We start from the raw sequence: 136,404 nt of genomic DNA, 5'->3' as shown, positions 1-136,404 counted from the left end.
CGTGCTACACGGGGAGGGGGACGGGAGGGGGAGGGGGAGGGGGACGGGGAGGGGGGGTGCCGGTCTGGAGACGAAGTTCTTCGGGAATTTCCGTCACGGTCTCCGAGCGTTAATCTGGAAAGTGGTCGCTCACGCGTTTTTGTCAAGCGGTGCTGTTTTGGCGGGAAAACACACACGCGTGTAATCACTTGGCCAGGATGTTTGGCTCATCCCAGCACCGACGGTGCATACTTTTGTTGCCTGCTTCCTTTTGTTGTTTCATTGTTTTTGCAGAAACATATAATTCCTTACAACCCTCCAGGAGATAAATACGTTTTTGAAACCCTGTATGTTGCCATGAGCGAGGAGTAAGCCAGCTATGATTACGAATGGAGTAAGCCAGCTATGATGACTCCTTGCCATTAGCGAGGAGTAAGCCAGTTATGATTGCAGCTTAAATTACGAACTATGTGCGTAAATTGCATTATAACCAGAGAGGCAGATACACATACATTACATATAATTATACTGATTCACAGACTTAAACACAATGAAAAATGTATAACTCACATTCAGTCATGCATGCTTCCGTGCTGTAGATTTGGAAATTTCCATCATCAACCAACATTTTACTGGATAAAAAAAAAAAAGTTTGAAACAAAGTGTGCAAGGGAGCTTCAGCAAATCCCACCTGACAGATAACTGCTCCATTAGAATGCATCTGCTTTCAAGGCCTGGGCTGCCAATTTTGGATTGGGAAATTCCTGGAGATTTAGGGGTGGATGACGGGGAGAATAAAGTTTGCAGAAAAGGAAGACTATAGTGGAGAAGCCATTCCATTCAGTCCATCTTCCAAAGCAGCCATTTTCTCCAGAGGAACTGATTTAGGGCCTGCAAAGGACCTCCTCACAGATCAGGGAGCGGGGCTCAGGGATGGGGGCTCTGTCTTGCCTGCCTGAGGCGCTGCCCTCCGCCTCAACCCTGCATGGAGGTTAGGGGTGTGGCTCCTTCTCCTTTGCCTCTGTGCTTTCAAAAGCTCTGGCTGGAGGGGGTGGGGCTTGGTGGCTGCGGTGATCCCATGTCCCTAGGCAGATAGGCTACTGCCTTAATTTTGTACTCCTAAAAACCACAATTCACCAGTTCATTTTTTTTGTTTTACGCAAAAAAGTCCATCAAGGGTTTCCAATTGTCAATAAAGTTACACAGATTCTTTTTTGGAATCAAAGAAGGAAGTTTTGCAACCTCTGCCAATTTTAACAGCTTCGCTAACCCATCTTCTGCTGTAGGGTCGATTCCCCACTCATGATTAAATGCATGCTTGTCACTCCAAATATCCAGGTTTCCAGCAGAAATCCCCACTGCATCAGCGCCGAATGCGCATTCATTCCGTTTCTGGCGCTCCCCCCGCCCAGCACATGTTATTTCAGAACCTGGAAGAAAGTAGACCTTTTCAAAAAACGTGCATGCAATCTGGAGCAGTGGGAAGTTGTGTGTGGGGGGGGGATGAATCCAGATTCGAACTACCTGCCCTTGCGAGTGACGTGGAGCCTCCCATCCAATCAGGACGCAGTGGGCTGTGTGCGAAGCGTGCACAGTCCTTTTAAAAAAATTTCGCTGAGCTAAGATCCACGTCTATATGAAACAATGTGGGGCCAGTTTGAATTCACTGAGTAAAAGGCAATACAAAGTAGTGCTAAAAGTTGTATCCACATGTATATGAGGGGACAAAACAGCATGGAAACGGGACTTGCCCTTAATCACCCGTTTTCCCGTAGAGTTGCTCTGTGCATGCTCATGTGTCCCTTTTTCATTTCCCGTGCCCAAGATCGACGTGTGTATGAGGCAGTGCGGGGCCGGTTTTGAATGTTTCACTGAGTAAAAGGCAATACAATGAAAAGCTAAACGTTGTATCCACATGGATATGAGGGGACAAAGCAGCACGGAAACGGGGCTTTGTTCCCGCATAGGGTTGTTCTGCGCATGCTCGCACAGATGTGGATCCATCAGTTTGAAAATAAAAAAATTTCCCGCCCCAGTACAATGCAGCAGCCAATCAGGATAGCCCCTGAGTGGAACGCACGTTTGATCCATCAACAGTGGGGACTCCTGCGTGGCTGCTGCATTTCTGGGAACAAGGGGGCAGAAGCTGCAGTGGGGACCATGAAACTGTGCTCAGAAGGTCCCAAATCTTACCAAACCGGTTTGTATCTACTTTCAGTTTTGAAGTGGGGAATCAACCTAGATCTAGATGAGTTTTTCCATGTTTGCGCCTATAGTATTCTTGCTGTTGATATATATAAAAACTGTTCCATTTTTTTTCAAACTGCCTGACTGCCTGCCCATGAGTCCCAAAAGATGTGCCTCTTGTTCTGCAGTGTTAAATTAACTTAGACTTCAGTTTTATGTTCATTTCATTCGGTCTGTAGCAAGTAGGTATTGATTGCTATTTTTCTCCCTGTGCTCTAATTTAATCTGTAGCAATATGTTAAACACACATGAACGGGGGAAGGGCTGGAATAGCTGAGAAACTGTCTTTCATAACTGCTCAGAGGCAGTCTATAACAGTTCTCCCCAACTCACTGGTAATGTGGTGGGTGGATCTTAACTTGGGGTGGTGACAAAATAAAGAAAAATACACTTTATGTGCATGTAAGCAATACACATGTAAGAATATATAGACCCAGAGCAGGTTTATAACACACGTTATGGGATTTTCTAAGCCCACTGGGGTTCAGGTGGTTACAGGGGGAAAAGGTAGAGGTATTTAACTGTGCTTGTGCTGTTAGTTACTGCTCAAATTAAAGTTGTTATTAGATGTTACTCCTTCACTTAGTGTTTATCTGTGGAACCAGAAATAACGCTCTTGCTATTCCCTTATCTACTGATTGTAAGGCATCGAAATGTTCAAAAATAGTGCATAATAACTCAGCAGTTGGTGACCCAGTTGCTGGGTGTTCATTTAAATCCACTGAAGCTATAACTCATCGCAGCTAATATTTACAGAGAAGACTACAGCCTGCACTTTACATTTCTCCCCTTCTGCTGAAAATAATATGTAATTTAGGGTCAGGGACACAAATTGTCCACAATGCTGTTTCCCTGCAGTTCAGTTTTGTCTGTAATTTTATAACTTTCTACAACCTAGTAAATTTCCTAAAAGATTGTCTGAAAAGCACAGAACACCAAAAAAATCACAGATTTTTAAAAAAATGACTGCTGTAACAAGGTCCTCTTTCCCCAAAGCAGAGAGAGGTTCCAGAGTCCCAGCTGCTTTATTCTGTTAATGATGAATGGTCTTGCTCCACACTGAACCTTTGGCTGGAATGTCAGACAGCTGAAGCCAGCAACTCTCTGTTGCAATTCCCATCTGCCATGCCTTCTTATAGTGCTGGTCATATGAAATGTCCGGCCAACGTATGACTGACAGGCACACACAGAGGTAAGAATCTGGCTCCTTCTGATCACCTCCTTCACCTATAAAAAGCTAAATAAAAGGTTGAGGAATGTGTGGAAAGCAAAAAGCTGGGGGAGGGGAAAGGAAGCAGTCAAACTTTTGACAGTGAAAATGGCATTGAAAAGTGGTATTTCTCATTACAAAGAAGAGTTTCCTGACATGGGTGGAAATATTTTTTAAAATCCCTTGTTAATCTTGTCTAGTTGAAATGCGGTGTGGACAGGTTAAAGTGTGTAATTGCAAAACAACCCTCAAGCTGCATTTGATCAAAATAATTGTTGAATTTTAGCATTTCTTTTTCATACATGAATTGCCATGTATGGACTTTTCATTTTTTAATATGAAACTACCAGAAGCAAAGGATGACTTTTGTACATTTCAAAATTAAATAGTCTACAAACGGCTGAAACATATAGCGTGTGTATAAAAAGCATCCCTGATTAATCAGAGACAGAACAATTATTTTAATGTAGTTCATTACTTTTAAGACAAATACTTACAAAAAAGGAAAAGTATGTTGAAACTGCCATCTATGAAGAGCCTTTCTCCTTTCTCACATAACGGGAGAAAATTCCTCTTTTCTCAGATGGTACAATACAGGTAGGTAAGTTTGAATTTTCTGTAGAAATACGGAACTAAATATATGGACATTGAATAGGTTAATTAGACCCTGTTTGATTAATTGAGGGTTTTTTAAAACAAGCAACAGCCTTATGAATGTGTCTGTGCAAACAAATTAAGTAGGGAGAATCCTATTGACATTGCATCCGTACAGAGGTTTTGCTCCATTACTATACTAGAGTTTGGTTTTTGTTTTGTTTTGGAGCACTCACACAATGTTGTCCTGTAAGTCGTCACTCTTTAAGAACTTCCCTGTTCCATTATGAATCATAACGTGTGAATTACAACATATCTCCATAATACTTACATCAGTTTTGCCAGAAAAAAACGGCTGCTTTGGAGGGTGAACTCTACAAAATTATACCCTGCTGAGACCCCTCCACCCTCCCCAGACTTCACTCTGCCACTACATTTCCAGGAATTTCCCAACCCACTACTGGAAAGACGAGTTGTTATATTTCCCAAACTACACCAGCAATTGACATAACCCTATAACAATACAATGTCATAACAGCCTTTTGCCACAGTCTGCTGGTTCCTCTGGATTCCCAACTTTCATTTTTTAAAGTATGTCTGTAGTACTTTATGTTGCGAAGATTCCTACAGACATACCATACTTTTAAATATAATTTAATATAATTAATATGATTTCAATATAATTTAATATAATTTTAATAAAATTATATAATACTATACGGCTGCCAAATGTTAGTTACTACCGTGTTTCCCCGAAAATAAGACAGTGTCTTATATTAATTTTTACTCCCAAAGATTTGCTATGTCTTATTTTCAGGGGATGTCTTATTTTTCTGTGTTCTGTTCGTCGGGCATGCTTTCAAACAAAAACTTTGCTACATCTTACTTGCAGGGGATGTCTTATATTTTGCACTTCAGCAAAACCTCTACTACGTCTTATTTTCAGGGGATGTCTTATATTCAGGGAAACAGGGTAGTTTAAAAGATAGAAAATTGGGAGGCGGGGGGTGGATGGTGACCACACCAGAGGCATATCTAGGAAAAATGGAGCCTGGTGCAAAATCTAGGAAAAATGGAGCCAGGGTGTGTGTCAGATTTTGCCACAGGCTCCATTTTTCCTAGATACGCCTCTGTTTCTGACTGTCCATTCTTTAACAGGCATGACCAATTATGGTAGTAATTGAATATTTTAAGGGTCCGCACAACAACATTTAGAACTTTGTTTAAATCCTTGAGACCTGATATGACTGTTTCTTCAAAGATTTATACCACTTGGAGTTCAGGACACACATTCCCACATTCCAATTTTGATGCGACTCCAGGGAGTAAATCTTTGGGAGTTTTGCCTATTTTAACATTAACTCTCACAAGATAAAATATGAATACTAAGCTATTGTGTGGGACAGAAATTTCCAGTTATTCCCAAAGACTTGAATATTTCAAACTTATTTGTGTATTTCAGTCTGTATCGTATTGCAACAGAGTTAGCACAGTAGGCCAGTTTGCAGTACGAACTGGCAAATTCCCTGTTCAAATTTCACTTCAGTCAAAGCTCACTTTTAGCGAGGCATTTCCCCTAAACTCGAGCCTCCTCAGCCCACCCCCTGCAAAATGAATTGAAACGGAGGTAACCCTGTGGGCTGTGACAATTATTGAGATAACGTATGTGAAATATTTGTAGAAGTGTTTTATGTGCTTCGATACCATTTTTAGAAGGCTGAAGTTACTTTCTGTGTCCTAAGGTAGTCATTCTGTTCTCCTGATAATATGCTGGAGACTGGAAGTATATTTTCAGCCCAATCCAGAAGTGGCGTACTGTTACAAAAAGATGGTTGGGACTTGGCCTGGGAGCTGTGCCCAGCCCCTGGCCAAACTCCCCCTGCCTCTGTGCCCACCTGCAAAAAACCCCCAAAATATTTCCTCCATCCAAGCAATACTAAGGCCAGCAACACACTGAAGGTACGGGCAGGACTGGGGAAGGAGTGTCATTTCCCCTGCCCCTAGAGTCTGGCCGGCTTTGGCCGCCTGCCTCCCCTAAGTTAAAGGGAAAAAACTAGATGGAAGATGGACTCTGGTCTGATCCAGCAGGCTGTTTCTTATGTTCTGCTGGGGGCACATGCTGCAATTCAAAGATTTTGGCAAATGATGGAAGATTGGTCTTTTCTGCCCTTCTTTCAGCTTTCGTAGCTTTGCCATTCATTGGTTGGCCCTATATACAGACAAGGAACAATGGGGATGCCTATTTATATCTTGGGTACTCACACAACTCTGATGGCTCGGTGTATCCTCCAAGGAAGAAGAGCTTTGCACAGTGAGTGTTTCCTGAAGAGATCTCTCCTCTCATTTTCTTGCCCCCGCTCCCCTGCTCTCCATCAGCAATGTGGTTAATTTATGCATGCATATCACTTGATCTCTCGCTGCCCAACTTAGTGGTTCTAAGCATGGTAACTGAGGCTGCACTTTCCTGGAAGTAAGTGCCTCTGAATAGTATGAGACTTACTTTTAAGTATGGCAAGCCTGCCCAGGACTGCTCCTTTAACAAATAAGCTGTGATCTGAGAGACTCTAATTAGAATTGCATCTTTGCTGTGAAGCGATTTAGGCGGATTTCACATGGGCCAAAAACAGTGGTGTGAAAATGGTGTGCTATTTCACAGTGCAATCCTAAACAGACTTATATTCTTCTAACTCCATTGACCTTAAGGTATTTTATGCTTCATTCTAGGTGTTGGCGTCAAGGTTCACCCTTTCGTGAAGGAAGCTCTCAACGACAGGCTGCCTGTTGTTGCTTTGGAGAGTACAATTATTACTCACGGCATGCCATATCCACAGAATCTGAGGTTGCAAAATCTTTGCTTTTTCTTGGGCAACAAAAGGCTGAAGTCTGATGCTTACATGCCTTTGCCACACTTGACATTTCATCACTTGAACATTTTTCACTTGGTGGCCTGCAGCTGAATTTATGAACTCTTCTGGCTGAGAAGTGTTGTTTCTGAACTGATGTCTAATAAAACATTCTTGTTCTGGGCCCTGTGTAAACCACCGGTTGCGGCTGCAGACTACCAACTGATCAATACATGTGTGTAAACTGAAAGGGAAAGCCTTCAGTAGGGATTATGCCTCCATAGCAGAGCATCTGCTTTGCGTGCAGAAGGCCCCAGGTTCATTCCCTGGCATCTCAGTTTTTTTTTTTTTTAAAAAAAGGCCAGGTGGTAGGTGATGTGGAAGCTGTTCACCTGAGACCCTAGAGAACTGCTGCCAGTCAGAGCAGACAATCCTGACCATTGTGGAATAATGCATTCCTTCAATGAGCCAGCGTGGTGTAGTGATTAAGAGCAGGTGCACTCTAATCTGGAGAACCAGGTTTGATTCCCCATTCTGTCACTTGTGCTGTGGAGGCTTATCTGGTGAACTATATTAATTTGTGCACTCCAACACATGCCAGCTGGGTGACCTTGGGCTAGTCACAGTTCTTTGGAGCTCTCTCAGTCCCACCTACCTCACAGGGTGTTTGTTGTGAGGGGGGAAGGGAAAGGAGTTTGTAAGTCCCTTTGAGTCTCCTACAGGAGACAAAGGGGGGAATATAAATCCAACTCTTCTTCAATAGAAGGCAACTTCAGGTGTTCAAATAGCAAGCACCTAAAGTACCATTTTGAGTAGTGTTACAGACCACTAAATCTATTGAAATCTGTGCTTTCTTTATTCTGTTTACATATTTCATTAAACCCATTAATTTTATTGGACTTAGAGGATTGTGCTTGTTAAGCTGTATGAAGTCCTTTAGCTATACATTTTGAGATTATGAAGTCTTGGGTGACGCAGGGAGGGGGGTCCTATGGGCAGCTCCTACCCATACTGTGAAGACTAGAAACATTAGATAAAAGGTTCTACAGAGAAACTTCATAAGAGTTGAAGGAAATTAAGCATAAACGCTCAGTTAAGAAGGCTGGTGGAATACAGATCTCAGAATATTGGCAGTTTAATTTCAGAGGGCTACCTACATATATGTTAGAATTTTTTTTAGTCCTAAAGGTATCACGGGATGTATATTTTATTTTGCCAGGCTTAATTGTTTCCCCTTATTTTGTTTTGTATTGCATTTTGCTGAATTACTCCAGCATGGCCAAAGAGGTAGAAGAAATTGTTAGAATGAATGGGGCTGTGCCAGCCACTATCGGCATTTTGAATGGCTGTATCCACGTGGGCCTCCAGAATGATGAACTTGAATGTTTGGCAAAGAGGAAAAACGTAGTGAAGGTGTCCCGCAGAGACTTCCCCTATGTTCTCAGTAAGGTATTTATATCTCTTGCTGTTCTCCTTTGATCCTACCAGATTTGTGGCTGGTGCATCTCATGTCTGCAAATGCTAGCATTGGCTCATCGAATGCCAAAAGATTTTGAGGGCGGTGCCTGGGATGAATTGAGTTTGGAGAGGATGTGATGTCAGTTCCAGGTGACATTCTAGGAATTTCCTTTAATCGCTGTCATAAATATAATAGAGGAAATTCCTAGCCTAGAACATCACTAAGGAGTCTATTTTCTGGTCACCCCCCCCCCCCTCCACAATTTCTCAAGGACAGGAGATTGAGGCTGAGGATGGGGATTACCTTTGCATGCAGGCAAATGGCATGCCTAGCAAAGGGAGGTCTAATGTAGCTCCAAATACCCAATACATCTCAGAAATTTCTGCATATTTAATGTCTTTCAAAGGAAAGTCTGTTTTTTCAGTACAAATCCATTCATTTACACATTTGCAAGCTGACATGGACCAATACTTGTGCAGCAACAAAAATGTAATTTTATTCCCCGTGGTAAAGAATTGCAGGCCACAGCATCCAAGAAACTCAGAGCAATCTAGGCTGCTTGTGCTTCTACCAAAATCTCCAAAATTTGTTCAAAATCTTCAAGGGAAGCTGCACCTTCCAGCTGACTAACTAGTTAAACAGGTTATTGGGGCTTTCTGTGTCAGTGCAATTGCTTTGTTTACAGCACCTAAGTTACAAGTTTTGTGTGGCAGTAAATAGTTGTACCGGTCGGATGCTGTCAAGTGCATTTTCTCTGTTGAATTGTTACTTAATTTTTGTTTGGCCTTTTTTGCAACAATATAATGTCTCCGCTGGATATATTGAAACCATTTAATATCAGTAGTTCTTTCCTTTCCATCAGCCACAGAAACACTGATCCAACCTTACGACATCCAAAAATGTACCAGTGATTGGTTGATTTGTCTACCTGGTCAGCATCAGTAGAAAAATTGCCAGGTTGGGTTAAAATCTCCATTTACTGGGAACCCATTTTACTTAAAGAAGACCCTGTCCAAGCTTGGGGATTTTCAGAATCAGATTACCATCCCCACCCCCATCTTGTTCCGGTCCCCTTTCCCTGTAAAATGCTGTTTATTTACATTCTGCCTGGATTTTGACTGGCTGTTCTGTGACAGGGCTTGTCTGGTGGTACTACAGTGGCAGGAACAATGATTGTGGCACACAAAGCTGGCATCCCCATCTTTGTGACAGGAGGAATCGGAGGGGTCCACCGTGGAGGAGAGAAGAGTAAGACTAACTTTATGCTGTCCATTTTGAGGCATTCATTTCCACTGCTTTTTTTTTTTGGCCTTTTCTGAGTTGTATATTCTGGATGCGCCCACCATTTTGTCTTCACTCTGTTAACTGTTATGACTAAAAACCTCCAAGTGGGACCTGGAGATCCAACAGAATTACAACTGATCTTCAGATGACAGCGATCAGGTCCTCTGGAGAAAATGGCAGCTTTGGAGGGTGGACTCTATGACATCATACCCTGCTGAAGTCCCTTCCTTTCCCAAGCCCCACCCTCCCAAAGCTGCACCCCCAAAATCTCTGGGAATTTTCCAACCTGCAGCTGGCAACCTTAGTTATAGCAGTTTAATCTTTATAGATCAGGGGTCAGCAATCTTTACCACCCAAAGAGCCATTTGGACCTGTTTTCCACAGCCCTGAAGATCTACTGAGCCAGACAGGCAGTTCCACATGGAGCCGCCTCCGGTTCGATCCCTCCACTCACCTTTCCTTCCAGCGCTGCTCTGGAGGGACATGCCTATGCTACCCTCCGACCTCCAGGCCACGCAGAGCCACAGTAAAAGGCTGAAAGAGCCGCATGCAGCTCCGGAGCCACAGGTTGCAGACTCCTGTTATAGATAGTAGAGAATGAATACATGTATGAAAATGTGTAATACAGCTTTTCTTGGTCTGCAGCATGGGTTGTATTAATGTAAGGTTTTGATATACTTATTTGAAATATTTATTAATTTCCTGCCTATCCTTTGAAGGGTTCACAATGGCTCACGGAAGAATGCCCTGTGGTGTCCAGTAACAAAAGTAAAAATACCAACAAAAAATCACATACAACACCCCACTTAATCCCCACATGTATGAAAAGCAAGAGACCCCGCACCACACAACATGCTCTAATTCTCCAACCCCTTTTTCAAAATATTGCTGAAACATCCCATACAGTAACCCAGCCTTATGCCTTTTTCCAGGAAGAACTTTTGAAAGGTTATCAGTGAAGATGACCTTACACCTCCTGCCAAAGACCACTCCATAACAATGGCTCTGCACATGAGGAGGCATGAGCAGAGGAGGACTGTTTCCCCCTTGGTATGTGTCTAGAGGCTATGAAAATTGATAAAGGAACTGCATTTCAGATGTTGTGGTCTATTTTGTCCTTTCCAGCTTTAGATGTGAGTGCTGATCTGACAGAGCTGGGTCGAACTCCTGTTGCTGTCATTTCTGCCGGTATCAAGTCTATTCTGGATATTGGTAGGACGCTAGAATATCTGGTAAGTATGAAATGGAAGAAAGAAACTGGAAATGGGAACAGGTGATGCTGCCTAATGCGCTTCTGTCACACCAGCCTCACTAAACCTTTGTTCCTTCTGTGCTATGAATGCAAAGAGCTGCATTATCATGGCTGACCTGCAAATCTGGAAATCCTTCCTTTGCCCACAGATCTCATCCTTCGATTCTGTGAGTTGCCAGAGGCTCATGCAGGTCAATTTCCCCATCTCCCTGTTATTTTCCTTGGCCAAGTTTCATATTATGTCTTTGTCTTTAAGTTCTATGCTTCCTAGGCCCCTTCCACACATGCAGAATAATGCACATTCAGACCACTTTCACAATTGTTTGAAAGTGGATTTTGCGATTCCGCACAGTAAAATCCAGCTTCAAAGTAGATTGAAAGTGGATTGAAAGTGCATTATTCTGCATGTGTGGAAGGGGCCCTTAGGCGCACATGAGCCCAGATTGGAACTGTGGAATGCAGAAAGAGAGATCGGGTCTTCTCCACACGCCATTTTATTTATTTATTTTATTAAATTTCTATACTGCCCTTCCCGAAGGGCTCAGGGCGGTGTCCATCATTCAAATAACAGTTAAAAACCATTTCACCCCAATCCCAGTTAAAACCATATACAAATTATAAAATTCAAAGTCCCGATGGCGATTAAAATTTTTTCCCCCTCCCCCTTCCTGCCCCCCCCCCCCCAGGAGGCCAGATTTTTCCACAGAAGTGAGATGTTATCCCAGCTGGCCAAATGCCTGGCGGAACAGGTCCGTTTTACAGGCCCTGCAGAAACTCTGTATGTAAACCCAAGCATGAGAGCCCTGCTCTCACTTGGGAGCCTCTTCCACCCGGTCGGGGCCAGGACTGTAAAACCCCTGGCCCTTGCAGAGGCCAGCCGGGGATCTACTCTTGGGGCCAGTGGGATCACCAGGAGGATCCACCTCCGAGGGAAGCTGGGAAGGGGCTCTAACCCAGGGCGATATAGGGAGAGACGGTCCCGTAGGTATGCTGGTCCAAGGCCGTGAATTTTATTCATCTGAAATGGCCTGGATGCTGTTTACCCCACTGCAGGCTGCCTGTGTATTGATGAGCTACACATTACCTTTGTGCGGTGGGCAAACATCATCCTCTCAGGGGCTCTTTCAACTTGGGAAATGGTACAGTGGGAGGGCTTATATGCCTTGCATGTATCCGTTGATTGATTATCATATGCTTATTGTTTTTATCCTTTTATTGTTTAATAAACCCCATTTTAATTATATAACCACCTGCCCATTTGAGATTTTTTTTTACCCAGGGCTATCCTGGTATACATAGCTTATCGATCCCAATTACCCCCTCAAGGTCTCTGTCTCCATCTAATTCCCCCAACTAAAGTGAAGAGTAACATTTGCCTGTTCTTTCCAAGTGCCCCTGTTGCACATCATGTGCTTTCAAGGTAAGGAGTCTCAGAGCATGCCCATGCACGGGAGCATACTTTTTTTTAAAAAAAAATTGAAGGCTGAGAATTCAGAAAACACAATACACATATTGATGTAATGTTATATCAACATAATAATATTCAATGGCTGATTTTTTAAAAATTCCCCTATTGGTGGGGTGAGGAAACAGCAGTGAACCAAAGTTCACTAAACCTAGGTAGTATCATCAGGATAATCTCTTGCTGAAACCAGCCAGGTGTGGTGATTTTTGGTTCAGGGGGTCCAAAGTTATGGATCCCCAAAGTGGGTGCTCCCATCCCCCATTGTTTCCAATGGAAGCTACCGTAGTTTCAAAGGATAACCATGTTTGTCTGCAGTAGAAGAGCTAAACTCAACTCCAGTAGCACCTTACTGATCATCAAGATTCTTTTGAGAGTCAAAGCTCTCTTCGTCAGATACAAGTAGAAAGGGAGATCTCCGATGTCTTATATCCCAGTCAGGATGTGGGAAGAGTGTTGCAAAGAAGGGAGTCAGAATACTAAGGTACAATGCAAAATGTAATCAATTTGATTTGGATAAGGAAGAAATGCGCAAGGGTATGAAATGCAGAAAATTAGAATTTGTAGGGAGATCAGAACCCGTTGTTGCTATTCAGCCCGGGGGCGGGGGGGGGGGGGCCATACTTCTGAACTTGTGAATGAACTCAGCTTCAGCAATATCACATTGTAATCTATCCTTGAAGCTTCTCTATTTGAGGACTGCTGCTCTGCGGTAAGCAGTGGGATGTTCTGGAAGAGTCTAGGGATTCAGTTCTCTTTTGCATTGTGAGAGGGCTTAGATACTGAGCAAGCCCTGACAACTTGGGGGAGTGAGACTGTACTTTGCACAGCTGTATAGCAATATTTTGAGGAAAGGAACAGCAGGACAGCTCGTTGTTAGAACACACATGTGGAAGGTCTCCAGCCAAAATGTTCTCAAGAAGCAGTCTTGCAAAGACCCCTGCTGCCTGATACCCTGGTGAGCTATTGCCGTTCAGAGTATACAACACTGGACTATGTGGACTTGTACTGTGGCAAGTGACAGGTGGATTAAATAGACAGGGAAAGAAGCTGCATTTGATGGCTTTCTCTTTCATTTGTTCATCCCTATTGACATCTGCAGGAAACTCAAGGGGTCTGCGTGGCCACCTTTGGAGAATCCAGAGAGTTCCCAGCCTTCTTCTCCCATCAAAGTGGCTTCCAGGCGCCCTATAAAGTACAAAATGAGGAGGATGCCGCTAAACTGATTGGTGAGCTGTAGGAAGATATTGTGGCTGTTGCATGACTGGAGTCTGAAACTGGAGTTTTGACTTCATAAAGCTTCTCAGTTTCCCTCTCAAAGGCTGAAGCACCTTTAGGCACACCACATGGGTTTGGGTGTAATTCCCACTGAACCTACCTGGTGTTTGCTTCTGAGTCAACACATATGTTACTGGGATGAGACTTTCCTCAATTGTCCTTTCTCTCTCGGCTGCCTTCACCTCTTTTCAGCCAGGTCACTGGCCTTGCAGCTGGGCAGTGGAGTGCTGATCGCAGTGCCCTGCCCAGAGGAAGAAGCTGTTTCAGGTCAGCTTATTGAGGAAGCAATCCAGCAAGCTCTGAGGGAGGCTCGGTAAGGATCGCTCCAGCTTCTCGTTCTCATTTCATTGAACACCCTGACAGAATCCTGTGCTGAAGACTGACAGAGGTCACAATACAACATAGTTGCCAAAGGACTTTGGATCACTCAGAGCAGGGCGAGTTCCAGATTTTGGGAGACCCTGGCAAGGGAGACCCCCAAGTGCCCCCCTTTGCCCACTGCCAAGCTATTCTTGGCCTTCGACCTAAATACCCCCCTTGCTTAAGGTGACCAGATTTTTACCTTTTAAAAGCGGGACGCACACACGTGGCCGCAGGAGCGCACTACCTTTGAAGGCAGTGCGGCAGCCTTCAAAAAATCGGGAGATTTTAAAAACCCTGCGGAACGCGGGACAAATTGCTTAAAAGCGGGACTGTCCCGCCAAAAGCAGGACGTCTGGTCACACTACCCTTGCTTATACTTTATTCTTCTTACGACAGGCAAGATCTCCTACCCCTTTGCTTTCACAACTGTTCTCCAATTATACTGGGTGGTGGGTCTCGCTAGGATTGTCACAGCCACCATGAATGCTAATGCTTTGTGTCCCACCTACATGCTCTTCTCCATGTGCCACTGGAAGTGCTGATGACAAAGCACTCATAAGCAGGCAGTGGAAGCATATGAGTGCAGGCCTCAGAGGAGATGCATGAGTAGAGGGGCAGCAGCAGTGGGCCCCACCAGAAACCATGGAACCTGGCAGCTGCCCCACTTCTGGGTATGCTGATGCTGGCTGGGAATTCTGCACGTCCCAGGTGCACAGGGCCTCCATTTGGGTCAGGACTGTACTACATAAAAAGACAGGGGCTTTGGCTTCATCTCTGCTTTGCCAGTTTCCAAAGCTGAACTGCCCACGGGCGTACTGCCCATGGGGATGGGGTGTGTGTCAAATGACACCGGGCGCAACGGTGGGGGGGTGGGGCGCAAAATTGCCCCCCACCCCCTCCTCCCCTGCGCCGACCCAGCTCAGCACGGGAGAGGCGCCTAAAGACAGAGCTAACCTGCTGTCAGGAGTTGGCCTGCTGCCGCAGCGCCCATCCAAGCTGCCTCCTTCCCTCCCCAGGCCCTCGGGGGCGGGGCTCAGGGGCTCTGCCGGCCTGCTGCTGCAGCAGTGCCTGTCCAAGCTGTTCCCAAGCCCCACCCCCAAGCGCAGGGGGGCGCCCGGAGCAGGTGATATCCCTGGGCGCCATTTCCCCCCAATACACCTCTGGAACTGACCATGAGGATCCACCCTTTTTTTCACTAGGAAATGCGGTCATAGTTATCATTACACAGAAGTTTCCCAACAGATCAAGGAGCGGCTCCCCACCCCCTTGCTTCTGAACCATTTTAGGTCAGTTGAGGGTAGGAGAGACTAAAGCCACAAACTGGGCCTGGATGTTTAGGGAACTCCCTGCACATGTCCCATGTGGAAATGCCTGCTGTCACAAGATGTGAGGACGACTGTGCCCACTGTGGGCAGAAAAGATGGTTGATTAGCAAGTACATATAGTTCAACCAAAGCCACCCTCAAAATTCCTATTATTGCATTGGCAGGGAAAGAGGGATCACAGGAAAGGAGCTCACGCCCTTCTTGCTGCCGCAAGTGAATGAATTGTCCAGTGGAAAGTCCTTGAATTCTAGTATCCTTTTGTGGTAGTTTCCACCCTGGGGATTTTGCTGTACCCCAAAAGCCAACAGCCCAGTCTTCTCCCAAAGTACTCGCAGTCTCTGGAAATCTTAAAGCACTAATTTCCAGAAATTTTTCTCTCTACCTGTCCTTTTCTAATGCAAAGATTTTAAGCACGTGCCTTTGCTTCTTTCTCCAGGGTAAATAATGTGTCATTCCAATGGGGATAAGCCATATTCTTCTGTTGTGGGAATTCTTAAACTAGCATGATGTGGTAGGTAGACAAGATCCAGCTTCAGCTCGCTACTCCGCTATGAATCTGGGGCACTCCAGACATGTTATGCGGCATCAAATGCATGTTGCCAGCATGTGCACTCTCAGTTAGGAACTTCAGATAGTCATGAGTCTTTGGCACGTGTACTGGAATGGCACAGACATTATTGTACAGTTTTGAATGTCACCTGTGGCCCTTAGCAGAGATTTTTGTGTATCATACCTCACAGAGTTATTGTAAGATTTAATCATCATTTTAGGCTCAGAGGAAGAGTGGCCGGACACCGATGAAACAAATTGTTTCTTAACAGTCCCTTATTTCTTCTTGCAGCAGCAGCTTCATATTTGCCTGTCGGCTATGTGTCCTATCTTCCCTCTTGGGATCTCCACAGGCAAGCAGTTTCCTCACCACTGCCTCTTCACAGCAATCATTTGAGGTAGACTAGACTGAAAAGCTCCCTGAATCCACCCAGTGAAGTTCACGGCTGAGTGGGTGAAAATGTGGACAGCCACCATGGTGACGTGGTTAGAGTGCTGGACTAGAATCTGGGAGAACCCAGTTCGAATCCCCACTCGTCCTATGGGACTGTGATCTTGGACTAGTCATACACTCTCAGTCTGACCTACCTCAAAGGGTTGTTTTACAGATGAAATTGAGGAGAGGAGAATGATGTAAGCCACTTGGGTCCCCATTGCAGAGGAAAACAGGGTGTAAATGAAGTAAACAAATGAAATGCTTCTTTACTACAAAGGTGTGGTGGCACACAGGTGGCCAAAGAGTAAAGGATGGCTTTGCACTTGACCTTTCCATTTATTTTTCTGTTGGCCCCTGGGTGTTTTTTAAAAAACTTTCCTTTCATCAGTCCCCAATTGGATATCGCTTTAATCAAGAACAATGCCAGTGTGGGCAGCCGAATAGCTGTGGCCCTGAATAAGATCCAAAGGACCCAAGGGAGGAGAGAGGGCACATCGCTGAGCAAGAAAGCATTTTCTGCTCCAAGACCGGTGAGTGCTTTTCTACTGCGTGCCACCTCTCCAAAAGAGAAAGCTCAAACCTTGTTCATTGATCCGAAGCATGTGGCTTGCCTTCTCTGCTTCTGAGGCACCCACAAGATTTGCTGAGCACCATTCGGGGATGCATCTCTGAATATGATACACTTGGATCACGTGAACCGATTTCCAGGATTTGGTGCATGCTTGAGGGGACTAGATTGGTGGATCATTGGGTTTGTTCCAGCTCCATGATTTTACATTTCTTTGTTTGGATTTGGCCTATTTAAAATCGCTTGCACGTTAAGACTGAACTTAGAGGCCCTGTTTGGGAAACAGAAATATCAGCTGGATCCAAAGCTTTGCCTACTCTGTGTATAGGGGTCATTTCTGATCATGGAAAGTTTTGGAAATGTAAGGAAGTTCTCCATGGTGATTCTGAATATCTCTCCCCCAACCCCATGATTTCAGGTGGTGATTGGTGGTATCAATGTTGATTTCATAGCCAAGGTGAAAGCTTCAGTCATGGTGGTAAGTGAGTTCAGCAGTATTTTGGCTGAATTATCCTCTTCCTATTCCTGTCTATTCCATAAAAATGTGTTGGGTTACCACTGCCTCTCAACAAGTGAGGGGGTGTAAGGGCTCGCAGTATAGAATAGAGGCCTGCGACCTTGTTGAGGTTCTGGGTATTGGAGTATTTGGTTAATATAGCAGAGTTTGCCTAGGAAGTGTAATATTGAGTGCAGTATATTAGTCCTCCTAGTAAGTATATTACAAAAATAAAACTTATATTTATTCAAGTAGATTCTGTTCACATTCAAGTTCCAGTTAATAGAAAGATAGAAACCTAAACTAAGAAGTACATTTTCCTATCAGAAGTGGCCAACTATTCCTGCATCACGTGACTACAAGTAGGGAATATTTGTTTCTACAGGAGAGACCTGCAGAAACATCTGTTTCTATGCAGGAAGAGGAGAGAGAAACAATGGCTACTGAGAGAGAAGGAAGAGGGGTTAGAGGGCAACTCCCAGGTTCAGACAAAGAGAGGTACATCCCATTCATAAGATAACACTTATACACACTTAGAGTGATTTAGGGTCCTCCAATGTCTTGGTATGCTGAGTCTCTCACTCCAACTGTGGGCACTTCGGAATGTTGAGGATGGGAAATGGGCACCACCACAAAATGGCTGCCATGGGAAGTCAGGGTCCATGCACTGTTCTCCTTAGAACTCTGCAACAAAAAAAATTAAAATCTGGCAATAGATAATCAAATATTTTGAATAGAAACTTTTCTGCATGGACAGCACAACTTTTTAATCCATCAAAAGGTCATGTTATGCTTTCTCATTATCACTGTCCTTTACAAATAACATCAACAAATTCCTATAGCAGTGATATGTGTTGGTGAGTAGACAGGTCTTCATTTTGATGTCCTGGGAAACAAAATATGATCATCTTAACTAGTCTTCATCACAATTTGAGCTTTCTTCCCGTCTCTTTATACCTCTCCCTGAAAGGATTTAAATGTTTTTTCTTAGTTCAACTTGAACGCAACAGCTATTTCACCCTTCCATTTCTCTATTCAGCCACCTGCCATCTATCCACAATATGGCCACAGCCATTAGCCGGCAGAACAAAGCCTGCTTTTCCCAAAGCAGTGTTACCTCACCTGGCACCAATATTTTCCACCTAGACGCAAGTTGAGGCAAACAGCATTTTCTGTTTATCAACATTAAGCTCTCTTTTTCTCATTCCGCTCACTTGGGGTTTCATCACTGACTGTGAAACATTTCTATGATTCTTAGCTCATGGGTCCAGATGTCTGTTTGACTTTTGATGGAGTGTCCTAACAACCATAATTTTTATCATAATAACATCTAGGATCTATAACGGCAGGAAGCCAGGTTGTTCTGCATTAATGTTCCTCAAACAATGGTTGCTTCAACAAGGAGCAATTCTCTGTGTAGTTGTTGCTGCAGAGGCGTTTGCAAAGGTAATGGACTATCCACACAAAAGTTTCCCCTGTATTTTCCTCAGCTCTCCAGTCCTCATTCCCTGATACCCACATACCAGAGGACTTTTATAAAACAAATATGGATATTGGTGTGATGTTATAATGTTCAGCAGCTCTTTGCATCAGCTGGTGGGGGGGGGGGTTGTTTTGTTTTGTTGTCATTCCTTGGTACTTCATCCCATTCTCAATTAATTTATTCTTTTCTAGTTCCTACCAACAATTACCCTTTCCCCAACTATTATTCATTGCTTTGTTCTGTTTGGTTTTTTCTGTTCTTAAAAAAATCTTCAAATTTGAGCGTCTCCTCTCAGATTCTCCTTCTAATTCCAACCAGGCCCACAGACAGTCAGGAGAGGTTTCTTTCTAAACTGTGATTCAGTAAGGACACATTCTTTCTACCAGTCTTTTTTAATCAGCTGAAGGACTGTTTTATTACTTCAGGCACTCATGAACCCAGCCTTACTGGAGAAAAGAAGTTGTTACTACTGTTTATAAAGATTATTCTGTTTCATGGTTTAATACATTCTCCAAGAAGACCCGTATGCTTCCTTCTTCCTCCCTTTGCACACAGAAAGAAGCTTGCCTGATTTAGGACCAATCACAGTTTGTTGACACATCCAGAGTGCATAATTTAACAAACCTCAGTTTGTGTTTAACCAATGAACAGGATTCTAAGCTGTAAAGAAATTATAATCAGTACTCTGGTTTATAGGCAAGAAAGAGATCAGAGGTTTGTTCAAGTACCTATTCTAATATCAAAGCAAATTTCAGATCCTTTTAAAACAGGACAGTTTCAGCCTTGGCATATAACATGAGGGGTGGTAAATAGGAAATGTGTGAGCCTCAGGCGTGCTCTCTGCAGTGATAGAATGATGTGTTCACAATATCTGAACGCCCTTCAAGAACTGATTAAATAAGTGATGGGAATTGCTGACTAAATGGCTACTGTGGGACGATCGTAGACAACATCTTCGGAGGGCGTCCTTTGCAACAGGAGTGGACTATTTTTATACAACCTGAGAATAAAAAAGAAAATGAAGCCTGTGCAAATGTAGTCCTATTGATTTCTCTGCACTTGCAGGAGGGAGGACAAACAAACCCATCAACCGTAAGACAAACTTTTGGTGGAGTGGGGAGAAACTTGGCAGGCAAGTCGTTCTAATTATGATCCTGTCTGGGTATGTGCTCTTTCTCGACACAAACTGGGCTCATAAGCAGCATAACTCCAAGCTTGCATGTTTCCATGGTCTGACTGAGGTCTCTGAGCAAAATTGTGAACCCCACGCCCCAAGTTGCACTTTGTATACCGTCATATGCTGAATCCACCGTGGGGGCAGGAAAACATGCCTCTGCTGGCAGCAACAGTGAGTGACATGGGAGTGTGCAGGAACGGCATCTACACTGTCTAGCACATCACTGCATTCTGCTTCCACAGTCCCCCCTCCCCATATTATTTTCTTGCTCAGATGCAACAACAATCACACCACCCTGCTGGCCATCTGGAACCCCCCCCCCCCTTTCCACTTTCCCAGGTGATCAGGCTGTAACTACAACATGCGGGCATGCCTCACGGCATCTGGAAGGGCTGAGATCAAGCAGGACCCCCAACCTCCCACAGCTCAGAGGTGTGGGGTGGGGGAATGGCGTCTGGGGCAAAACAGTTTTCCTGTCCTACCCAAACAGTTGTGTGTGTGTGTGTGTGTGTGTGTGTGTGTGTGTGTGTGTGTGTGTGTGTGTGTGTGTGTGTGTGTTTAAATGAACAGTTCTGTAAGGAGAAAAGAACCAATTAAGTGCTCCCGTACCTCCTGCACCAAACCTTGGGAGTAAGAACTCATACTTGCTCATTGATTCATGAGTGACATGGTCAGCTGTGAGGGAAAGCAAGTCATTAATTAAGGTCCAAATAAAGAAATACCAGGGTGAACTGGCACTTTGACTGACCTTACACTTGAGTAAGTACATAGAAGGATCTTGCCAGCGGGGATGGGCACTTCTGGACTTTGATGGGGGAATATAGCATTATGTTAAATGCTGACTGGAACTTGGTCTCAGGTCCACTCACAGCTGGCTCTGGAAAAGAAATGACCGTGCCTTTCTCTTTCTTGTTTTCAGATTGCTTAAGCCGCCTGGGGAAAGCTCCTGTCTTTATCTCAGCAATGGGGAAGGATGAACATTCTGAGACTGTCTTGCGTCACTGCAGGCATATGGTAGCTCACAGAAAGATTATGAACTAGAACTTAAAAGTAATGATTTCTGACCCTGATAGACTAAATGCCTCTCTTTCTTGCTTTGAGGATATGAGTGGAGTCTCGCAGCTGGATGGACACAACACGGCCACTTATTGCCTTGTAGTTGCCAGCAGCGGAGAGGTCAGACTTGGCTTGGGAGACATGGAGATTCACCAGCAGATAACAGAGCAATACGTAAGCCCGGGCTTTCATTGTTTTCTGTGCAAACCTGTTTTTCTGTTGTTCCCTCCCTTTCTAAGGAAGCGGGTAGCTTCCCAGCAAGATGATACAAAAGGGAAGCAAAGGGAGATGTGGAATTAGGCAGTGATGGAAAGAATTCCCATTGAAGCTACAGAGATATCCATTGGTTAGAGCTAGGACATATATCCTATTGTTAGGCACACCCTGTTTCTCCTGGCAGTGAGAAGTACCAGCGTAAGCCCTTACCCAGGTATGCCCCCTTAGGAGGAAAGAGCACTGGATTCTTATGGTGCTTTTATAGTATTTGCCTTATTTCCAAAATATTCAAGTAGAGCATGGGTTGAAGCAAAGAGGCACTCCTGTGAGGCAAAAGATTGGCTGCCCCACGTGAAAGAGGCCCCAAGGTAATAGTAGAGCCATCTTCTTGGCATGCAGAAGGTCCCAGGTTCAATTTCCAACATTTACAGCTAAAAGGACTTGCAGCTGATGTGAAAGACCCATGCTTTAGACCCCAGAGAGCCTCTACTAGTCTGGGTACGCAATACCCACCACCTTGCCAATGCTGGAATTTGGGGTACAGCCTTGAAATAATTTAATCCTTGCTTCTCCAGGACTTGGGACAGCAGGTGATACACTGTGGGGGGGGGGGATATCCTGGAGGCACCCACTAGTTTGTGGTGTGCAGCAAGGGGCTATCCTCTCCCCAGTGTTGTTTAGCATCTACATGCGACCCATGGCACAGCTTGTTCGGGCTGAGGTCACCAGTACGCTGATGACACTCAGCTTGTTCTGTTGATGGATGGCCAGCCAGCCACCACCCCAGATGTTTTGGCACAGTGTTTGGTGGCCATAGCTGTTTGGTTGGAAAGGAGCAACTAAGGTTGAATCTGTTGAAGATGGAAGTCCTGTGTCTGGGTCGCGGTGGGTTTCCAACTGCCAAGATTTGGTGATATGGCATTGCCTCTAGTCTAGGGGCCTGCAACCTGTGGCTCTCCAGATGTTCATGGATTACAATTCCCATCAGCTCTTCCACTTGGCCATTCTAGTCACATCTGTTGAATCCCACCTCTGGGCAGAACCATAATTCATTACCATACTTTCCTACTGAAGAGTCACCCATTACAGTTTAATGACTTTGTAGCCAGGACCTGACAAAGTGTCATTCTCGGATGCTTTTTTTGAGCCGTAGCTGAGTTCACGGCCACCTACATTGAGCTTGTTTTTGAACTGTGGAGACCAACAAGAGTGCTGAAAGCCATTTCTCCATTTTCCATCGCCTCCTCCCACAGCTCTTGTGTTTCTAGGATGTGCTGCACTTCAGAAACACAGATAAACACTGCCTGGTTCCTGATGGTGGGGAAATATTTTGGGAAACTAATGGAAGAGGTGATTAGGAGCCATTCAGGTGTAACCCCACCCTTTCCCCTATTAAGATGACTGCTGACAAAAAACCAAGAGCCGACACTTAACAGCCGGTGGTGTTTATTTAGGAAGATGCATACAATTCGCCGACTCATTTATCATCAAGACCCTCAGAAAAGCTGAAGATTGATTCCTGGAGGGGAAAGAACTGTAATTTCTAACAAAAGGGAGGAGAGGTAGCGGGAATGAAGAAAGGGAAAAAGAGGGCAAACTATCGAGTGATATATTATTCTCTACGATCCCTACAGAATAGAACTGTCTCAGAATTTCCACCAGCCTATGCCTGTTGATAGATGCTCTGCTATGCTGTTTCCTTCAATGACTTCTTGATGAAATACAGGATACAAAACAAAGAAAACCCTTATATCACAGGACCATAGTCAAGGCATGATGGCTGCAAGACCTTTTTGGCCAAGCCCTTTGAGATTGGCTAGCAGGCAGAGTAATGTTTATTCTCCGTTGTGTGTGACACAAATACAGATGTACTCCTGTTGAAGGCCTTTGGGGGACGGCTGTACTCTCACAAATCAAAAGGAGCCTTTTTCAAGATCTCCTGGGACCTGAATTTGTTACAGAGGTGTATGACGGGTGGGTGGGGGGTGTTCATCCTTTTGGTCATTCAGCTAGATTACCTCAGGGAAGACAGAAATAAACAAGTACACATTACCACCCCACTGAAAGAATCTGACTACAGTAGCATGTCCACCTAAGACCATGCAGAATAGACAACCAGATGTCAGACCAGCAACGGGAAAGCAGGATTTCTGTCCACATAATCTTGTAACATGCTGAGACACAGGAGGAGATTCAAGTCTACGGCCCAACTTGTGCCACACCTGTCATCCCACAGGAAAAGATCCATGAGGAAAGGAAACATATTTTTGCTGGTGACCCTCACGTCATTCAGGCGCAGCAATGAGGGACCTGACTCAATGCCACACGTATTGCTCAAAGGAAGAAAATAAAAGGGAAGGCCAGTGTTTCAACACCCAATGTTCCCGATCAATTCCAAATTGACCAGGGCAGCCAGAACATCAGAGGTATACTGGGGGAAAATGGCGCCTGGGTGCCTCCATGCCTCCTCCCCGTGCCCCACTTACCTTTGCAACCCTGCAGGGAGACCGGGGGGAGGCAGGGCTTGGCTGCGGGCAGCTCAGGCAGGCACCATGGTAGCAGGCCAGTTGCTGCCCTAGAGTCGGCCTCCCTGTCAGCAAGGAGGCTGGGGAGGGCAAGAGCCGGCCTCAGGCTCAAGCAGGAGGCTAGCTCTTGGACAGGAGCCAGCCTGTTGCCGTGGCTCAGCAGTAGGCAGCTCAGGCAGCCGCCACGGCATCAACCAGCCTCTCTGTTAGCAGGGAGGCCGGGAGTGCAGGAGCTGGCCTGCGGTTGCAACACCCGCCTGAACAGCACAGAGGGAATTGCCGGGTGCCCCCCCACCCCATGAGATCAAATGGCGTGCAGCCTGGGACATGGGTTACCCCATGTCCCCATTAGTGGTATGCCACTGCAGAACATTCAGGTTAAATGACACATGTGCACCTTTGGATTTCTCCCCTTTTGCTTTAGGAAGAGAGAGGCTTATAGGCTGATAGTTGACAACTGTCTTCTGCATTCCCTTCAGGTATCTGGATTCAAAGAAAGCCTGTGCCGGGCCCCACTGATATGTATTGATGGAAATGTACCCGTTTCCACTATTCAGTACATCTGCCAGTTTGCTAGAGAGCATCGCTTAGCAGGTAAGAAGGACCTGTGTGGGACAATCACAAATCACAGTTTGATCTCAAGCATTAGGCACTTTTTCCCTTCACCCAGTGAACACTGAAAGTAGCCGGCATCATCTTGTATATAAAGACTGAAATAACTGGTAGACCTAAAATTCAGAGATATCACTCCATCACTATGAAATCCTCCTGTTTGTTGGGAAACAACACAGAGACTTTGAATCACATGTGTGATGGGAGACACACACTTGTCACTATGATATTTTAATAACGATATCGCTGAATTTTAGGTCTACCAATTATTTAAATACTTCTAGCAAATTATCTATTGAATTTTGATGATTAATAACCATTGAATCACATCAATCCCTTCAGGATTGGCAGCCCTCATCATTGTTTTTGATTATCGTTGCCTTTGTTGTTACCTTGACCACCTTTAATAAAAAGGCAAGGGTACACATTAGGTAAACAAGTAAATAAAACATGCATCAAATGGGTTGGAGTGCTTAACCTAACACATTGCTGTTTTGAAGTGTATTATGAGCCGACAGATGTGGACAAGGCTTCCGGGCCATTCTTTTCTGACTGCTGGAGATCCTTGGCATGTATCTCTCCCAATCTACGGGAACTGAGAGCTATCAATCGGACCCTGGGCCATCCTGTGCCAGCAGGTAAAACAGTTTGATACAGGAAGAGCATTTTCCATTATTAACTACTATACTGAGTTACACCTTGGCCCAGGAGCAGCAGTACATTGTGGTTAAGAGCAGGTACACTCTAATCTGGAGAGCCAGGTTTGATTCCCCACTCTGCCCTGCCGACCTGCTGGGAGAGCTTATCCCCTGGTAGAATTAGATTAGTCCTCTGCTGCACTCAACTTTATACCAACTGGGTGACCTTGGGCTAGTCACAGCTCTTTGGAGCTCTCTCACGGGGGTGGGGGTGGAAGGGAAAGGAGATTGTAAGCCCCTTTGAGTCTCCTTACAGGAGAGAAAGGGGGGATATAAATCCAAACTCTTCTTCTTCATCTTGAATGCAGCTCTCTAGTATCTCTCTCTGCTTTGGGGCCCTTTAGCTGGAGAAGCTGGAAATTGAGCCCAGGAATTTGGAACTTGGGCCTTGAATGCAAAGCTTGTCGTCTTCCTAGTTCATAGTGCAGAGGCCAAGAAACCAGCTGCTCCCTAACCCTTTCAGAATTTCACTTTGTCCCATGGAACCTTATGTGGAGATAACTGGTTTGAATCCTGTTCTAGAACCAAAGTCATGTGCAGTCAGTGTGTAGACTCAGCAACGCAACACCCAGCGGGAGATACCAACGTACTGCATTTGTGCAGACTGACAGCTATTCCTGATAGCTGCCTGGTTATCACCCCAGTGTTTATTGAACAATAGAGACTCCAGCTAATTGTTTAAATTCTAGAACCAGAATGGAAGAAAACTTGCACGTAACTGCTAATTTTGCACAATTCCTTCCTTCCTCCCTGTTCCCAATCTTTCTGGTACTGAGACCAAATGGTTCGCTGAGATCTGTGATCTGTGGTTTGCTAGGATCAGGACTGTTGTTTGGTAAGATCTGTGACACGGAGAGAAACACATCTTACAGTGACATGCCTCTCAAAATGCCCATAGATGTAGGCAAACATTAGGAGCTAAAACTACCAGACCACGGCCACACAGCCCAGGAAACCCACAACAGCCAGTCTAGACAAAAGATTTCTTTTATCTCCCTGCCCCTAATACATCCTAGTGATAGGAAGATGATTTTATTATGACTTTCATGCCGTGTGACCAATGTTCATACATTGATATTTAAAGATCTGCCATCCAAGCTGGAAGATGTTGTCGAGACTGCCGTGTTCCTTGTCCTCCCCTTACTGAGAGAGTTGCACTGTGTAGTGGTAACACTGGGCCACCATGGTGTCCTTGTCTGCGGCCGGAGTGTGGGCGGGAGTGTCTCTCTTCATCCTGGACTTTGCAGCAAGGTAAAAGTACAAGGCTGCAGATACAAAAGGGGTTAATGCCTGGGAAATGGGAGGCATGAATCCCCCGTAGGAGCAGGGAGCCTTCAATAGAAAGGAAGATAGTATCCTTGGTCATCTGTCCTGGACATTGGAGTTCCATCAGGTATTGCCCTGGGACTCCTTGGGATTAATTCAGCTTTAGTAGAGACTTACATTGCAATCCAAATGTTGGGCAGAGGGTGCGTGGAGGTGTCCGGGCTTGTGGCACTGTGCTGCCTTTGCAGGGGCATTGGGCGGCACAGAAAGAAGAGAAAGTTTAAATTCCTCTGGCCACCCAAATCACTCCGTTGAACAAGCAGGCTGACTTCACACTTTCATGCGGCGTTTCAGTCTGTAGGACTGAGGGCTGGTGTTCCTGAACTAGAATGCTGGTGGGAGCTGACTTTAGTCAGAGGAAGATCTCATGGGGACATGTGGGGTCACATGTCTCCGGACGCGTGCCAGCTGGTCACATGAGGGGGTGGAGAATTCCCCCCGCACCCCTCCCCTTGGTCCCACCCTGCCAGGCTGCTCCCTTAGCTGATAGAGCCTCCGTCAGCCAAAGGAACAGCCTGGTAGGGTGGGACTGAGGGGTGCCCAGCGGCAGCCCAGCCAGGCTAAGGTAAGTGGGGCGCAGAGAGGCTGGGGGGCTGGAGCAGGTATTGCTCTGGGTGCCATTCCCCACCCCCCATACCTCTGGTCAGCTCCATCCTTAGAAACATCCCAACCTGCCTCCTCCCCCCTCGCAGTGCTGTTGTCCTCTTGGATGCCAGCATAGCTCCATGGTGGCCTGGACTTCTGAATTTGACTGCTGGGGGGTGGCGGGATGCAGGAATTTTTGCTCTCTCCACTGGCCTGGGTGCCTCTTTTGCTGACAGAGTGGGCAAACACATTGGCGCAGCCTTCCGCTGCTCTCACAGCACAATTGGCCCCTAGTCCGTCTGGATCGGGCTGCCCAACTTAGGAAGGAGAGCCAGCTTGGTGTAGTGGGTAAGGTGCTGGGCTGCGACCAGCAGAACCCAGGTTCAAATTCCCACTCGCTCCATGGAAGCTTGCAGTACATTTCTTCTCTGGCTTCAATTGCATACATTGTTTTGTCTCATGCCCTAGACAACGGCAAGTGAGCTGTGTGCCACTCACTACCCAGCTATCCCAGTCCCCGTGGAGGAGTTAGTGAACGTCTCTGGAGCAGGTGACAGGTATATGGCTTAATTGCTCAGGGTAGCCATGGGAATCCCCGCCTTCCTCTCTTTGATCTGTGCCCTCTCCCCCTGTTGCTGTGACAACATAACAGTGCGTGCATGTACGCGACATTGCTAAGGAATAATTGCTCCAAATATTTATCCGGAGGTGGTGAAAGATGGGAAGGTTATTGTGAGCTGTTGTTTTCTGAGCTTTTGTGAAAGGGAAGGAAATGGAGGCAATTAAAACTTGGGATGATATTGGGGGGGGGGGACTTCCCCCATGTCTTTAGATGATGTCAGAATCGTCAGAACCACCTGGGCCCTCTTAGAAGCACAACCCCATCTAATTGAGAGGAATACTGTTCAGGCATTGTTCAAGATAAATGGGAGACTTCAACACCTTTGAATGTGAAGAGAATTTTGATTGATTAGGTGCCTTCTCCTGAAGATTACCTTAAGCTTCCATGATAGAAGCAGGAACTTGGGCACTTCAGCCATTGGGGGGGGGGGGCATGCACTGCTCACATATGTATATATTTCAAACTGATTTTAACTACCATTGCTCATGGCAGAAATTTCTGGAAATTGTGTTCATGGAAGGGACACTTTGCTTCCTTATTGCTCTAACGTTCCTAGGATAGGGAACAATTATGGTAAAATCATTGAGCAGCAGTGACATAGTGGTTAAAAGCAGGTACATTCCAATCTGGAGGAACCAGGTTTGCCGCCTGAGCTGTGGAGGCTTATCTGGGGAATTCAGATTGGCTTGTGCACTCCCACACATGCCAGCTGGGTGACCTTGGGCTAGTCACAACTTTTCGGAGCTCTCTCAGCCCCACCCACCTCACAGGGTGCTTGTTGTGAGGGGGGAAGGGCAAGGAGATTGTAAACCCCTTTGAGTCTCCTACAGGAGAGAAAGGGGGGGATATAAATCCAAACTCTTCTTCTTCTAAAATGATTTTGAAACCAGTTTAAAATTGGTACTGTAGACATGGCTAACAGTGCATCCATTGTCCAAGACAAGAAATGTGGAGTGTGAGGATAAGGATGTGGGACTAGGTCTGCTGTGTATTGCAGGAGATCAGGAGAGTCTTTGACACAGAGATGCCATTTTCAGCAGTAGCTTGGTGTCAGCAGTGGTTAAAAGTGGAAGACTCTAATCTGGAGAACTGGATTTGATTCCTTTCTCCTCCACATGAGCAGCAGACACTAATCTGGTATAACTGGATTTGTTTCCCCACTCCTGCACATGGGTGGCCTTGGACTTATAGTCACAGATCTCTCAGAACTCTCTCAGCCTCACCTTCCTCACAAGGTGTCTGTTACAGGAGGTGTGGGGAAGAGAAGGTGACTGTAAGCCACTTCAAGACTGCTTTTGGTAGAGAAAAGTGGGGTATAAAAACCAATCCTTCTCGAAATAGGTATCTTGACTCCAAGAGGGCTTGAGCCAATTAGCTCCTTCATTCTATGCACATCTTCAGTTTAGTAATTATGCAAACTCTCCGGGTCATTATGCAAACTCTCCGGTAGTTCTATGAGAGGGACTGGCAGTATCTGACGGATAATTTTGTTCTAATAAATACTCTCAGGATTCTTTGGGGACAAACATGACAGTGGCTTTTAGGTTTGTAGAACATAAACACCCTAAATACTTCAGAGTCTGAAATGGCCTCTTCTCTCCTCAGCTTAATGGCTGGAATAATTGCTGGGCTGCTTGCTGGTGAGGACACAAATGACTGTGTCCGAATGGGCCTCTTATCCGCCAGCCTCTCCCTCCGTTCTTATGAACCCATTTCTCCAGCGATTAGTGCCACCAGTGTGAATGTGGAACGGGTCCAGGCTCAGAGGTGGCTGGGAACAAAGACATGGAAGCTGTCTTAGGTCTTCTGCTCAAGGACTCCAAACCACTTCCATATCACCTGGAACAGGCTGATTCTTATTTACAGGACTGCATCTCTTCTTAGGTTCCGCCACAACAACTCCACTCATGTCACTAAGGGTTTCTGCAGATACCAACCTGCAAATGGGCAAAATCAAACATTGCCTGCCCACGTGCCTTCTGAGTTGTGGTTCTCGCCTGGTGGAATGTCTACCTGAGGAGGTCAGGAAAACTTCCGCTGTCCTGGCTTTCTGCACACTATGCAAAACTGAACGATTCAGGAGGGCTTTTCTGTACTTGTAATAAGGCTGCACAGGGCAAAATGGTGTCACAAACTTAAGTGGATAACTATTGGGGCTTATGGTCTTTTCTTTACTTTACTGCTGGACTTATGGTCTTTAGTACATTGTAAATAGGATCCTATTATGTAAGTTCTGTATTGCTTAATGTGTCATGGTAATAATTTTGTTATACAGTTTCTTTCTGGTGATTCCAGACTTCCAACATCCCAATGCATCAGTTGTTGAATTTTGTTGACTGTACTGACTCGTATGTAATGTACCTTGAGTCCATGTGAGAAAGGCAGACTATAAATAACATAACATAATAATAAAAAAACTGGGTCTGTCTTTGAATTTAAATACAATGGGTCCACTATACATGGAATGTTTACCTCGGGGCTGTTCGCTGCGCAGCGGGGCTGTAGTGTGCCGATTTTGCACCAGCCTCTCGTGACCAGATCAGTAGCACCCAGGGACAGAGGGTACCCCCTGTCCCTAGGCAAATACGCCACTGCCCCCCAGGCCCACCACCAAAATCTCTAGGTATTTCCCAACCCTGAGCTGGCTGTTCTAATGTACACACACAGGGGAAAACTCATGAAATTCCAGAAGTACAAGATATAACTTTTGTATAACACTCAAAACTCAACAGTGGCCATTTATAATAGCTGTGATTGATGATTCTACAGCTCTATTTTTTGTTTTTGCCATCAAGTCACATCTGATTTATGGCGACCCCTGGTGGGTTTTCATGGCAAAATCTCATAAGCTTAGCTTGAGCAAAGAGTTCTCCTCACTCACCCCCCCCCCCGCCACATGCCCCAGCTCAAATGATGGAAACTCTGAGAACTACATGCATGTGGAAGCTCCCCACAAAAGCAGAGGCTTTCCATGGGTGGCCACATGGGCCAAAATCCTTGAGTGTGGAAGCAGCCCCACTTGTGGACCCCAAAATGTTACACCCCATAAATCAGTACCAGCAGCAAATCTTTTGCAACCATTAAGGAAAGAACAGCAGTGAATGCGAATGAACAAAATGTGTACATTTATTAAAAATATACTGTTGAACTCAAGCAAGATCTTTATTCATACCACACACACACACACACACACACACACACACACACACACACACACACACAAACACACACACACCCCTCTTCCATCTCAGGCAAGAATTTTAAATGCACCTTCTCAATCAAAAGAAGGAGAGGAAATGTTCCATTATCACAAAGATGGGGAAAGATGGCATTAGACCATCTCACTTGTAAGGAAGCACAAGGCACTTACCTGCACAAAGAAGTTGGGTGTTGCTTGTGGGAGGGCGGCAGGAATTTTCCGAGCAGGAACAGCCAGACTGGAGGTACCACCTAGAATGTCAGTAACACAAAGTGAGTGGGGGGTGGGGAGCTGGGGATTCAGACACATAAAAGGGCTTCAACGCTTCACACAGAGAGAGACAGAGAAGCTGCTCTCACCCCTTCTAGCCTGCTCTCAGGCAACAGCATCCCTGTGCCCAGAGAACCGAGGGAAGAAACGGAGACCAAGAATGAGGCTTTCTGCAGTGGTCACCCTTGCTGCGTTTTCAGTGCAGTTTTGTTTCCTGGATGAAGCCAGTGGGCAGCTGTTGAGGGGAAAGCGGACAGCTGAGGAGCACTCTGCTGCATCTGCTCGGGGCAGGAAGACCCCTGCCTCACCCCATGAAGGAGATGGAGGGAGAGGCATGAGACGGCAGCCCTCGGTTGGGTTGCAGAAGGTGGAAGGAAGTGCTGGATCTCAGGACAGAAGGCAGAGCAAAGGGGTGAGTCAGCCCCAGCGGGGAGTCAGTAAGTTGGCAGCTGAGAGCAAGAAGCCGTCTCCCCAGTTGTCCCCTCCAAAAAGGAAACACCAAGCGCTTCAGAACCACCTGAAAGGGCACGGGAAGTTTAACCCGGACACGGTGAGTAACATCAGCTCCGACCCCTTCACTATGCAGATATCTCTCCAACAATCTCCTTAAAGACTAAGGCAGCATGTTCTGGCATAAGGTTTTGTGAGTCTGAGCTCGCCTCATTTAGATTTATTAGGCCTCACCTTGTCATTCTTTGGCAGAAGCTTTCAAGGCAGTCTAATGAAAGAGCTGCATGGGTCTTATGTGGTCTAGAACCGCAGTACCTTTTCTCATTACATTCCTGCCCACCTACTGAGGTCATCAACAGAAGGCCTGCTTTGTGCCCCCACTTTTACAGGTGAGCATTATAGACTGGGCTTCTTAGGAGGGGTACCTGTCCTTCAGAACTCCCTCCTGCAAAGGCTGATCTGGCACTAACCATACATTATTTTAGGTGCCACACATTTTTATTCTCCCAAACATTGTAGTCCCCCTTCAGTTGGTTTTAAGTTACCATGGTTCTTTGTTATGTATCTTATTTTGCTGACATTTTCAGGCTTTAATACTTTTATGACATTTCTTTCGTATGGGCCTTTGCCACATTCTCATTTTTCTCACTTGTGTGTTCCTATGGCTTCAGGGAGCGGGTTCTGCACATGTTTTGCTCCCTCTGGTGGTTGATTTGAAATTATATAGCTTTATATCCAGCATATATTTCTGCAGATTTAAATTGCAGGATTTTATGCCAGAGGTAAAGTGGTATTGTATCAAATCGACAACTACAGCGAGCAAAATATGTGCAGAGCAGACAAGAACCCCAAAGCAACAGGAACAGAGAAGCAAGGAAAACAAGCATGTAGAAAAACCCTTGGTAGTTTTACTGCTCATGTACAGTGGATTTTTTCTTGGTTTTTAAGAATGAACCAAAATTTTTCTGTTCTCTTGAGTCACTGAACTAACAGATCTAAGGAGATCCACAGCAAAGATCACAAGCAATGTTGCAAAGTTAGAGGCTGCTGGGCTAGGAATGAAGTTAGCAACTAGTTTGGTTAGGCCTGTGACTTGTTGAATTGGAACTTGGAAGATCTGGCTCAGCACTTGTGGCCTCCATTGGACATCTGTGGCCAGTTCATAGTCTTCCAGCCTCTTTTCTGATATGTAAAGTGAGATTGAAAGCAACCTACCTTACAGTGGTGTTCTGAAGTTGAACCAAGGACATATAATGGAATAGAAGAAAAATGCTACTAAATATCCTGAGTAGCTCTTACCAAAAAAAATTTTATTGCACTCAGTGCTGCAGCTTAGGTAGATCTCCACATGGATCCAGAACAAATTACTCTGGCTGTATGATCAAGATTAAGTGGATTTTCTGAGCTCATTGCATTTCCAGACACGCCCCACTTTTGATCTTGAGGATAATGGCTCATTACAGATTCAATCTCAGATACTCAAAAAGAAGGGAAAAACCTGAAACAATTAACCAACTATCCTTGCCTGACTTTTAAAGGAACTGACCTAGAGTTTTTTTTTAAAAATGGGTCAAATTCTGGGGCAAACCAACTTTACTATTTAAAAACTCTTTTGCTGCTTTTGAACTAGACCAAAGAGAACCAGACCAGGAGACTTCATTGGGAGATTTAGGTTCTCCAATCCACAGACTGCCTCAGGCTTCCCCACACTGTTGTACAATGACAGTGGCTTTCCCCCGTCCTCATGCTTGCATTCATTCATGCTGTATTAGCCTGTTCTACTAATTTAAAAGCAAAGAGTCTTCTAGAGCCGTTGCATCCCGACACCCAGGAAAAAATTATTCTGTACTAGGTTACCAGCAGTTCAAAATCAGTCTCACCCCTTCTACACAGAAAACGGCAGGCTATGGCTATTTATATATGCAGTACTAGCAGGCCCGGCCACGCGTTGCTGTGGCAATTGTCCTTCTCATCACAGTCCGCCACCCACACAGTTGTCCATGCAGGTCCAATGATCCCCAGCATAGCCTTTTGGGGTGGTCAAATGGAATCCCTCTTTCCCTTTTCAATGCACATCGTTATATGGTGCTGTCTTGTTTTTTTAGTATAAGGTGACCCTTCCCATTCCACAATGGAACTGTCCAGAGTGCAAATCCCGCTGTCCATGAGGCTGGTTGACACACACAGTCCTGGCTTGGGTAAGGCACAACTGGGGCAAGCAGGCTATCCCAGTCAGGCAGCAGAGGCAGGGCGGTGAGGCATTCAGATCGAGGCCAGCTCCCTGGGTTCTTAAAGGGCCATATGCAAAAGAAGCTGAGTGGTGTTGCTGGCTTCCGCCCCACCCCGCTGGATTTTCTTGAGAAGAAAAAGATAGAACTCTAGCTCGCTTTTGGGTAAAAGAGGAGCCGCAAGGAACATGGGTGAGGAAGTGGGTAAGTGGTGGTTGGATGTGAGGGAGGGCAGAGTGAGGTGTGTGAGGATGAGCTGGATGTGTATGAGAGTATGTGTGTTATGTGGTAGCAGTAGGTGAGGCACAGAGAGTGAAAGTTACCTGCGTAGGGGGGGGCCCTACCTGATGTCTCACACAGCAAAGTGTGTATGTGTTTCACTTCCACTCGTGACACGCAACAGGCCACTCATTTACTGCTTTCACTGCTCATCAGGCCATCTTGCAAATATTCTGGCGGGGCATACCAAGCCCTCAGGCCACAGACAGGCTGCACGAACATTTTAAGGGTGACACAGCATGACATATCCAGCCTCATGGCCTGGTGCGCCAGGAAAAAGACGTTTTACCTGGCTCAGGTATGGACTTTCAGTGATTTGAAGGTCCAATTACCTGCCCAGAACTGGAAGGAACGTCCTGTGAAAATTTGGGGGCGATCCGTCCAGCAGCTTCTGAGGGAGACCATCAGGGACAAACACACGTTTAGATTTTTATATATATAGATTTATCTTGCAGCTGAGAAGCAGTCATTTCTCAAACTTTGCTTTGCAGTGGGGTTTTCCTGTTTACATCTTTCTTTGTTTCCTGTGGTTTTTTTGTTTAGACAAATTACTCTGCTGTGAAGTGTCCCTAGCTGAGCCAATCCACCATTTTGCTTCCTCTCCTGCACCCTTAGTTGTTTCCATGCAACCTCCATTTGGGGAAGTTTCCTGACACACTTTTTGGGGGTGCTGTCTAGTAGCAGTAGACCATCCTTGTCAATTTCACTGGGTCTACCATTCCAGCGATAGACCTTCACAATTAAAATAAATTCAATTAAAATTAAAATAAAAAAGAGAAAGTTTAAAGGTTTCAATAAATAATTTACAACAAACAAAACAAACTGATCAACAACTTCAGCTGAGATGAATTTCACTTTACATCAATCTACTCATCTCTGAGACCACTGTAGGAGTTGACTCCTTTCCTAGTCTCTCAAGGTTTCTACCTATTTGTGGGGTGCTGTGTGGTTTCCGGGCTGTATGGCCATGTTCTAATAGCATTTTCTTCTGATGTTTCACCTGCATCTGTGGCTGGCATCTTCAGAGGATCTGATGGCTGTAAAGCAAGTGGAGTATATATATCTGTGGAATGTCCCGGGTGGGAGACAGAACCAATTGCCTGTTAACAAGTGTAAAGGGTGCAATTAGCAAGCTTGATTTGCATGTGTTGGGTGGGATGGGATCCACCCATTTAGCATGTGAGTAACCATGAAGATAGCATAATCAATTAGTGAGGGCATCCCACCCAACACATGCAAATCAAGCTTGCTAATTGCACCCTTTACACTCCAGAGAGGGAGTCTCTACCAAGATGAAAACACCCACAACAGAAAATTATGTCTTAGAAATTCTGCAAACCATGGACAACTGAAAATTCTAGGACTGGGGAAAAGCACCTCAGTGCCATAATAGAAAATAAGGGCTTGTATTAAGAAGAATTCTTGTTCTTTCTTAGTATTCCTGTTTTGGGATTCAGTCAAAGACCTGCAAAAGACCCTCAGACTGTGATGGCTGCTTGGGCCTCTACACCTGCAAACTGCCAAGGGGCAAGTGCGACTTAAAAGCAGTCTCCCGGGAAACAGGTACACCATAAATTCATCAGGCGATCTTACACAGGTGAATGTGAGATTCTGGCTGTGTCATTACTAAATGTGCCATGTATGTAACTTCCCTGTATAGGCATTCTTCTCACTGGAGTGGTGATTTACGAGTCAAATAGTGGAATCTCCTAATTGAAACTCTCACCATATATATTTTGGACTCTATAGAGAAGAAATAAACAAGGGCAGGCAGAATGCAGGTGCTTGGGTTTCTTATAATTAAGCGCTGTCAGGTTACAACTGACTTCTGGCAACTTTTCACAAGTCAAGTGATGAACAGAGGTGGTATACCATTGCCTTTTTCTGCAAAGCAACCCTGGACTTCCTTGGCTATTGGTCTCCCATCCAAATACTAACCATGGCTGACCCTGCTTAGCTTCCAAACTCAAACAAGCTTGGAGTAGTCTGAGCTATTCAGGTGGCGTTTTTTCATACAAGGGGTTTAAAGCATTTTGGGTTTTTTAGATATTTGAATGGCTGGGCTGGGGAGGGGGTTAACTCTCAACTTAATGCTCTCTCATCCACATATCCCTCAGATTATTTTTTGGGAGCCAATTAATATGCCCTGACTCTGGGCCTCAAAGGCAGGGATTCCTTTTTCCCCTCTGTCTTAAAAAGTCCATGTAGAAACTAGAAGTCAGCGTACCCAAGTCTTCTCCCTGACATTAGTTTTCCACATGCATGGGGTTTTCCTGTATGTTGGACCACAAAGTCATGTGAGTATTCCAACAGAAGACTACCAGGTTCAAGTTTAAACACTTCAGTGGAAAGGAGGCGGCCCACACTAAATATTGTTAAAGCAAACATTACAGTATTTCCACTGTATGAGCAGCAGAGGGTGCTGTAGGCACAAAATAGTTCCACTGGTGCAAGGATACATCACATTTAGGAATCTGCAGTCTTTGCATTCCCCTCTCTGCTGATTATTATTTCCCAAAAATAGGGCAGGGGCCAGCTGGCTTTCACTGAATCTCACCAATTCCTCTTTTCTCTCCAGCCCTGACCTCAGATGATTTTTGTAAATGCAGCATAATTTTTTGGGTTGGTTGAAGGGGACGCCCTGCTTTTTCAGAGCCAACTCGCAGCCTGTTAACTATGAAGTCAAGCAGGGAAACGGGTTCACTTTGATGATGATGATAATAAAATGATTAGCATTACTAAAAACTCCTACTATTACTCCAGTGTCTTAGTGGAAATGAGTTTAGAATCTCTAGTCACAGTCATTTGTGAAGCTCCCCAGGAAGTCTCAGCAATGAGTCTCTTTCCTTCTCAGCCTAACTTACCTCACACAATGTCACAATGATAAAAGAAGAAGAAGAAGAGCTGGATTTATATTCCCCCTTTCTCTCCTGTAAGAAGACTCAAAGGGGCTTACAAACTCCTTTCTCTTCCACCCCTCACAAGTGCTGTGAGGTAAGTGGGGCTGAGAGAGCTCCAAAGAACTGTGACTAGCCGAAGGTCACCCAGCTGGCATGTGTTGGAGCGCACAATCTAATCTAGTTCGCCAGATAAGCCTCCACAGCTCAAGTGGCAGAGCGGGGAATCAAACCCGGTTCTCCAGATTAGAGTGCACCTGCTCTTAACCACTACACCACAAGGAGAACCTGAGATGTTTTTGGGGTAGAACAGGACGCAAATATAGAAAACTAAAAATATTGCAACGTGTATGAATTGCCCATAACATGCTAGGGAATGGGCAAAACCTAGAAGGGATACAGACCTGGGCTAACTAGGTAGGATAGTGTTGCCAGCCTCCAGGTGAGGCCTGGAGATCTTCTGGAATTACAACTGATCTCCAGGCAACAGAAATCAGTTCCACTGGAGAAAATGGCAGCTTTGGCTGGTGGACTGCATGGCCTTATTTCCTGCCAAGGTCCCTCCCTTTTCCAAACTCCACCCTTCCCAAGCTCTAGCCCCCCACCCCCAGATATTTCCCAACCCTAGTCTGGCTGCCCTAGAGCTGTTCTTATAAGGCAGAATGAGACAGAGCTCTTAACGATAGGACGTTTTTGGAAGTCATTAATTCCTAGGGTGGCCATAAGTTGGAAATGACTTGACAGCACTTAACACAGCCAAACAAGGAGTCCTATGGCACTTTAAAGACCAAAATAAATAAATAAATCACAAGGCAGAGCTTACTTCCATCAGATGAATCGTACATCCATTAGGTTGCCGCTTTTATATTCACAACAGGAAAGTGAGGTGGGGAGGAAATATTACAAAGAAAGGCCATTTTAAATCAAGGTCCAACAAAATTGTAATTAACTCACTGGGATGTTGTGTGGTTTCCACAGGGGCGTATATGCAATGGGGACATCTGGGGCAACTTGCCCCGGGTGCTGCCATTGCAATCGCGTGTTGGGCGGGGCCGGGAGGGGGCGCGCGGGCAGTTCATGCCCTGAGCGCAATTTCCCCTCCCTTTGTCACTGGGTATCCGGGCTGTATGGCCGTGTTCTAGTAGCATTTTCTCCTAACGTTTCACCTGCATCTGTGGCTGGCATCTTCAGAGGATCTCACTGGGAGTAGATAACTCACTGGTAGTAGATAAGGGCTGTTATCAACAGTTGTTAGGTACGTAAAGAAGGATTAACATCAAATCTTGTGAAAAATAAGGGAGATACAATAAAAAAATTACATAGCTGGACTCAGTGACTTATGTAAGGGGTAGGCTAGGATATTAGCTTTTATAAAGAATGAGGAATCCTAAATCCCTATTAAGAGCTGCAGGATAATTAGAAGAAGAAAAACAGTTTGGACTTATACCCCACCTTTCTCTCCTGTAAGGAGTATCAAGGCAGTTTACAAACTCCTTTCCCTTCCTCTCCCCACAACAGATACTTTGTGAAGTAGGTGGGGCTGAGAGAGTTCAAAGAGAACTGTGACCAGCCCAAGGTCACCCAACAGGCTTCATGTGTTGGAGTGGGAAACAAATCCAGTTCACCAGATAAGAGTCTGCTGCTCATGTGGAGGATTGAGGAATCAAACCCAGTTCTCCAGATTAGAAGCCACCACACCTAACCTTTACACCCCACTGGCTCTTGAATTTGTTACTAAATTCCAATTTATTCATTACATTCCAATTAATTCACATTGGGTTCTCCCTTTGAAGTCGTTATGTAGGACAACAGTAGCTCATCATCAGTTAGATCTTAGAAGATTAAAAAAATTACAATTCAAAACCAGTGGGGTAATATTTTAATATCAGAGTTGAATCCGTTCTTCTCATTTGCTTAGGGAATTACCTGTTTTTTTCTGATGCTGAGGAAAAATGGAGTATGGTTAACACAAGATGTCGTAGATTGTGTCCAGATGTGCAGATGCTTTATCTGGTGAATAACCACAGGACACGTTCTTGGAATAAATTGGGCTGCAGCCCTTTTTATTATTTACATCATCATGGCAGAAGCTGGGCACGCAAGAGGAGCACATCCGTTCAGCAGCTGGTCAGAGCCCCTGGCAACAACCCCAATCCCTATTGGGGAGGACAGAAAGGTCAGGTCCCCCGGGGCTCCTGTCCTTTGTGACCCCCTAACTGCTGGGGTGTCAGGCTCGAATTGCAGAGGCCTCCGCAGCATGCGCCGTGAGCCCAGCCCACCCCAAGCCTCTTAAGGAGGCCCCCAAACGCGAGGAGGTCCGGGACACCAGCCGGCCTCCCCACAAGGATGTGCTCCTCTGCCCAAACCGCCAGGGCTGCAACAACAGAGCAGCCAACCTAACCCTAAAATTAGGGAGGGTGGGTCAGTTTTGCTCAAGGCGTCGAAGAAGGCCGGAGCAAATGCGTGCTGCCTAATATATAGGGAACATGCTCCACCCTTCCAGCTCATGTGTATCACGCGATCAGGGTTGGGTGTGGCTTAGCTGCCCAGCCGGCCCAGGGCATGCATGCTCACCCACCGGAGCTCACCATGTGCCCTGCCCTCTGTCGCAATTACGGCCTGGTTGATTCTAGTGCCGTTATTTATATTGAAAGATGAGTGAGTGGGATGGATGATCTTATTCGGTTGTGTGATCATTATTGTACATTTGAGCGACAAGATCAGGTGATATATGAACGACTTCTGCCTTTCAAAGAGCACTCCCAGGGGACACAGTGCTGACCTTGATAGACAAATGGCGCGTGGCAGCTTTGGGTACATGTTAACATGACTGCTCTTATGCATCTTCACTCACTTGGAAGAACACCAGCTGAATCTGAGGCTTGCATTCCACCACGCAACGTTCTTTACATTTAGCATGTTTGTTTTCTTTCTCTGCTTCAGGTAGTTTTTCCCAGGATATCCAGAACAGATGAAGATACTATCCATTTTAGACCATGCAAAACACATTCCATCAAGAGTCGTCTTCCTAAGCTTGCAACAGTGCATTGTGTTTTCAGAAATAAAAAGTTAGAGGGAACCAAGATACACTGCTTAACAAGCTAGCCCCGTGACGTCTCGTGTTATGGCAACTTTGGAATAAATAGACTATCATTTTTTTGTCTTGGTTGATTGATTTAAGGTGTTTTACATGGCAGGAGGCATTCAGCAAGACCATTCTTTCCATTTGCTAGAACCATCCCTGCCTGCTGCTGTGCTCTGCAGCAACGGCACCTGCTGTGGCCCTGCAGGCGTCAGGACCAGGTCCCAATCCCTGTACTTCCAGTAAGTTTCAGTTTCGTTTCCCCCAACAACTACCGTTCCCGCCACCGCTAAGGACCGCCCACTGTACACCCTACATATACTGGAACTGAGGGCAAGAACCCTCGTTTCAGCACCCTGTAGCTAGGGCGATACAATTCAATAAAGTTCGTTCCTTTTATTAAAGTCGACTTTGAGTGTGTTCAGCCTTTCAGCAGGCACTGGAGTTCTAAATCCCAGAAGAAGAGCTTTGGTTCATCTGCCTAACCTTGCTGTTGCCTTACTCCCAGGTACACGCAGGTTGAGGGAAAGGTCCCAGGTAGGTGGGACCAAACAGGCATTTAAAGTAGGTCCGAGGCATGGACTGTAAGCAAGCAAACACATACAGGATTCTACACCTGTACAATAACACATACAGGATGACACCTAAGCCAGGGGTCTCCAACTTACGGCCCTCTGGATGTTCATGGACTACAATTCCCACCAGCCCCTGCCAGCGTGGTCAATTAGCAGAGTTGATGGGAATCATAGTCCATGAACATCTGGAGGGCCATCGGTTGGAGACTCCTGACCTAAGCCCTGCCTTCTTTGCCAGCACTAGTAATAAGATCAAGGCTAGAGTCCGTTCCAGCAACAGTTTGATTGAGCTGTAAAGTAATGCAGACGATTCCACTTAATACTTTGGAACATACTTGTAAGGTGGATCCTGCTGATAAGTACAAGAATGGGAGTGGAGAGAAACCAACCCTGAACTAAATCAATGGTGCCAATGGGGTGGTGGGGCTCGTGAAGCCCCAGGTTGAGCAGTGGCAGAGGCATGGCTGGGCTGTTGAGGAGGCGGGGCAGGGGTGTTCCGGGGGCAGGGCGGGCAATGCTGCGGCAGGGGCACAGGGTGCGCGTGCACCCCGAGTGCAGTTTCCCCTTGCTCCAGCTCTGGTGCCAGCAAACAGGACCACCGATCAAAAATTCTGAGGCTATGGCAAAGACCTTACAAATATAAAGGGAGGGAGCAATCCCTTCTTCCAGTTTTCCTTGTGTACGTTAGTCTTTCCTGTGCTTCATTAGAAGTTTAGGCAGGGGCGGCATGTAAGCTGGCAATGCTGGGTTCTGGACTGAATACACCCCCCCCCCCCCAAGTGGTGGGATTCAAATAATTTAACAATTGGTTGTTTACAAGCACCATTTTAACAACCGGTTCTGTCAAAGTGGTGTGAACCCGCTGAATCCCACCACCCCCCCCCCCCCAAATTAACACACACTCTTTAGGGATGGTCATATGCCATACCACAAAAGAATAGGTTGTAGCTGTGCTTGACAACTGAAAGATTATGACAAAAAAACCCTCCCAAAATGGTAGACAAAGTGCAAAATAAAAGATGAACACCTTCCACATGTTACTGCTTGGGTACTCCCTACACACTTATATTCTCACTCAGAAACAGGCACACAAGATGAGCAGATGAAGGACTTGAAGAAAACTGTAGCCTTAACAAGGTTAGGGAACTCAGCCTACAGTGTGGACCAACTGGAGCAGGGAAGCAATGAAGAAAATTCCATTTGGGCCTCATGTTTCTGCTGGGAGGGTCACAGTTTGAGGGCATTAACGTACAGTAATGTAACATTTCTTAATCTTGCAATAGCATTGAATGTACACGTGTATGGGGGGGGAGGAGAAAATGGTAGCATTATGACATCACTCTAAGGATCAAACTGCACCCCCTCCCACTGCCCCATATTCATTTAAAACAGGGGTGTCCAAGTGTGATGCATTTTGGGAAATTTGTGAACAGGTAGTAGGTCCCACAACATGGGGGTTGACCAATCACAAAACATGAGAAGGTTCACTGAATGCAAGGAAGTCTCAAGTCCTGAGATGGAGGCAACTGTTTTCAGGCAACACAAAAATAATGCTCCATAGGAGCTTCTGTCCCAGCCATGACAGTATCTCTGCCCTTACTTCTCACCCTCACTTTGGCCTGGGAAAGTCCTGGTTGGCAACGAAGAAGCATTTGGCTTCATACCCTGCCTTTCTCTCCTGTAAGAAGTCTCAACGTGGCTTACAAACTCCTTCCTTTCCCCTCCCTACAACAGACACCTTGTGAGGTAGGTGGGGCTTAGAGAGTTCAGAGAGAACTGTGACCAGCTCAAGGTCACCCAGAAGATTTCTTGTGGAAGAGCGAGGAAAACAAATCCAGTTCACCAGACAAGAGCCTGCTGCTCATGTGGAGTGGAGAATCAAACCCGGTTCTCCAGGTTAGTCCACTACGTTTAACTCTTATAAAAGGGGTGGCATGGGAAAAGGTCAGGATGTATTAGGCACCTGCCTTTTAACCCCCATAAGTGCACCCTCCAACTGCTGCATGAGCTGGACTTATAAAGGACAAAAGTTGTGACAGGGCTAGAATCATGCATTACAGAGACGACTTGCATGTATGAAAAAGATTCAGCCCTCATCCAAATACTCAGCTGTCTATCATCCAGGGCATAGAGGTCAAAGCTCCGCCTCCCAGTGTGTGTGCAAAGCAAAGCTCTTTGAGCCTGTCAGCTCTCCTCATCAAGCTGACCCACACAGGCCCACAGGCCCACAAAAAGAACAATCAGCAAGAGGCATCCTTTTTGAGCTAAGTGCCAACCCTACCCTCATCTACCTGTAAAGATGATGGCATGTGGGCCAACCAAAGAGGTGTATTTGTAAGATGCGGATTGTGCTTGGGTCAGGCACACTGTTGAAGAGGCGGTAGCTCGGCGGCATAGTATCTTCTTGGCACGAGGAAGGTCCCAGGTTCTTGGCACGAGGAAGGTTCCCAGAGTCTCCAGTTGAAAGGAGCAGGCAGTAGGTGATCTGAAAGACCTCTGTCTGAGAACACGGAAAGCGCCTGGCAGTCTTAGTAGACAAGATTGACCTTGCTGGACCAACAGCCTGACAGTGTTTAAGACAGCTTCATATCATACTTAAACAAGCCGAGTCCCCGGCCCTGTGGTCCCAAGACCAGAGAACCAGCCTTTCATTGAGCAAAATAGTCTTTGTACCCACTTGTCACACATTCTGGTGGTTGCTGGCCCTTGTTCTTACCTTCGTTCCTCTCAGAATGTATCCATAGAAAGCAGGCAGCTGAGATCAGTGCAAGAGATATGTGCTACCTTTGGACCCACACCCCGTTCAGTCCTTCCCCCACTTGCAGAAATCGCATAGGCCTTCAATAAGAATAAACCTAGCTTAAGCATACAAATCACTCACTGGCAGAGCAGGCAAACAACCATTTCCTCTTTTAAAAAAAGACATCAATCACCTTGAACGTCATCACATCATGCACTCAGTTTAATCCAAGGAAGGGTGAGAACTTGTGCCCTCCAGCTCAGGAGGGGAAGGGATCTTCCGTCACGCAGCAGTTGCTCTGTTTGGCACTCAGGGGTTCTCCTCCCCTCCTCCTCACTGCAGACCCATTCTGTTTACAACCCCCAAACCCACCTTCACGTGCCCCACATGTCCTCGTGTTTTCTCCCCTTTCTCCGTCATTTTAGGATCGCAACCTAAGAGTCCAAGTTAATGCAGCCTCTGTCCTGTTTGCCCCCGTTGCAGCTTGGTACAGGAGAACAGGCAAGTGTCATCAGCTAATAGTTTTCCTAAGCGCGACATAAATAAAAGAAAACAAGAAGTTTGACAACTACAAAGTACAACCACTGTGAGGTCTGCAAAGTGCCAATCAAGAGTTCCGAGAGAGCTTGTCCAGTGCATGACCTTTGAAGATGCCTGCAGACCCGTCGTGGCAGCATCGGTGACCCTTACGCCGGTTCTTCCCACAGGCCAGCTTTTCATGCAAGCATAAAACTCCAGGATATTCTGGCTCCTGTGCTGGAGTTTCCCCTGCTGGAGAGGGCAAAGTGGGAATGGGTTTTAAGGAAAAATTGGTCTATTTTTTGGTCCACTGAACTGTAGACATTCCTTCTCCCCACAACAGTGGCCGTCTTCACTCTTACTTCTTGTGGAGGAATTTCATTCTGTTACCTAAAGAGGTCGCATGGGGGTGGGGAGAGAGAAAAATAGTATGTTTAAAAGAAGAGAGAGCATTCGCTGATCCCACCTAAACGCTTTGGAAGAATATAAACCAACATGTTTCTCCCATCAAAAGGCTGTCCAAAGTGGGGAAAAATGCCTAACACCCAGACCCCGCATTACCCGTAAGGAATTGATTGTTACCCTGTTTCCCCGAAAATAAGACCTACCTTGAAAATAAGCCCTTGCATGATTTTTCTGAATTTTTGGAGGATGCTTGAAATATAAGCCCTACTCCAAAAATAAGCCCTAGTTACAGATTCCCAGGCCCAGCTGATCTGGTCACGTGGGGGGGCGCATCCCCTGAAAATAAGCCCTAACACATTTTTTGGAGCAAAAATTAATATAAGACTGTCTTATTTTTCGGGGAAACACGGTATCACTCATGGGAGACTCACCTGGAGATGCTTACTTGGCAGACCTACTTCTTATTGGGTTGCAAAGGTAGCTGTTTTGTTTCGTCAGGGAATCTTAAATTATACCCACTTCTCCTTGCACTGCAGACCCCCCCTCCCCCATTTCTCTACTTGCTTATTCTCATGTACCCAGAGTTAAAAATAGTTCTATTCTATTTCCAAATCCCATTCCTACAAACCTCTGGACTCCTGGCAGGGCTAAGAACTGAGCCCAGGGCCAGTTCTACCATTAGGCAAGGATGGCCCGTCATGGGGTAGCTTTTGCACTACCAGGCTGTGGATTAATATACACTTCACCACTGCCATTTATTCGTGTTCTTTACAGTCCACCTTTCTCACTTTATAGTCCGCCTTCTGCACAGCACCGGGAGAGCGGGTTGCAGGCGGGATAAAGTAACCCGTTCTCTTGCTGTCCCGTTCGCATGCCTCTGTGCAGGCAGCGAATAGACCCCATGGAAACAATGCGGGCTGCCATTGCGCCTTTGCACAGAGATGCATCTTTTAAAAAAAAAACAAAAAAACCTGACCTCCCATGCTAAGTAGCTGTGCAGGGAGGACCTTTAAAAACTGAGAAGCAAGCACTTCCCAGGGCAGCCATTGCATTTGAACTAAAGAATCGCTGATAGTGCGATTCTTGAAAAACCCAGGCTGTAGGAGGGGGAAACCCAGGGCGGACTCGCTTTAGGATTGGGATCTGTGTGAAGTTCCCCCCCTGTGTGAAGTTGATAGAGACAGAATGCTCTGGGATAGTCGTCTCTAGAGAGCACTTTTCGGTTTTGTGTACAATTCACCGTCTCATCTGCCAACAACAGCATGTACAGAACAGACCTCTTACCTAACCCTTTCAGGAATTTATTAACCCCGCTCTGCTCGCCACTGGGAAGGGTTTCCAGGTACTCCTGGGCACGCAGTTCAAATAACCCTGGGGAGAGGGTGCAGAAAGAAAAAGAAATTATTGACCAGAATTTGTCAGTTTCAGTTGCAATCATTAGGCATGTGACCAGAGAGAAAATTTCAGCATATCTGCCTGTAAATTTTACATGCTGGAAGTCGCCCTGGAGCAGCAGTGGTGTAGTGGTTAAGAGCAGGTGTACTCTAATCTGGAGGAACTGGGTTTGATTCCCCGCTCTGCCACCTGAGCTGTGGAGGCTTTTCTGGGGAATTCAGATTAGTCTGTGCACTCCCACACACACCAGCTGGGTGACCTTGGGCTAGTCACAGCTCTACACAGCTCTCTCAGCCCCACCTACCTCACAGGGTGTTTGTTGTGAAGGGGGAAGGGAAAGGAGTTTGTAAGCCCCTTTGAGCCTCCTATAGGACAGAAAGGGGGAGATATAAATCCAACTCTTCTTCTTCTTCTGGAAGGGCAGCATATAAATATAATAAATTAATAAAATAGCGTTTTTACTTTGCCCTTCTTTACAAGCCTTTCCTGTCCACTGTTTCATCCTAACCACCCTATGGGGTAACTTAGAGAGATGGACGGTGAGTGTATACATCAAGCAAGACTTGTGGGGTTTGAACCAGAATTTTCTCCAAACCTAATTCCAGACCATTCTTTCAGTTACAGAATGTTTAGGAAGCATGGTAAGAGGGCAACATCTATCTCAGTGATAGCAAACCTTTTCGAGACCAAGTGGCCAAACTGCAACCCAAAACCCACTTATTTATCGCAAAGCGTCAACACGGAAATTTAACCTGAATACTGAGGCTTTCGTTTAGAAAAAACTGTTGGCTCCGAGGCATGCGTTACTCGGGAGTAAGTAGTCGGTGGCTTTGCTTTGAAGCAACTGTGCAACTCTTCCAATGGGTGAATCATGACCCTAGGAGGGCTTACTCAGATGCAAGCCCTATTGTCAGTAACTGAGCTTACCCCCAGGTAAAGGATCGCACTTTAATTCTTCGCATGAAAATCAGTGGGGTTTAATAGCGCTTAACAGGGTTACCTACACTGCTTCCCCAAAACTTGGTCTTAGGTTTAATGCTAATAATCGAGCCCAGCGGCCCAGGCCAGCCTAGATGTGTGTGTGTCTTGGGGGGGGGGGGTGACTCTGTTTGCGTGTGCCCACAGAGAGGGTTCTGAGCGCCACCTCTGGCACTGGTGCCATAGGTTCACCACCACTGATCTATCTCATCATGCTCACAGCTGTGTGTCTGTGTATATTCATGTGTAAGTACAAGCTGTCACCCAGAACCCAGGTATGCCCGCAAGGTCTGTGGCCTCCAGATGAACCTACTAAAACTTCTATTGGTTAAATCAGTTGGCACCATGCTGAAAATAAGTGGAGGACAAGACGCAATTGTTCAAGGCATGCTTGTTTACATTCTGGGGCAGGCATCGATTAGGGGATGTTTACTATTCCTTCCAGCAACAAGTGATCCCTTTTGTTCTGTTTTTTTTTGGCAAAGATCAGTAAACATCATTTCATGGGAAACCAGGATGATACAGTTGGTTGAAGTGCTGGCCTAAGAGATCCAGGTTCGAATCCCCACGCTGCCATGGAAGCTTGCTGGGTGCCTTGTGCCAGTCGCCCTCTCAGCCTAACCTACTTCACAGGGTTGTTGTTTTGTTGTAAGGGAGAAAAGTAGGGTATATATGTCTAAATAAAACTGTGATGTAACGGCAGAACTGGATCACTTCCATGCTTCATTATGAAGTCTACTGGGCAGACAAGTCTCCACTGTCCAGTCTGCTGTTCCGAGTGCCTTATACATTTAAAGCAAAAAATAACAGGGGGACAAAATGAAATAAGATGTCTTTCTTGTCCTTAAGACCACAATTAAGATTTTGTCAGTCAACAGGTATCTTCCATCTCACGATTCTCCTCTTATCTCCCATCTTTGACTTCTTCAGTTCATTTTGTTCGCAGTAATAAAAAAAAGCTTGCAGATATCTTTGAAGACCAATGGGAGATGGAGATAAGATGGCAGCATCGTCAGCGTACAGCAGAAGTCCCACCTTTGACTCCCTGTTTCCGCATCTCTCGTTCCTGAATAAAGCCCCCGAACATCTGGGTTTCCATGAAGACTTCGAGAAAGTGCCGAAGGCTCTTGGAAGAGACCGATTTCCGGAAGGCCTCCCGTTGTAGGACCCTTTCTTCCTTCTCTGCGGTCGTCATGAAAAGGGAGTAGTGTCCCACAATCTCCACAAAGAAGCGGACAAATGCCTCTGACACCACTTCATTCAAGGGGCTGGACTCTGGGGAAGAATCGTGGCATAAAACACAGCAGAGTCAGACCAAAACAGTAAATGCCAGATGGCAAACAGCTGCTTCACAACCCTCTCACTGAACTGTGCTGTTATCCAGGTTGGGACCACCACTTTGTTGGAAAAGCAAGGGTGGATCCAGCCTTGCCATGAGTGGTGCAAATGAAAAAAGTATGGGGGTTGTGAAATAGAGTAGAAACTGCACAAAATATTGCACAATACTGTGCAAAAGCAGTTGGCCATCAGAATGACTGAATACTTTCAATTTCTACTAAATTAGTGACGTTGACACAATGTCTCGTAAATGCTTCGAATCAAGTTTCATTCAAATTCCGACACCAAAACGTCTTACAAACTGATCACATGCTCTAGGCCAGTGGTTCTCAACCTTCCTAATTCCGTGACCCTTTAATACAGTTCCTCATGTTGTGGTGACCCCAACCCTAACATTTATCCATTTTACAGATGGAGAACACTGATGCAGAGAGTCTTAGGCGACCCCTGTGAAAGGGTCGTTCGACCCCCAAAGGGGTCCCGACCCACAGGTTGAGAACCACTGCTCTAGGCACAAAGTCTGCTGTTAGACACAGACAGCACAAGTCATTCTACAGCAATAATACACAGACACTTAGTCAGTGGTGGGATTCAAATAATTTAACAACTGGTTGTTTACAAGCACCATTTTAACAACTGGTTCTGCCAAAGTGGTGCAAACCTGCTCAATCCCCCCACTGCACTTAGTACAATATTGGGAACCTTCAAGATGACCAGTTGCCAGTATGTTACTAGCTTCGAACATGTCTTCAGAGGATTGTGACGTTTTCAAAAGGGACTTTAATGTCTGCAAAGAAAACAGCTTTCACTATTCAGTGGGGACAGTGCTTCTCTTGCTCAGTCTTTTTGCTGCTTCGCAAAAGCTACAAGGGGTTTCTACATGAACATAAGAACAAGCCAGCTGGATCAGACCGGAGTCCATCTAGTCCAGCACTTTGCTGCTTGCAGTGGCCCACCAGGTGCCTTTGGGAGCTCACATGCAGGATGTGAAAGCAATGGCCTTCTGCTGCTGCTGCTCCTGAGCACCTGGTCTGCTAAGGCATTTGCAATCTCAGATCAAGGAGGATCAAGATTGGTAGCCATAGATAGACTTCTCCATAAATCTGTCCAAGCCCTTTTGAAGCTATCCAGGTTAGTGGCCATCACCACCTCCTGTGGCAGCATATTCCAAACTCCAATCACATGTTGAGTGAAAAAATGTTTCCTTTTATCAGACCTAATTCTTCCCCCCAGCATTTTCAATGAATGCCTCCTGGTTCTAGTATTGTGAGAAAGAGAGAAAAATTTCTCTCTGTCAACATTTTCTACCCCATGCATAATTTTAAGCATAAGCATAAGCATAAGCATAAGCATAAGCATAAGCATTTTATTGTCATTGTGCACGCACAACGAAATTTACAGCAGCATTCCTCGATGCACACAATTTCAGACTCATACATCATCCTCACTTCCCCTTCCTCCACCCATCCCTACACAGCCCCAAATACATCAATATGAAGCAGCGGAGTTTAGCATAGCCACAGCTCTAGAGTAGAAGCTGTCTCTAAGCCTCTTTGTCCTAGTTCTGAGAGCCCTGTATCGTCTGCCAGATGGTAACAGTTTGAAAAGAGAGTGTGCTGGATGAGACGGGTCCCTCAGAATATTTTGGGCTTTATTTAGGCTTCGGGAATTATAGATTTCTTCCAAGGAGGGAAGAGGGCAGCCGATAATCAGCGTGCAGTAGTGATCACCCCGCTGGAGCGCCTTCCTGTTAGCCACTGTGCAGCTGGAGAACCATACACAGATGCATTAGGTTAAAGACACTCTCTATAGCACAGCGGTAAAAGGACGCAGTTTTTCCATCTAGTTGTTTAGCTGTAAAAGTCTCAGAAAGTACAGTCTTTGCTGGGCGCTTTTCTTAACAACCACATGACGGTCTCTATGCGCCCCAGGTCAAGTCCTCTTTAATCCTGCGCGCCAGAAATTTAAAAAACTAATACCCGGCTCCACTTGATCTCCATTTTATAGTCAAGGGCTGAATTTCTGAGCTATACCTTCTATAGTCCACTATAGGCTCCTTGTTAGTGTTAAGGAACCAGGTTATTTTCCCTGCGCCATGAGAGCAATTCCGGTCCACTTCATTCCGATAGGCAGACTCATCCCTCCCAGAGATGAGCCCCACCACCACCGTTATTGTCATCAGCAAATTTGATAATGGTGTTACTATGATAGACAGGAGTACAGTCATATGTATAAAGGGTGAACAGTAAAGGACTCAACACACAACCCTGTAAGTTCCCATATTTAAATTAAGAACTGAGGAAGCCGGATTTTACAGTCTAACCCTCTGGGAGCGATCCAGACAAGAAGTCCCTAATCCACAAACAGATTGAATGTGAGAGTCCAAGATCCACGAGTTTACGTCACCAGTCTTTGTGGCGAGGTTGTATTAAATCTTGAACTAAAGTCCGCATAAAAGCGGTCGCACATAATTCCCCTGATGTTCCAGATGCGTCAAAGCAGTGTGGAGGCTAATGGCAATGGCGTCCTCCGTAGATCTATTAGTCCGATATGCGAACTGATGTTTATCAAATGTATCTGGAAGGCAAGAACTAATATGCCTATGGACCAGTTTTTCAAAACACTTCATGATGATGGGGGTGAGTGCCACTGGTCTATAATCCTGAAGATTGTCAGCAGGAAATCTCTTTGGTAGTGGAACAATGGTGGAAGCTTTCAAACAAGATGGGATGGTGGACTGGGATAGAGATCGATTAAAGATCCCAGTAAAAACACCAGCCAGTTGGTTAGCGCATTCCTTTAACACCCGACCGGGAATACCATCCGGTCCAGCAGCCTTCCTTGGATTCACAGCCCTCAAAACTTGCCCTCAAAACTTGCCCTTGGATTCACAGCCCTCAAAACTTTATAGACTTCAATCATATCCCCCCTCAGATGTCTCCTCTCCAAACTAAAGAATCCCAAACGCTGCAGCCTCTCCTCACAAGGAAGGTGTTCCAATCCCTCAACGTGGTTCAGCACTGGTCTACACACCTCCAAACACATGGCCAAGCCCAAGTGTTACTTCCCCACTCTAAAGCCACTCAGAAATCAGATTTCTAACTCATACCCTGCTTGCCGTTGTGAGAGCCCTCTTCCTGGTCACTCGCCAGTTCATTCCTTTGCTCCAAGATGTGTTCCAGAGCTCCTTGCAACTTGCGAGGTAAAATAGAGTCCTCATCTTCCATCTTAAAAGAAAATAAAACTTATGTACATAAGACTATCACACTCTAGGAACCCACTGTGACAAAACCCGCGCTTCTTTTACACAACTGCTTTGAGACCCAGGGAGGGACTGGCGTACGCTGTACCGACTCTGTGCAAAGACTTTCAGCCACAGAAAATATCTGCATCCAGGTGGTCATGGTCATCCTAGTTCATCACAGTATTTGAATGGCTTGCTACAGGCTAATAAGCGCTGCTTGGAAAATTCAAAACAGCCTCTGTAGAATAGTCACAACTAGCCAAAGCACAAACCAAGCCAAAGACCCCTTCCGCACATGCAGAATAATGTACTCTCAATCCACTCTCAATGCACTTTGAAGCTGGATTTTACTGTGCGGAACAGCAAAATCCACTTTCAAACAATTGTGAAAGTGGACTGAATGTGCATTATTCTGCATGTGCAGAAGGGGCCAAAGAGAGGGACACAGCAGTTGCAAAGGGATACTGCCAAGGAATGTGGACGTCTTCCCTTCAGGACTATTCTAGAGCCCACATCACAGTTTAGTTGATATGCATATTTTGTCCATTTCTGCATGGGAAGGGGTTAGCCTGCAATGTCTTAAAGACCACCACCACAGAGCAGGGAGGATTGGATTCATTAGCTTCGGATCCAGTCCTGAGTACACCAGTTCTATTATTGCTCTGTGAAGGAACAGAAATATACAGACATATGCAGAAAAGTATACACAGGTTGCGGAAAGTGATGCCTCCTACAAATAACTTTCACTTCAGTAACTACTGAGTGTCTCTAGATTCTGCTTCGTATCCCCCACTGCCCGCCTTGGTTTCTCTCACTGGACTACAAATAACAGGCAAAAAAAAATCAAATCCTGGATTAGGAGTATTTATTCTTTCATTTTGAGTAAACATGAAAAAAAGGATGGGGGAAAAGTTCTTCTTGAGTAAACAAGAAGAACAGGACTGAAAAAAGTTCTTCTTACCTGTCTTAGGAAGCGATTATTAACAAGGTCGACCACAAGGACCTGCCTCAGACAAAGACACACAAGAAGAGGAAGAATGTTAGAAGGAAAGAGATCACTGCCCCTCTTTCTCAACACCACTGTGTCTTGCTCCTTCCTTTTTGGAAGGGAAAGTTCTGCCTTGCCCCACCTAATCCCACAGAGCCGCAAAGAGATATGAAACCCTGACCAATCCCGGAGCAGCTTTATGACCTTCACCACAAAACCACAAAATGGCAGGTCAAAACACAACAAAGCTTCCCCCACCCGGCCTGCTCTGCTCCTTGCACACATTTTCCCTTCCTCCACAGATATTTTCCTTCTGAGAAACCACAGAGGTTCTTGTGCCCAGCAGGGAAGGAGAAACTGATGCAGCGAAGCGGGGAGGCAGCTGCGTGCTCCTCTCTCTCGCTCTCAGGTTGAGCTTCGCACAAAGCACTGAGGCAAGCAAGGGACTTGAAACACCAGGCGTGGAAGGGCACTCCTGTGACTTGAATAACTTGGGAGGCCAGCCAAAAAGTTGTATGCAGAATATACCTCTGTTTATGTATGTAGCGTGGAGTGACCAGTTTGCTTATGCTGCTTCCCGTCCATGTTGCAGTTGCATGCACCCAAAAGTTTATACCAAGAACAACACTCGGTTGGTCTTAAAGGTGCGACTGGACTCAAACTGGTTTCTGCAGCTTCAGATCAACCCAGCTATCCATCGGGACCCAAAAGCCCTGATTGCTTCCCGGTCTTGCATAAACAGGCGATTAAAGATGGAGGTGCCACAGGAAAAATCCCAGCCTAATACTAACCGAATACACATGCACCAAGCAGGTTAGTTATACAGAAGAGAAGGTACATGATAGGAGAGGAAGCTTGAGTTTCTAAGCTGAGGAAGTGGTGACTTGGAGGAGACAGGAAGGAGGGCAAATCCCTAGGATTACTGCTTTGTCCCCAGCAGATTTCTTAGTGGGCATGTTGCATTCAGCCCAAAAGACATAGCTCCACCTTGGGCACATTAACTAGGAAAGGGTTACAATGGAATGCAGGCTCGTCACAGCACGCATTCAGCAGGCAGGCAGGTGGGGAGCTCCTCAGACGTGCTTAGATGCAATTAAGCAGGAAGCCCTTCGGCATGCCATCAAGCGGAGCCCATTTTGGGCTTGGCAGGTCTTCAAGCATGTTTGCCACGTGCTTTTGGTATGCAACATAAAGCAACGGAGCTTAAAAATACCATCTCGAGAGAAACAAGGTCTTTAAATCTTGGATCCTTCTCTGCCTACCACCACTGTGCTCACAGAGAACTACAAAAATAATCTCACTAACCTCAGTTTATTAACATAGTGGATACATACTGGGATAACGAAGAACTTTTTCAGGGATCCGAATGGGTCACCACAATCCTTGTACTAGGCCAGGGGTCTGCAATCTGCCAGCATGGGCTGATGGCAATTGTAGTCCATGAACATCTGGAGAGCCGCAGGTTGCAGACCCCTGACTAGGCTATCAATACCAGTGATGACTGATCCTCTTAGCGCCGTGGTGGCGAACCTTTGGCACTCCAGATGTTATGGACTACAATTCCCACCAGCCCCTGCCAGCATGGCCAATTGGCCATTAGCACATCTGGTTGTGGAATCAGAGCCAGGTATAGCAACCACAGCACTTAAATGGTATTGGTCAAACTGATCCTCTCCTGTTCACGAGAATCTCTTGTCAAGGAACTCCCTACTGTTTCTAGCTTGGTGTTGCTGTGGCTGCTCCAGTTATTGGGAAAACACAGCCTAGCATCACCCTGGTGCTTCAATGTTAGTAAGGTAATGACTTGCCCTATATCATCCGCCTGTGTAGAACTTGAACCCAGACCTTCTGGACTTAACTCTTTATCCACCGGCCTACTCTGGCTCTCCAGAGTATCCTGGTCTTACCTCTTCCACTGGCAATTCCTTGAGGCGTGGCAGGGAACTGGAGAGCAGACCGATCAGAAACGGGGTTGGGGAGCACACAATGTCAATCATCGATGGGGGAAGCACAGGGATGTAGGTATGCTGCCACGTAAATGGGTAAAGGAGTGCCACCATGGCATGACAACATTTCGACAAGGTGCTGAAAAGGAAGAACACACAATAATTAGCCTGAAAATCTCCAGTGCCTGTTGCACTGTTCACAAAATGAAAATAACAACCACCTTGGTCTCTGCTTCTAGTGTGACTGAAAATAACAACCACCTTGGTCTCTACTTCTAGTGCTTAGCATAACCCCTGAAGTGGTACCTGGCTTCCCAAGAATCTTAGCATGCTTTTAAAGTTTCAACATCATGTTTCTTGGCTGTAAAGGAAGGAGCTGGAAAACTGGGGGCCTTCTCTACTAATTTGGGATTCACACAGGCTTGAACTTTCTCCCCGATGCCTATCTGAGACAGCCCCAGAGGTAGCGCTCCTTGCCCTGTTTGGGAAACCTACATGTATTTCATTAGCACAAACAAAGCGCCTAGTAGGGCAAATATTGCCTCCCTCAACGCTTTCAGGTCATGAAAACAGTGCAGCGGATAGATCATATCACCTCTCCACTAGGCTAACTCCACCTGGCTAGTAAGCCAGGGATAAAGTCAGGAGGGAGGGACGTTGTGCCGCTTGCGCGCCCTGGAAAAGGCTTTTTTGGTACCAGCAGCAAGGGGAGTTTGGCAGGGAGTCCAGCAGGGGGGTGGGGGAGGGGCCTCAAAATGCACCCCCATGTGACCCAGGCGGATGGTGCCTGGGTCAGATGACCCCCCTTCTCCTCCCTAGATACGCCACTGCCTAAATGTAGTTCCCTTATAAACATTTATTCTTTGATCTTTTTAATCAGTGTATTAACCATTTCTCTGTGCACTAAATTGCCAATAAGGACAAGCCCACTCAGCATGACACACAGGGTCAACCCTGTTTGAAAGTACCCTTACTGACCCACACCCTTCTGTAGCCTTCCAGCTGCTCCTACTTCTAAGCAAAAATTAAGTTCAAAAAATAAAATGGGAACGGGCGAAACATGCAGGGCTGGCAGAAGGAATGGCTTGAACGAGGGACACTGGGAGATACGAGATCAGTCAGCCAAGTCCCTAAATGCATCTAATTAGGAGCTGTGAGTCTAAGTGGAGCAGTGTGCGTAGGTCGGTTCCTATATATTTCTCTACACAGGTTTCCCGCTCCCATCTGAACAGGTACAGTGAAGAATATGCCGTCATCGGCATCCGACTTCTCCAATTAATCAGACTCACTGCCCTGCCATTGCAAAAAAGCTGTGGGAAAAACAATCATAAACTCTTGAGCCTAATTAATAATTATTTTGAAAAATGGGAGTAAGTACAGTTATCCCTTCCACATTGCGACTTCCCCATCGCGTTTTTGATATATCGCAGGAGATATCATGAGAAATGAAATGGAGATTTTGGGGGAGTTTTGTGGAAGCCTCATGCGGAGGCCAGCAGACGACCCAGAAAAAGTTTAGCAACTCAGAAATGCATAAAATATACGTATAGTATTGTACAATATCGACATGTTTCTCTTTGAACACCATAAATATACACAATTTCTTTTCTAAAGCTAAAAGAAATGAAAAAAATTTAGACTTATTCTGTGGTGTGAAGGGAGGGCCAAATGAACGTGGATTTCCAGATCATGGGGGGCGCTGCTTCCCTAACCCCAGTCATGTGGAAGTGTACTACTACACTTTCATAGAAATCCACACTTGAACCGTGCTAAGTGGGTTTGGGGATTCTGAAGACTTCTAGTTCATTCTTTAAAAACACAGACATGAACAAAGCTCCCTTCACAGGTGGAGGAAGAAAAAAAACTCTCCCTCAGCGGCTTCTAAGGAAGGTTTTGCCAGAGAACCTTCCCTTCTGCCACATCAGAAGAAGGCAGCAGCGCATTACCATACAAAAGGCTCTGAGTGGGCCGGGCCCTGGCAATTCGTCAGTTCTATAGGGCTGCAAGCACTTTGGCCTGTCTAGGGAGGCTCATCTGTTACCGAACTCTGCACATAACGTCATTTGGTTTTATTAGCCAGACCTTGAACGGAAAGAGGAGGGGAAGGGAGATATACAGTGGAGCCTAAAGGAATTGTATGGCCCGGAAACCGCTCACAGCTGGCTTTTGTTAAGCACCATGAGGGAATTTACACCGAATGGGAGGGAGAGGAGGGAGGGGAAAATCCCCCAGATTTGGAAACAACTTCTGCAGATATGCAAAAAGGAGGAAGAATGATACTTGCTGAGTGTGGACTTAAAATATATAACAAACTGGGGTTGTTGATATTCAGAGTGCATGCGGTGCAGCCAGGAATCTGGTTTCCATACATTGAGGCCCGCTCCTTTTATTTAAAAACCAGTGAGAAGAGACAGAGAGTCCACAGCTGAGGCCAATCTTTCCTGCAAATTAGGTAAAGGTAAAGATGGTCTCCCTCGTGCAAGTGCCAGGTCATTATTAACCCACTGGGGGATGTCACATCAAGATGCTTTCTGTGTTTATGGGGTGGTTTGCCATTGCATTCCCCAGTCATCTACATTTTCCCTTCAGCAAGCTGGGTACTCATTTTACCGACCTGGGAAGGATGGACGGCTGAGTTGACCTTGAGCTGGTTATCTGAAACCAACTTGCGCTCTGACCGGACTCAGGTCTTGTGCAGAGCTTTGATAGCAGTACTGTAGCCTACCACCGTGCCATGGGACCCTCCTGCAAATTGCTCTACCCAAATTTCTACCCTAGTTTAAAAAAGTGATGCTGGAATCCACCCCTAAACAGCATCACTTTCAATGGTGTTTAAACTAGGGAGCCCAGATTCTCCTTTTAAATCCACCTTAAAGGGAGAATCTGGGGTCCCCAGTTTAAATAACATTGAAAGTGATGCTATTTTGGGGTTGATTCTCCCCCACCCTGAAACAGCATCACTTTCAATGCTTAAAATGAGGACCACAGATTCTCCGTTTAAATCCATGTCAAGGGGGGGGGGTAAAATCTGGGGAAATTTGGGGGGTGCCTGATGTCAGGGGTGCAATTGTTAAGCTAGCAGCACCAAACTTTCAGGGTATCTTTATGAGACTCTCTTCATGATACCACCCAGGTTTGGTGAAGTTTGGTTCAGGGGGTCCAGTGTTATCGACCCTCAAAGGTGTAGCCTCATCTCCTATTAGCTCCCATTGAAAACAATAGGGCACCCCCTTTGGGAGTCCATAGCTTTGGACTCCCTGAACCAAACCTCACTAAACCTGGGTGATAGCATCAGGAGTGTCCCCCGAAACATCTCTGAAATTTTGGTGCTGCCAGCCTAAAAACTGCACCCTCTGTAGGCCAAAACCGGAAAAACACTGAAAATACAAAAAATCCCACAAACCTGTAGTTTTTGCGCCCCCAACAAGGGAGCGCCCTGGGCAACTGCCCACTTTGCCCAATGGGAGGATCGCCTCTGGTGTGACTGCTTCTGATGCTAATGGAGAGGGAGAAGGTGTGCACAAGGAGGTGCATGCCAGATTTTTTACTCACTTCTCCCACCAGGACCAGATACTAGAAATAATTTGGGGCAGGGTTTAAGAGTACCACTGGGGAGGACACTAGCAGGAGAGACTGAATAGGTATGGGAAGAGTCAAACAGCTCTCCCTATCACCTGTTTCCAGGGCGTACCGCCCAGGGGGACATATGAGGTCAAATGTCCCTGGGTTGTGGCCATTTAGTCACGTGGAAGGTGGAAAATCGACCCCCTCCTCCCCCCCGGTCCATACACTGACTGCAAGACCTGGTGCAAAACATTTTTGGTGGGGAAGGGCAGCCGCCCATACGGGGGGTGGAGGGCGGGACAAAAAACTCAGATTTTGCACCGGGCTACATTTTCCCTGGATATGCCTCTGCCCGTTTCCTCTTATAAATGCCTCCCTGCCAGTTTGACAAATGCAAGTATGGAACACGCATTTACTGAGATAACTTGCACTTCCATCCTAAAATCTTCTGAGATCATATGTCAGGCATTACCGACTTGCTGTATGAAGCAGGGATTTAATCTGTAGCAGTGTCAGAGAAAGTTGTTTCCAAGTGTGGACAACTGAAGGCGCCTTGGTACAAGCTTGTCTGCTAATGGTAGGGCATACCTACCCTTGTAAAAAGAAATTCGGGAGGTAGGAACAACACTCCCTTTGACCTCAAAACTTCCCTCATGCTGCAGCTAGTGTTGTCAACCTCCAGGTGGTATCTGGAGGCCTCCTGCTATTGCAGTTGATCTCCAGGTGACCAAGAAGAGCGCCCTTGGAGAAAATGGCTGCTTTGGAGGGTAGACTCTATGGCATTATACTTACTAATGTCCTTCCCGTCCTCAAACCCCACCCTCCCCAGGCTCCGCCCCCCAAATCTCCAGGTATTTCCCAATCAGAACTAGCAACCCTCACTAGCATTAGGTCTAGGGGCTTAGAAGTCTTCTGAATCCATCCTCTATCACTTAACATTGTAGGGATCATTTCCGAGAGAGGCTGCCATCTATCCTGCAACATGAAAACTCACCTCTGCCACAGCAGCAGCAAGCAGCGCAAGAACAGGTCTGTGCACATAATCTTTGCTCTGCTCACTTTAGATCAGGGGTGTCCAACGCTGGTGCTTCAGATGTTCATGGACTACAATTCCCATCGGCCCCTGCTGGCATGGAGATGGGAATTGTAGTCCATGAACATCTGAAGTGCCAGAGTTGGACACCCCTGCTTTAGATCAAGAAGATGACATGCACAGAAATTTTTCCTCCCTGCAAATCAGCTCCCTACACACCTGATAACTGGGTTTGAAGAGACCCCAGGAGACTCCATACACTAAACGACTGGTGTCTAGTGAAAGCCCAACAGCAGAGGCTTTTAGAAGACACCCCATTTTAAATGACCCAGTGACCTGAAGATCATGACTAGATGTTTTGTTGTTGATCACCATTCTATTTTGTAATGTCAAACTGGTCTTTTTTACAATAAAATAAAACACTTTCATGGTTCAGTCGATTTCTTGGGAAAGTTCCAGGATAAGGAGTATTGAGGATTGTTTCCTTCCTCCCCCTATTCATCAATCTGACACTTTAAAATAGACTAAGTTTTTCCAAAGTAAATCACCTTGTCTTCCCCAATCTACTTCGGTCATGGGCTGTTGGAGTCTTTTCCTACCAATGATAAATTCTGGACCATGAAGTGTACGCAAAGATTACTAGATTAATAGAATGGATTCCGCACTCCCAACGAAGACACTTTTCCCGAAATGAAAAGGAATGTTTTCTCTGGTTCCTATAGCAAAATTTTGTGTGGGGGTGGGGGGAGGAATAGCATAAGAATTCTTTGCTTTTCCTTTGGCAAGGTTTGCAGCGACAGATCTCTACATAAGGATAGAGAGAGAAAAAAACAGGGAAGGAGTCCTCTTTTGTTCATTCTGCAGATGGAAATAACGAAAGCACTCCACTTGTATATTTATTGGCTCAGTTCAAAAAATGCTTCACAAATCACACAACATCTGGCAATCAATTCTCATAGCCACTAAGGAGGCTCCATGAAACACACACGTGTGCACCCTTGGATTATACACACAAAGATATGCACAGATGCACAAACTTGCACTGTAAGCAGGCTGGTATCCAAGAGAGAGCAGAGCAGGGCAACAAGTATGATCCAGCATCCGCCTTCCCGTCACCTGCATGTGCTCTTTAATTGTTTCTAGTATTCTAAGCCGGTAAGCACCCTAAAACAGCTGTCTTAGTTTAAAAGTGGGGGGGGGGGGGAGCTAAAGCGAAATGAGCAGCTAGTGAGATAGAAATTAAATCCCAGATTCAAATCCACCCCTCAGAGCCAGGAAGATTAGAGGTAGATCTTGGGTCATCCATTCTCGCTCAGTTTAACCTACCTTGCAGGGTTGTTCCAATTCCAATTCCAAAGCCTTTATTGGCATTATAAACTACAGAGTTAGTAGGGTTGTTGTGAAATTAAGATGGAGTTGGGAAGGAGATGTATGCTCCTCAGAGCAACTTGGAAAACGGGTGAGACAGAAATCCAAATAAATAGACCTTCATAGTCGCAACAAAGTGCCCCCCCCCTCTTTCAAAGTGCTCTTTGAGCAACTGGTTGTTTTGTGTGATTTTAGACACAATTGTTGTGGCTCCTGGTTGCGAACAGATTTTTTAAAAAAACTTTTTCAACAAAGCCACTTATGCCTCATTGGCATCCCACGCCTCAGCCTTTTTAAAATGAAAACGGCTTTCTCCCATTTTCAGTTCTTCCTTGCACTTCTGAATCGCTGCAGTCTGCTGTCCACAGAGCCGTAGCTAGACCAGAGTGCGCCCGGTGCACACTCTGGCATTTGCACACGCACCCCCGCACAGCACCACCCACGGTGCCCCCCCCCCCGCGCTCCCCCTCCCACTTACTTTTAGGAAAGGAGCAGGCCAGAGAAGAAGTCCGGAAGCCTGCCTGCGTTGCCTGGACCTGGTGGGAACTACATTTCCCAGGAGCCCCTGGGAATTGTAGTTCCCACCAGGCTCCAAGCAACATGAGCAACTCCTGACTCCTACTCCATTCCTGAAAGTAAGTGGGGTGAGTGCGCTGTGAGAGAAGGGGGGGCTTTAATGGGGGGAGGGGAATTCTGCCTGTGACTAGAAATGAATGCTTGGTGCATCGCACACACCCCGTCCCCTGGTGGCTTCGCCACTGGCTGTCCAAAATGTTTGGGCTGCTTCTGAAAGGATCACGCTCCCCCCTTTTTTTCACAGAGCATTTTGGTGCCTTTTTTAATGTTCTGAGATTAGTGCTATTGTGCTAGACCCACATACCAATCCCACCTCCTGCTGTTGCTGCACCCACCGTGCCATGTCAGAATTCCCAATGTGCCCACAAACTAAAAAAAAAGATGGAGTCCCCTGGGGTCCAGGCGTCTCAAAAAAAATTTTTGTATCCGTGAGGGCTAGAAAGATTTTTTTCCCCTTATGCTCAAAGCAGAGATTTCCCCCCAGATTGCTGATCATGCAGCCTGCAGCTATTGTGCTCTGTCAGTCTCTGCTCCATTTTCTCCTAGTCTACTTGACAGTGCCGCTTTTTCCCTGAAATTAGAGAGGCCAACAAAAACAAAAATGTTGTGGTAATGGGTGATTTTAACTATCCCCATATAAACTGGAAAAATGCATGTTCAGGTCATAGTAAGGAGAGAGCATTCCTGGATATGCTAAATGACTGTGGCTTAGAGCAGATGGTTGTGGAACCAACCAGGGGAGAGGTGATCCTAGATTTAATTCTATGTGGGACCCAGGACCTGGTGCAGGAAGTCAGTGTTGTTGAGCCGATAGGGAACAGCGACCACAGTAACATCCAGATTCAGTATCTCAGCATGCAGAACAAGTGGCAACTACTAAAGAAATGTAGTTGTTGCGCCTTCAGAAAGGGAAATTTAGCAAAGAGATGAGGGGGGATAGTGCTTGGGAAGCTGAAAGGGAAAATCAAGAGAGTCAAAACTGTCCAGGATGCTTGGAGGTTATTTAAAAACACAGTAATAAAAGCTCAGCTGGAATGTGTTCCACAGGTTAGAAAAGGTAGCACCCAGTCCAAAAGAAAGCCACCATGGTTAACAAGAGAGGTTGAGGAAATTATCAGAAAAAAAGAAAATGTCTTTTAGAAAATGGAAGTCCAGTTTGGCTGATGAAAAGAATATGAGAGAGAACACAAATGGTGGCAACAGCAAAGCAAGCTAGCTGCAAGGCAGACAAAAAAGGATTATGAGGGACGCATGGCTGCGAACGTCAAGACCAGCAACAAACAGTTCTTCAAATTTACATCAAAAGCAGGAAGCCAGCAAAAGGAAGCGGTAGGCCCGTTAGATGACATATGAAAGAGACAAAGGGTGTGCTAAAAGATGGCAGGGAGATTGCAGAGAAGCTGAATGGATTCTGTGCGTCTGTTTTCGCGCAAGAGGAGGTGGGGAACATTGCTGCACCTGAACCAAACTTCTTAGAATGAATCCGAGGAACTAGCGAAGATAAGGTGGAATGGGAAGAAGTTCACAGCAGCCATTGATAAAACTAAATGTTACTTTAAATCCCCTGGCCCAGAGTGCATTCACCCAAGAGTTCTTAAAAGAGCTCAAGCATGAAATTGCTGATCTTCTCACTTTAATATGCAACTTATCCCTGACAATCAGGCTCCATCCCTGAAGACTGGAAGATGGCTGAAAATATCACACCGATTTTTAAGAAAGGATCTGGGGGGGACCCGGGAAAGTACAGGCCAGTCAGTTTGACATCTGTTCCTGGTAAATTAGTAGAAGCTATCATTAAAGATAAAATTATAAAACATGTAGAAAAGCAAGACCTGCTGAGAAAGAGTCAGCATGGCACGCAGAGGCAAATCCTGTCTTCTGAACTTTACTACAGTTCTTTGAGGGTGTAAACAGGCATGTGGACAGAGGGTGGCCGATTGGACATTGTCTACTTGGATTTCCAAAAGACTTTTGACAAAGTTCCTCACCAGAGACTGTTGAGAAAACTCAACAATGAAGGAATAAGAGGGGAAGTCCTCCTATGGATTAAAAACTGGTTGAGAAACAGGAAACAAAGAGTGGGTGTAAATGGGAAGTTCTCACAATGGAGAGATGTAAAGAGTGGTGTCCCCCAAGGATCCGTTTTGGGACCAGTGCTCTTTAACCTATTCATAAATGACCTGGAAGTAGGAGCGGGTAGCGTGGTGATCAAGTTTGCAGATGATACCAAATTATGTAGGGTGGTGAGAACCACAAAGGATTGTGAAGAGCTCCAAGCGGACCTTGATAAATTAGGTGAGTGGGCTAAGAAATGGCAAATGGAGTTCAATGTAGCAAAATGCAAAGTGATGCACACAGGGGCAAAAATTCCAAACTTCACATACACGCTACAGGGGTCAGTGCTAACAGTCACAGACCAGGAAAGGAGGATTTGGGCGTCTTAGTTGATAGTTCCATGGGAATGTCAACTCAATGCACATGTAGCAGCTGTGAAAAAAAAGGCAAACTCTATGCTGGGGATCATTAGAAAGAGGAATTGATAATAAAACTGCAAAGATTGTCATGCCCTTATATAAAGAAAACAGTGGTGCGACTCACACTTGGAGTACTGTGTCCAGTTCTTGGTCAGCCAGCATCTCAAAAGGAATATTGAGGAGATAGGAAAAGTGCAGAGGAAGGGCAACAAGGATGATTGATGGGACTGGAGCACCTTTCCTATGAGGAGAGGGCTGCAGCGCTTTGGGACTCTTTAGTTTGGAGAGGAGGCGGCTGAGGGGGGGATATGATTGAAGTCTATAAAATTATGCATAGGGGTAGAAAATGTTGACAGAGAGAAATTTTCTCTCTTTCTCACTGGCATTAGATGAGGAAACCAGGGGGCATTCATTGAAAATGCTGAGGGGAAGAATTAGGACTAATAAAAGGAAACACTTCTTCACGCAACGTGTGATTGGTGTTTGGAATATGCTGCCACAAGGAGGTGGTGATAGGCCACTAACCTGGATAGCTTTAAAAGGGGCTTTGGACAGATTTATGGAGGAGAAGTCGATTTATGGCTACCAATCTTGATCCTCTTTGATCTGAGATTGCAAATGCCTTAACAGACCAGGTGATCGGGAGCAACAGCCGCAGAAGGCCATTGCGTTCACATCCTACATGTGAGCTCCCAAAGGCACCTGGTGGGCCACTGCGAGTAGCAGAGAGCTGGACTAGATGGACTTTGGTCTGATCCAGCTGGCTTGTTCTTATGTTCTTATGTTCTTATGTTCCCGCTTTCCAAAACCTGCTGGACGGGTAAATTCTTTGGCACCTATCATGACAGAAGGCCTCTGCAGTGTCCCTTCCCTTCCCTTCCCTTCCCTTCAGCCTTGTGGATGTTGCAGGACTTACTGGGAATTGTGAAAACAGACAGCTCAGGGGTACTGTAGGCTGCTGAAACTCGATCTCGTGCTCGTAAGCATCATTACTCATCTGTGAAGTTCAGCCTTTGCTGACTTAGAGAGAGAGAAATGCACGAGGCTCTCTCAATCCTCAAGTGTTTAAGAGGTGGCAGCTTGCCAGGCACCAGCTGCAGAAAGCCTTAAAAAGACCTGGGCCCCTTTTAGTAAGGTGTGGGTGGGAAACGGACTGTTTTTAATCACTCGTGAACAAAAAGGAAGGACCATCGAGCATAAGAGTTGCATTACCACATCAGACCAGGGTCTATCTAGCCCGGCAATCAGGCTCCATCTATCCACGGCCAGCCTGATGCCTCTGGAATCTCACAAGCAGGACTCGACTCGAAAGAAGGCTGTTCGCCTGTTTATTCCCAACATCTGGTGCTCAAGGGTATCTGCCGAATGCCTCTAAACATCTAGAGTCCATTAGTTATTATTACTAATAGCTGTTGATAGACCTATCCTCCATGAAATCATCTAATCCACTTTAAAGCCCACATAAAGCAAATTACAGCCATATAAGATAAGACTTTCCCACACGGTCTCTGAAAGTCCAATGCATGAGAGTGCAGGATTTAAGTACTGCGCAATATATCGCCAGACGAGCCTTAAGCGAAAAATAGCAATACTCAGTGTCTGCAAGCAACTGGAGTACAGTGGAAAAGAGGCTTCCTCTTGATTAATTTTTTTCTCCCCAGCTTCCCAAGTATCTGGCTAGATATACACTCCCATAAAAGATCAGGGGTGGGGGAGACAGAATCATGCTATACATTCCAGCTGCAATTTATATGGAATCACTCCAACTGGCTCTGCACATTAGTGTATATGGACAACACAGGGCTATAGAAACTTCAAGTCATTTTGGCTCCAGGAATTATAGAGAAATTACTTTCTCTCTACCCACACAGACCAAAAGAAGGGGTGGCTAATCTAAAATTTGGGCCATCTATGATAATCTTTATCAGTTGTAAGAAACAGCAGCAAATAAAGGTCAGTGAATAAGGTCAGAAAGGGACCCAGGCCAGGTCTGATCCTAATGTTTTCCCCCAACAGGAATACATAAAGCAAAGACTGTCACCTGAGTTTGTCTGCTATAAGTATCACCCTTCTCTCCAGCAGCAGGGAAGAGAAGACTCTGCTTAAATGCCGAATGCTGAGTGAGGAAAACAAGGAGTCAAAGTCAACGTGCTCAAGCCTCGAGTCAAGTGGTCGACGCAATTCTATCACCTGAAATAAAAGATAAAATGATTCATCTTTACTGAATCAGTGGACAGTGTGGTGGGAATGGTGGTGTAAAGGCTTTACTCTAGTACTGATGTGCTTCCGGCACCTTCTCCTCCGCTAAGGCAAAAAAATTGTCTGTATTTCATGCAACTTTGCACAAACTTTGCACAGAGCTCAGCCGTGCCCTCCCACTTCCCCTCAACCTCATCTTGATCTTACTTCTGTCCCTGAGCCAGGCAGGAAGTTCTTGACGGTGATTGTTCGGCCCAGAGCAGGAAAAGGAGCCTCCATAACGCTCCTCATGAGAGGCTGCACCAACGCAGGAGAAATCCCCCGCCTTTTCTCCACTTCATCTAAGATCTGAAAAGCAGAGGAAAAACAATGTGGAGATGAGTTTATGACAGAGAATATTTGACAGAAGAGGTCCAGGTTTTCATACTCGGGTTTCTCCCTTCTCTTTTGGGTCCCACCTTCCTTTTCATCTTCCCTGGTTTCCAATGGCAGAAATTCCACAAGAGAGAAAGGGGGTGGGGTTAATAATAACAAGCTTCCCATGCTTGCTATTGGAAGTGTTGTAAGACTATTTTGAAGTACCTAAAGAGTTCTCCAGTTATTATGTTTCACATGGTGGTGGTACAAAGTCATCCAGTTTCAGCCAATCCTGGTGACCCTGTAGAGTGGGGTGTCCAACTCTGGCCCTCCAGATGCTGACTGGGGCTGATGGAAATTGTAGTTCATGAACATCTGGAGGGCTGGATATGGACACCCTTGTAGGGTTTCCAAGACAAGAGGCGTTCAGATGTGATTTGCTGCCTCTGCATAGCAATTCTGGACTTCTTTGGTGGTCTCCTATCCAATACTAACCTGCCGACTCTGCTTAGTGTCCAAGCTCTGATGAGATCAGGCCAGCCTGGGCCATCCGTACCTCCTAATAATTGTAACAATGTCCTTAACATCAAACAGTAACTATCACTTTAAAGCAAAGAGGTTTTTCATTTTGACATCTACACACAGGGCCATACGTCCATTTGATTGTTCATAATGACCACTCAGTATGTCAAACAAAGAGGTGTCCAGAGAAGTGCCCTTGAATTATCTGGGGAAGGTCTGCACCTAGAGAAAATTCCCTGCTCCCCCTCCACTTTCCTCAAATACTAGCTGCCCAGCACCAGGGAAAATGTAGCCCGGTGCAAAATCTGAGTTTTCTGCTGCCCACCCCCACCCCGAATGGGCAGCTGCCCTTTCCCACCATGATCAAATAACTGTTTTTGCACCAGGTCTTAAAGTCAGTGTATGGACCCGGGGGGGGGGGGGAAGGAGGAGGGGTGTGGGGATGATTTTCCTCCCCCCCACATTGCTAAATGGCTGCAGTCCAGGGAAATTTGACCCCCTGGGTGGTACGCATCTGCCCAGCACAGCCTCCCCTCCTCTCCATGGTCCACATAGTTAATCCCACTTGCCTTCACCTTAGAAAAGAGATTGAAGCATCCAAGCCGGCTCACGATGCAGTAAACTTCAGGGAGACGCTTCCCTTTCCCACTGGGCTTTCAAAAGGGACAAACATAAGACAGGCCCACACGAACACATATTAATTAACCAGAAACGACAGAAAGACTGCATTCAATACAAGGTGCCGTCTTCTTTATCTCAATAAAAACATAAACTAGCTTCTAGTCCTCCTTGCAGATGCTTGGACACATGACTATAGTATGCTTGCAAGCAGATTCCAATTCTCTCAAAATCTTAATAAGAGGCCCACTGACACAATGTTAAGTGTTCAAAATGTGCAACTTCAGGAGGAAAATGGCTGCAGAGACATGGTTACAAACCTGGAATGGCACCTTTACGTTTTGTAATAACATCTGTCAAACCATGATTTAAGTGTGAGATAAATCTAGGCAGTGACGCTGCAGAAATACCCCTCCCCCTTTAACATAATATTTGTAGAGCCATTTCACAAGCAGCCCAGGTGAGCCACTGAGAGCCAGTCTGGAACAGCTATTGCAGAATCAGATTAGAATAGGGAAGCCCAAATTCAGGTAGTTTCTTGGAGAAAGGGTAAAAATGTATCGATGGAAAGATCTGAATGGAATATAATATGCCCAGAGCGAATGATTCAACAACAAAAGAAGTCTTTGACATGAATGGGTTGAAACAGGTGCTGGTTTTGTTCCTCTTTCTCAGGATCTCCAAATAAATCATTTACATGAGTGGAAAGAAACCGTGACGTTTTCCACTGAGAAAAACATGTTTTATTTGCTTAAATAGGGCTATCATATGGTAGTATCCTGAATGAGTTGCAGACATGTTTACAGATTTTCCACTGGATAAGTGACTTTGACTAACAATGCTAATGAATACATACATAGATATGTATGGGGTGTGTGTATGTGTGTGTGCACGCATGTATATATGACTCAAAATAGTTACTTGGTAACTTTTGGAGTAATCCTGTCCTTCGAGAGTTTGCAGAAAACAGAATCAGGCTATAAGAGAACGCAAAACAAGGAACGTTGGTGTTATATGAGTTCTATTGCTTGAGATTTGTTCATTTTACTCTCTCTACATCAGGGGAACTGATGACAAAAAAGGGCCTCCCCATTTTCTGACACTTGTGCTTCTTTTAGGAGAAAACCGTCAATAGTTACCAGCAGCCTTCTGCAGTATCCAAATCTTCTGCTGCCATCTTCACTAGTCAGGACAAAAGAGTAAGTTTCGCTGAAACAAAGAATTGAACAGGAGATAAATACAAGGGGGGGGGGGGACTCAACACACACCCGCAGCAAGGCTTTGATCTTCTCAGAGCCAAGCCGGATGTGATTTTCCCACGCGTACATTTAGGGCAAAACGAGAGGCTTGCTTTTTTAAAGAGTTGGTTCTGGGTTTCCTGGACCCAGCACAGGTTCTTCACAGGATCACAGCAGCTGCAGGGAATGGCTGTTAAAAATACAGCAGAGCCAGTTTGGGCTCAGAATGCTGCTGTTGCAGGAGGAAGGACTCCTGTCTCCACCCCAGCTGTTCTCTGTGCTATAACAATGCTGGGGGAGGGACAGTTATTTCCCTGTTTTTGCTGTTCTATGTAAAGGAGGAGGAAGGAGGGGTTTGGATTTATACCGCACCTTTCTCTCCTGTAAAGAGACTCAAGGTGGCTCCTTTCCCTTCCTCTCCCCACAACAGACACTTTGTGAGGTCGGTGGGACTGAGAGAATTCCAAAGAACTGTGACTAGCCCAAGGTCACCCAGCAGGAATGTAGGAGTGGGGAAACACATCAGGTTCACCAGATAAGCCTCCACCACTCAGGTGGAGGAGTGGGGAATCAAACCTGGTTCTCCAGATTAGAATCTGCCTGCTCTTAAGCACTACACCATGCTGGTTCTGTGTGCACATGAAACAGAAAAACAGTGCAGTTCTGTTTCAGCATGGAAAATGGGCGGGCCGGCAGGCAGAGGGGGGAGAGGAGTCCTTCCTCAGGGCCAGTGGTTCTCAACCTGTGGATCAGGACCCCTTTGGGGGTCGAACAACCCTTTCACGGGGTCGCCTAAGATTCTCTGCATCAGTGTTCTCCATCAGTAAAATGGATAAATGTTAGGGTTGGGGGTCACCACAACATGAGGAAGTGTATTAAAGGGTGGTGGCATTAGGAAGGTTGCAGATCCCTGCTCTAGGCATTCCAAACCTAAATGTTGTCTACTATATTTTAAATATTCATTCCTTGCAGCTGTGGGGTTGGGGGAGAAGGTGACTTCATCGAATCCAAATTCCAGGGGACCCGGACCTAACTTTTAAAAAAGAAAGCACCAACTTTGGCTCTTGATGCATTCATTCCCTTGATGCATTCATTCCCATCATGCACAACTAGCTAGATCCTTTTATGTGTATTATCCTTCCCAGACAGCAGCTTCCCTCCAAGAGGAGTGCAGAGCAAGCGACAGTTCAGTGAGGAAGGACAGCTGACGCCCTGCCTGGGCAAAAGGGCAACGTATAAATTTTCTAACTAAATTAATTAATCAAGCATCTTCTGCCAGGGGGCAGGGCCATCACAAACAAGAGCAAATGAAAGGTAAGGTGTGTGTGTGTCAGAGAAGGGGTGCTATCATTTGCCTGGGCTTGGAAGATAATGTGCAAAGATAGGGCAGGAAGGCTGGTTTCAGACTAACAAACCACACATGTACAGTGTCCAGAAGAAAACACATTTCACTTGGTTTGGCCCACTCACATCCACACCTGAAGAATTCTGGGGCTGTTCTGCTTTAGTCAGAAGGAAGTGGTATGGTGTGGGGAGGGTGGGGGAGAAATGGGATAATTAGGTATGCACAACTCTTCTTTGTGTCATGATCTGGGCCTGCCACAAAGAGAATGGGAGGACAAGGAGGACAAAATTCTGGGAATCTATGTCATCCAGTAAGTCTTATGGTTTGTTGTCATTTGTTAGGACTGTATCTGGATGGAACGAAGAGGAATGCAATCTACGTTTGGGAGCCTGTGCTAGCTCACAGTGAAGCTGCCCCCCCCCCATAACTTGTAACTGCCACTCAGGGGGCCAAAAAGAGGGCAGAAATCAGCCTCCTTTGTTCCTGGATCCACCTCCACTGAGAATTCCTTCCCTCCAGAAGCATTTGCATTACAACATCTGTTATTTGCATTGCTTGATTTTATGTATTATTCCTGTGAGTCCAACTGAAAGCCAAACTGTGAAGTAGAGTTACCAACCTTCAAGTGAGCCCTGGAGTTCTCCCAGAAGGACAGTTGGCCTCCAGGTCACAGAGATCAGCTCTCCTGCACAAAATGGCAGCCTTCTTGACATCCCAGCCCCACTGGACTCCTTCTCTTCCCCACACACTGCCTTTCCCGAGCCCTGCCCCCTAAATCTCCAAGAATGCCCTAAGATGGAATCGACAGCCCTACTGCAAAGTAGGGTACAAAACAGTATTAATAAACATAAAATTTTGAATGCCCCCATAGTGAAACAAAGAGAGAAGGAGCCAGGCCAGCTGTGCTTTCCAATTAGCTTCCCAAAGGCTAAACTAAGGCTTGAGAGAAAGAATGCTAAATGAAATGTACTTTGGTTTGCTCAAGCAAGAAAACAGTTCTGATTAATATCCTTGCCCTTCTGGGAAGACACCTCTTCATCAGTGAGTTTATGTGAGAATGTGGCCCCTTCCACACATGCAGAATAATGCACTTTCAATTCGTTTTCACAATTGTTTGCAAGTGGATTTTGCTATTCTGCACAGCTGCAAAATGGATTGAAAGTGTATTGTCGAAGGCTTTCACGGCCGGATTCAACTGGTTCTGGTGGGTTTTCCGGGCTGTGTGGCCGTGGTCTGGTGGATCTTGTTCCTAACGTTTCGCCTGCATCTGTGGGTGGCATCTTCAGAGGTGTATCACAGACGGAATACTGTGATACACCTCTGAAGATGCCAGCCACAAATGCAGATCCACCAGACCATGGCCACACAGCCCAAAAAACCCACCAGAACCAGTTGGATTGAAAGTGGATTGAAAGTGCATTATTCTGCATGTGCAGAAGGGGCCTACCTTATTCGTCTCTTGTTTTCCGCTGAGGAGCACCGCAAGGGGAAAAGGAAGGCACTGCTGTGAACTTGCCTGGTAAATTGGCAGACAGGAGTCCAGTCTTTTGCATCAGGGAAGCAGAACTGAGGAATGGCTTTCAACTGGTCCTCAGCCTCCCTCATGAATTTGAAGGAACGTTCAAGCTGGAGCAAAAGGAAAAAGGGGAATGTTTTTGATTAGCAGGTGGGGGTGAAACGGCGTCAAGTATTTTTTTCTCCGTGATAAAACGAAGAGATGATGACAGAGACTGAGCTTCTGCCTGGAAGAGATTAACAAGAGCTGCTTTGTCTGGCTCACCTGACCTTCACATTTTCTATTCTGAACCATATTCCCTCCCCCCTGTCAGATTCCATCCAAACTTAAGCATTCTTTCGTCTAGTTGATTTCAGCTTGTATCAAGATCTTTGGAACTAAACCTGATACTAGTTAGTGCCCCATCAGAGGCAGCATTCACATTTTCAGAGGAATTTTAGCATTTAACTGGTTGCCTGGTTGCTCAAAAATATTGCTACGTGCGGAAGTAAAAGTAACTTGATTGATTACTGATATAGTCTCTCCTGGAGAAGCTGGATCAGAAGCTAGGAGTGACCACTTTGGCCAATTTCTTACTGGTACACCAGCCTACTTGCACCCCTGAAACAAGATGACTCCCATCCCATTGAAAAAACTACGACGTGTCTGTACAGTGTCCAACTCAAAAGGGTAGAAGCCTATGATAATATTCAAACTCATGCCCACCTTTAACGGAAACTGCTGTGTGACTTCAGGGACATACGGAGCGCAAGCCTGCTTCTTGTGCAACGACACCACCACAAAGTATTCAAAGAGCTGCCTCTCTTGATACTCAATCAGATCCCGCTCCAAGGTTTGGTACCTGGGGGCTTGTTTCAAGCGAGACTTCACATGAACCAAGCGCTGGCTGTGAGCTGTGCAAAGACAGGGCAGGAAGACAGGACTTCACATGAACCAAGCTTTGTATACCATTCCTTCAATGCATTGCAGTGCCTTTTTATAACAATATGTGCATCACAGTCTGAATATTTTGCTATTATATCATGCCATGACCAGGACAGAACATCTGCAGTTCATTGGAACTGTGTCAGGGTTGTGATGGTTAGTACATAATTACTCTCTGGGTACAATCGCTGCTTGTATCTTTTCCTGCTGCTTCTGCTAAGTTGAGACCTAGCTCCTGCCTGGAAATTGGCAACTCAGGGCTCCTCTGTTGGCCAAAGGGCCTTGGGACTTTCAACTGCAATTCTCCTTCCTGCCGCTAGGTAATGAGGCACATCCTATAATCTAAACCAGTGGTGGCGAACCTTTGGCACTCCAGATGTTATGGGCTACAATTCCCACCAGCCCCTGCCAGCATGGCCAATTGGCCATTCTGGCAGGGGCTGATGGGAATTGTAGTCCATGATATCTGGAGTGCCAAAGGTTCGCCACCACTGATCTAAACTGTGCCGAAGTTGCTGGGAACGTCACAAGATGGAATGGTGGGAGGGGGGCTGGGCTGCTATCATATCTGGTAATTTTTCCTGGTTGCGGGGGCGATGAGACTGGCCCTTCTGGTGCCTGATCCCCCTGAGCCAGGGCACCTAGCCCAGGACCTGGAGGCACTGGCGGTGCAGTGGCTCCCCCCCCCCCCAAACAGCAGTGGCTTGCATCTCCCTCCATAACTCCTCATGGCTCTGTCAGAGCAAGGCCGCCTTTTCCAAGCCAACATACAATGGATCTTGCCGTTCAGTCTCCACCAGCTCCCCACACCTGAGGTCCTCTCACTCCATTTTGGGTATGGCTCCCAGCCAGGATGCTTGGTGGGATGGTGTGTGGGTTAGCAGCTCCCAGGGGAATGGTCGTAGAGGGGTAGCCGTCATCAGGGTCTTTGATGCGGCGGTGGTGGAGGCAGCCGCTCCCAGCCCTCACTCATCAGAGCCACAGTTTGAAGTCTGGCCATCCCCTCCCAAGGCATCGTCATCTATCATTTAGAGAATGTCTCAGCAAGAGGAGCAAAGTCAGAATGGGCTTAATGTTAGGTCGGCTGACTTTGATCATTAAAACAGACTCTGGTATTGGAAACAGAAGTCTTTATTAAGAGCCAGCAAGCAGGTACCTGACTGGCTAAAGCCAGTTCTGAGAAACACGGGAAAAATTACCACGGATATAATAGCAGCCCAGCCTCCCTCCCACCGTACCATCTTGTGACACTCCCAGCAACTTCTGCATAGTTTAGAAGAGTATAGGATGTGCCTCGTTATCTCGTTACCTAGCGATAGGAAGGAGGATCGCAGTTGAAAGTCCCAAGGCCCTTTCGCCTCCAGATGGCCGGAGTCCCTCCCCTTACTAGAGGAGCCCTGAGCTGCCAACTTCCAGGCAGGAGCCAGGTCTCAGCAGAAGCAGCGGGAAAAGGCCCAAGCAGATATTGTACCCAGAGAGTAATTATGTAGTAACCATCGCAACCCTGACAAACTGCAATCTTTAATGATAAAGGACTAAAATAAAGGGTGATATTAGCAGATTAAAGGCATTTATAGAAATATGTTTTTGTGCCCCATCTGGGTGGATGTGCTTAGCTGCATCCCTAATTTTAAAAACACCACACTAAAAATGCTGAAGTTTTCAAAATTTATGAACAGTCAGGGCTACAATTTCCAACCAAATGTGGCTTCCCCACTTTATACTACTATCTTATTTCTATACTCAAAGGCAATGTCTGGACCACATTTTTTTTACTCCAGGAGATAAGGCAAAACAGCACACTGGAATTGGGTGGAAGGAAGGGAAGACTCCAGTGGCACCATAAAGAGTAACAACAAAAGTTTGTCGAAGGCTTTCACGGCCGGAATCACTTGGGTGCTGTGTGGTTTCCGGGCTGTATGGCCGTGTTCTAGCAGCATTCTCTCCTGACGTTTCGCCTGCATCTGTGGCTGGCATCAGATCCTCTGAAGATGCCAGCCACAGATGCAGGCGAAACGTCGAATGCTGCTAGAACACGGCCATACAGCCCGGAAACCACACAGCACCCAAACAAAAGTTTATTTCCACACACGTTTTTGTTAGTCAGAGATGACTTTTGTATATCTGTCAGAAAGCCAAATGTATTATTTCTTCTCCATAACACTGGAATGTCTTGGCAGTCACAGAATAGACCTGGATATCTCGGAGGTGGCAGCCAAGGAAAATAATTCAGTGAAAACCCGCTTGTTCAGCCCCCATAGCTTTCAAGGCTTTGGGTAAGAGTCAAATTCCATACTTTTTGTGTCCTTTACATATGGCTTCTCCCTCACCTTTCAGTTTCTCTTCAGTGTCGCTATCTGATTCGCTGTTTTCATCTGTGACTAGAAGGAAAGAGAGAAACAAATGAGATTATTAATTTTTTGGCCACAGTCATCTCCTGGATAGCAATAAAAACGCTTTGGGACCTGTTCTAACATTAGTAGGCAGTAGGGCACATCTGACTTTCCACCCCTGTAGTTGGGCGTGGATGAAAATGGAACACTTCAGGAACATATGAACCCAGTGTATGAATGATTCCTGAATCTAGGTCCTGAATCCCCACCACAAAAAGGGACTTGGTGATGGGACCAAATATCCAAATTGGATCCATTAAAAAGGAATACGAAATAATGAGCAAGATCTGTGTTGCATTGTATGCATTTACCAATCCTTAGGTATCCCCATTCAACAACAAATAGCAGATGGTCGAGGCACACTGGGGCTGTTCCTTTCTTGAATGGTTAATTTTGTAGAAAAACAGGGCATGATGGGTCACGAAAGCTGCTTCATTAGCCTTTATGTCCACACAGTAGTTAATGTAACTCAACTGAAGAGAGAAAAGTCACACTGCATCTGTTTGCGGCTTCACTATTGAGTTTTAAAAATTTATGTTTGGTATTTGAAAATTCATTTCTCCAATTAGCTTCGATATTGTGTGGGTGAAATGAGGAGACTCAAAGAGGCTTATGAACTCCTTTCCCTTCCTCTCCCCACAACAGGCACCTTACAAGGTAGATGGGGCTGAGGGAGCTCAGAGAGAACTGTATCTAGTCCAGGGGTAGGGAACCTGCGGCTCTCCAGATGTTCAGAAACTACAATTCCCATCAGCCCCTACCAGCATGGCCAATTGAACATCTGGAGAGCCGCAGGTTCCCTACCCCTGATCTAGCCCAAGGTCACCCAAGGTCACCCAGAAGGAATGTAGGAGTGGGGAAAAAAATCCGGTTCACCAGATTAGAGTGCACCGCTCAAGTGGAGGAGGGGGGAATCAAACATGGTTCTCCAGATTAGAGTCCACCTGCTCTTAACCACTACACCAAACCACTTGGTGGGCACTGGTAAAGGTGTTGGTGGCGACCACCATGGTGACAACTGCAAGGGGAGAAAGGTCAATACCCTAAACAAGCAAAGGATTGTTTTCTATACAAACAAATCTAATCCCAAATTGTTTTGTCCATGTAATGGTTACAATACAACCCACTGCAATCCTTTCATTTGTGCCTCACCTGAAGAAAGAAACCTGCCATTCTCTCCTAGAGGAGAACTGTACCATAATTTTACTTAACTTTACTGACCCGAGCCTCTCTGCGGTGCAAAATCCATGTCTACAGACAGCAGAAATAATTAACGCACAAGGCCGACAGGAATACCTGGAACCACTTGCTTTTGTTTCTGTGACTACAGCCCAAGTATGTTGCCTGCTGTAACAGCTATCATTTAAGGGGAGTCAGAAATTAAGGATAGAATTTTTAAAAAGCAGACAGGACATTTTAATGGATGTGAATCCTGGAGAAAAAAAGCTACATCTAGTTGTATATTTCCCCTTCCTGATGCTCCGTGACCACAGGAAGAAAGAAAGAATGGCTGGATGCAGCTCATAATTCCTAAATATGGAGCAGCAAGGATGCCCCTCAACACCTCTGCTGCTATGCCATGGATCTGTTGCATGCAGATAGATGACCAATTGTTCTAGCTTCAGCCTGCAGCTTTCTTCAGAGTGCTTAAAGTGTTTTTTCACAGATCTAATAATGGAATCAGGACAGAGGATAAGAGTTAAGCAAGTCAAGCTGGACACTGCAGTTCTCCCAGTATCTTTAAGTAGCTAGAATTCAGACACAAGTGAAGCCAGGAAGAGGGTTCTGTTGCAGTTTTGCTGGTTGGAAATCAGCCCATCTCCCTCCGCATTCCTGTCAGTCTCAGAAAATGATGATAATGAGTGAAGTGTGTGTGTGCGTGTGTGCGTGTGTGTGAAAGATGCCAAGAGATCTATGACCATCTCAGTACAACTTGCCTTCAACTTTCATGTTATAACAGCAGAAGGGGTAAACTTGACACAAGACTTCCATGTGTAATTCTGCCCTTAGAAACTCTCTTTCAACACTAGACAGCTCTGAGGAAGGGTGGGAATTAGAGTTACATAGAGTACACTATCCAGATGATAAAAACCACCAAGTGCAGTTTAAGCTCCAAGGGAATCTCTGCATCCAGCATGAATACAGCAAAGCATCTTTACCTCTTCCTGAGCTGTTCTCAGTAGACTGCGACAGCCTCTTGACTCGTTTCTTCCCTCTTCGCGCTTCATAAATGGCATTGATTTTTAAAACCAGCTGCTTAACGTAAAAAGTCGGGGTAAGGTGGGTTAGTGTTTTCTCTTCTCCCCATGTCAGGAAAACAAAAAAATTAGTTTGTCTTAATTCATACATTTCTCCTCCCTCTTTTCCTCCCATTTAATGCTCAGCTTCCCTCCTTCTCTGTAAACATACAAATAAATGCAATGACTTCCCTCAATTCTGCTGTAGCTCAACTTAAAAAAACAACCCTGCAATGCAAATCAATAAAAATTTGCAAGCATTGAATTGGTAAATATTTGAAATATTTCATACATTACTATTGGTTTGGAGTTATTTTTGTTCTGATTTATTTTTTAATCCTACAGGCCAAAGACTATTTCATACATTACCGGCATTTTGACATACATACAAGCCAGTCAGTTCTAATTGTCAGGGACCCTTTATTTCCATGTACCTATCCTCAGATGTGAAGGGGGTGAGCCTTCTCAGTGGTGGCACCCAAACTCCAGAGTCCTTAAACATTCTTCTCTAGTGCCACTGTTATAGACTGAAGGGGAACTCTCCCCTTCAGTCCATAACAGCGGCACTAGAGAAGAATGTATTATTTAAATAAATAAATTTAAATAAATTATTTAAATAAATAAATGTATGTATTATTTAAATAAAGTATTATTTAAAGTGCACCATTATTTAAAGTACACTTTGTCCGGTTTCACTTCTTATTCTGTCATTTTTTTTTAATCCTGTCACTTCCTACTTCTTATTTATTGAACAGTTTTAATGTTTTTATGGTTAGCCATTTTGAGGACTTTATATGCAAAGCTTCTGAATAAGTCATACTCACTTAGTGGCTTAGAAGCCACAAGTGGCTCTTCTCACCCCTGTTCCCCAAAGTGGCACCTGCTCCCAGTGGCAGAGCTACCAGGGGGTGGGGGTGTGCGTTTCTTCAGCTTGCACTGTTTCAATAAGGTAAGTGTGGGGGTGTGGAGGCATGAGGGGCAGGGCACCGTGGAGGCGGGGGAACACAGTGTGTGCACCGGATGCAGTATGGCCCAACTAAACCTCTGCCCGCTCCATGCTTCAGGAATGCAGGCAAGACTGTTGCCTAGTGGGGTTTATAGTTAGTTCCTATCCTGAATCTGCTGCTGCTGGAGGAACAAGTATGTTGTAAGCCTCCTTGAATTGCATCCTTGTGCATGAAATGGGCCTCTCCAAGAGCTGTGGGAGTGAATCCTCCTGGACTAAATAAAGGCATAACTTCTGACACAACTCTGAGGGAGAATGGCCGGAACTCTGAAAGACTGGAGAACCTATAAAATATTCCCTAACTTAAAAAAAAAACCAATAAAAAGAGAACAGAAATAAGGGATATCTAAAACTGACGCTGTAAATCTCTCTTCTTAGCTAAGGGAAGCCCACATCATATAGGCCAATTCACAGAATGAGACCCCCTTACATGTAAGAAATCACCACCACGTGGCAAAAGCTTCATGTACCCTAGACTGCAAGCAGTGATAGCCGGCAGAGTCACAAGCTATCCTTCCTTCGCTTTTCCCAGCTGCTACAGAACAGTGGGGAAAGCCACAGTGACAACGACAGACAGTCTGGGTCACACTAACAATTCCTCATGTGACTGGAGCCAACGTGCACAGGCAGGGAAGAGTTGCATTTGCTTCGAAGGCATTTCAGATTACCCTACGTCAGTGATGGCAAACCTTTTCAAGACCGAGGGCCCAAATTGCTACCCAAAACCCACTTGTTTAGCGCAAGGTGCCAACACGGCAATTGAACCTGAATACTGAGGTTTCAGTTTAGACAAAAAACAGTTGGCTCCGAGGCGTGCGTTACTTGGGAGTAAGCTACGTGGTAGTCGGTGGCTCTGCTTTGAAGCAACCGTGCAACTCTTCCAACGGGTGAATCACAACCCTAGGAGGGTTTACTCAGAAGCAAGCCGCATTGCCAGCAATTGAGCTTACTCCCAGGTAAAGGATCGCGCTTTCGTTCTTCGCATGAAAATCAGTGGGGTTTAACAGTGCTTAACAGGGTTACCTACACTGCTTTCCTAAAACTAGGTCTTAGGTTTAATGCTAATAATCAAGCCCAGCGGCCCAGGCCAGCCTAGATGTGGGGGGGGGGGGGCACTTTGTTTGCGTGTGCCCATAGAGAGGGCTTTGAGTGCCACCTCTGGCACCGGTGCCACAGGTTCACCACCACTGCCCTACGTACACACATACTCGCAGGTGTTGCTCTGCAATCCCGATGATTAAAAACACACTTTAAAAAAATCCCACAAACGTTGGGATTCACTGGATGCTGAAGCGGCTGGCACGTTTTACAGTGGACCTGCCTTCTTTGCCTTGTGCAACATCAGGCAGGCAAACAGCTTGCCACACGTCTTGGATATGCCAGCTTCTCAGTGATAGGGCTACAAAGAGGTGACAAATGACTTTTACAACTGACTATATTCTCTCTTTCATAATATTGTGCGTCCCCCACCCCACCTCTAAATGAGAGCTACCTTAGTAATCTTCCGCCTTCTCTTGCCGTTTTGAGGATCACCCAAGGAGAAGAAGGTATCGTCAGGACTGCTAGGAGTGGAAGGGGGACTGATTTTAGAAGGTGAGCCTGTTCCGTCACGATTCAGTTTCCGGACATCCAACAACTTGAAGCTACGCCGTTCTGAGTTCTGGCGAAAGAAGATGGGTTTCGAGAGCAGCTGGAAAGACAGGAGAGGATGAGGGAAGCATCAGTGTGTAACCCTGTACTCTGGGGGGAAACCGCATAACCTCAGGCAATGCAGCGCAAAAGCACAGAACACCAGTTGACAAGTTTTTTTGGCAGATTATTGCTGGCCAAGTGAAGCAGCAGCTGAAGTCTAATTTTCTGGCACGACAATGGGAGAGACCCCCGACTGACTTTTGGCAGGAGAACAGAACTCTCCGTGGTTTGCCAAGAAAGCCCCCCTCCATTGCAAAAATAACCCCACTCGCCCAATCCCGGTTGGGGTATGTTATACAAACAAACCAAAGCAACAAAACTAACCAACTAAGCAACCACAAACCATTGGACTGGAGGACACCGCAGCTTCTGTACCAGATCACATCCAAGAAGTATCCAGCCCAGTAGACTACAGCCCAACAGTAGCTACTAGCTGCTTCACACACACACACATGCACACACACAAGTTTATGCAATGTTGGAGTTGTCCATATGTCCCAACCCTATAATTTAGTGATTGGCTCTGTTCAGCAGCAACACAGCGGCCTGGTGATTCTTCATGGCCTTCTGTGGTGCTGAGGTTAGTCCTTGGGGTTTAGACGTGGGTGATCTAAGTTCATATCCTGGCTCAGCCATGTAGCCTGCTGAGTTGACCTTCTGAGGCTGAAAGGGGAGGTCTGAGCATAAGGGAAATAAGTATGGGAAGGCACGCTGTATTCTAGAAACTGCTGTAGAAATTCACCCTTCAAGCTCAAAATCTTCAACCCGAGTGGCAGGCCAGCATTGTCCTTCTGTGGCACGGAAGGCCTGTTTCTTGCCAACCGTCAAACTGGCAATGCATAATGACACAGAAGGATAAGAGGTACAGCTAACTGACTTTTTTTTTAAAAAAAAAAATTAAAAATGCAAATGACAAACTGAATATTTTTTCAGCTCTCTGAACCTCTCTGCAATGTAAGTGCTGATTGGAAGGGGCTATATTGAGGCCACTGAACCACACAGCCGTTCCAACCTACGCAGCATCACTTTTTCCCTCCTGCCCTTGGATCTTGGTCCTCCATAAATAAGCAAGGCTTCACCCTACCATTACAGTAATGCCTGTTTCCACACGCTCACAACAGAAACGGGGCTGCTAATTCCTCCTGGTTTCGTCCTGCCTGCTGTGCTCCCAGTCCTCAATAGCCCAGGGATCCTACCTCTCAGCATGCACAATCTATATAAGCCTTTCGACCAGGGAGAACATGAGACTTTTGCTCTGTGTCCAGTGTTCTGCACAATGTAATGCCTAAGAAAATAATACAACAATGCTGCATTATTGATGCAATGCAGGGTGCACACCTAGCAACCTGCACTTGTTTCCTTAGTGGCTCGGGCTCTGCCCAGCCATGGTGCTCAACTACGTGTGAGGTCCAGTTCCCACGGCAGGCCACACCACCTCCCTTCTATGCGCTCACAGGAGGGGGCTGCCAAGGGAAGAAATACAAGGCAAGATTCCCCAGTAGTTCAGTTGGGATCAGGAACATGCAGTTGGTAGAGAGGGGAGCCATCTCCACTCCCTGCTTCAGCGAGCGGCAGACTCTGGCTGCCAGCTACCACCTACAACAAACAGCTGGCATCTCCACAGGAAGCGCAGAGGCCTGGCATCCTTCCTCCTCAGCCCCTACGAAGTGTCCAGGGAACACATTAGCTACAAACCAGTTCCTGCCAGCTCTCCTTAAATTACAGCAACTCAACAGTGTGCATGCAAGAAAATTTTTTATCCAGTCTTCCAACATACATTCACAAGTACCTCACTTATATCCCCTTCAAGTATTGGAAAAAGGACAGCTGTAGAACTTTTGGTGAACTGAGTAGCTTCAGGGCAATTGCATCTTCCTTACCAGAAAATCTGTACTCAAGTGTCTGTTCTCTCTTTGATTATTCACTTCATCGTTCCATTGAAACCCCTTCACCAATGATTTCAACAACTTTAATGAATGTAGCTGTGAATTTCAAACAGGGATCATTTACACACTGGGCTTCTCCACGCAGCAAACCTGTCTTCTCACTGGGGCAAATTTTCAATCACGCAACATATTCACGACATTATCAGGGGGCGATTTTCATTTACACAATGGTCCCCACACCACTGTGCTTTCGATGGGTGAAAGCACAAATCTTCCTGATTTGGGCAAACCACAACCTTTTCATTTAAATCTCCAGGAATTCAAACCTGCACAGGTGCGCCCTGCCTCCTTCAGGGTTGTTTTATTCCTCTTTCCCCACTTTTCCTCCCTGCATGCTTCCCTTCCTCTGCCCACTCTGCACCTGTGGTGCTGCTGGCTCCCTGACCCACCTCCCAGCATTCCCTATTTGTTGCTCACAATTGTTAGTGGTTGTCTGTTGTGGGCTCCTCCCCCTCACTTGCCGCTAGTGGTTTTCAGCTCTCGCGGTTACTCCGGGTAGATGCTTTCAAGCGCCGCAATTGGCAGTTTCTTTTGCAGTTTCTCCCCAGGCCCAAATGGTGAGAGTTGGGCTGCCATTCTTCTTTGCACCTACAACAGTCCCTTGCCTATGTTTTGTGTCAAACGCACAATCACAGCTTCACAAATCTGCACGCCCCAATTCCTGGAGTGTGTCTTATTTTGTTCTGTTTTGAGGTGTTACTGGCTTATCATCAGGGGGCAGGGAAGCACCAAAAATATTTGCTGACTTTTTAAAAAATGTTGGCCACACATGAATGTAGGGCTGCACAGTTGTGTTAGTTTAACTTCATACAATTTTTTTAAAGCCCCATGATGTCAATCTACTCCTGGAAGTTGGCAGAAATGCAGGGAATCCAAAGCTGAATCTTCTGCAGACAGTAATTGTCACTCCACCGCAGATTCGGGGGGAAAGGGTGTGGGAGAAGCGCAGAAGGGAGAAATGAGTAACTGATTTGAGACACCCTGGCGGGGAAAGGTTCCAGAACATAGGATGCAAAATTCAGGGGGAGTCATAAGTGTATACATGTCCAGGAACTTGCATCACTGGAGAGGCAGAGTAAATGGCAAATAAATAAATTCTTTAAAAAAACTTCAGAAGGTAAAGCTACAATGAAAGCAAGGGGAAAGTTAGAAGAGTGTTTCGGAAACAAATTCACGAGTTTAACTCAATGCAAAATGCATAGGGGACAAATGAAAAGGAGGCAGCCTATAGACCTGGTTCCAGTGGAAAAAAAAAGTCTTCACAAGCCCAAAGATTCCCAAATGGCTACTGGGTTAATACTAAGTAGTTCATAGCCAAAGCAACCAAAACAAGAGATCTATGGCACTGCTCCTTACCACTGTAAACTGTTCTAAGGCCTTGTTTGTGTTCTTAAGTGATTTATCTCACAGCTGCTAGTAGAAAGAGGATGAAAACACATCATTCCTGGCTCATCTGAGAACTCATCAGGATTCTGCAGGCTCAGATAGTTTCCCTTGAAGTCATCAAGTTCAGCAAAGGAAATTAACTCCATTGTGGAATTAATCCAGAACGGGAAACCACATCAGAGGGTGAATCAGCAATTTCTTTCCCTGTCCAACATCATTTTTCTCACCACCGACATCTCAAAGATGCCAACCCAAACATATAACTTTGGGGCAACGGATGTTCAAGTCACTCTGGTTAAATCAGGATACCTTTGTGGGTGTGCCAGGAACAGACGATGAAGGAGATGCTGGAAAGTTCAGGACACATTTCTTCCCCAGGCATCGACTATTTGTCTCAATATCTTCATAGGGGTTCTCCTTTGCTGGCGGATCTGGAAAGGGAAGCCAAAAAGACCCTTGATAAACAATGCACAAAATCATAACTCTTTTGATAAGTGTAGCATTTAGGAATTGCCTTTCTAGATCAGACAAGGACGCATCTTCTCCCAGTCCCTCCTGGTAGTTGCAAGTTTTGCAGTAGTGCGGAATGATGCAAGCAGACAGCCCTATAGCTTTCCTTAATCTCTAAGCCAGGAAAATCTTCCCTTGTTCAATTCTGTGCTCGGCACAGAAGCAGAGTCACCTTTAAAAAGGGGTGGGGGTGCGTGACACCCTACTTGATCACGGTGGCCACTGCAAAGTCGTGGCTGGGTTGCATATGGGGGGGTGGGTAAAGCAGCAAAATGGAGAGAAATAGAAGGGGGGCAAAGTTAAAGATGTAGACTGAAGACTCTGCTAAAAATTGGGTCACACTGACTTCCAGGTTTGGAAAGCATGAAGTAGGAGTATCTTAGCATATCACAAGGTGGCTTACAAACTCCTTTCCCTTCCTCTCCCCACCACTGACACCTTGTGAGGTAGATGGGGCTGAGAGAGTTCAGGGAGAACTGTGTGTAGCCCAAGATCACCCAGCAGGCTTCATCCAGTCCACCAGATAAGAGTCCGCCACTCATGTGGAGCAGTGGGGAATCAAACCTGGTTCCCCAGATTAGAATCCACTGCTCTTAACCACTACACCGCACTGGTTTAAAAACACCAAATACAAAGCTGACTTGCGGCCTATAGTTTCAATTCAAGGCAAATGTTTCCCATTCACTTAAAACCTATTAACCATTTGGACTACGGAAACAGCTGCTCTATGTGGAACTCCCTCTGAAGATGTCTCAGGTGCTTCAGGAGCAGCAATGGCATAGGAGGTTAAGAGCTCGTGTATCTAATCTGGAGGAACCGGGTTTGATTCCCAGCTCTGCCGCCTGAGCTGTGGAGGCTTATCTGGGGAATTCAGATTAACCTGTGTACTCCCACACATGCCAGCTGGGTGACCTTGAGTTAGTCACAGCTTTTCAGAGCTCTCTCAGCCCCACCCACCTCACAGGGTGTTTGTTGTGAGGGGGGAAGGGCAAGGAGATTGTAAGCCCCTTTGAGTCTCCTACAGAAGAGAAAGGGGGGATATAAATCCAAACTCCTCCTCCTCCTCTTCCTCCTCCTCCTCCTCTCCTTCTCCTTCTTCACCAGCTACAAATTGCAGCATCAAGGATCCTGCCTTGGGTCACAACACGTAACTCCAGTGCTGAATCAGCTGCACTGGTTACCTATTCACTTCTGGGCCCAAGTTTAAAGTCCTTCATGGCCTAGGGCCCTCATATTTATCCAACTACACCTTCCAATATACTCCCATGCACCAGTTATGCTCTTCACATAGGGCCTTCTCTTTATGGTGCCCTCTCTTTGGATTGTGCATATGATAACAGTTAGGTCACAGCTATCACTGTGGTAGGCCCAGTCCTCTAGAGTAGTATAGAATGGGAGCCTTCACTTCCCTGCATTTAGAAAGGCACATAAAACAATTTTACTTCAGAGAGGTTTGGGAAGGAGATTTTGTTTTGGCAGTGTTTTTCTTAATTGTGCTAATGTACATAACATAAAACCATGAAGGCTGTACAGCCATAGCATATATTTAATTCTATTTCTACGTCGCCCTTCCCTTTCAGGCTCAGGGCAGCTTTCATCTGTCATGATGTATAAGTGTGAAAGTTGGAGAACAAAGGAAGCTGACAGGAAAAAAGTAGATTCCTTTGAAATGAAGTGTTCGAAGAGGCCTATTATACACAGAATGCTTACTACAGGCTTGTTGCTGCACAATGGGTCTCTAGGTTATCTTGAAGGATATTGATCCATAGGACCACCATGAGTCATATGCAACTTGACAGCACTTAACACACACACAATGGACTCTAATGTTGTCTCTGTGTCCATGCAACTTATTGGTGCATCGTTAATCCACCTTGAGTCTAAGCAGAGAAGGCAGAGTATAAACATTTTAATTGCAAACAAAAACGTTCTCCCTCAGAGTTGGTAGATCAATATCTGGCTAACCATTTCTGGATCAGCTTCTAAGGGTGTGGTTGAGTAAACTGTTAATGTTTGCCTTGTATTAAAATTACAGCACATGTACATGCTGTTGTGTTTTGATCTTCAATGATTCACCTGCATTTTAAATAATTGGTTGAAGGAGCCTGCCAGTCTTCTGATCCTGCCATATATTCTCTGTTCTAGCCGCTGACAAAGAAGTTATGAATGCCAAAGGGAAGAATGGGGTGAGAAACCCACAATCAGTTACTAAGAGCTATTTCCAACAAACTATACACCAATCTCTGGCTGCTCCCGAACGGGATTAAAACAAACCTATCAGTCAAGGAGATCAAATAGCCTCTTGACCAGTTTTGCAGATCAGAGCACTTAGCTCACAGTCAGCAACCATCTGACACCATCTCCCAAATTCCTACCTAGTATATCTTCATAGACGTTTTCCTCAGATAAAGTGCGGGTTAGAGCCAGCTTAGTTTGAGCGTACCAATCCACCCGTCCGTTCTCAGAGGACGACTGCAACAGGTCTTCAAACTCATAAGACTTCCTGTGGCATTTGGGGGAGGAGCAGAGGGAAGGGGGAAGAATAACTTGAAGGAGGACAACATGCAACTTTTAAGGGGTCCACATAAAAGTGAACGGCCTGCACATCGATCATCAAATGCTTCACATGTTCGTTCACATGTTTATTCCATTCAATATCAACCACACATGATCTCCCCACCCCGCCAACTCCACCAAGAATATAAAGTGATCTTTGGCCAACCTGACACAGTTCATATATTTTTAACTCTCATTATGTACAGAAAGTACTAGCTAATCTTGCACAGGGAGGTGCTTGGGATGTCTCACAGTAAACGTATTCCGCATGTTGACATCCCATCTTTGGTCCTTGGCCTCTCCTGCTAAAGCATCTCAGAAATTAGGCTGGGGAGGGGGAAATACCTCTGCTGCAGACCTTGAAAAGCTGCCACTGGTCAGACCAGACAAAACTGGATTAGACAGACCCGTGCTCAGGCTACATAAAAGCAGCTTTATATGGTTAAGATTCAGAATTTAGATCCCCTTCATAAAGCAACAACTTTGTCTCTCTTCCTGAAATAAATACTTCTCAGTTCAGAAAATAATCTGTGTGCCTAACCCTACCTTTTATTTCACAAAGACAAACCCATTCCAAATTCTCCAAAACCAAGCTAGCAATTCCACAATATGAAAGGTTCGTGGTTTTTAACAATCACTATCAGGAGTCTTCCTCCCTCCCTCTTTAGTAGTCAAAGGCAACTCAAGCCAAGGTTCAAATTACATAATTACATGAAGTTGCCTTATACAAAATCAGATAATTGGTCTAGCCAGCTTAGTATCATCTACTTTGATTGGTTGCAGTTCTCAAGAGAAAGGCCTTCTCAGCATTTGCTGCCTGAGGTCTTTTTAAGTGCAGATAACAAGGCCTGAACTTATGGCCTTCTGCGTGCAAAGCAAATGCTGTGTCATTGTACCAAGCCAACCTTCCATTTGCCATTTCACATAGTTTAACAATGCACCATTGTAAAGTTACTGCTGTTTTGTTAACATTTCTTTGTATGCACTGTGGTATAAAGAAGCCAGATATGAACTGGTACAACCAAGTCATTCTGTAAGTGCATAGTCTGAGTTGGAACCAAATCCAAATTCTCTGGCTACACTTGAACACCAAACCAAAATACTAGTAGTATGATGAGGCATATCCACCAACAGACCAATTTGGCAATGATTCCTCTATAAGGATAGTGGGAAACTCCATAACCATGCAGTGGCAAAACTAGCAATACCTGTGGTCAGCGTTGGTCTTATGTTTTCCATTCCTCAGTCTTCTGCTGACAGCTGAAGGGGGAGGAGAAGAAGGGAGAGGAGGGGGAGGAATAGAAGGCAGAGGCGGCAAATTTCTCTTATTCCGAACCAGAGGGACCCATCCCTCTTCACCCTCGTGCTTGAAAGTCCGCTGGGGCTTGGGGAGAGGGTTGATAAAAGGTTTCTTCTCTGGCAATCCGGGCTCTGTATACACGTTTTCCTCACTGCCCGGTTTGCATTTCACACGAGGCATTTTCACCTCTTCCAGAGTCCCAAAGATTGGCTCGCTGGCTTCAGAGTCCAAGCTGATGAGACGCTTCCCTAGTTCCAGTCTGCCAGGAGTTTCCTGGCCCTCGCAGGGGCTCTGCCCCTCACTGCCTTTCTCTTGCAGGCAATGTGGAGAGTAATAAGTACCTGGTAACTGGGGTTGTAGCTCTGCACACCCTCCTTGCAAGGCCCGTTCCAGCTTCTTGACCTGACTCAGTACAGACAAATTCTCCTTCTGGATATCTTTCAACTCATTGCCTTTCCCAGCATTGGAATTTGGCTCCCCTGCCCTTAATTTCATGTCTATTTGTTTCTCCATAGGCTGCACAGCACTTTGGGGAGTTCCTGCCCTTTTCTTGTTCTCTTTGCTTGCCACCTGCCACTTCATAGCCCTCTTTGAGTCCACTTGTCTGGTTACCATACTGTCCTTGGTTATCTTTTCCACCACACCCAGAAGTGTACTTATCTCTTCTTTCACTCCTGGTTCTTCTTCCTTCCAGGTAGATACAGGAGAGGGACTCTCCTTTTTTCCTTCCCATTCTGAAATCTTGTCTTTGATACTCACAGGCTTATGATTCAAATCAGCTTTCCCCACAGCTCGCAAATTCTGAGCACCTCCTATTTGTTTCCTGATAATCCTGCTGTTTTCCCGTAGGTTGAGATCCACAGATGGATTACCAATGATCATCTTGGAACTGAGCATGTTCTGCTGAAAACAATCTAGCCTCGGATCCAGCATCAAGTTCTCCAACGCTTTCAGGGTGCTCTTGACAATAAAAGATGGCTCCGCTTTGTGAGTCAATTGTGGTGTAATGACGACTTGGTTCTCTGAGCACTTTTCTCTTGAAGGCTCGCAGTGAAATGCCGTCTTTGTAATATTTAAACTTACAAACTTGATCCTATGCAAAGAAGGCCAAAGACAAAAATTAGAAGAACTACACAATGTTATTCTCTATGTCATTTTGGTCATAGGTATATTATAAAATTATGCCCAGTAATTAAAGGAGACATTGAAGCCAAAAAGGAATTATTACAGAATTTTACAATAAGTTTTCTGTCACTTCCACCACCATCTCTTCATCTTAACTTTTTTTCTGGGAAGAGGATTAGGCGTTTGTCTTCAAAATAGAATCAGTTTCCAGCTACAACTCATTTATTTAAGGCAGGGGTAGGGAACCTTTAACACCCAAAGAGCCATTTGGACCCGTTTTCCACGGGAAAAGAAAACACTTGGAGCCGCAAATAATTTTTGACATTTAAAATAAAGATAACACTATATATATAGGGATTTTTTTAACCTTTTACTCCGCTCATTCTGAGAAGCGCATAGATGCACCCACCCTGCTGCCTGCAGGGAGGGCAAGGATGAAGCCGGTGGCTCAGCCTTGCTGGCCGCCGGGAAAGCGCCCGCCCCACTCCAATGGGGCGGGCGAGAGGGGAAGCCTGCGGTGCGGCCCAGCCAACCGTGGGCAGTTGGTACGCCCACCCTGCTGCCTGCAGGGCGGGCAAGGATGGGGCAGCGGCTCAGCTCGTGGAGCCACAGTGCAAGGGCAGAAGAGCCGCATGCGGCTCTCGAGCCTCAGGTTCCCTACCCCTGATTTAAGGGATGCAAAATAGAACTGAGCCTGCAGTAGAGTTGCCAGTTTCTGAAGGGACAATCATTGTTTCTATATGACAATCATTAAGTGCTGTACCTTATGATTCTTGACAAATGTATTTTTCTTTTATGTACACTGAGAGCATATGCACCGGAGACAAATTCCTTGTGTGTCCAATCACACTTGGCCAATAAAGATTCTATTCTATTCTATTCTATTCCAAACTAGGAGCAGTGGTGGGAGAAAAATAATTTTTAAAACTTTATTGTGGGGTCGATGGTATGAAGTGGCAGAGCTACAAGGTGACAGGGGGTGCGCCATGCACCGGGTGCATGCCTGGGGACAGAAAATCACCCCAGGCCCCTCCCCCTTGTCCCCCTGTGGCACCCCCTTGCAGTGCCCCCCCCACTATCCCTTCCCACACTTACCTTAGTTCCTTTCCTTTTCCTAGAACTTTTTCAGGCTGAAAAAAGGCCTGTTCACAGTACAGGCTAAAAATGGCCAGAGGAACTACAGTTTCCTGGAGACCTTGGGGCTCACAAGGTATCCTAGGAAGTATAGTTCCCATCAGGCCATTTTTAAGCCTGAACTGTGAATAGGCCTTTTTTTCTGCCTGAAAAAGTTCTAGGAAAAGGAAAGGAACTAAGGTAAGTGTGGGAAGGGGGTGCCGTGGGGGGGCGGGGCGGAAAATATAGACTGCGCACCGGGTGCAGTTTGGCCCAGCTACGCCTCTGACGGTATGACACTACTTCTGGGAAGACCCAGAAAGTGACATTGACCTCAATCACTGAAAACTACAGTTTTATCATAGTTTCTGACCTTCCCTAGAGAGGGACAACATGGTTCCCCATTTTTTCCAGGAAGGGACATCAAGCTGCCATCAATTACTGTACCCACCTCCTTGGAGACTTCTTAAAGGCTAACAAATTTCCATTCAAGTGTAATAACTTTACATGGACCAGCATGGGCGTACTGCCCAGGGGAACATATGGGGTCAAATGTCCCCGGGCTGTGGCCATTAAGTCACGTGGGGGGCAGGAAATTGCCCCCACGCCCCTCCTCCTCCCCCCCCCCCCGGGGCCATACACTGATTTTAAGACCTGGTGTAAAAAAACATTGTTTGGTCGTGGTGGGAGACAAGGGCCACCCATACAGGGGGGATGGGGGGAGGAAAACTCAGATTTTGCCCCGGGCCACGTTTTTCCTAGATATGTCTCTGGGGAGCAGTATCCAATTCATCAAATGCATGAGGATTTACAAGGAAATTCCGATGCATAAAATGGGATGTTGCCTGCAGAATATTATGCTAGAATAAAAGTGTGTCAATTTTTGAGGTGTCACTTTCCCCCCAACAATAGGCATTAACACAGCTGTCCCTCTGGAATATATTGCCAAAGACTGCAGTCACCCAATACAACTGTGTACCTTTCTCCACTTATCTCCATACTAATGAAATCTCATTTGGGAAGCTAATTTACTCTGAACAACTTGTGGAGTGTTCAAAATATTGGCATAAACTTTTCTATTCAAGTACCTACAATGGTTACGTGGACATTATAAGTGAACCACCTTTCTTTTTCCTTTACATGCTATTCCTCTCACAATGTCAAGAGGAATTGGACTGTACATAGAGTCACCCTGCAGTTATTTCTGATTCAGGGATTAAGGGAGACCCCTAAAGACAGTGACGGAGGGAGGGGGAACTGCCTCGGGGCATGAACTGGCATAATTGCCTCAGGTTCCCCTCAGGTAATCAGCGGCCATGATTAAAAGCTATAGAGAAAATTCATTTCTTCCCAGCTCAGAGGGAAGAAAAACTGCACTGAGGACATAATTCACCTCTCAATAGATTTGCCACTGCTGGTTTTAGGCTTGCTGCTCACGTCGGCTGCTGTGCTTGCTGTCATTGTGTCAACACCTGCCATGGCTGCAGCTCACCTGGGAGGAAAAGACAGCAAAACAGTCCATAATTAATGGCATCCACAACATGGTTTACATGAAGCAGCAGCAACAACAAACATCTCCTGTCCCATATATATGCTACATGCATTAATAACTTTTAACAGCCATGGTTTTGCACATTCTCCAAAAAAAAAAAAAGCCCCAACCCCTGAGAATTACAGCTCAGTGGCAGGGTGGTGGGGGAAGAATGGACATTCTAGGAGCCCTTGGGCTGCAGTCTGGTTCAATATTGGTGGAACCCTGGAAGCATATGAGGCATCTTATGAACTGCTGCCTGGACAGAACATCTTAGGCAGGGCTGAGAGAATCCTGCCATCGCAGCATGCAAGTGCCGGATTTAATTCTCAGGATGCTAAGTTCAGCAGCAAGCAAAGAGACAAGTATTTGGTCAGGCTTGATTTGCATACTCTTAAGCTAGCCCATAATGAGGGCTAAATACTTGTCTCAGAAGCAGGTGGGTAGAGCAGGACAGCTAGCTGTCATTGTGTTAACACCTCCCATGGCTGCAGTTCATCTGGGAGGAGGAGGAACAGGTTTGAGGTGATCTGTGTAGCCCTTTGGTTCCATGAGTTCATTTATGGCATTTATATCCCACCTTTCCTCCAAGGAGCTCAGGACAGCATATGTGGCTCTTTGGCCGAATTCCCACTGAAAATTTAATCTAGATACAACCAAGTTTCAAAAGAATCGGCACCTTTTCATTCAGGTTCTAACATCCTCACTGCAGCATGTTTCTAGTGAAGAGATCTAGGCCTGCCCCTTGGGGGGGAGGGATGCCTGCTGGCAGGGGTGCAATTTCAGAGTACCTTTAGGAGACCCTCCTGATGATACTACCCAGGTTTGGTGAAGTTTGGTCCATGGAGGCCAAAGTTATGGACCTTCAAATGTGTAGCCCCCATCGCCTATTAGCTCCCATTGGAGTGTTTTTTCAAAAAAATGCATATACAAGCAGGTCCAGGAAAATCCCGTGATGGGGCAGGGGGAGCGCCAGAAATGGGACTGCTCTGTGTTCCACGGTTTGGCTGTGAGGAGATCTAGAGGGAACCTGGATATTTCGGGTGACTATCCCAGGATTAATCGCCAGTGAGGAAATCACCTTTGCAGAGTTTTAAAGAAAGTGTCTGGCCCAGTGGAGAGTGGAACCAAGAACTTTCCTGTCTAAGTGTGAAACTAATTTCTGCACTATACTGGCCTGTCCCTAGCATTCATTGTCCACTGCAGTAGTCAGACTCAGGTTCATCACTCAAATGGCTGTGCCTGGATTTAGGATTTGTCTCTTCAGAATTTAAGCCAGTTGGCCAGGCCTGTGTCTGACTCCCTCTTCTACCATGCTACACAGCAATTAACAGCAACAACAACTAATCATCTTCTTCCAAGAAAAGATGCTTGATCACCGAGGAGTTTACATATTCTTTGCATCCTGCCAACTGTCGTGCAGCTTGTCTTGCCAAGTGAACCCATTAAAATACCATTGATTGGGAGAGGGGGAGGGGATCAGGGTTTCTTGCAATTGACCTGTTCTTTAAAAGGAACATGGGAACTCATGAATCTCCCCAGGTACACCTAGTTTGACCCTTGGGGATGAAGGGACCACAGAAGGCAACAAACAGGGCGCTAACGCACATTTACTGCACAGCAGTCTAATCAAGTGGAAAGTCTCACAAATGGTCCAAGCTCATTCCCAGGGCAATGTGACATCATCCACAGAGCCTTAAGGCCAAGGGTGAACAGTGGCTCTCAAAAAGTCTTCTAAGGGAGGGTCGTTTAGGTCACTGTTCATTATTCCTTCCAAAGCAACTTCTGTTCCTTGTTTGGCAGGGAGTGCTTCGGCTCCCCATTCAGTGCAAGGACAGAGATTTTTGCATTGCTTTGAAAAGCAGTTGCGGGTCTTTGGGAAGCCCCCTCTTCGCTCCCTCCTTCTCTTGCTTTCTCATTGCTTTTCAAGAGGGCATTATACAAATCCAGTGGGCCCAAAACAGTTTTCCATGGCAGGAAAAAAGTTCATTGTTTCCTATACAATAGTGGGGGGGGGGGGAAGCCTCTGGACTCTGTCCACATGAGGCTCTCCTGCTGTGGTCACAGCCTAGCAGAAAAATCAGTCCAGTTAGCAGCTCTTCCAAGGAAGAAATAGAAGCCTTATTTTCTAAAGTCCAAGCACTGAGAGAGGGGGGGAGGGGGGATAGAGAGAGTAATGTGAGAATAATTCTGGGTTTCTTTTTGTGTTCATATGACTTTTGTGAGTAATATTTCAAAAACAAAGATGGAACATTGGGTCAATGTAATGAGTAGAAGATTACTGTTCTTCATCTAGGCCACAATCCCACAGGGATTGAGCCTGTACAAGAGCCAATGAAATGAATCAGGCTTTTATAAAACTCAATCCTCTAGGAAACAAACCAACAAAAAAATCCATGGAGCGCGTAGGAAAAAAATGAATGGCGGAGCACTGGATACGGGACAGTTGCTATTGGCTCTGCATACAACTCCCAAAGGGCAGACAGTGAGTGAGCACTACCAAGACAATCTAAATTCAGCTGAGCCCTGGGGGAAAGCAAAAAAACCTCTGATGGGGGAGAAGGAAGCTCTGCAAGAGCGAAAAGATCACACATCACACCATCTGAATTTTGTATGGGAAGTTTAACAACAGCGTGAAAGCAGCCGGGCACCTTTTGACAGCTGTGTAGTTAATTCTCAAGGGATATAAATTGGTGGTGGACTAGCACAAGGTGTCATGTCCTAGTTGGAGACCTTCACTGATACAGTGACCTGACCATTACTGGGGGGAGGTTGGAAGGAGACTGCAGCCATCTGATATTGCTATACAACAATCCAGAAGAAAGAGTGCCGTCATCCGTTGGGTGGACAATGGGGGAAAAGATTGTAAAAAACCCTCGAACACCAAATTCCTCCACGCTCTCTTGTTCACGTGCACACAAAGGCGCTACTTTCCCAGGGTCACATGATGGGGGGGGGGCCTTCCTCCTGCTAGGCAGAGCTAGACCCTGCCATGACCCCTCTCTTCCACACATGAGTTCCTGCCCGTTGCTGTGCTTCCGAAGAGGCGTTTGTTTACTGTCCGATCGCTGGCATGCAGGAAGCGGCCTTGAAATGAGCTGTAATCATCTTCTGCCAGCAATTGCCATTTGGCTCCTCTTCTAATTTCAGTTCCCTTTTCCTTTCCTTCCTTCCTACTCTCTCTCTCTCTCTCTCATACACAAACACTGGCATTAAAAAAAATTAGGTTGGTTTTCCACCCACCTAAAATAAATATAGCAATGGCAAAGAGAAGCCCCAAGAACAGACCTATTTTTTGGAGATTGGGGAATAATTTGATACCAAAGCTTGACTACATTTTTAAGTTAAAGCTCATGGTTCATTCTCATGTTTCATTTTTAAATAATTGTGTGAAGTGAAAAGTCCATCACTCCACTGTTACATGATTCTGACTAAGTGCATTCACATCCTGCTTCAGTATTTCCAACTGGTTTTCTCCCAAATGATGCGCAATCTTTCTATTTTTTAGCCAAAGGCACTGAAAATTATCCTCGATGTACACACAACTCATCAAGAGCTTTGGCAAGATCTTTTCAAGAAGAGAGCCAGTGTGGAGTAATGGTTAGGAGTATCAGACTAGGATGTGGGAGACCTAGGTTCAAATCCCCACTTTGCCATGAAAGCCTGCTGAGTCACCTTGAGTTCCTAGAATTTCAGTCTAACCAACCTCACAGGACCTTCCACTGCGACCTAATTTGTGTTCAGTACAGGGGCCCCCAACATGGTCCCCACTGACACCTTTTTTGGCACCTACGAAATGCTTTTTAGGAAGTGGCAGGTGCCCTTGCCAGCAGAGCTTTTGATTGGCCACTGAAGATTTGATCTGCTATGTAGATTAAAATGACACTTTTTCAGTAGTAGGTGCAACCATAGTGTTTGTTCTATGCTTTCTCATCCCCCTTTTCAGTGTATTTTTTTATATTTGAATGAAACTTTATTACAAAACCATTGGTTTTTGTGAGAAGGTACAAGTTATAAGAGCGCTACTGGTTATTGTGTACTATCCATGTACAGAACAATTTGGTCCATTGTGGGCATGGACTCTTTAGTATTCATATGTGACCTTGCAGAATCCTACGTTCCCCTCTTCCCATATGTACATGAAGCAAGAGGCCACTAGAGTGAATGGAATCCATACCCATGTCTCTGGTCTCCATATAAGTTATCCATATAAGTTGGAGCAGCAGTGGTGTAGGAGGTTAAGAGTTCGTGTATCTAATCTGGAGGAACCGAGTTTGATTCCCAGCTCTGCTGCGTAAGCTGTGGAGGCTTATCTGGGGAATTCAGATTAGCCTGTACACTCCCACACACGCCAGCTGGGTGACCTTGGGCTAGTCACAGCTTCTCAGAGCTCTCTCAGCCCCACCTACCTCACTGGGTGTTTGTTGTGAGGGGGGAAGGGCCAGGAGATTGTAAGCCCCTTTGAGTCTCCTGCAGGAGAGAAAGGGGGGATATAAATCCAAACTCCTCCTCCTCCTCCTCCTCTTCTTCTTCTTCTTCTTCTCTGGAGCAGGGGTCTGCAACCTGCGGCTCTCCAGATGTTCATGAACTACAATTCCCATCAGCCCCTGCCAGCATGGCCAATTACTAAAGAGTACTAAAGAGTCCATGCCCACAATGGACCAGATGTTCATGAACTACAATTCCCATCAGCCCCTGCCAGCATGGCCAATTGGCCAGGCTAACAGGGGCTGATGGGAATTGTAGTTCATGAACATCTGGAGAGCCGCAGGTTGCAGACCCCTGCTCTGGAGCATGTGTATGTATGTAGTGTATTTCAGTGTATTTTTAAATTGCCCCCTCTTCTCCCCTGCACTTGGGATTCTTCTGTGTATGGGACTTGGCCTCTTGTAGCAGTCAATTTTTTTTCTGCACAGCCACCCTGGGTCAGAATCCCAGAGGCACCCACAAGTTCAAAAAAGATTGGGAACCCCTGGCTAAACACAACCAGTTGATACACCTCTGGATAAACTTATAGCCCTTCATTTCAATTTTTTTCTGAAAACAACACAGATGATGCAGTGCCTCCAAGAACGCCTATTCTTACCCTTTGTTAAGAGTATGTACTTGTCAATGTTAACCAAAAATGCTTCCTCTACCACATTTATGAATGGATGTCTATAATCACAGGCCTAGATAATCTATATAATGTTAGATTTCAGTTGTTCCAAATGCTTATTAAGATACACACAATTGCATCACCGCTCTAGATCCCTGTTGGGATTGCAAACTTCAAAGTTCGCAAACTAGAAAACACACCAAAAAGCAAACAAGATGAGAGACAACAATAAACTTTTATGTAAAGGACGGATATTCAGAAGACAAGCACTAACAGGCTAACCAGGAAAAGAGCTGGACTCCCATCAGAGAAGTTTATCCTGAAACTCCTTCCATCCTACACTTTTTTCTATTTACAGCATTTCCTGAAATAAAGGAAGCAGATACATCAACTGTTGCCATAGTCTGAGTACAGAATCTGGGCCTTCCGCTCACACAGGAATACACACAGGTCATTTCCTCCACGATCTTCACAAAGAACAGTTTGACCTGTATTGTGTGGAATCAGAAAGAACAGCGCAGAAATTTGCCAAATAAGCAAATAATTCTCCTGGTGACCTAAAAACGCAGCAGGCCTTGGGGTGAACGAGGGGAAGGCCAGAAGGAGTGAAACGGCCTTGTCCCGAGATTCAGAAAGGAAGGCGTCAGTGTCAAGTTATTTATTTAAGAAAACACTTTCAGTCTGGCATTTGAAATAAACCCCAAAGAGGCGTACAGTATTTTGTACTGGTGTTTTATAATGAAAAAGAATAAACCAAGACAATTGAGATCACCACCAGCTCAAGGAACCAAACAGGGCCACCTGTGGAAAGCTTCATTTAAAAACAGAGTTTTTATAGCCTTTCTGGGAGCTACCAGGAACCGGGCTGATCAAACGTCATGGAGGAGTTATAGAATATCGCTGCTGCCACAGGAGGTGTTTGGAATATGCTGCCACAGGAGGTGGTGATGGCCACTAACCTGGATAGCTTGAAAAAGGGCTTGGACAGATTTATGGAGGAGAAGTCGATCTATGGCTACCAATCTTGATCCTCCTTGATTTGAGATTGCAAATGCCTTAGCAGACCAGGTGCTCAGGAGCAGCAGCAGCAGCAGAAGGCCATTGCTTTCACATCCCGCATGTGAGCTCCCAAAGGCATCTGGTGGGCCACTGCGAGTAGCAGAGTGCTGGACTAGATGGACTCTGGTCTGATCCAGCAGGCTAGTTCTTATGTTCTTATGTTTAGAAAAGCCCTCACCAGGGGGTTGCACCCTCCCCAGAGTTGTGCCCCACCCCCAACTCCACATGGAGCTCAGGACATGGGCATAGTTGAATGCTGGCCAGTGGGACTTGGGGGGCAGAGCCAATAGTTTAAAGCTAGAGCCAGTCAGGTCCATTCAGTTTGATTCTGCATGCAATTTAAGGGTGGCCTTAAGCAAGCTGAGGACAGTATCAAATGGGCCCGTGCCACTGCCTGAGTGCCAAGTGGCAGGGGGAATCTGGCTGGCCCCACTCCTGAGCACCATGTGAGTTCAAGGGCGGGCCAAACCCTGCTGATCAGCATTCCACTGCACCCCTGGCCCAAACTGCACAGAGAGTTTGGGGGCAAGACGCAGTTTTGAGGGGGCAGCACTGCAACGAGGTCCCCATGTAATAGTTGGAAATGGCACCTGGGGCTCTATTCCACCCGCGCCCCTCCCCCACTACACCAGTGACTGCTACCAAGAAATCAGAATGAGATTGAGACTGGGAAGGGCAGCCATGAAGGAGCTATACCCTGTTCAAGATAAAGATGAGAGGGCAGTCCTGTGGTGTGCTCAGGATGTGACAACAGAATGCTTCCACTAGAGAAAATAGTGCTGAATTGAAATAACCATTAAAAAATCATTTCTATGTACAGCTTTCCTTAAAAATATCCTTTGGCACTATTAAACTTGGCATTTTTTTAAAAGCGCATTTTTGTCACCATAAATAAGGACTGGCGAAAACGTGTCAGTTTTCACTTGGAGACACTCCCCTCCATATAGAAAATGACCAATGGAGCAGCAGCCGGGGAAATAGTGGTGAAAATGGCAGATGGGGTAGAAGCAGGAGTTTCAAATCCAGCCCCATAATTAGTGTCTGAAGATAGGAATGCTGTTCTATTGTACAGTTCCAGGGCTCAGTGAGGAGAGCCGCTGCTGCTTTCTTCATTGGCCACTCCAGAGGCCGGGAGGACAGGTGCTGTTTGCAAGAAGAAAAAACAAACTCCAAGAGAAATCACTTGCCAAAAAGTTAAACCACCACTTTATGCAAAAGATGCTTTCACAGACACAAGATCAGTGAAAGGTGTTACATTTTTAATGCCTTTTGCTAAGGAACGGTGGGGGGCGAAACTGAACATGGTAGGTACTAGGACCACAGCACAGCAGGGGTATTTGGTCACAACTGAGCTTCTATCTTTCAGTGAGACATGGTACAAAAGGAAAGGACATCTACACAGCATAATTCACTGTTATTTTAACTCCACCCTTTCTTTAAGGAGTTCAGGGCAGAGGACACAGAGGACTTCGTCCATTTTTCCTTTACTACAACCTTGTGAGACAGGTTAGAGCGAGAATGTGATTGATGGGCAGCCCCATCCAAATGGCCAGGTGCCCGGACACAGCACCACACCACCACTCTGCTGCGCCCAGGAGGGCTTTCCTGCAGTGCGGGGAGCCAAAAAGGCAAAAAAAAAAAATGCAGGAAAGCACTCCATTAAAAAAGTGGCATAAGCAGGAGCCATGCATTTCTGGTGAGGAAGTGGGGCTGGAAGCTGACTAACATTGGGTCCTCCCCAGCCATACCTCTGTGATGCCAGGGTAGGCAGCAAGCGTGCAGGAGCACTGGCAAGTCATGTACCACCATAAGAACATAAGAACAAGCCAGCTGGATCAGACCACAGTCCATCTAGTCCAGCTCTCTGCTACTCGCAGTGGCCCACCAGGTGCCTTTGGGAGCTCACATGTAGGATGTGAACGCAATGGCCTTCTGCAGCTGTTGCTCCCGATCACCTGGTCTGTTAAGGCATTTGCAATCTCAGATCAAAGAGGATCAAGATTGGTAGCCATAAATCGACTTCTCCTCCATAAATCAGTCCAAGCCCCTTTTAAAGCTATCCAGGTTAGTGGCCATCACCACCTCCTGTGGCAGCATATTCCAAACACCAATCACACGTTGCGTGAAGAAGTGTTTCCTTTTATTAGTCCTAATTCTTCCCCCCAGCATTTTCAATGAATGCCCCCTGGTTCTAGTATTGTGAGAAAGAGAGAAAAATTTCTCTCTGTCAACATTTTCTACCCCATGCATAATTTTGTAGACTTCAATCCAGGGTTTCCTGGATGACGCATCGGCCTTCGATCCCTTCCAGTCCGGCTTCCGTGCTGGGCATGGGACGGAGACTGCTCTTGTCGCCATCGCAGACACGCTCCGTATCCAGCTTGACCGAGGCGGATCGGCGCTGTTGGTTTTGTTAGATCTTACCGCAGCGTTTGATATGGTCGATCACGACCTTTTGACCCACCGCCTGGCTGCTTCCGGGGTGCGGGGCACTGTCCTTCAGTGGATTGCCTCGTTCCTCCGGGACCGGAGTCAGCAAGTGTGGTGCGGGGATGAAGCCTCCAGGAGGTGCCCGCTTCAGTGCGGAGTACCTCAGGGAGCGCTGCTATCCCCGCTATTATTTAACATCTATATGCGACCACTTGCTCAGCTGGTACGGAGCTTTGGGCTGATTTGTCATCAATATGCTGATGACACTCAGCTCATTCTGTTGATGGAGGGGGGAGCGGTTGCCGCCCCTGCGGCTCTCCAGCATTGCTTGGAGGCGGTAGCTGGTTGGTTACAACAGAGCAGGTTGCAACTGAATCCATCGAAGACGGAGATCCTCTGGCTGGGCCGCGAGGGTGAGGTTGGGGACTTCCAGCCGCCGGTGTGGGAGGGGGTCTCATTGGCGCCGACCTCCTCCGTCCGCAGTCTGGGGGTCCACCTGGATTCGTCTCTCTCCATGGAGACCCAGGTGGCCCATATAACCCGGACTGCATTTTTCCATCTCCGACAGGCCCAGCGGTTGGCTCCCTTCCTCTCCCAAACGGATCTAGCCACTGTGATCCATGCAACGGTCACCTCCAGGCTGGACTATTGTAACTCGCTCTACGCAGGCCTTCCCTTGCGCTTGATTCGGAAGCTAAAACTGGTCCAGCATGCGGCAGCACGTCTGCTCACAGGAGGCGCCTTCAGAGAACACATCCAGCCTGTGTTACGTCAGCTGCATTGGCTCCCGGTTGAATTCCGAATCATTTTCAAGGTGTGGGTGTTGACCTTTAAGGCCTTGCGCGGCCTGGGACCCTCGTACCTGCGGGACCGCATCACCCCATACGTCCCAGCTCGACCTCTGCGTTCTGCAGAGGCCAATTTGCTGGTGGTCCCCGGCCCCTCTATGATGCGGCTGGCCTCCACGCGGGCCAGGACTTTTACGGCACTGGCCCCGGCCTGGTGGAACACCCTTCCTCCAGCAGTCCGGGCCCTGCGGGACCTGGGTGAGTTCCGCAGGGCCTGTAAGACCGTGTTGTTCCACCGGGCCTTTGGAGTGTCCAGCCGCTGATATGGTGCCCCCTTGTCGCTCTTCATTGCTCCGTGTTTCGGTGCAGTTATATCAGGGCTCCTTTTATTGAGGAGCCCCACCGCCCCCCCTTTTCCTCTGGGGTAGGTTTTAAATTGGGGTTGGACGCCTCTATCTGTTTATTTATGTATTACTGTTTCGCTGTTTTTATGAGTTTTAAGTCATTTTATGGGATGGAGCCTATATATTTATATTTTGTACGATTGCTCCTGTTTGATGCTTAGACAATGTTGTTTACCGCCCGGAGCCCTTCGGGGATCGGGCGGTATATAAATCTAAGAAATAAATAAATAAAATAAATAAAATCATATCCCCCCTCAGCCGCCTCCTCTCCAAACTAAAGAGTCCCAAACGCTGCAGCCTCTCCTCATAGGGAAGGTGCTCCAGTCCCTCAATCATCCTTGTTGCCCTTCTCTGCACTTTTTCTATCTCCTCAATATCCTTTTTGAGATGCGGCGACCAGAACTGGACACAGTACTCCAAGTGCGGTCGCACCACTGCTTTATATAAGGGCATGACAATCTTTGCAGTTTTATTATCAATTCCTTTTCTAATGATCCCCAGCATAGAGTTTGCCTTTTTCACAGCTGCCATGCATTGAGTTGACATTCCCATGGAACTATCAACTAAGACGCCTAAATCCCTTTCCTGGTCTGTGACTGATAGCACTGACCCCTGTAAGCGATGTATGTGAAGTTTGGATTTTTTTGCCCCTATGTGCATCACTTTACATTTTGCTACATTGAACTGCATTTGCCATTTCTGAGCCCACTCATCTAATTTATCAAGGTCCGCTTGGAGCTCTTCGCAATCCTTTGTGGTTCTCACCACCCTACATAATTTGGTATCATCTGCAAACTTGGCCACCACGCTACCCACCCCTACTTCCAGGTCATTTATGAATAGGTTAAAGAGCACTGGTCCCAAAACGGATCCTTGGGGGACACCACTCCCGACATCTCTCCATTGTGAGAACTTCCCATTTACACCCACTCTTTGTTTCCTGTTTCTCAGCCAGTTTTTAATCCACAGGAGGACTTCCCCTCTTATTCCTTCATTGCTGAGTTTTCTCAACAGTCTCTGGTGAGGAACTTTGTCAAAAGCCTTTTGGAAATCCAAGTAGACAATGTCCACCGGTTCACCCCTGTCCACATGCCTGTTTACACCCTCAAAGAACTCTAGTAAGTTTGTAAGACAGGATTTGCCTCTGCAAAAGCCATGCTGACTCTTTCTCAGCAGGTCTTGCTTTTCTACATGTTTTATAATTTTATCTTTAATGATAGATTCTACTAATTTACCAGGAACAGATGTCAAACTGACTGGCCTGTAATTTCCCGGGTCCCCCCTAGATCCATTCTTAAAGATTGGTGTGACATTGGCCATCTTCCAGTCTTCAGGGATGGAGCCTGATTTCAGGGATAAATTGCATATTAAAGTGAGAAGATCAGCAATTTCATGCTTGAGCTCTTTAAGAACTCTTGGGTGAATGCAATCTGGGCCAGGGGATTTGGTAACATTTAGTTTATCAATGGCTGCCAGAACTTCTTCCTTGTCTACCACTATCTTCGCTAGTTCCTCGGATTCGCCTCCTAAGAAGCTTGGTTCAGGTGCAGGAATGTTCCTCACCTCCTCTTGGGTGAAGACAGATGCAAAGAATTCATTCAGCTTCTCTGCAATCTCCCTGCCATCTTTTAGCACACCCTTTGTTCCTTTGTCATCTTACGGGCCTACCACTTCCCTTGCTGGCTTCCTGCTTTTGATGTACTTGAAGAACTGTTTGTTGCTGGTCTTGATGTTCGCAGCCATGCGTTCCTCATAATCCTTTTTTGCCTCCCTTACAGCTAACTTGCTTCTCTCTTGCCACCATTTGTGTTCCCTCTCATATTCTTCATCAGCCAAACTGGACTTCCATTTTCTAAAAGACATTTTCTTTTTTCTGATAATTTCCTCAACCTCTCTTGTTAACCATGGTGGCTTTCTTTTGGACTGGGTGCTGCCTTTTCTAACCTGTGGAACACATTCCAGCTGAGCTTTTATTACTGTGTTTTTAAATAACCTCCAAGCATCCTGGACAGTTTTGACTCTCTTGTTTTTCCCTTTCAGCTTCCTGCGCACTATCCCCTCATCTTTGAGAAATTCCCTTTCTGAAGGCGAATGTAACTACATTAGTAGTTGCCACTTGTTCGCATGCTGAGATACTGAATCTGACAGCATTGTGGTCGCTGTTCCCTATCGGCTCAACAACACTGACTTCCTGCACCAGGTCCTGGGTCCCACATAGAATTAGATCTAGGATCACCTCTCCCCTGGTTGGTTCCACAACCATCTGCTCTAAGCCACAGTCATTTAGCATATCCAGGAATGCTCTCTCCTTACTATGACCGAACATGCATTTTTCCAGTTTATGTGGGGATAATTGAAATCACCCATTACCCACGACATTTTTGTTTTGTTGGCCTCTCTAATTTCTTTTTTCATCTCAGAATCCTCTTGTGCACTTTGGTCAGGGGGACGATAATATATTCCTAATATTAAACTGTCCTTCACACCTGGTATTGATATCCACAGTGATTCTGTAGGGGAACCAGCTCCCCTTGCATTGTCTATTTTTATGTGATACTATGCTCTCTTTTATGTAAAGCGCAACTCCACCCCCAATGCGCCCTGTCCTATCCTTCCTATAGAGCCTGTAGCTTGGTATAACAGCATCCCACTGGTTCTCCTCATTCCACCATGTCTCTGTAATGCCCACTATATCAAAGTCCTCCTTCAAAACTCTGTATTCTAGCTCCCCCATTTTAGGTCGAATGCTTCTACTATTAGCATAGAGACACCTGTATACCCTGTCTCTGACCTTAACCTGGGATTTATGTGCTTTACCCTCAAGTCTTTTGTAGACACTATCCCTTGTCACATGCACATTGCTATGTTCCTCGCTTGTATGTGGTTGATTTAGAAAAACCTCCCTCTCTGTCTGCATCCCCATAGATACTGTATTCCGAACCGAAGTCACCTCAGCTCCTGTCGGCTTTCCCCCAGTGAGCAGTTTAAAAGCTGTTCTGCCACCTTTTTAATGTTGAGCGCCAGCAGCCTGGTTCCTCTTTGGTTAAGATGAAGCCCGTCCCGTTTGTACAGGCCTACCTTGCCCCAAAAGATTCCCCAGTTCCTGACAAATCTGAAACCCTCTGCCTTACACCACCTTCTCATCCACGCATTGAGACCCTGTATCTCCGCTTGCCTAGCTCGCCCTGCGCGTGGAACGGGTAGCATTTCTGAGAATGCCACCTTGGAGGTCCTGGACTTCAACCTGTTTCCTAGCAGCCTAAATTTAGCTTCCAGAACCTGCCGGCTACATTTCCCAATGTCGTTGGTGCCAATGTGGACCACAACTGCTGACTCCACCCCAGCACTGTCTAACAGCCTATCTAGGAGCGAAGCGATGACATCCGCAACCTTCGCACCAGGCAGGCAAGTCACCATGCGGTCATCACGCCTCTCACAAACCCAACTCTCTACATTTCTAATGATCGAATCACCCACTACAAGGAGCCCCCCACCTCCCCGAGGGGTATCCTCAGTGCGAGAGGATACCTGATCACCAGTTAAGGAAGGGATCCCATCTAAGGGAGCATCTTCCCCCACCTCAGACTGGCACCCTCCATCCCCAGGGCTTTCATTCTCCATGACATCTGAAGAGATGTCACCTTGGGAGTGGGACCCGGCTGTTAGGTCCCTGAAAGCCTCGTCTGTCACCCTCTCTGCCTCTTTCAGCTTCTCCAGGTCTGCCACCTTGGCTTCAAGAGAACGCACACGTTCCTTGAGTGCCAGGAGCTCATTGCAGCGAGGGCACACCCACAACTTCTGTCCTAGTGGCAGATAATCATACATGTGACACTCAGAGCAAAACACTGGAAAGCCCCCATCCCCCTGCTGGCTTTCTGCCTTCATATCTGATTTGTTTAGATATTTAGATATTAAGCTTTTAGTCACTGCCCCCCTGGAGCTATCTGCACGTACTATCTGTCAAATATGTCCTTATTAATTTAAAAAAAAAATTAAAATTGGTTCCAGAGACTGAACTAAAGCCCCACCTCTCAGGACAAAAGCCCCACCTCTTAGGACAAAGAGGAACAAGAGATGAACTCTGTTAACCCCTGTTAAGCCCCACCTTCCAGATTCAGCAGCCTTAGCTCACAGGAGCCTTACAAGGAGAAAAAGAGATAACCCCTGTTAAAATAACACTGTTTTAAAAGCTGTGGCTTTGAGAAAAGCCCTCCAAAATGAACACCAGCAGGTCACTCTGCTCTTCCTGGCCAAGTCTCTTCTGCTGCTACTCCTCTCTGCTGGTTCCAGAGACCATGTTCGGCCATTCTGGCGGGCTCCGGTGGCTACCCACCAACAGATCCACCCCTTCACCAGGGCAAATCCATCAGGGAGGGCAAATCTACCTCCAACAACAGATTCACACACACACACACTTTGGATGGGGCCGTGAGTCAGCCTCACCCAGCGAACTTCACAACACATCAAGGATTTGAACTTGGTTGCCCCAGATCCTAGGCCAACACTTTAACCACTGTACCAGAGGTCCTCTACATATTTGAGCCTGTGGGCTCCTTTGCAGTCCTGACACAGAGCAGAAGACAAAACCACAAAATGACTGTCACAGGAGGCAACACCAGCCACAAAATAGCTACACTGGGGACAAAGCCAACCACAGGCCCAGGGAAAATTCAAGGAGAGAGGAAAAGAGGGATAATTTTAAAACACACACTGAGAGAGAACAACAAGACAGAGAATAAAACCAACACTATGGTGGTGGATGTTGATGGAGCAATGTTATTTTACCCTGCACAATCAAGCAAATCTCCAGCTGCCAATGTGTTAAAGTGACCCCACACACTTTCTGAAAATGCTTGGTGAGCGCCAGGTAGGATGTCAGCAGATGTGATGGTTCTCACAGGTACCACGTTGGGGATCGCTGCACTACACCAAACAGAGGTAGTAGTGCAAGGTAACTCTGAAAAACAAGCCGCCGCATCCCTAATTTCACATAAATTAAGACTTTTCTGTTCAGCTGACGAATGCACTGATAAAGTTTTGAGGCCAACCTAACAGAACGGCTTAGAGTTTCAACACTTTGTTTTTAAAGGAGCAAACGTGGGCTGTGTGTCCACGGGAAAGTACAACTGTATATCAGCATAGTACCGTCGCTGCCCAGAAAGACAGCCATCTCCTACTGCCAAAAAGCAGCAACACCATCCCCACCCCCACCCCATTTCTAAGGAATGCAGCGCTAGGATCACCATTCTCCCTACACGAGGGAGGGGAATATGAGTGTGAGCCAGGCCAGGGTAAAGGAAGCATGGGGGAGGGAGCCTGCGGAGAGGCTGAAAGTTAACTGGGTCATTGCACTGATGGCCAATAAGGCAAAAGCAGCATATAGCAGCCTGAAAGGGGGGGGGGGGATACAGAGCGAGAAGGGTCCCTCCCTTCTCCTGATCTCCTCCTTTCGATCCTTCTCCACACAGTATCACAAATACATAGTGCTATTACTCCCCCATACATAGTGCTATTACTCCCTCCCCCACAGATAAACTATCAACAAGGAACAAATTACATCAGTGCTAAAGAAACAGAGCTCTTGAAACAGTGACGTGGTTAACAGCTGTGGACTCTCATCTGGAGAACCAGGTTTGATTCCCGACTCCTCCACACGAGCGGCTGATTCTCATCAGGTGAACTGGATTTGTTTCCCCACTCCTACATGTGAAGCCTGCTGAGTGACCTTGGACTGGTGACAGTTCTTTCAAAACTCTCTCGGCCCCGTCTACCTCACAAGGTGTTTGTTGTAGAGAGAGGAAGGGAAGGAGTTTGTAAGCCACCTTGAGTCTCCTTATAGGAGAGAAAGGCGGGGTATAAATCCAAACTCTTCTTCTTAAATTTGGGAAACATGCTTGGAGAAAAAGATTGCTTTTAAGCCTTGGAAGTGTGTGGTCTAAGGTCTGATTTAGTGTGACAGCAACCAGGCAAAAGAGTTCAGGTGTGCAACTTGGCACTCACTCTATGTCAGTGGTTCTCAACCTGGGGGTTGGGACCCCTTTGGGGGTCGAACGACCCTTCCACAGGGTCACCTAAGACTCTCTGCATCAGTGTTCTCCATCTGTAAAATGGATAAATGTTAGGGTTGGGGGTCACCACAACATGAGGAACTGTATGAAAGGGTTGAGGCATTAGGAAGGTTGAGAAGCACTGCTCTATGTCTTGGGCTGTTGCAATCTGTGCAAAATGCTGCTTAGTTAGCAAACCTGGTACCAGGAGTCCTGGCGACTGCTGTGCTAGTTACACTAACCAAGCAGATGCAGGGACTTAGGTAAAGGGGGGGTTTCAACCCCCCATTGCATTTCTGAAGCTTTGCCCCCGTTTGTTTTTTTGAATTTTTCAGTGTTTTTTCGGTTTTTGGCCTGCAGAAGGCGCAGTTTTAAACTAGCAGCACCAAAATTTCAGGGATGTTTTGGGAGACTCTCCTACTGATACCAACCAGGTTTTGTGAAGTTTGGTCCAGGGGGTCCAAAGCTATGGACTCCCAAAGGGGGTGCCCCCATCCCCCATTGTTTCCAATGGGAGCTAATAGAAGATGGGGGCTACACATTTCAGACTCCATAACTTTTGACCCCCTTAACCAAACTTCACCAAACCTTGGAGGTATCATCAGGAGAATCTCCTACTGATACCACCTAGGTAGTGGGAGTCTTGGGTCCATCACATAGTCTTAGCCTAAGCCAGTGGTGGTGAACCTATGGCACTCCAGATGTTTGTGGATTACAATTCCCATCAGCCCTTGCCAGCACGGCCAATTGGCCATGCCGGCAGGGGCTGATGGGAATTGTAGTCCATGAACATCTGGAGTGCCATAGGTTCGCCACCACTGGCCTAAGCTACCTTGGAGGATTGTTGTGAGGACCTAAAAGAGGGAAGAAAAACAATATAAACTGACCTTAGCTCTCTGGGGGGAGGGCAAGAATGAAAAGAGAGAGGGCGGGGAATAGATACACAGCATCCACAGCCTCCTTACAACCATGAATCATCCCGACTAGAAGATGTGGCCCTCCTTTTGACTAATTCCAGTGGAAAGAGTGAGCTATACCCACTTTCCCTCTCACAGGCCAGCTCAGAAGCCTGCCAAGTCTCAAATAGTGACTGCAAGGCCTTGCTTTGTGCAGAAGCTCTTTGCTTCTCCATTTGTGGCTGCTCAGACTAATTCTCTCTGCAGGTCTTGCACACTCAACTACAACTTCTAAACCCTGGGTATATGGTAGCTAAAAGGTCTCCCCTGCTTAGAAGTCCACTGACAGCTAGCTAAAAATGCATCCTCTGCATTACATGCATGCTCTCCCTCCCACGCCAACTAGGTTGTTGTGGACTATTCTTCAACTATAAGAAAAGCATGTAGTATCAGAATTATCCCCTTTCACATTTTGATAGTTCCAATACTATCAGAGCATAGGAATTCAGCATTCTACTGTAACATAAACTTCACAGTATTGGAATGTACTTTGAATATATGTCTAGATTCATTTACTTGCTGGTTGCTTTTTAGGTACCCCTCAACCCCCCCCCCCCCCCCCCCCCCAAAAAAAAAGAGTTCCAGAAATTCTTCTTTTCTGGCTATGCATTGAAGCATTTCAAGCACTTTAGAATAGAATAGAATAGAATAGAATAGAATAGAATAGAATAGAATAGAATAGAATAGAATAGAATAGAATCTTTATTGGCCAAGTGTGATTGGACACACAAGGAATTTGTCTCCGGTGCATATGCTCTCAGTGTGCATAAAAGAAAAAGAAAAAAAAGTATTACTTTATAAAGTAATGAAATGTAAATCCCAGATTTTGCTCCATGAGGTTTGAGCCATTTTGTTTTATGACAATCAATCAATCTATCAATCTACCAATCTACAGACTTCCACCCTTCCTGCTTTGTTATATAGTGTATCCACAGATGTGTGCAGACTCTTCTCTTTGCTTTTACAGAAATATTGTTTGGCAAGGAATCAATTCAACATCTGCAAAGGAGGAGGAAGGGATTGCCACCCCCTTCTCCCAAAGCAACTTTGCTCTTATACCTTGATAGAGGCTCCTCTCAAAGAAGTCGGGTTGGGAAATACCTAGAGATTTTGGGAATGGAGCCTGAGGAGGGTGGAGTTTGGGGAGGGGAGGGGAGGGGTATAATGTCATAGAGGTCAGCTTCCAAAGCGGCCATCTTCTCCTGGTGAACTGATCTGTATTGCCTGGGGCTGTTCTAATAGCCGATCTCCAGCCACCAACTGGAAGCTGGCAACTTCATGTAGAAGATCTGCATTAGATGTACATGAACCTCACTTCCACCATCACCCCGTTCAAACCCAATAAAACTAGCTCAAGTTATCAAAACATCTCAGGCATTCAGATCACACGAGGGCTACCAGACAAAAACGAGTCTTCCAATACTTTGAGATTTACTGCAGTATAAATTTCTGTGGGCTAGAGCCTATTCCTGCAAACGTCTGAAATGACTTTTCAGTCAGCAGGTATTCATGAGGGTGGGGGAGTAAGCAAAATTTAAAAGGCAGTGTAAAGCAGGTATTATCATCTGTGACATTTCAGTGAAAGACAAAAGGCATACATGACAGAGTATTCGCAATGGTCGCAACTGATGATAATGTAGTTCCCCTCACATGTTTAGTTTCTTGTATACTGGACGAGATCTGGGTGGTCAAAACTAGTCCACTCTCATCAGATATCAGAAACCAAGAGAGTCAGCATTGGTTAGTACTTGGATGGGAGTTTAGCAAGGACATCCAGGGTTGCTACGCAGAGCCAGGAAATGATACTTGGGGCTCATCTCTTGCCTTGCAAATTCTTTGGCAGGGCTCCCCAATCGATCTGAACCTTTGGGCACCTCTGGACTTCTGACACAGCACGGTGGCACCACAAAATGGCTACCGCAGCTTCCCTTCAATCACCCAGAGAAGGCCTTTGTCCTGTGGTGGCAGCTGCTGCCACAGCAGCATTTTAAAAAACCTGCACAGCCAGTCAAGTATCCAGTGGCCAGTCTTGCTGAGAAAAGCTCCACATCGAAAAGTTCCACGAGCTCCGTCATAAATGGAGCGATGGGGAATCTCTGTTGGCTGCCACCACTCTGATATGGGTCTAGTTCAGGAGGGTCCAGAGCACCCCCCTTACCCCTGACTGCTGCTTCTTCCAACCGCATATCCCTTCTAGGGGACCAAGTGAGATGTGACGCAAGAGGCCCCAGGCGGAATAACAAACAGCTTATTTAAAAGCTTTAATAACAATAATAATTCAAGCCACAAGGATGATGAGATCAGTCAAGGCTTGTAAAAAAACAAGTACAAACCCTAACGTGCCAGTCTTTACTGTCCCTAATTAGGCTCCAGGCCAACCCACTGATTCCTAAATGAAAGATTCCTTCATCTGCAGCCCTGAATCACCCTTTTAATCCCTTCTTCCCAGGCCAGGGAACGTCTCTCCACCCCAACAGGCCCTATAGTTTCCCCTCCAAATCCTCTTTTATCAATCATAAGGATCACAGGGTGCCTGGGAAATGTAGACCAGGCAGGAGCAGAGCAAGGGGGAACTGCACCTGGGACACGCATATGCCCAGTGCCCCTGCCATGCCACACCTGCCCTGGAATTCCCCCTCCATGCCCCTGCACCAGTGCGGGCCTGGGGCGTCACGCCACCCCCCGCCCCGTTGGTGCTACGCCACTGTGACCAGATAGCTACTTTAATATAGGCCTCTCTAGGGCTTGTAGGTCACACTCACCCTAGGCCTAGCACCATGACATGGCCCCATCCCGAAAGGGTGAGTTAACCGTGGCCCGCCAGTGTAACACTGGCAAAGGCTGGGAGGGACCTGACCACGCCAGGGGCCCTGGGACATTGGCGTAGCTTTCAGTGCTGCGTTCCAGTGCCAGGGCAGGGAGTGGTAGCCACTACACATGGGCTGGATTGCCCCTCCGCCAGGGTAAGTGCCCCAGGAAGGCAAATCTGCCATTGTGGTGATGCGCTGCTCCCAAAAGCTATTCCCCACCCCCAGTTGGGGGTCTTGGTGGCCCATTCAAGGGCAAAAAGTCAGAATACAACTTTTGTAAATAAATAAAAGTAAAATAGCCTTTATTGTATAGAATCTGGAACTTTATAAGGTTGGAAGAAGTTTCAGGAAAAAGTTTTTCTCCCCACCCCTAAGTCATACAAAAACTTCCAGGTAATGGAAATGGCACAGAGATTCATTAACATCCTAAATTCAACAACCTGCCCTATATGCTAACGTCTGAAAGGGTATGTATAGAAAGGGCAGAGGAACTGCATTTTTCTTAGTTCTTTTGCATTCCTTGCTCAATCTGTGTGCTGTGCTGTAAGTATGCATGTAAATGTTTTCTTTTTAGTAAATCCTTTTATTAAAACTTTGAATGCTGGTAGTGGCTCTTTGTACCACAAAGATCTCAACGCTCTTTCTCTACCTAGATAAAAAACCAACACAGTGCTTGCCCATTGCAAATTTCTTAATACACATCCCCCGTCCCCCTCTAGGCCAATGACCCAAATAACTAATGGTTCCTCAGCCCCACCAAGCTACACAGAAAGAACAATTTTGAATGACTATTAAAAACAAAAGGGGTACTTTAGAGCTTTAACTGTAAATGTATTTCTTGAGGAGGAGGTCCTTTTCGTTTTCAAATGTTACACCTAATTGATAGCCAGCTAAGCTCTTGCTTAGTCAACTTTAATCGACTTGCAAAATCACTAAATTCTTGCAAGATTTTTTTTCTTTGATCCACGATTTCAACTTCTGCAAAGTTCATCTTGTTCATCTTAGCAGCAAATACTTCTTAGGAAACAATGCTAATAGTGATAGTGGGCATTGCACATTGCAACTCTGGGAAACTTTCACTGTGGCAGCATTTGGGGAAACTCATGTGCTTACTGTCTACTACTGCTAATAACAGCATCTCACAAGGACAAGTGCAGTATGCATGGATAGCTAAATCTGTGCTGGTCTAAGAAGTTTCTGCCACTGGACATTTTCTCACACAGCGCTACTGAGGCATCTGTTTTTCAGAAGATAAATGCAAAAAGAAAATAAACTACCAGCAGGAAGCTGCAATTCAAAAACCAAAAGAGAAGCACATCCGTCTTAATAGCAACAGTCTTCCTCTTAAGGAAGCAGCACGAGCAAGTCCTTACCTTTTCATTCAGCATACCAATATGCTGATATAATCACTGCTATATGCAAGCCTGTTCATTCACAGCCCTGGCAAAGTATCACTACAAAGCACTGCTCTTGCCTGAGCAGCTCCCAACAATGTAGTTTGTCAACAAAGAATTCATCGAGGAAATAGGGAGTAATCACGGCACACAACAGAGTCAACACATACACTCAGCATTGTTTTGCTAGTCTGACTAACATGGAGTCTCTTTGGGGTCCAAGAGCCAATTCATATATATTTAGTTGCAGGAAGACATACATGGTCATGGAGCCCTCTGCAATTTGCAAATACATATAAGGGCTGGTTCACATATGCAGATTGGCCATTTTTCTTTTTTCACATTTAATTTATATCCCGCCCTCCCCTGGAGGGCTCAGGCCGGCGAACAACAGTAGTGAACAAACAATAAAGCATAGCATATGTTGCAACAATAATAAATCATAATACAACAATATCAACAGCATAATAATGCATCACAGTGATATACTATAAGCAATAACCAAGTTAGACATCAATAAAAAAGATATAATAATAAATTTGCACCTCATAGTCCCGGTGTACTCTGCTTACATATGACTGTGTATATATGACAATTAAGGGAGAAAAGCGGTTATGCAAGAACAAATCAATCCACAAATCAATCCATAAAAAAGCAGGGAACTCCCCCCTCCTTGCTTCTCAAAGCCAAGTGTGTGATTTTGCAGTCAAGTCACAGCTGACATATGGCAACTCTGGGTTTTCAAGGCAAGATACATTCAGAGATGGGTTTGCCATTGCCAGCCTCCTCAGCCTCCTTGTAGTTCTCCCATCCAAATACTTACCAGGGTCAAGGGCACGGGGGGGTCTGTGACTATTGGGAATCACCAACAAGCTCATGCCAAAGTGGGAATTTGAATCTGGGTTTCCCAGATCCTAGTCTTACACCTTCACACTAAACCATGCTGACTCTCTCTGAAAGCCCTACAGCTACTGAAATACCCAAGTCAGCCGCCATATGGTGGTGTCGGGTTTTCAAGGCAAGATACATTCAGAGATGGGTTTGCCATTGCCAGCCTCCTCAGCCTCCTTGTAGTTCTCCCATCCAAATACTTACCAGGGTCAAGGCTGAGGGTCTGTGACTGGCCCAAGGTCACCCAGCAAGCTTTCATGCCAAAGTGGGAATTTGAATCTGGGTTTCCCAGATCCTAGTCTTACACCTTCACACTAAACCATGCTGACTCTCTCTGAAAGCCCTACAGCTGGAAAGCACTAAGTCAGCTGCCAGAGTAGGCGTAACAAGGCAGCCCTGGGCAAACTGTAGCCCTGGGCAAAACCTGAGTTGGATGCCCCCCCTCCCCCCATGGGCGGCCACTCCACCATGACCAAAACATTTTTTTTGCACCGAAACGACATTTGGTGCACTTGCAGAGGAGGTGCATTCTTGGACATATCAGCGCACCAGAACTTTCAGCGCCATATCATCCATCAGGAGAGACTGTTCCTTATGCTACTCCCACCAAAGTTTGATGAGGAGTTTCTGGTTCAGGGGAGATCCAAAGTTATGGACTCCCAAAGGGGGTGCCCCATCCCCCATTGTTTCCAATGGGAGCTAATAGGAGATGGGGACTACAGTTTGAGGGTCCATAACTTTGGCCCCCCTGAACCAAACTACACCAAACTTGGGGGGGTGCCATCATCTCCAGATGATGCCCTGAAATTTTGGTGCCGATACATCCAAAATGCACCCCCTGCAGGAATCCCTCTAGAAATTTGCCCAAAGAATCTTTTGTTCTGCATTGAGTTTTCTGCATTTGCTGTCAAGTAGGGGGTTGCAGGCTGTGTGGCCGGGCAGCACATTTCTTTGAGATGCACAGTCTCAAAGTCTTTCCAGGGGTCTCATCAGGAGACTGCCCTAATGATACCCCCCCAAGAGTGGTGCAGTTTGGTTCAGGGGCCAAAGTTATGGACCCTCAAAAACTGTAGCCCCCCATACTCCTATTAGCTCCCCATTGGAAATAATGGGGATAGGGGCACCTTTTCCCTTTAGGAGTCCATGCTAACTTTGGACTCCCCTGAACCAAACCTCACCAAACTTTGGCCCGAGGTAGCATAAGGACAGTCTCCTGATGATACGCTAAAATTTTGGTGCTGCTAGCCTAAAAACTGCGCCCCCTGCAGGCCGAAAATGGAAAACCACTAAAATACACAAAAACGAACCCAGCATTTTGATGCCCCCCACAAGATGATGCCCTGGGCAGCTGCCCTCCTTGCCCAATGGGCATTATGCCAGTGCGCCAAGCAGAGAGCTATTCCAGGTATTTTAACTACTTATCCAAGATTCTTTAATTGGAGAAGGTGCCAGGGCGTGGATTTGTGATTTCCATGGAACCACACCAAAGCGTTTTGCAGATGAGCAAATGAGTTCGAAAAGTATCCATTTACACACACAGCAATGGTTTAGACATGGTAAACCATGATTTATCACTGTTTATCACTTATCACTGTTGTATGGGAATACACTGGGTGAAATCCCTGGCTCCAGACTCTTTCCCTCTTATAAATGGCATGGTAAATAAATACAAGACATGGTGTATCGTTGCATCTTACCCATAAACTATCATTTACTCTTTCCTCTGCAAGCTAGGATCAAACCACAGTTTGAGATTCTGGTTCAGAGAGAGAGCAAACCCTAGTTTGTGTCTGGTTTGCCACAAAAGTAAATCTGTAAAAAAAGGGGAGGAGGGAGGCAGACATGGAAAAATACTCAACAAAGGCCACAGCTATGCATACCAGGAGTCAGGAGAGCAGGGGACTCTAATGTGGCGCCCTGGGGGTGGGGGTGGAAAATCGCCCCCACAACCCTTCCCCCACCCCACCAGCCAGGCCCCATGGCGCGAAACAGCCTGGCTGGAGCTCCTTCCAGCTGGAACTAAGGTAAGTGGGGGGCAGGGGGTGGGGCCTGCCCCACCAGCCAGGCCCAGCTGCCTGGAGCAGCCTGGCTGAAGCAGAGAGCAGCCAGCCGAACTAAGGTAAGTGGGGGTGCAGGGTTTGGGCACCATTTTGCCCTGAGTGGCATCCCCCCCCTCGCCTCTGATTACACATATCCCTCTCCGCACACTTTAATGATTTAAAACCTATTGTTTAAAACCTATTAAATCTCTGGAGCAGCTCACTCACACTGTCAGCCTACTCCACCTGCAGCACAACAGTCTTTACCAGATCCCTCCGCTAACAATGACAAGAAATGATGCCCTTCCCCAACAGTCCCCAAACGGGCCCACAATGGGCAGCGCCCTTCGGCCGCTGCCTTGGGCTGCTGTTGTGGCTGATACTTCAAACAAATAAACAAATAAACAGGCCCCACTCCTCGCAGTTGTTTCCACTGAAGTGGGAAGGACTGCCACTCCCTCTGGCTGCAGTTACCCAGCAACTACTGGGTGTGATAAGATCTGTGCCTTTTAAGAGGGAGTTAATGGGTGGGGTTAAGATAATCAGGACAAGTGGAGGCCTGTTGAGACCTCAGCAAGAAGCTGTGAGGCCAGCCGTGAATGCCTCCTCGTGTGTAAACAGAGAGACGTGAGGTGACCACACTACAGTCCCACTGCACAGCTAAGAGCCCCGAGGTAAGCGTTCCATGCATAATGGGACTATGTCAGCTAAATACAAAATACACAGAAATGGAAAACTCAGGTATCTGCCAAAAACCCTCAGATCCAATCAACCCAAGAGAGTGAAAAGGAAACAAGCACATGCAACACAACAATCCCTATAACTATTTCAAATGCCATTTTAGTGGTCGAGCTATGATGCATCTGAGTGGTAGGGCTATGCTTCTCTACGGAGCAAGTCCAACGAGCTTTTCTTGGCTGTCGCTCAAATGACTGCATTCAATTAGAAACTGGAAGTGTTGATCAAATTGCACTGGGACAAGAACCCTTTAATTAAGCCTCTGCCAGGTTTCTAGGCCTGCGAGCCAGATGGCGGGAAGCATGTGCAGGTTCTTCCACCCCTGAGATCATGGCGGAGGGCCTTGCCATTCCAGAGGAGGCCTCTATCTGAAAATTCCAGGCCAACATATGTTTTGAAGTATCTAAATATTCTTATTATTTCCTCCAAAATGCATTTTTGCATATTAGCATTTCAAAGCATCCTCGATACAACAGCATGCGCTCACCAACCCTTCAAGAATGATGAGCGCTGGGTTCAAAAGTGAATTGGATGCCTTTAAAGAAGACCATCTGGAGTTTTTGTCCTGCTGGGGTCTGTTACAAGGGCCCCCTAGGGTTGCCAGCTCCGGGTGGAAAAATACCTGGAGATTTTGGGGATGAAGCCTCAGGAAGGTGGGGTTTGGGGAGGGGAGAGACCTCATCAGGATATAATACCATCAAATCCACCCTCCAAAGCAGTGGTGGAGCCACAAGGGGGAAGGGGCATGTGCCATGCACCAGGCACACACCTGGGGGGACACAGAAAATTGCCCCTAGGGCTCCTCCCTCAGGCACCCCTTCCTCACACTTACCTTAGGTTCTACTTTCACTTTTCCTAGAGACTTTTATCAGGCTACAGAAAAAAAAGGCCTGTTCACAGGCACAGGCTAAAATAATCAGCCTGTGGAATAGCTCAGAACCAGTTCCCAGGAGACCTTGGGGCTCACAAGGTCTCCTGGGAAGTATAGTTCCCATCAGGCCATTTTTAAGTGTGAACTGCGAATAGGCCTTTTTTCAGCCTGAAAAAGTTCTAGGAAAAGGAAAGAAACTAAGGTAAGTGTGGGAAAGGAGGGCGCTGCGGAGGCGGGGGGAATATAGACTGTGCACCGGGCACAGTTTGGCTCAGCTATGCCTCTGCTCCAAAGCAGTCATTTTCTCCAGGGAAACCAAGTGCTGCTGCTGCTGTTGTTTTTTGATCAACTGTAATAGCAGGTGATTTCCAGCCACCCCCTGGAGGTTGGCAACCCTAGAGCAGCCATATGCAAATCTACACCTGGATTATGTCCCCTTCAACTCAGGAAGTGTGCTTCGGTCATTTACAGGATCCTAAGCTGCAGCCAGAGCTTAGTCACAGGATAGAACTCAGGTCAGAGAATGAACTAAAGAAGATACTCTGCTAGGGCAAAGCAACAGATTCCCAGCAGTTAGACCTGACCCAGCAGTATGTCCGTCATACTCCTATTTTCTTCAGTGCCCAAAGAGAGCTCAAAAAGCCTGAGCAATGACAGAATGAGGCAATTTTCAAGGTTTTTAGCCACAAGATTCCTGGCTCATTCCCTGAACCTTCAAATACCTACACAGATGGAGAAATACCTTCTTCTCTAACCAGTTCAGTTTTCTTCCCGCTTTCATCCTCTGGGGCAGGGGTGCCCAGTGTGGTGCCCAAGGGGTCCATGGTGCCTGCCAACACCTTTTCTGTTGATCATCAAGTCTTTTAAATAAGTGGGCAGAGCCAAAAGGGGCTGTTGTCTAGCGGGGCTCATGGGGGAATCAACGCCCTTCCTTCCAGCACGAGCTCAAAACTCTTACAAAATGTGTGAACTTTTCAAAGACTTAAGAGCACTATCAGGACTCAAAGCAAACTGAAAGCTCAGCCAGGTATCCACTAGCCTTTTGTTTCTCCACCCCCATCGCCCCATCCCCATTTCTCTTTTTGTGGGCCTCTTTCCTCATACGCATTGTCCTGTCATGTGAGCAGAGTTTCCAGCATGGTTGGCTTGCAGCCAATGTGAGACAGAGAGAGAGAGAGAGAGAGAGAGAGAGAGATTCGGGAAAAGCAATTTTCTGCTCCCTTTCATCATGTAAACGTCACTCCCCCCCCTTCTCGGCTCATGAGACCAGTGCAGAGCAACGGCTTCTACAGCTGTCTGGAAAGCTTAAGAATCCCACTCCAAGCAAAGCAATGAGCTCACTCACCCCTTCAGGAGCTGGAGAGCAATGCAACATGGGGGCTGCAAAGCAACTTCCTTTTCTCAGGCCTCGATCCCAAAGTTCCTCTCAAAGTTCTTCTCTCCCCCCCTTTTTAACTTCTGCGGCCCTTATTCATCTCTGGGCTTTTCCGTCTCCCTCTCAAGAGGGGCTTTTTAGATCGCCTGGACGCTATATTTTGTATGCTGTGTTTTAATGGCCTTAATTATTTTAATGTTTAGAGTCTATACTTATATTGTACTTATATTTAAATTATGAGAGTGCTCTTTTGTTAAGTTGTGTTATGTTGTTTATGTTGTACACCGCTCAGAGCCCTTTGGGGGTGAGCGATATAAAAGTCTAATAAATAACAACAACAACAACAACAACAACAATCTATATATATATAAATGGAACCATGCGTTTGTTGCTTTGAGAATAACCCCGCACCTGCTGGCCCAAACGCTCTGAAAATTTCACAGACCCTTACTCATTCCCCTGACTGTGTCCTTACGTACCTCCCGCTGTCAGACAACACACCTGAGCCAGGTAAAACATCTTTTTTCCTGGCGCACCAGGTCATGAAGCTGCCTGTGTGTAACTGTCACCCTTAGAATGTTCGCTCAGATGGCCAGATATGAGCAGTGAAAACAGTACATAGGCAATAACTCAAGTGGACGTGAAACACATACACACGTTGTCGTGTGAGACGTCAGGTGGGGTCCCCCGCTCACATGCAGGTACCTTTTACTCTCTGTGCCTCACCCACTGCTACCACACAACACACCTACTCTCATACACATTCAGCGGAGGGAGAGGGAAGGGATGGAGGGGGGAGGCATGCAAGGGAAGAAAAGTGAGGGAGGGGACAGAGAGTGAGGGGTGGCATGCAAGGGAGGGGAGGGAGCAGGCCCACCATCTGGATATGACCCACCCACCCTAGCAGAGGGAGATGGAAGGGAGGGGGAGGGGTGGCATGCAAGGGAAGAGAGGGTGGGAGAGGGAAGGGACAGAGGGGGAGGCATGCAAGGGAACAGAAGTTAGGGAGGGGAGAGAGTGAGGGGTGGCATGCAAGGGAGGGGAGGGAGGGGGCCCAGCATCTGGATATGACCCACCCACTCTAGCAAAGGGAAAGGGGAGGGAGGGAGGGGTGCCATGCAAGGGAAGAGAAGTGAAGAAGAGAGTGAGGGGTGGCATGCAAGGGAGGGGAGGGAGGGTCCAGCCAGCCTAGATTCCCTGAGTACTGAGGTTACAGTTCAGAAAACCAGGTTGCCTCCGAGGCACGCGTTACTCAGGAGTAAGCTCGGTAAAGCAACCATGACATACTTTGAATGGTTGAGTCGCACCCCTCAGAGGGTTTACTCAGAAGCGACACCCATTGCCACCACCCCAACTTACTCCCAGGTAAAGGATAGTGACCAGCCAGCCTAGATATGTGGGAGGGGTGCCTTTCCATCCCCCCCCCCCAAGGAATGCGGTCACACACATCAATGACATCACACAGTATCAGCCTGCGCGTTTCCATGAGCACGTACTGCTGGCCTCTGCAATTGATTTCCTGCTACTGCTCCTTTTCCATTTCACCACAATAAGCCACAGCAACATGTGGCCGTGCCCCGCTAGTAATAATAATGATTGTACCCAGGAGTGATGAAGTCAATGAATGTAACTTCAGCTGCGTGTCAAGTTGATGGACCTCAACAGGATGGTTCTTCATTTAAGATACTTACATCCCCTTCTTTTTCTTCCACACAAGGGGCCTTGGGCAATTGATATACATTTATGCCAACATGCATGCAAAACAACAAAAGCAATATACCACAATCCAATGGCTGCTTACACAGAAGCAAACTTTACAAAAAGTTAATGCTTGTGGGAGGGTGTCAACAAACTGGTTCAATGAGGGCTCCACCCTATGAGTTCTAACTGTCCACAGGGATGTCGCTTCATGGAGAACATCTGAACTATATATACACTACCTTGATTCAGTCACAAATTCCCTGAATCTCCCATGATTCAAAGTTGTGCAACAATGCAATTGTGAGAACCACTATTATAGCAATAGCTGTCAACTGTGAGGGGTTTGGTCCACATAGTATTTGCCATTTGATTATACCTCTAGGGACAGCTCGGAACGATAACTCAGAAGGTATTCTGTAGCAAGTGGCTCAGCTCTTTGTCTTCCAATAAGTTATCTTTTACAGGAAGTAAAGAAACTTTCCTGTAAATGCCAAACAAGCTATTCCAGTCCTTACACTTAAAAACAAATTCCCAAGAGAAAACTATGGCCAATCTCACTTTCATTTACTTGGCCTCTAAAATACTAACATTTATATAAAATACATGCTAGACCTTTAACAGCTTGGGACTGTGGATTTCTGTGTGTGTTGTCGCTTGTCGCAAAGTCACTTCCAAGTCATGACCAGCCTTGCTCAGATCATGCAAACTGTGGATTGTGGCTTCCTCGATAGAGTCAAAATCCATCTAATGTTGGGTTTCCCTCTTTTCGTTTTGCCTTCAACCTTTCCTAGCATTATTGTGTTTTTTTCCCATGGACTCTTGGCTTCTCATTGGCCCCTTCTGCACATGCAAAATAATGCGTTTTCAAACCACTTTCACAACTATTTGCAAGTGGATTTTGCCATTCCGCACAGCTTCAAAGAGCACTGAAAGCAGTTTGAAAGTGCATTATTCTGCATGTGCGGAATGAGCCTTCGTGTGACCAAAGTACCACAGTCTCAGTTTAGTTATTTCTGCTTCTAGGGACAGTTCAAGCTTAATTTGAGCTAGAACCCACTTTTTGGCGGTCCACGGTATCCATAACACTGACTTTTCTGCACAGAACAAATAAAATGTCTTGAGGATGTAAAAATAAATGTTTTGGGGAAGAACTCCACACAGTTTTTTTCCCCAAGATGGCTTCAGGATGGTTTATTTCTGCTCAACCTGTTGTATTCTGAAATCGCTAAACTAGCAAGACTGCTTCAAGACATTTCCTGTATGTTGTGTAGAGCTCAGGAAACATCTTATTTCAGTTTCAAAGTTCTCACTTTCCTTTTCTCCACTACTCGTGCCCGCCATTTTCTGCTGCTGCAGAGATCCTTTGTGCTGCCCACCATTTGCTGAAAGTTTTCCCACAGACGTTTTCTCTGCTTACACCGCAGCTGCCCGCCATTTCAACATTTAAAGTACGTGAAAAACGGGGGTGGAGGATCTCTGCAGCAGCAGAAAATACCAGGGAAAAGAACTGTTTTTGCTGGCAACGCTTACTTTTTCCCCGCTATGTGGACAAAAAAAAAAGAAAACAATTCTTTTTATAAAGTCTGCAAGACGTTTTATTTTTTTGCCGTGCAGAAAAAAACTCTCTCTTCTAACATCACATTTCAAAGAAATCTACTTTCTTCCTGTCTGCTTTCTTCATCATCCAGCTTTCACACCCATACATATTAATGAGGAATACTTATGGCATGAATTAACTTGATTTTGGTTACCAAAGACACACCCTTTCACTTCAGAATCTTTTCTAGTTCCTTCATGGCTGCCCTTCCCAGTCTTAACTCCTTCTGATTTCTTGGTTGTAGTCTCCCCTTGGGTTGATGATGGAACCAAGGAATAGAAAGTTTTGAACAATGTCCGTTTCCTTCTTGTAAATGTTAAAGTTGAGTAATTCTCCAGTAGTTTTTACTTTTGTCATCTTGCTATTTAGCTGTAGTACTGCTTTGACACGTTCTCCTTTAACTTTCAGTAGTAGATATTTTAAATCTTCGCTATGATTTGGCAATAATGGATATTATCAGCATATCTCAATATTCCTCCCCCCCAATTTTCACTCCACCTTCCTACAAAAAATGATCCAATTTTCTTTATGATATGTTCCAAGTACAGCTTGAAGAGATGGGATATTAAAATGCACCCTTGTCTGACACTTTTGCCAATTAGAAGCCATCCTGTTTCTTCACATTTTATCCTAAGGCCTTTTCTGCATGGCCAGCTAGCAGGGGTGCATTGGCATAGAATATGGGACCGTTCGCATGGACAGTCCCCATGGGACCGTTCACACGGACAGTCCCACTGGGTGCACCCCATGGGACCATTCGCATGGACAGTCCCCATGGGACCGTTCGCACGGACAGTCCCGCTGGACAGTCCCCATGGGACCGTTCGCACGGACAGTCCCGCTGGGTGCACCCCAAATGCCGCTTACCTCCTGTCTGCCATCATGTTGTGGAGGCAGGGGACACGCCCTCCTGGCCAGAGCGACGACGCTGGAGTCGGAGGCCAGGAGGCATGTCCCCTGGCCTTCACAACGTGACAGAAGGTGACAGGAGGTAAGTGAAGTTTGAGAGGGCTGGGGGTGGGGAAACGCCGGCTTCCACCCGGTGCCGTTCGCTTGGCACTGAATGGAAGCCGGTGTTTGCAAAAACCTCGCTCCCCGAGTAAGGTTTGAAAACACCGTTTTGGGGGGGGGGGTGAGAGAGCTCCGCTGCATCGATTTGGCAGTGGCACCTATGCGAAGGCTCCCCTCCAAAACGGTGTTTTACGGTGTTGCGGAAAGGGCCTAACAGTAGCCTCCAGGCCAGAGTACAGGTTGTGAATCAAAACAATCAGATGTGGCATCTCTTTCAAAACCAGCCATAACTTTTCATGATCCACACAGTCAAAAGTTTTGCTGTAATCTATGAAACACAAGTTGTTTTTTTTCTGAAATTCTCTTCTATGCTCCAGTAACCAAAATGAATTTGCAATATGATCTTTAGTGGCTCTTCCTCTTCTGAATCCAGCTTGAACATCAGGCATTTCTCGTTCCATATATGGTAACACAGGTAACGTGGATTACAATGAGTGTGTAAAAAGGTCATTTTGGAGGGCCTTCATTTGCTCATGCTATTTTTAATGGTTGCAACAATCTACAAGTTCAACCCTTTACCTGAAAACTGATTTTATCTGCAAACTTCAGTTTCCACTTTGCCAAAAATGCCACTTTGCTATACACGTTTTTTTCATTTCCAAGCTCTTGTGTGACAGGGTTTTTCTAAATGCACTGAGGGAGTGCCCACATTACCATTTTTAAAGTGTAATTAACACTGGGATTTCCCAGTCAATACAGAAACTGTAGTTAAGGCTTAGTTGATAGTTTCCCCTCTGCAAACACAAAACCACAACCAGAGGTTGTCCTAAAGAGTTATGACCTTCTTATTCCATAGAAGTCCATGGGCTTTTGAAGGGTAACATTTAAAAGGGTAAAAATCTGGGGCTGTTCTAAGGTTTGTAGAAAGATCTCTCTTGTTGGTTCCTGGCTCAAATATCTAGATTTAAGTATCCACTGATGGGGCCATGTTGAGAATTAGACATATGGATGACAAAATAGTCCTTAAACTAGGATCAGACCGCAAAACAACTTTAAAAAGTAACACAGTTAAAGGCCTAGGTAAAGAGAAATGCCTAAAAGGAAAGAAATGTAGCTGCTAGGCAAGCCTCAAGGCAAGGTGCCACCACTGAAAATGCTCTGTCTCTTGTTGCCACCCACCTTACCTTTATAGGTGGGACTACAGAGAGCAGGGCTTGACATGAGGATCTTGATTGGCAGGCTGGACAATATGGGAGGAGGCAAGCCTTCGTGTACCCTGGCCCCAAGCCATTGGGGACACTATCAATGAGAACTAGTGCTTTGAATTGTGCTTGGAAATAGTTTGCTTGCCTTCTACAAAACACTGCTACTTTCTATTTCTATATCTACTTTCTATATCAGGGGTAGGGAACCTGCGGCTCAAGAGCCGCATGCAGCTCTTCTGCCCTTGCACTGTGGCTCCACGAGCCGAGCCGCCGGCCCCATCCTTGCCCGCCCTGCAGGCAGCAGGGCGGGCGCATCCATGCGCTTCTCAGAATGAGCGGAGTAAAAGGTAAAAAAAACCCCTATATATATAGTGTTATCTTTATTTTAAATGTCAAAAATTATTTGCGGCTCCAAATGTTTTCTTTTCCCGTGGAAAACGGGTCCAAATGGCTCTTTGAGTGTTAAAGGTTCCCTACCCCTGTTCTATATCTACTTACTTTCTATTTCTATATCTACTTTCTATATCTATATAAAATAGAAAGTAGCATATAGTAGTATATATAGTAGTATATATAGTAGTGTATATATATATATATATATATACACACACACACACACCCACACACACCTTCTGACTCATTTTTCCAGCTTATTTCAAGTGTTCAAGTCAAAATACAAATCAACACAACACAAAACACATCTGTTAAAGCTGCTGAGCAGCCAATTAAAACAGAAATCTGCAAAAAACTTAACACAGACAAGTATCAGCAGGAACCACCGCAAGCAATGGACAATGAAAGTGTTTTAAACAACTAAAGCAAGATTGACTGTGCCAAGAACTGCATCACTACAACGTTAACCTTGTGCCAGGTATGGAATGTCCTACCACTGTGTCGAGGTCAAACTTCACACAATTTATTCTGGGTTATGAACAGCAAGCAAAAATACAAGAAAACATGAGAGTGTTTAAGGACACTTTGTGCACAGTCTCCCTGTAATCAATGCAGCTTAGCAGCACATATCATATGCATACCTTTCCTCCAAGCATCTAAGGGTGGCGTGCATGGGACTATCCTGTTTCATCCACACAGGCTTCCTGTAGATCAGTAGGAAAGATTACGGCCACCCAGGCTGAACAAGAATTTGAACTCAGGTCATCTTGGCCAACACTGTTTCATAATGATTCACAGTCAGAGTATTAAAAAAAAAAGTAGAGGTGTTTCATGTGAGCGCACACACAGAAACAAAAGATTAAAAACATGGACTTTTTCTATTCACAATTCTTTACAAAACACAGGAACAAGGAACAAAAAACAAATAAGGGCTTTAAACGTCCCCTAGGAACAGTTTGGAAGGACTTTGTGGCCATTACTTGGTCAGAAAAAAAGGCAACTCACTGTCAGCTCCACAACAGACACCCTGAGTCTATACTTGTTTATTCAGAAGTATTTCCAAACAGGCATAGAACTGAAACCTTAGAGGTCCCAAAGGCAGCTCTGAGACACACAACCTTTTGGGATGCAGAAAAAAAGAGACTAGCTCTGCAGTTCTCTTTTTTGCCATTGTTGCCGCGTTCCTTATCAATGCATTCCTTGGGCAAAAGTACACATAACATCAGAGTTCTATGATCGCAATGCCGGACAAGCAACTTCCTCCTAAAAACCCATCTTGAGGGAGGGGCAATATCTGTGGCAAGCTTTTGCTATCAGATGTGCAGCTGATGACACAAGCGTAGAGCTTGCCACAGATATTAATGCAAAAATAAATAACCAGTAAAAGGTGAGTGGTCACAGAAAAAGCATGGGACGGTTCCTGGTCAACTTGCACTGAACTGACTCTGTATCGGTTACTGAATTCCTGGTGGTTCGGGGAAAGTAGCCCACACACTTTTTATTGGGACAATAAAGAAAGCCACTAGAAACATACTTAGTAACCATCAAGAAGCAAAGAAGCACAAGCCACAGATGTTACCACAGGAGTGTAAATAAACATACGTTAATCTGTCACCAGCTAGTTCCAAGTAGAGCATTGTTTGTGGTATCATTAGCTCAAAGAAGAAGCTAAAAAGGTTTAAGTCTTTTCCTCTCTCAAGGAAACCCTCAGAACAGCAATTCAGTGAAGGAAGCTACAGAGTGCTAATTCTTAGCAAACTACAGTTCCCAGGATTCTTTAGGACAGTGGTGGCAAACCTATGGCACTCCAGATGTTCATGAACTACAATTCGCATCAGCCCCTGCCAGCATGGCCAATTGGCAGGGGCTGATGGGAATTGTAGTCCATGAACATCTGGAGTGCCATAGGTTTGCCACCATGGCTTTAGGATGATGTTCATGACAATGAAAGTACCACAGAACATCCCAACTGCAATAAAATGGTCTCTCCAAGCCCAGCAGAGATTAGTCCCTCACCTCATATTCACAGACAATCAGGTCTGAAGTGCTGTTGTTAATGCTGAACAGACCCACACTTTCTGGCATATCTTTTGCACTAGTTTGGGAAACATTCTGGAAGGTGAACAAGTAACATTTCCCCTAGGGGCTCCTTCCCATGGTACTGTCACATACCGGTACTTGATCACTTGTGGCAGAACACAGATGGGGCTCTAAATCAAAGTGCTCAAAGGGGAGGTCATTATTTATCAACGGTATTTGCATTGGAATACACAGCCCCGCCATGTCATAACATAACTAGAACAGAATTAGGGCAAAACAATCCATTGGTACTTATTGTGAAGGGTTCTTTTCTTTGAAGGACAAGAGGACATATCGAGTGACTGATTCCCAGATCTTGGATCAGAGAGGTAGGATAAACTTTCTTGTTCCAGTTTCTGTTTCCTGTCCGGGAGTTAGCTGCTCCACTTTGGATACTTCCAATAGCCGTTTGTCCAAAAATTGAGAACATCAACTTTAACAATAAAGCTCTCTCCACAATCCTTTACTAAAACAGAGACCTTCAACTTTTACAAGAAGGAACCAGAAAACAGTGTAGAAGGACAGAACAAGTAACCGAATTTTAATAGAGTATTGAAACTCATATGTTAGTAAACTTTCCACAGGAATATACTGACGATCAAGGGAGGGACCAGGTGTCTTCCTATCCTCCAAGGAGAATAACCCTTCATGGTAAGTACCCAATGGATCATCCTCCTTGAAGGGCAGGAGTGTATCTTGAGTGGGACCACCCAGAGCAGTGTTCTCAGTACAGAGTGAGGCATCAGGTTAAGAATCTAGTATATGCTGCAGTGCCTTGAGGCCAAGGCTGAGTCTGCTGAACCGTATGTGTTAAGTTTGTAAGTGTAGAAATAGTGGCCCATGTAGCCACCTTGCATATTTCCTCTACCAAAGCATCTTTTGACATTGAGGCACTGATGGCCGAGCTATGTATTGAATGTGCTGGGGGACCTGGTAAGCTTTGTGCCCTGTAAACTTCTACAATACAGTTCTTTAAGGTAGAGCTTATGGCTGCCTTGGACATAGCTTTTCCTAGATTAGGAGGACTGATAGAAATGTACAAGTAATCAGACTGCCTAATACTATGTGTTCATTTCAGATAGATTCTCAGGGCCATCCTCACAGTGTAAGAAAGCTTTCTAGGTGGCATTATATTTCCTGTTGTGGAAAGTCAACGGGATGCCAAGATGGTGTCGATCACTTTCGAGGAAAACTTCATTTTTCTGAGCTTGGATTTCTCAATTTCCATGAGGTCAACTGAACCATTTTGGGTCTGGATGGAATATTAGACCTGAGTGCAACATGTCTGGTCTCGTGGATAGCTTGAGGAGCGGTTCCGGGGCCATCTCTTTGATTTACGAGGGAGGCAAAGAGGTCCAGGATTGGCTGGCCAAAGTGATACATGATAATCTTGAAAGAGACTTGTGGAGAGCCCATTCCAACTCTAGCACATCCTTCTGGCTCAGCCAGTCCACCGTGATGTTGAGGAGTCCCTTCACATGTTCTGCTTGTAAGTATAGTAGGTTGTCTTCAGCCCACTGAAGAATTTCTAGCACTTTCTTGTGTAGTATGGAGCATCTTGAACCCCCCTGACATACATATTGGCTAATATGCTATCTGTTCTTAAGAGGAGATGCTTGTAAGACAAAATGGCTGCCACAGCTCCCTCCAGACTGGAAGAGCAGAGCTGCTTTCTTCCTTTGAATTCCAGGTAGGAGGAAGCTCACTGCATGGTTCCCATTGCAGCTGGCATCAGTGGGGTTTTTAATTAGGTTCCCAATAGGAAGCCGTCTCCCAAACCTTTTCCCACCATTGTTTCAAACTGCAAGGGAGGATCCAGCAAGAAGGGATTCCTATCCTGAAAGGAATAGAAAGTGAGGGGGAAAGGCAGAGATGCAGGAGTGTTCAGAAAGGAAAGAGAAAGAAGTAAGAGAAAAAGGAAGCTATGCAAAAAATCTAAGCTTGCTCTCAGAGCCTACTCTGAAGTCTGCTCTCTCTTGCCGAGGCAGGAGACAAAACTAGAGCTGGTGACTCTAAGCAGGAGAAGCAGAACAAGAAAGTTTATCCCGCCTCCCTGATCCAAGGGCTGGGAATCACCCACTCAAGATGTCCTCCTGCCCTTACAGAGAAGGTTTGTGATGCAGCTTTGGTAGACAACCTACCTTCCTGAGCGGAGTTATATCATTTTGTGCTCATTGATTTAGAAGGGTTTACTCTGCTTAGGCCTGCATCGGAAGAACAACAGGAAAGCTTCGTTTGTACCAGCTGATATTTTTACATGACTAAATTTGATTGGCCATGCGCAGATGGAATTCCAGATTTGGAGGGATTATGCAGGGAAGCACTAGATGGGGCACCAAAGCAGTAAAATTATCTCAGCTTTGAATTGAAAACACATACAAAACAAAAGATTTTTGAAGTACTTTTTACATCTCACAAAAATCTACTTTTTACACTAAAAAATCAGCTTGCATGAAAATTTGGCACAGCAGCAAATGAGCTTTAAAAAAAAAATGTTTGGCTACCAACAGAAAATGGAAGGCCCTTTTAAATTCAATGCATGAATGGCAAAAACACATCCCAAAAACAATTTAAGTAGCTGCTTCAGTGATAGGTTGGATTCAAGATTTTGTTTACCAGGAGGGAGTTTTTTTGATCTGACCCCACATCAATCAAACTAGAAGAAAATACTGTCGTCAGGCACCTTCTACATAGCTTTCCTGAAGGGGTTTCATTCTCGTAGCTTCTCTTAAAGAATCCTGAGATGAGGGAGAAGAATATCATTTGCAAGGGTGCCAAGACTTTAGCCCTCTGACTGAAGCAGAGTTTTTTGGGTGGGGGAAAAGATGACAGCTGAATTAGTTGAAGTGTGCAGTGCCGAGTTATTCCAAAACCAAAAAGAGAGCAATAAAAAATGTTAGCCGAAAACACGTCCTTTACAGAGATCCAAAAGTAAGATCCACACGGGAAAGAATCATCTTGTGTCCATCTCATGCACTGAAGTCAACAGAACAGAACAACAGAACAATTAAGGCTGTTCAGCCTTAAACGTGGCAGTGTAAACCACCAACACATTTGCAAAATGTGTTCTAAACCAAAATATACAGACATTGGTTTCCGTCACTGCTGTTGTTCCAGTATGAATCAAGGAGGAGGACCAGAGAATAGAGATCTCGATCGTCAGAGAAAAGGGGCTAATCTTCCTGTTTTAGACTGCTAAAATGTTGACCAGTTCTAGAGCTCTAGAAGTCTTTCTAATCTCATTGCAACTTCAGTTTCAGGCCCAAGTTCATTAGAGGTCTAGCCACCATTGTGGAAAGCAAAATGCCACCCACAAAGTAAATTGGCAAGGGGGAACCACTACATTACCACAAGCTACTCAGTCATGCCAAGGACTCAACAGACCATGCCAACCAAGGGAGCAGGCTACAAAGAACTGTGAATGTGTTCTCTGAAAAGCCGAGTGCAACGGACTTGCTCAGCAAACTACTATTGCATATACTTTAGAACCTTTATATAATTAATATGCAAAGACAGCCAGGCTAAGAGAAGAGAGCCTGCAGTGGATTGCTGGCTAACAAGGCAATGACGATGTGTTTGTTCTCCTTGTTCATACACAGTTGTTTTTGTTGCACAAAAAATGTCCACCCAGTTTACAAATAAATGGAACACATATGACCAAAATGTCTACTCCATCACACATATATTTTGGCCCTTATCACCAAGAGGAAAGCTGTTGCTGAACAGATATCAGTTTGTTTGGTATTTGCACATAGGACTGTCTTGAGTAAGGTACATGGAAAAATCAGGGCCTGTATAATAGATCTAACTGCTGTTTTGGGCTGGATGTACAAATATGTTAGGTCATTATATGACCAATGGATGGAAAGGAAAATATTAAAAAGTGGAATATATTTTCGAACAAATGACAATATTTCTAAAAAAACACAAAATGCATTCCTTCTCACATTTTCCAAAATGACATCTAGCTTGGGGCTTTAATAATAGGAACATTTAAGGCAAGAAGAGAGGACTAAAAATGAGCCAAAAGCATGGTTTATTGAGATCTCAATGCTTACTAGGAGCATTGTTTAATAAGTCACAAAATGCATTTCATGGTCACACCTCCACAGATTGAAATGGGTGGGAAAGGGAGGGGAACAGGCACCAACCCCAAATAAAGTTTTTCAGTAGCTCCTATTTTTATTTGAAAAGGCACATGTTGTGACAAAATGAGTACAAAAACCATTTGAGAGTCTGTAATGCTTCATTTAGCAATGCCTAGACCTGCCCTCCCTCACCCTAACCCCCCCACCCCACCCCACACACACATCAATGAGTTGCCATTCCTAGTATCTTGGAAACTGATGGAAGTTTGTTACAGACTTCAAGAGAGCAAGGAAAATTACAACCCCATTAGTCTAATGCAGGGGTCTGCAACCTGTGGCTCTCCAGATGTTCATGGACTACAATTCCCATCAGCCCCTGCCAGCATGGCCAATCAGCATTTATTAGAAACTCCTGTCATTATTTTGGCAACTTTGACAGCTGTAAGGTACTACCTATACATGATTTTTAAGATATTTTCTCTAATACCTACCTTAGCATATGTTTTCGGCATATACTCCTTGATAAATCTTTTTCCCATCTGTTTTTATATACGGTAAATTTATTTTCTAAATTTGTGAGTAGGTCATAGATTGTGGTCATCAGATACTTACCGGTTTAAAATATGCTCATAGCTATTTAAAGGCTGGCAATAAAGAAACGACAGGGTAGATGGGGTAATTTGATAGACATTATTGAGCTGTTCTTCAAAAAGCTTCACCAAAGGATCTTTCGTAAACTTTTCAGCAATGAGATAGAAGGACCCAGGTAAATATAGACTGATAACAGATTATCAGGTGGGCTTCATGGTGACCGATGGCAGCCCAAACTTCAGAACAGCAACCATGGCACTGGGCCTGAAGCATGTTTACTGTGTGGTCCATCATCTCCATCTCATGGTTAAGGAGGCTTGGGTCTGGGTTTTGCAGAGAATCCCAGGCTGGGTGGTGTGACCCTTGCCTTCTGGCATCTCTTCCAGAAATGGTCTCATGGTCACTTTGCAATGTGAAGGACCCCCATCTGCTGCATGAGAAGCAGGGACTGACAGACATGCCAGAGCACCACATGTTTGGCAGCGTCAGCACTCACTGGAACTCCATCTATGCCATCCTGGAGCATTGAGTGGAGCAGAAGGGAGCCCCCGCAACCTTCTTTTGTGAGACTGAGGTGTTATGGAAAGAGACCCAGCTCAACCCGGATGAGTAGGTCCAGCTATATGAGCACCCAAATGGAACTGGACCCACTGACCCAAACTTCTCCAAACTTGGGGGGTTCTTCTGAGAAGAGTCACCAGCAGCTGTGCTGCAAATTTGGAGCCTCTGCCTTGAAAAAGAACTCCCCAGAGCCTCGCAAAGATCTCCCATTGAATGCAGTTGGAGCAAGACAGCCTTCCCCACAATGTTAACAGCGGGAACTTTTTCCAAGGGATGCTTGCATGTGACATTAGCCCATTCAAGTATATGTTTTGGGGTTCTTGGGGGAGTGTTTTTTCAAGGTAGGGGGATCGAATTTGCAGCATGGTTGCAGGTGACTGTCCTCAGAAGAAACCAAATTTGGTGACGTTTGGGTCACAAGGACTGATTTTATGGGCCCATATCTTCCATTGGAAAAAACTGAAAACTCCACTAGACCAGGGGTCTGCAACCTGCAGCTCTCCAGATGTTCATGGACTACAATTCCCATCAGCCCCTACCAGCATGGCCAATTGGCCATGGTGTCAGGGGCTGATGGGAATTGTAGTCGATAAACATCTGGAGAGCTGCAGGTTGCAGACCCCTGCACTAGACAGATGGGGTTCCTCCTTTGGAGGCCCAATTTGACTCCCTGACCCAACCTTCATCCAACTTGCTCTTTTAAAAGTTATTCCCCCTAGGAGGTTATTCTAAGGAGAATCACATGCAGGTGTGCTGCAAATTTGATCCCTCTATCAGTCTATCTTTAAAAAGACACCTCCCCTCTAAGCCTTGAAAAAATTCCCCCTACACTTCAATGGAACTGAACAATTTCAGATATCCAATAAACAAAACAAATCTGAAAACCTCATTTACCAGTAGGAGTATTCTGTTTTCTCCAGCTATTTTTTAAAAAAATTCAGGTCCAATAAACTTGAATCTGGAATATACCAGAAAAAAAAAGATACACACCCCTAATCTACATTGCTTTTATCAGGCCAGTATGAACATCACCACTCCCATCATGTGCAGAAGCTACTAAGTCAGAGAAAGAGGGCCTGAGGCTGACCAGTGGGATATAAATTATGAAGATAATAAATAAAACCCATCCCTCAAATAAATCAACGCTATAAAATATGCAGTAGTAGAAAGCCTAGTGATGACTAATCTGTCCCCTAACTTGCAAGAATTTTAATTACTGTTTTGTCGTTCATAAGCAAAGTTGCAGGTTACAGAAAAATAAGACATGAGTGAAGAAAAAAGAATGGAACAACCCGGGGGATCCCTGAAAAGAAAAGTAATCCCGCCTGAGAAAGTGTTCCAAAAAACTCAACAGCTTGCACACTGTTTCCTGATGCACAGTTTAAAAAAAATTCAGTCTGAATAAGAAACATTCCACAATTTTGGTCACTGGCTTTTGCCCATGGAGTGATAGAGCAACCTGAAACGTTCAGCAATCTGTGTGAGGGAGATCTTTCCTTCTCCAAGAAACTCGTGCAATAAGCTGAATGCAAGCATGAACACACAGTCATTTTAATTAGTAAACCTGGATCCAGTTACACCCTTCAATTGTCTAATGCCACCAATGAAAAGCAAGCTGATTTTCTAGCATGTCCAAAGGCACAAGGCATGTATACAAGATGGGGGGAAAATAGAGGCTGCTTTGAGTTTGATTGAAAGCTATATTAACAGGAGGATATAAAAATGAGACTTTTACTACAACTCTCAGCTCTGAGTCTGCCCCCCACTTCAAAATTTATTACGTCTTTCCCTCCCTATAATTTAGGCAGATAAAAAATGTGGGTCTGTGTCATTCGTTCCACTTGGGAATCTGGTCCTGGAAATTTAAAGCTTTTCAAAACTTATGGAACATTTTGTTACTATATCCAAGAGGTTCTGTTGTGATGCAATGAAAATACCATTATTGCAATTTTCCAGACAATGGAAATTTGTTTCTGATTACTGTGGGCACACACACCGTATTTTCCAATACGAAAAAATTGCAATTCTTTACAGCAATATAGCAGGCCTCTATTTTGATCAGTTATCAGTTCTGTATTGCAAATGAGGAATTGAGGCCAAAGGCAGGTACCAGGAACAGGTAACTCAAATCCAGGGGTGATAACTTTTTGCAATAATGTCCTTTCAGAAAGGCACCCCAAAGCCTTATCTAATTATTGGGGTGGTCCAAACAGAGGCTAAAGAATAAAGATGTATTTGTGGAAGGGGCAAGGTATGTCATCCAAACTCACTTCTAATGTCCGACTAGAATCCAAATAGTCCTTACTCAAAGAATGACCCTGGCCGTTGACTGTGCACTAGGAGTAAAGGTTGCATGTGGAATTAATGGGGGTAAAGAGGGACACAGAAATTGTACAACTGTTCAACAAGACGTAAAAATGGCATTACACAATCTATTTCTACATCATTTCCAGACGATGTAGCTTTTGTTTGTCTTTCTGTGTGAATGGAGAAACTGATGATTATGCAACTTATACACCTAGCAATTCTATTTCAACATTTCAGTCGGGTTCCCCCCACCGGCACATGCTGTCCATCTCTTCTCTTAAAGTCAAGGTGATGTCACAGACAAGACCCGTAATTTACACCAAACTAATTAAGAATGTTGACAAGACCTTTTAAGAAAGACCACCTTTCAATTGTATTCGTAATATAGATGGCATTTCTTCATCAAGGATTAACTCCTCTATGGCCCCTTCCGCACATGCAAAACAATGCGTTTTCAAACCACTTTCACAACTGTTTGCAAGTGGGTTTTGCTATTCCGCACAGCTTCAAAGAGCACTGAAAGCAGTTTGAAAGTGCATTATTCTCCATTTGCGGAATGAGCCTATGTTTCAGCCCAAAAGGATTAAAAGGGGATTAAAACAACTATGTAGACATGAAGAATCACCAGTAAAAATACATATATGTGCAAGAGTTATGATCGTATTGCGTCATGGTGATATTAAACAGGCCTAGTGCACTCAAAACTCTTTGTGTAGCCTTTTTTTATTTTTAAAATAAAAAATCTGGCATCGAGGTTGCTTATATTTCAATATTTTCTCCATTCTTCTAGAAGCTCTCTCAGGCAACGGGAAATGGAGAGGATTTCTCCACTGTTGCCACCATGTAAATTCCCCTAGGATCTTCCTTGCTTGCTTCACTGTAGTGGAAAAAAAAGTTTTTGAACAGCTAGCTGCTAGACAAGTTTAGACAACTTAGAATTTACTCGTGCTTCCAGGGACCCATCCCAACAATTAGTTCTCCCCACGAGGCGTCTTATCCCCAACTCAACACTGCTCCTGGGCCGGCAACTCCAAAGGGAATTCAGAAGACACCCCTTGAAGCATCAAGCACACACATATAACCTAATGGATGCCACAAATTATTCCAGAAGGTGGCTCGGCATTTGCACACTCAAACGACGCTGGCATTTTTGGCCACCTGGCCTCTTCCTTTTTTAGCCCTCTTGCCCGATAGGAAGAGGCCAGGTACAAGTGACACTGGACACTTTCGACATGATGACAAAAAATAAACTGTGGCAAGATAAACAGAGCGGAATCTTGAAGGTATGGACAATATATGTGGACTGGATGAAAGAAGCCGGAGTCAATGAGGAAATATGGGAGAAGAGAATACAAAGAATTAACTTACTGCTGTTTGTTTGATAAAATCATGAAGAAAACACGGGGGGGGGGGGGGGGGAAAAAGGGGAAATGTATTGTTTGAAAATGAATGAAGAAGAGTACTAATATAAACTGTAATGTTCAAATGATACAATTTTTTTTAAAAAGGCCAGGTGGCCAAAAAGGCTACCGCCGTTTGAGTGTGCAGATTCCTAGGTGCAGAGCCACGCTTTGGGATAACCTAAGCACGCGGCAAAGGCGCCGCTATACTCTTGCCCTGGGTCCAGCCTTCAGTCCACCCTCCAGCAGAGCATCCCAGCTGGCAACATGAATTCAGCTCCCCAGCGCCTACCTTGCTCGATGGCAGTAGCCGGGCTGCCCCCAGTCTGCCTTCCGTTCTCATCTTGGGTAAGTCCAACTTCAGCCTGGCGGCAGCAGCAGCAACACGAAAAGCAGGCTCCGGTTGCATAGTCCTCTGGCTCCCCCCAACCCCCCCCCCCTTTGTTACCAGAGTTCCTCGCAAGCCACTTATTCTTTCTTTTTTTTTTAAGGATTTCTCTCTCCTCCCCTCCGCTGCCGAAGGATCAGCTTCCCCCGCTAAGCCATTCCGGAGTCTCCAGTTTCTGGCTTAGCAAACTCTCTTCCTCCTGCTGCTTTCGCCTCCCCAAACCATCAGTTCCTTATCTGCTCCGCTCCCGCCCTTTCCGATATTTTCCCAACTGCGCTGCTCCTTTTCTCTCGCTTCTCTTCAAAGTTTAGGATGTGAATGTGCTCTTCTTCCCCACCCCCTCTTTTTCTCCCTCCTCCTCCTCCTCCTCCTCCTCCTCCTCTCCGCCTCCTCCCTCTCCTGTGTCTTTCTTCCCACCCTTCCCTAGCCTGACCCATCCTGACTCCTTTCCAGTGAGCTAATCTGCAGCTGGCTGAGGAACCGGCCCCATTGCTATGGAAACCCAGAATAGTTGAGGACTTGGGGAAACTGCAGTAAACAGGACTTTCTTTTGGACAACATGGGGTGGGGAATTAATGAAGAGAGTTAACCCATTCTGCCTTGCTAACCTCCTCCCCCCAAAACTTTTTCAAAGTTACTCAATCTACTTATCTAAGCAAACAAAACAAAGAGGTTCTTTTTTTCATGGACCCAATTTATCCACGCATGTCAATTATTTTAAAACGATTTAGGCAGCAATCCTAAACAGGTCTAAATCCCATTTTATTCCACTGGACTGACTCCTAAGGGACTGTTTTTAGGATTGCAGCCTGAGCATGAAGTGGAATTTAAGAGTGATGGCAGAATCCATATTGTCTTTTTTGCCACTTTTTTTAAAAGCATACAGAATAATTAATCCAGCCAGAGAACGGGAGCCTCACCCAAGAACCCACCTGCAACACCATCCAGGGGTCTGCAACCTGCGGCTCTCCAGATGTTCATGGACTACAAATCCCATCAGCCCCTGCCAGCATGGCCAATTGATCCAGACCAAACCTCGTCACGTGAAAGTAAAGCTCACACAACAGCAGTGGACTTGTACCCGTTTATAGCTAGGAAACGTGAAGAATTCTATAACACAAGACAAATAAGTGCTCCTATCGAGTAACAGTTTTCCGAAATTTGTTTAGAACCAGCTAAATTGTTATCTGCAACTTCGAGCCAAATGGTTAAAGCGACTTTTCCTCACCTGGTTAGAAATACAATATGAGGAGGCAAATTTGAGAAATTCTCCTCTCTCCAACAAAGATTACTATCACTGATTTACCAAGTGTTTACACATGCTCTGAAGTGCATCATCTTATAATGCAACTGTGGTACATCAAGGATAAAAACATCTGGACTGCCACTGTTACTCTGCAAAGCTTGAAAGGCGAAGGGCCTTTAATGTCGTCAAGTTTTATCAGTTCATCCACTTCTGCTCACTTTTTTAATCGG

At 45.8% G+C, this 136,404-nt stretch overlaps 2 protein-coding genes across 3 annotated transcripts; one reads left to right on the top strand and one right to left on the bottom strand.

The window, feature by feature from the left end:
* The first annotated feature begins 3,355 nt into the window (after positions 1-3,355).
* LOC125435083 lies at positions 3,356-29,947 on the top strand. The gene is made up of 19 exons (XM_048501119.1): positions 3,356-3,418; positions 6,209-6,341; positions 6,755-6,869; positions 8,148-8,322; positions 9,469-9,580; positions 10,742-10,848; positions 13,433-13,559; positions 13,801-13,921; positions 15,461-15,546; positions 16,681-16,811; positions 17,268-17,327; positions 19,894-19,960; positions 20,925-21,019; positions 21,107-21,235; positions 24,282-24,396; positions 24,915-25,052; positions 26,197-26,363; positions 27,492-27,580; positions 29,251-29,947. The coding sequence occupies exons 2-19, from the start codon at positions 6,260-6,262 to the stop codon at positions 29,444-29,446; spliced, it is 2,112 nt and encodes a 703-aa protein (XP_048357076.1). The 5' UTR covers positions 3,356-3,418; positions 6,209-6,259; the 3' UTR covers positions 29,447-29,947.
* Positions 29,948-43,559: 13,612 nt separating this feature from the next.
* Positions 43,560-135,266, bottom strand: DENND2A (DENN domain containing 2A). 2 transcript variants are annotated; one of them, XM_048500671.1, is made up of 20 exons: positions 134,833-135,266; positions 90,570-90,668; positions 86,847-88,031; positions 85,458-85,585; positions 82,882-83,003; positions 79,041-79,238; positions 76,465-76,561; positions 74,243-74,293; positions 71,694-71,881; positions 70,989-71,098; positions 68,029-68,098; positions 66,847-66,924; positions 65,600-65,740; positions 65,235-65,383; positions 54,140-54,317; positions 52,206-52,247; positions 51,110-51,227; positions 47,698-47,937; positions 45,574-45,660; positions 43,560-44,274 (listed from the first exon to the last, which is right to left on the bottom strand). In XM_048500671.1, exons 2-20 carry the CDS (start codon positions 90,653-90,655, stop codon positions 44,243-44,245), a joined length of 3,300 nt encoding a protein of 1,099 aa, XP_048356628.1. In that variant the 5' UTR covers positions 90,656-90,668; positions 134,833-135,266; the 3' UTR covers positions 43,560-44,242. The 2 variants fall into 2 exon arrangements, with proteins under 2 accessions (XP_048356628.1, XP_048356629.1); XM_048500672.1 differs by having other exon boundaries at positions 76,465-76,558.
* Between the last annotated feature and the right edge of the window lie 1,138 nt (positions 135,267-136,404).

This window comes from Sphaerodactylus townsendi, linkage group LG06, assembly GCF_021028975.2.
Source record: "Sphaerodactylus townsendi isolate TG3544 linkage group LG06, MPM_Stown_v2.3, whole genome shotgun sequence".
Classification (NCBI taxonomy): domain Eukaryota; kingdom Metazoa; phylum Chordata; class Lepidosauria; order Squamata; family Sphaerodactylidae; genus Sphaerodactylus; species Sphaerodactylus townsendi.
The sequence above is the reverse complement of the archived record's forward strand: the minus strand, read 5'-3'. Positions and strand labels throughout refer to the sequence as shown.

Coding starts and splice junctions, on each gene's coding strand:
- LOC125435083 (XM_048501119.1), top strand. CDS start 6,260: ATGGGGATGCCTATTTATATCTTGGGTACTCACACAACTCTGATGGCT. Junction 9,581..10,741: donor CCACCGTGGAGGAGAGAAGA/GTAAGACTAACT, acceptor TGTCCTTTCCAG/CTTTAGATGTGAGTGCTGAT. Junction 24,397..24,914: donor TAGAGAGCATCGCTTAGCAG/GTAAGAAGGACC, acceptor GCTGTTTTGAAG/TGTATTATGAGCCGACAGAT.
- DENND2A (XM_048500671.1), bottom strand. CDS start 90,655: ATGGCAGGTGTTGACACAATGACAGCAAGCACAGCAGCCGACGTGAGC. Junction 71,099..71,693: donor CACAGCAGTTTCCGTTAAAG/GTGGGCATGAGT, acceptor CTTTTGCTCCAG/CTTGAACGTTCCTTCAAATT. Junction 47,938..51,109: donor CTCTCACAACGGCAAGCAGG/GTATGAGTTAGA, acceptor ATTCTTCCCCAG/AGTCCAGCCCCTTGAATGAA.